Here is a 130,223-nt window from a genome sequence, read left to right as displayed (position 1 = left end):
GGTATGAAGTCTGACATTTTATTTAAAATAATAGAGAGAGGGACACGTGGATGTGAGTATAAATTAACAAGATGGTTTTAAGTAGATAACTGTTGAAGCTGGAAAATGAGTAAATGGAAATTTGTGATACTATTCTGCCTCCTTTTGTATGGATTTGAAATTCCACAATAAAAATCTTTGAAACAAATGAAATTTTCAATTTTTAAACATTTAGTAAGAAATAGGAATATAATCATTACAGACTTTCCAGATAAAAAATGTCAGTGATCCTTTTCCTCTCCAATGATTCTTTTCCTGATTTTATGTCAAAAAAATCTATTACCTATTGGAGTTCCTGTTGTGGCACAGGGGTTAACAGAATCCGACCAGCATCCATGAGGACGTGGGTTTGATCCCTGTCCTCGATGAGTGGGTTAAGGATCCAGCGTTGCCATGAGATGTGGTGTAGGTTGCAGATGTGGCTCAGATCCTGCGTTGCTGTGACTGTGACGTAGGCCGGTGGCTACAGCTCCGAATGGACCCCTAGACTGGAAACCTCCATATGCTGTGAGTACAGCTCCCCCCCCCCCCAAATTCTATTATCTGTCTACCTATCATCTGTCTGCCTGCTTGCCTATCTATCCTTAACACTGTCAATTACAGTTTGTTTCAGTATCTGACTCTAAGCTGCGGAATTTGGGTTCCTCATAAGCAGACCCTGAGATGAGGGTTCTGGTGTAAGCGGTTCATTTTGGAAGCATAAGAAACATGCAGCAACATGGATACATCTCAAAATCTTATGCTGAGCAAAAGAAGCTGGGTACAAAAAATACATGCTCTAAGACTCCATTTATAGGAAACTGGGGAACAGGCAAAACTAACATAATGCGGCTGAAAGAGATCAGTGGTTGCTGAAGACAGGAGGTTGGAACCGATTACAGAGAGACCCGAGGGAATTCCTAGCGGGGATGGAAATAGCCTTTGTCTCCACTGCAGCGCTGGTTACCCCGGTGAACGCTTTTGTCCAAAGTCATCAAACCCAGAGTCTTAAAATGGGTGCATCTTATCATGTGGAGGTTATACCTCAATGTTGACTAAAAACAAGAATTCTTTTTACTAGTTGACAGAGTGTCAGTAAAAGAGACATATAAAATGACTTAAACTTTAAAAAAGGGTTACTTTTAAATCTTCAGCTTGAAGCCAACCTCGTCCTTGGCACTTTCTCAGGGAAGTTCAGTGAAGAAAGAGCTTCCCACATTTCATCCCCCTCCCCTTTTTCTCGAGGAAGAAAGTATTTATTCTTCATCAAGGAAACGAGTTTATACACGACATTTCATATTCAGAGCTGAGTTTATGTGAATTAGCATTTTTGCAATAAGACAGTCCTAAGTCTAACACTTTTAAGTATTAAAGCCAATATGCTTCCAATGTGCATAATCCACACTCAGGAGACAGCTTCTCTTAGCTTCATTATTACTTCCTCTCACTTTTGGGATCATTGGCATCTATTTGTTGTCTTTCTTGTTTTTGGTAATCTCTTCCTCTATGAGAAGTAAGTTCAGGAAGAATTGAGGCATTTCTCAGTTTTGCTCTTCTGCTCCCAGCTATTAACATCAGAAATATCTAATTTCTTTTCTTTCTTTCTTTCTTTTTTTTTTGTCTTTTTTGCTATTTCTTGGGCTGCTCCCGCGGCATATGGAGATTCCCAGGCTAGGGGTTGAATCGGAGCCGTAGCCACCAGCCTTCACCAGAGCCACAGCAACGCGTGATCCGAGCCGCGTCTGCAACCTGCACCACCGCTCACGGCAACGCCGGATCGTTAACCCACTGAGCAAGGGCAGGGACCGAACCCGCAACCTCATGGGGTTCCTAGTCGGATTCGTTAACCACTGGAACTCCAATATCTAATTTCTGATTTGAAAAATCCATGGATTCTGGAGGGTGTTCTTATAGTCCGTGCCATCACCCAGCTGACTGCCTCAACATGAGAGATGGTTTCAGCTTCTCTTTCTTTTTTATCAGCCAGCCTTCTGACTCAGTGGTTTCCCACTCGATTGGAAGCTCTGAGGCTTCTGTCACTTTTGCTAGAAGGATAGAAGCCACCTTAGAATTGTACGTTTGGCCATTTGGATTGTAACATATAAAAATCCAGACGCCTACTTTCCCAGCATCAAGGGGAGAGGGGCCATCGTTTGTTGACTAGTTCTTCTGAAATCTGCTACAGTGCTACTAACATCCTGTAAAATATCCACCAGCCTGTGTGATAACCTGCCAAGCAGCAACCTAACATTCTAGGATTATTTGCTTTCCTTGACATCTCTCTCCTGCAATATCTACACAGTAGTTTATCCCACAGAGATGATTTCTCCTGGATAATTCAGGGAAACATGTATTTTCCCCCTTCCAAAACTTGTCATCTAATTGACAGGATTGGGGAATATTCACAGAGATTCAAGAAATGATTCCCAACCTTCCTACACTGTGGTGGGAATATAATGTGGTATGGAGAACAGTATGCAGGTTTTTTAAAAAACTAAAAGTACAGCTACCATATGATCCAGCAAGCCTACTCCTGGGAATATAGCCAGAAAAGACAAAAACTCTTATTTGAAAAGATACATGTACCTCAATGTTCATAGCAGCATTATTTACAACAGCCAAGACACGGAAACAAATGTTCATGGACAGACAGATAAAGAAAATGTGGTGTACACACACACACACACACAGGAATATCACTTAGCCATAAAAAAGAATGAAGTAATGACATTTGCAGCAACATGGATGGACCCCAAAATTATCATACTAAGCAAAATAAGTCAGACAAAGAAAGACAAATATCATATGACATAACTTGCATGTGAACTCTAAAAAATGATATAAATGAACTAATTTACAAAACAGAAATAGACTCAAAAACACAGAAAACAAACCAAAGAGGAAAGGGATGGGGGTGATGGATATATTGGGAGCTTGGGATTAACAGATACACACTACCATATGTAAAATAGGTAAACAACAAAGACTTTCTCCATAGTACAGGGAACTATACTCAATATAACAACCTGTAGTGGAAAAGAATTTGAAAAAGTATATATATATACATAACCAAATCACTTTGCTGTATACGTGAAACTAAGCCAGCATTGTAAATCAACTATGCCTTAGTAAAGATAAATTCCCAAACTCACTAGTAGCTAGAGAAATGCAGATGAAAGAAACAAGCTGTGATACTTCGTACACATAAGATAGGCAAATGTGGGAGTTCCCATCATAGCTCAGTGGGAACAACCCTGAACCCAGCTAGTATCCATGACGATGTGTGTTCAGTCCCTGGCCTTGCTCAGTGAATTAAGGATCCGGTGTTGCTGTGAGCTGTGGTGTAGGTTGCAGATGTGGCTTGGATCCTAAGTTTCTGTGGCTGTGGTGTAGGCTGGCAGCTGGAGCTGATTCAACCCCTAACCTGGGAACTTCCATAATGCCATGGGTTTGGCCCTGAAAATACCAAAAAAAAAAAAAAAAAAGATTGGCAAACATTTTAAAGTTGATATTTCTGTTATGTATGCCACATAACATCACGAACTACCCACTCTTAAGATTCTTGGAATCTCTTACATAACAAAGAAGATATAGAAGGAGGTAAACCTTTAAATCTGACACCTTGAAATCAGAAACGTCTTATAGCTGCATGCTTGACTTTGATGATTTACCTCAAAATTTATTCTAAGACCAAATTTTATTGGCAACACTCCTGATCTAACCTTTGCATTTTCTTATTTTGAGGACATTTGCTTGCTAGAAAGACCCCCCTGGGCCCTCACATTTTCTCCAAATTCAGCTACAAAACTAAATAGCTCCTTCTGTAGATTAAAAAAATTTCTCAGATGTCTTGCCTCTCCTGCTTGACAGAGAGAGTAGAATTTGGTACCTGGGTTACATGCGAAGGGAGTACATTCCAAACTAACAATTTCATAATTCGAATCTCCTGGGAAAAAAAAACACTGAAATTCTACTCCATTACTCCTCCTTTTTTGCCCCTTCTTAAGAAGTATTTTTTTTTTTTTTTTGGCTACACCCACGGCATGTGGAAGTTCCCAGGCTAGGGACTGAAACCGAGCCACAGCAGTGACAATGCAAAGTCCTCAACTGCTAGGCCACAAGGGAACTCCTCTATTCTATTACTTTTGAGTCTTGTTTGAACAACTGAAGACTGAGTTTGTGGATATATGGCTGTGGGTAGAATTATCTTGCAAAGTAGGAAGTATGGAAATCTTTGAGGAGCCAATATTTCTTAAACAAATTCAAAAGAGAGAGTCACCAAAAACATTTACATGAGGTTAGGTAAAGAGACTTTTTTTTTTCATTCAATTCACTATTATCTTTTAAATACACACTTTTTTTTTTTTTTTTAACAAAACCCTGTATGAGGAACTTGACTTGGAACCAAAGACGAGCGAGCATGATGCCTGCTTTCAAATTAGATAATATTTTATGAAATATGACCTAAAACAATATGTGGTGACATACAGTTATATTCCAAATAAGCACTCATCAAATAATGTTGTTAAAATTTTTTTGTTACCAAAGATTCACATACAAAATCTTTCTCAATATGGCATCACCAGTATTGAGAATACCTGTTTTAAGAATTAATCACATGTTGAAGACAGATTATTAACGTAAATTTAAGCCATACCATCTGGAAAAAGTACATTTAGATAAAAGGGAACGTTAAAAAAAAAATGGCAGGTAGTACAGTATGATTCTGAGGTTCTGTTTGGAAAAAATTAGAGTCTTATGGGGGCTAGGTTATTTTACGCCTGTTTCCCAATTCTACTGTTTTGCCTTTTCTTACAGTGTGACATGAGAGAAAGAGTATGGGCTTTGAGGTCAGTAGATCTGGGTTCAAATTCTGGCTCTATCACTTAAAAGCTGTGTGACACTGGGTGAGTTACTGAATGTCTCTGTACCTCAGTTTCTGCATGGATAAAATGGAGATGATGAGTTGCCTGGTGGCCCAGCGGTTAAGGATCTGGCATTGTCACTGCTGTGGCACTGGTTCTGGATCCCTGGCCCGGGAACTTCGGCATGCCACAGGCAGGGCCAACACATGGAGATAAAAAATTAGACCCCCAGCCCATAAGCCAGTCAGTACCTGGCTGAGAGTGAGAACTTACCATTTCTTAAACAAAAACAGAGGACTACTATCAGATACCTTCGTGGCACATGGCAGATACTTAATGACAAATCTCCTTTGTATGGCTATTGCAGTGGTACAAGAGCAACTGTTTCTACCTTGCTTTATTTTCCTCTGGACAATATCTGGGCCCCACCATTATCAGTCCCCTTCTTAGTTAAATACCTGCTGGGGTCTCTGATGGTCAGCGGTGGGTTTATGCTTCATACTCCTGTTGCAGCTCGGGTTTTCTGTTACCATGGACACCAGAATCTGGTCTATGGCTTGAACAGCACACTTGTCCCAATATCATTCCCCACTTTTGAGTCGCTGACATCCCAGTGAGGTTACATGAGAATCTGAGGTGGAAGCTGAGACGTGTCAGGTTCAAGGAGAGAATCCATTTGACACAGGTGTCATATACTGTAAAGTGACATCGGGGACAATGATCAGACCATGGGGATGTGTGTGAGTGAGTGGAAGAAGAGGGAGACAAGTCACTGGGAGCCACAGTCTGCCAATATTTGTCAGATTGTCATCTTCATTGCCTGAATGGGCTTGTTTGATCCAGCTACAATTTTGCAACAACGCACAGTTCCCCCTGCTACTCACAGACAGAGAGGGTTTTCTCCCAACCAGACAATGCAGATGTAAGAGAAATTAGCAAGAGATACCACCCAAATTAAATTCGCCTTTAGGAGAATAGTGTGATTTTGTACAGGCAAGTCCAGGGACTCCTTGACTATGAATGTCTGAAACCCAGTGGGTCTTTTTTCCCGGGGAAGTGAAAACATAGAGCCACATGGAAAACAAGCTAAATATGTTGGAAGGAAACTCCAGGATATAAAATTGAGCTGCTCGTTTGGGAAGTGCTAGTAGTTGCTTTGTCCAAACAGAGCTAGGCAGGGTACACATTTATGGGTTGATGCCTTTCATGATTAAAATTAAATTTAGTACTTCAAACTGTGTAGTTTGAAGCTTATAGCTCTATAAGAACCTACAGAGCCACCAAATAATTTTAATAAACTGCTTATGGAAGGATATTCCTACAGGGAGAGGAGAGGTCAGACACAGGCTTTAAGAAGCGGCCAAAACACCTTGGACTCAAATGATAAGGCACCTCTGTGTTCCCTGAGGCCAGGATTGGGAAAATGTAAAAGGGTTTCAGCAGGCAAGTGGAGAAACTTCTTCTTCATAAAAGACATATTAAACAGTGGAAGTTCTGTGAGGATTTTCTTGAAACTGCGATTACAGCTATATCTTCTCTCCCTCCTCAAAGAGCCCACTTTGATAAAGTTCGTCAACCAACTTGAACGTCACTGAATAGATGGTTGTGTATCTACAAGGGAAATAATTATCTTTTTAATTGAATTTTATATCCATTAGCCAGTGGTATTCAGTTTTCCTCCCCAAGATCTCGGATGGCAAAAGGTTTTAATTGCCTGATGTGGTGGCTTTGTCTCTGTGGCACTAACTGCTGAAGTGTCTGCCTCCAGCACAGACAGCTCCATTAATGGCTAGAGCCGCAAACATCATCTTCATGAACTGGGTGCGCGTTTCCTCAGAGACATGATGGAGGGGTTGTATTTTATAGTACGATTAGAACTAAACCTGGGCATTAGAAGAATAAATACACAAATGGACAATGGCCAGACCACATATAGAAACAGAACTTTGACTCATCGCTGGCAGCAACCTGCCCAAGAAATCAAAACTTTATCTCTAATAATCAACTCAGGAAGCCAGGCTGCTAGACAGCAGATGTGGCAGGAAGTCAGATGGTTATCTCTAGTGACAATCCAGGAAGCTAAAAAAATAACTTTGTAATCATCAGGCCCAATGGTCAGGACTTGATTAATAACTGAAAACTTCCCCAATTGTTTGTTCCCACTTCCAATCTGGGAACAACTAGAGAAAGTAAAACACATCTGTAACCAATGACATCTGCTTCTAGCTGGCTGCCTCCAACTTTTCCAGGCCAACAGCCTCTAATCTGAGTATCCCTGCCTGTCTATTTGCTACAATATAAAGCTTTCCCACTCCTCGGTCTGCCTTGTGTTTCTGCCAAACCCAAGTGATGGTGGCTGATTCCCCTGCTATAGAGCAAGTGCAGAATAAAGTCTGTTTTTTTCTCATTTGGGTGTCATTATTTCCACAGCACTGTGGCTGAAATAGGCTCTGTAGGCCAAATGGTTTCCAAATCATCCAGCTACCATTCATTCATTCATCTATTCACATAAGAAACACTTATCAAAACCTTTAATGTGAGCTGCACTCCTTGCTGAGCGTAGAGGCAAGTGGGGCGGGGCAGGGGGGCGAGGGGAAGATACAGTTTTTGACCTAGAGGACAGTCAGTAGCTTGACAACTAAGGAGATGACCATGCACGACTCAGCAACCAAATCCACGGGCATTACCGGACTGGGATTTGTGCTCCACAAAGTGGCATGCTAATTACCGGTTACATGAGATAACTTCCAGAAAGCGTAACATGTTTACTTTAATAGTTGTCAACTTCAATGCAGATTAGAAAAAGGATTGCTAGGATATTAAACTGTAAGATTTCAGGTATTACTGCTTTAGGATGAGCCTGTATCTGTCAAACCCTAGTCAGGAGATAAAATCCACCCTTATTTTAACAGGGGAAACCTAATATAAATAATTGTTAAGAGGGTATTAAAAAGCTAAAAAGGCAAAAAGAGAACACTTGAGGTTAGATGCAGGAAGCTGCCACTCTGAGACTACTCATTTTAGACCCTGGAGGACCTTGGAGAGCTAAAACGTAAGACCTCTGACAAGAAGCTGCTGCTCAGTTAAAACTGGTGTCTCTGAGCTGAGTGGGGCCCTGTGGGCCAGGGGAACAGGCAGACATCTGAGGGGTTACCAAGTGGTATGAACAACTGTGACTTGAACACCAGCCTCTGCTGGGGTGAAGAGGTATTTGGAGTGTGGGGGTGAGCGTGGAAATAGGAATAGGAAGCAAAAGGGAAGCATTCAGAAAGGACCCAGCCCCTCCTTCTACCTGCTCTAGCTTTGCCATCTCCTTTTGGGCTCCACTGGCAGATCCCACTGGAGCCAGCTGGCAGAGAAATGGGGTTTGCTGAGTGCCAGCCCAGTTGCAAAAGCTGAGTATAGGGGAGTATTCAAATCTGAGGAAAAAAAAAGTAGGTTAATATGTGTTACAGTCTGCTCCTCGGGCCATTCAGCAGGCACGCACACACAAACACACACCCCCTCACACAGACTTCTAAACAGCATTATACTTCCCAGAAGAAAAACTCTACCTGACAAATTGCAAACATCCTTTGAAGAAAAGATGTTCTCACTTTCTCCAAAATTCCAGCAGGCCATTGTATCGGTTTTTTGCCTGGGAAACAGTGACACTATTCATCTCCTGTCAATCACACCTTGAATTTAGTCTCAGACCCATCTGAATATTCTGTTACCTCAGGACTGCATAGCAAAGTCAACCCTCTTAAAAAAATTTACACAGTAATAATAGGAAGGAGGAGAGAGAAAAAATCAGTACATACACACACACACCAAGGAATAATGAAAAATACGAACCACTCAGTAAGTTGTGTCTGTCACTGGTTGCAAGGCTGTAGATAATAAATTCACTTTTTCCCTTCACACTCCATGTTTCCTCTTTCCTCAACTGCTCAGGGTTAATAAATGGTAGAGACCCAAAACTTTATGATCTCAAGGGTCAAAATCTTTCCCAGCTCTGAGGTTGTAGTTTTCCATTAGAGTTTGTCATTGGATATGGACGTGCTAAAGAAGCTGCCCTAGAGCGTGCTCTGGGTTTGATCTCCCTCTCCGTCACCCACTGTGTGGGAAAAACACAAACCATGTCCCTTTTGTTCGCAAGATCATACGCACCAGCTGGGAGAGTAGACTTCTTTGCCTGTTGGTTTAGTGGTAAAATGACCAGACTCTTTCAATTTCTACCTTAATGGGACCGGTGTGGTTTCCCCTGGTGGAACCACTCCCTCCTTGGGACCCCCCAATCTCCAAACGACAGAACCGAGGGACAGGAAACAAAATGTCTGAGTGGGATTATCAGGTGTATCAGTGAGAGGAACCGCTTCCTCTACCTCTGCCTGATTCCAGACCATACACGCCGCCGGTGCTGGGGGCAAGAGCCCCCTGCCTCCCCGAGTGCAGAGCGTAAGTTACATCTTGTCAGATGGAGTGCAGGTCCTGAGTCCTCAGCAGACCACCATACTACACTGCTCCCAGGTGACAGGGTGTGCGCTAAGACCAGGGAATTCCAGAGGTACAAGCCTAACGCTCCACTCTTTTTACCATGGAATGGGCTCATCTAGCAGAAGGAACGCTGTGCAGGTTACCAAGGGGTGAATAAGACATTCCATCCGTCTAGGGATTGCGGTGTTGGCCAAGCACCGTGAAAAACTTCGAGCTTCTGCCCCGGGATGTAGGGACCCGGGAAGTGCACTGTCCTCACTCACCTTCACACTGAACTGGAGCTGGATGAACGTCAAATTCACAACTTTTTTTCTTAGCTCACCAGAGAACTAAGGGCACACAGCAACCTAAACCTAAGGGGATTCGGAGAGAGAGGAAAAATGCACCTCATTTAATTGTTAGGAACATAGTCATATGAAATCAGCGTTTCTCACAAGTTCTAGGTACACGTCTCTAGATGGACAGAGACACACACACACCTAACTCCAGGGGCTTTTGATTTGCTGTTTAGTATAAGGTTCAGATTAGGAGATGGCCTGGTTGGTGGTAAATTCTTCCAGGTTAATTGATAACTGCTTTTAACACATAAAAGGCAATTTCCTACGGGTCAAGCTAATGTTTCACCACATTCTAAATTAATGGCTGTTTTTTAAAAGTTACTAATTGGACACAAGTTCCAATACTACAGTTATCATTTGAAAGTATACGAAAATAGAAAAGGTATATGAAACAGATATTTATTACAGAACAATATTTTTAAACAGTATTTAAAGGCTTTAAACAAAAAAGCATAATTCCACACACTGACAATGATTTAGTAGCATGGCAATACCTTAGGCTGGAGAGAGATGTTTGTTCTTGATGAATTTACATATAATAAATTCTCATGACATTTGATTCCAAAATATATGCATGAAATGGTTTGACATGATTAACAATTTAAAGGAGACTATAAACATGAGGTCAGTGACTGGGAGAGCTGTATTTAAAAAAAATCAGAGATAAATAATTCTTTAGGAAGCAACCATGTACCTATGTACGTTTGAAGATCAAGGGTTAAAAATCCATTCCTGATGAATCCCATTAAGCAAAGGATGTATAACATCCATCACACATCTGTTCCAAAAACAGCATGTTTTCACAATTATACATTTCTTTACAAATAAACAACACTAATGACTAGAGAGAAACCAACAGAATGAGTTCCAAAATGTGCTCTCGCGAGGCATCCCTGAGCCCTATCTTAAGGCATCCATTTTAATCTTGGGGCTTTAAGAACATCTTCTTTGCTTTAATTGGCTTTATGTCTCCATTTTCATCTTCTTCATAATTGGCACGGTCTCTTTTTTTGGCAAACTTTTTCCCAATTGTCCCCACCAAGGTCTCATATCTGTTAAAATGATAAACACAAGTTTAGTTTCAAATAAGGAAGACAGGAATCAAGACTTGTCAAGAATATCAAACCAAATATGCAACAAAGAGTATGAAAAATCAACACTATGACTGACAGAAACCATCTGATTTAAAATTTATGAACTTCTCTACAAATGATCAAATTCTTTACTTTTTTTTTCTGGGTTAGCGTTCTAAATAAATCGAGATGTATATTTTAAAATATGAATCAGAAGCAGCACTAGAAATGAGCCCTCAACCGCCAGCCTGTGACAGGTGTGAACACTGCCCTGCCACCCCAGGAAGCCCTACGTGCTGAGTACTCCCTTCAAAGGCTGGCAGACCAGCTGACTGAGTGCCAATGGACGCTGTGGGCTCTAGGCTCAATTCTACAGCCAATCCAAGGTAACAGTTACCTCCTGGCCATTTCTTCATCTGACACATCGAGCTCCACTGTTTCATCTTCAACTTCTTCTGCTTTGTTTTTAGCATTCATCTGAAGCATTAATTTCTAAAAAATACAGAAATGCTGACTAGCAGAGCTGGAAAAAGCTTGTTAAAGGAACTGGTGTCAAATGTACTTGAAAGCAAAGAAATAAAAGTTGCAGCATCTACAGCACTAGTCAAAATTTCTAAGGGATTCTCTATAATACTTTATTTCCCAGTATGCTAACAGAAGCTAACTCTGAATTAAAAAAAAATAATCGGCAAAGCTCCAAAAGATTAGAATTACTGTTAATGAGTTTAAATTTTATTTTATTGTATTATTTTTGTTGGGGGGGGCCACACCTGTTGCACATGGAAGTTCCCAGGCTAGGGGTCAAATTGAAGCTGCAGCTGTAAGCCTACACCATACCCACAACCGAAGCAACGCCAGGTCTGTGCAGGGCCAGGGATTGAACCCGCATCCTCGTGGATACTAGTCGCATTCTTAATCCATTGAGATACGAGGGAACTCCCTAAATTGTATTTTAGATCATAAATCTTAGTTACGTGTATCTAAAGCAGGCACACTGCTAGCTTTAGATAGGGGCACGAAAAAGTATAGTTTCAGATATCCTTTGAAGTCCCCGTCTTTGAGCCAAATAGAAGAAATGCTGCAGTCAAGTATAAGTTTAAGTGCAGTTTTTGGTGGTGGTTGGGGAACAGGGAGGGCAAACTGCTAGAAGGATTGAAGGCTGGCTCTCGTATGATGGAGAGGAGGGTGGACAATGCACTGACTTTCACATGATGTCCACGTGCCTTGGGTCTATCCTCCCTCTCTTTTTCTCATATTTACCTTTCCTTTTCCCTTTCTCCCTTCCTTCCCCCCCTCCTCTTTTTAGGGCTGCACCTAGAACATGTGGAGGCTCCCAGACTAGGGGTCAAATTGAAGCGCAACTGCCTGCCAACACCACAGCCACAGTCACACGGGATCCAAGCCACGTCTGCAAACTACACCAGAGTTCACAGCAATGTTGGATCCTTAACCCACTGAGCAAGGCCAGGGATTGAACCCACATCTTCATGGATACTAGCTGGGTTCATTACTGCTGAGCCACAGTGGGTACTCCACATTTATCTTTTCTTGATAGTTACCTTCTGACAGACTTAAAATAAAACAATTTCAAGAACACAAGCTCTGTGAGGGTCTAGGTTTTGGTTCCCTGCTGGATTTCCAGTGTCTCAAAAGGGCTGAGGCACCACAGGTACAGAGTAAATATTTACTGAGTAAATTCACTCAATGGTGGGTGTCACCAGAAACACAGTATTAACAAATGTGTTCTAAGTACATCCTACTTATAATACAGTAAGTGCTCTCAAGTTGCTATTACTCTTTTCATAACCAGGTACACCAAACTCTTCTCACAATTCATGACAGCTCAGATCTGCAAGTCAAACGGTTCAAAACCCTCTCCCAGAGAGAATATATTCAGTGTTACAGGGTGCCAGTAGTTAAAGCCATTTCCTGATAATCTCTCATATTAAATTTGGGGGGCCAGATCAACCCCTTTCCCTGATGCACCGTACATACTCTGGAGTCCTTGTCCACCCAATACCCTGGTCTCTGGGCATCACCCACTCATAATCTTTGCTATCTTTTTTCCCTTTTACTCTACTGCCCCTTTTCTCTTTCTAATCTAAAGCTTTAGCCAGGCCAAAACCAAGGAAAGTATAGATTAAAAACAAAACCAGGGAAAGTGTTGATTTTGTGTAAAATTTAATACCTTAATTATCATGCCCCTTTAAAAAAAAAAAAAAAAAGAAGAAAAGAAAACCAACCTATTATCCTTTAAATAACCTGGCATTTAGTTTGGTTAAGTGTGGCTCCTACAGGCATCCTTAGAGAAGTGGTTTTCAACCAGGGATGACTTTGCTCACCAAGGACCACTAGCATGTCTGGATGTCTGGATACACTCTTGGTTGTCACAACCAGGTTGTATACGAATATCTAGCGGGCAGAAGGCAGAAGCCAAGGACGCTGCTCAACATCGTACCGTGCACAGGACAGTACCTGCCATGAGGAACAATCTGGCCCCAAATGGTAACAGTGGCAGGGCTGAGAAACAGTGACTTCAAGTGACAGTTAGGAAACTAAAGCTTTCTACCACAGCCTTCCATTTGGTTTGTCAAGTGCCTGACAGGATGGCTTTTAAGAATGAGCCAGAGTTCTAATAATTATTTGTTAGATGAAGGCCTGTGCTTCTCTACAAACCTGAGGCAGGAAAATTAAAACGAATATATAAGGTGAATATTTACTTTTCATACCAACTTTGCAAAGATTCATTTAAAAATCTATTTACAAGCTTGGATTAGAACCAATCCATTAAAAAGCCAAATTATTCAACTTTTAAGAAACATTTTTTTTTCCATTAGAAGAGATGCCTTTATTGATGCCAGAAAATAATTTGCTGTAATAGCATCATATGAATAAAATCCTGATATTCCTGTAAAAGACCTGAGCTAAAATTCTAACACTTACAGCGGCACTGTCAGGGACTGTATGTACTGCTATATTAAATTATCTACTCAATCTGACCATAAAACTAGACTGCAACGCCTGCAATTTCTTTAAATAGCTATGGCGATATTTCAAGACTTGTTATTTTCTATATAATGAGGAGAAATGGTATCTTGTGGGGAAAAACCTAAACCCAATTATTAGCAGAAAGAATTCAATTGGAAAAATTTTAAATCTGAAGCAATTATATTTAATACCTCAACCTCGGGATTAAATCCTCTGAATGACATTCTTCCATAGAGAAGATCTTCACATAACAAGAAACTCTGCTCTTCTATTATGAAACTCCTAAATGAGAAAATAAATCTGTATTAATAGCATGTCTACTTGTAACCACACACCGCAAATAAAAGTCAAGAGTTCAAAAAGAAAGACACCTCTCATGGCTCTCAGTGGAATCAAGTAAAAATACAGCAAGATTTCCAACCTAGGATTAGAAATAAAAACTGATGAATTTGGTCAACAAAAGCCTTAGGAGGCATGGAGGCACAGCCTCTCCTAAACACTACATTTAATTTGCATGAATGCCTACACAACAGACAGACCTGAATTTTCCAAATGTGAAGCAAAGTTTCTTTGACAGTTACACCCCCTCAACCAAGTTCTTATGAAATTCCCTGAATTTAGTGTCCTACGCACCTTTCAAAGAGTATGTAAGTTGGAGCTCTTAGCTATAAATAAAAACTGACCCTGGATGACTTAAGCAGAGAAATAATTCATTGGATACTGGATATCTCACAGAAGCACCAAGGGCTGAGTGAGAACAACTGGAAAATGGACAGAAATAAGAGTGGTGAGGTAGCTGACCCCAAACCAAAATCATGCTACAAAACCACCCCAGTGGAAATGACACTGCTGCTGAGAGGACTAAACACTGGACACCACAGAGGCCACTGCTGCTGCGGACACAAGATGCAGGTATGGATGTTTCAGTCTCTGAAAGGGATTCTCCTGCGAGTCATTAGTTCATGACCCCAATTTCAGGTAAGCATATCTGACTACAACCCCCTATCAACCATAAAGCAGCCAGGGAAGCAAATACTTGCCTTTATGGCTTCTTTGGCAGGTTGCTTCCTGTCAAGCAATCTCACCCTGCTTTTCGTCAAGATTCACTCACTCATTCATTCACTCAGCAAACACTTAAACTGTGTGCCAGGCACTGTCCTATAGCTGGTGAGAGCCACCTTTGAGAAAGTCTCTGCTCTCACAGAGGTTACATTCTAGGGTGGTACCAGATAATAAATAAAAGATGCAACGATAATATATTAAAGATATATGTTACACAGTTATATAGCATTTATATGTAATAATATACAAAAACTAATTAAAAAAGATACAATGGATAAACACAGAAGGAGCTTATTCCACTCCTGGCCATACGGAGTAACTGGTACACACCAGCTCTCCCATAACCAATAAATTCAGGCACATGCTCTCTTGAACACTTCGTTCGCCCCTTCCCATATACCTGTGGTGCCCTTTCAAGTGCCCTGTTTCTTGCAGAGAGCAGGTGATAAAAATGTCACCGGTATCCCAAGGAAATCACCTCTTTCGGGAAAGCACCATACATATGCACTCAAGTATTCGCAAGAGTCAAAAGATGGGCCCAAAGGCCAGGATTCATGGCAGGACCACTGACCCCTGAGAGGCCTTTCCCATGCGTTTCTAATGACCCAATAACTGTAACATTAACATAAAAAGGAGCATAGGTTTTTTTGGTCTCTAGAAGCATAGTTTCAATGATGAGGAACACTACTGAGTTAGGAAATATGGGAAATACTCCAAAACTTAAATGTACACATTCTGTATTTTAATTTTCCTATTTTCATTAATAGGAGTCCATCATTTTAGAGCTAAAACACATGCAAGAAATTATCTCTTTGGTCTATTTTTTCAGGTAAGAAACTACTACTCAGAAAAAAAAATCACTTGCTTAAAGCCACAAATAACATGCACGGCAAAACAGGGCAAGAACTCACTGATGGGAAACAATTCTCCGTGGGTCTCTCTCACTTCTGTCCACCTAAATGGGCACCTAAATGCCCTTTTGTTCTGAACTGTCTTTTCAAGGATATCTGCACGGTGAATGGCTTTGAAAGGCAGCGCTATTATCTTCCTTCTTCCTTTCAGCAAAGCACAGACTTGCTTAACGTCCAGTAACATAAAGATAACACCTTCCTCAGGGCCAAGGGCAAGTTTGTTAGCAGTCCAGTATCAAAGACTCAGGTTCCCTAAGCTCAGGCCTTCTCCACTGTGGTGCAGATCTACTGGGGTTGCTGTATCATCTCCCCGGGGGTCAGGGGAAAGGAGGCCAGCTCGGTGCTCATGCTGCCTGCTGTGCTGTGAGTAATAAAGTCCTATCTCTGTCTCAGCACTTGGATACCTTCCAGCGGTATACATGCAACTGGCAGGCTAACCTGTGAACGTGCAAGTAGGGGCAATCTCAGACCTCACAGTTCTTGAACTTCACCAGGCCACATAAACAAGCACAGAAACACAATAGGCAACAATACTTTCTGAACATCCTATGGCAAAAGGGTAATTAGGCTGGCACAACCTCTATCCTGGGGCACATCCGTCAGAGAAAAACAATATAGCAACAACATATCAAAACCTTTGACCTGGTAAGTTCTATTCCTAGGAGTTTATATTAAAGCATTTAATATTAAGTTCCCTGGAGACAGACTCTGAGACTGAGTCATGTGTACAAGTTTTATTGGGGAGCGCTATTTGGCAGATGGCTCCGTGTGAAAATGAAGACTGCAAGACTGGGCCGGGGAGAAGCTGATTTGCAATGTGGCCACACCTCAGTGCCAACAAGGAGCTCTGGAGACAGGAAAGCCCAGCATTTGTTCCAAGCTGTGAGAAAGCAGACAGACCCTCATCTCCTTACACAGCCTGGTCATTGGCTAAGGGTGTCCCATGTGGAGAGACGTCAACGTCGAATTGCCCTAATAGTCACCTCTAAATTATAGCCCAATACAGCTAAACACTCTCCAGACTTCCGAAGCAGATACACGATGAAACCTCCATTTTCACAGATAGCAGTAACCCTCTGGAAAAATGCAGATGACACTACCAAGGAAATATTCACAATCACAAATGAGCAAAATGAGCGGGTGAATTTCCTAACACTCAAGTGTAAGGAAACACATATAGTATTAACATTTACTGTGCTTTTATGCCTGGCTCTGTGGTCACTGCTTTACATGTATTATCTTGTTTGCTTCTTGCAATGTATGTGACAAGTACTATTATCATACCTAGTATACAAATGACAAAAGACAGGTTCAGTAACTTGCCCTAGATCACACGTAAGCAAGTGGGAGAGGCGGGCTTCAAACCCAGGCCTGCCCGCCTGTCTCCAGAGCCCATGCACTCAGTTAACCAATCCATTCCACTGTCTCCTTATTTGAGGTGTTAAAACAGACACACTGGAGCAACCTATCATCCCTTCACCCCTCTGATCTACCTCCCACGCTGCCCCCCCCCCCAAATCAATACTTTGGGAGGCTGATCTAAACATAATACATGGGAGGGTTCCTTTGCCATCTGGAACAGCTCCCTTCCTATGGGATTACTTGGGCTGGCTGAGCCCTCAAATAAAGGTAGCAGCTTCTGTAAGACACTCTCCTCCACACAGCCTGTCTCCAGATTCAGTAACCACTCCCCGCCCTTGACCCTCCAGACCCGCCAGTAATTGTGTAAATCACTCCTGTTACGCGAGCCACTGAGAAGCTGCACTGTCCACACTGGCTTTCCTATATCTGCCCACACTATGGCGGTCTCTGTTACATGCTTCTCAAATTATCCAATTTGACAGTGTCGTCTCTTCCTGCCAATATCCTAAACTGATACGCACTTGTATACATAAATAGGATACTGAACGATGACAAAAGGTTATTTTCTACAACAGTCTGAAAGTTTGTATGCCTTCCCTCCCTCCAATTTATATACTGAAATCCTAACCCCCAAAGATGATGGCACTAGGACATGAGGCCTCTGAGAGGTGCTTAAGTCATGAGCATGGGGCCTTCAAGAATGGGACTGGGGTCTTATGAAAGAGACCCCAGAGAGATGCCTAGACCATTCCACCAGGTGAAGACACAGCAGGAGGGTTCTGGTGATGAAACAGGAAGGGGGCCATCTAAAACATGACCATGCTGGTATCTTGATTTTGGACTTCTGGTCTCCAGGACTGCGACAAATAAATTTCTGTGGTTTATGGGCTACCCACGTTGAGGTATTTTGCTACAGTACCTGAGGAGGCCATGAAAAGTACCTGCCTAGGAAAGGAATTTAAAGGTCATTTTTCTGGGACTAATATGCTGTGTTTTTTGGGAGGGGGGAAATAATACTGAAAACAAGATATAAATTGTCTTGCTGGAGTCCCTGTCATGGCTCAGCAGGTTACAAATCTGACTAGTATCTATGAGGATGAGGGTCTGATCTCTGGTCTCACTCAGTGGGTTAAAGGAACTGGTGTGAGCTGTAGGTTGCTCATGCAGACTGGACCCCAAGGTGCTGTGGTTGTGGTGTAGGCGGGCAGCTACAGCTCCGATTCAATGGGAATGTCCATATGCTGGGGCTGCAGCCCTAAAAAAGAGGGGAAAAAAAACAAAGCCCCAAACAACCTGTCTTGCTTTTCAGTACTAATAAGTAACAAAACATCTGGGATACTTTGAGTAAGTTTAGCCAAGGCATAAAATTAAATTACAGCTCCTTACCAGTAATGGTCCCTTCCTACAACCCCACTCCCAAATCCATACCATCTCCAGCATCATCGTTTCCTTTCCCACTAATATCTTGCTCTGAGAAGCAACAGAGTAAACAAAGTACTTTTCTTCCACGCCTTCTGGTCAGACGTCTATCTTTAGAGAAGGTCAGCCAAATAAACAATGGAAAATAATGTGCTAAAAAATTAATTATAAGGCATAGAAAGGAAAAACATAAATGTGCCTCAAGATAATAAGCAGCATCTTCTATCACTTGATGAAGTTTAAGTAAAGGTACCATACCACAGAGCTCACTAAGGTAAGAAAGCATCAAGGCGAAATGATAAATAGCTTCCAAGAGAATTTAGATAAATTAATTGATGATGCAAATCCATTAATCCTTCATTCAAAATCATTTATCATGTATCAACCAAGCTTAGCGGTGGAAGAGAAAAGATGTAGTGTGTTATCCAGATTCAGTAACAACTAGCTAGTGACCCTGGGCAAGTTACCCTCCCTTAAGCCTATTTCCCCAACTAAAAAATGGATAGAATGATAGGGGGCAGTTCTCAAGTCTGCTATGAGGAAAAAATGGAGATGTAAAGTGCTTAGCCCAGCTCCTAACACACACTATAGACCCAGTACATGTTAGCTAAGACGGCTGGTGCTACAGTACAAATTTTTATCGAAGAAAAGAAACCAAAAACTCTTGACCTGCCTTTACAAAGCTCTTACTAAAACCAAACTGGAGGCCTGAAGTGCACATCTAATTTTCAGAGCTTAATACAACAGAAAGCACATTAAGTAAGATTCTCATAAAAAGTCCCCAGTCATTACCTGAGACATAAGAGCAAGATTCCTTTATTCAGTGTTGAAAAAAAAAAAAGAACGATGTTATAAATAATGGCTGAGGACTCATAAAAAAACTGTGTATATCCAAGTAGATCTCTTATATTCCTTTTTTTTTTTGCTCTTTAGGGTAGCACTTGCAGCAATGGAAGTTCCCAGGCTAGGGTGTTGAACTGGAGCTGCAGGTGCTGGCCTACACCACAGCCACAGCAATGCAGCATCCGAGCTGTATCTGCAATCTACGCCACAGCTCACAGCAATGCTGGATGGATCCTTAACACACTGAGCAGGGCCAGGGATCGAACCTTCATCCTCATGGATACCAGTCGGGTTTGTAACATGCTGAGCCACAGTGGGAACTCCCAGAACTCTTATATTCTTAATAATTAAAAAAAAAATTTGTGGATTTCCCCTGTGGCACAGTGGATCTGGCGCTGTCATTGCAGTGGCTTGGGTCACTGCGTTGGTGTGGCTTCTACCCCTAGCCTGGGAACATCTATATGCTGCAGGTGTGGCCAGAAAAAAATTGCAAGGCTAACGCTAACTCAAGAAACTGAATAGATATACTATTTCATGAGTTTTATGCCAGTGGAGTGATGAATCATATTTATGGGGATTTCCCTTTGAATGCCAAAAGCTTCATAAAGAAACCTACTCTTTTTCTTTAAGCTCAGGCAAATCCAAGTACCAGTGCTCTTCACTAATGATTTTCTTTTCTTCCTCTTCTAGTTGTTTCTTGGTTTCCGAGTCCAGTCCCCTTTGCATGAACTGTCAAAACAAAATAAAATCAGTGTCAGCAACTAATTTTTCCAACTTTGAGTTGAGGAAAACTCAACTTGCCCTCCCTCATTTCTCTGAGAATCTCAGAAGAGGAGGGGGGATGACGACCAAGCAGCTTAGGCCTGCCCTTGATAACATCACACTAGGATACAGCCTGCTATAACACGTCAAAAAGCAACAGGTGCACTTCCTTCAGAAGACTTTAAAAGGACTTTACCATATTTTAGTTCTTCTGACTTAATAAAACAGGCAACAAAAAGCTATATCCAATAAATACTACATTAGATATTTCAGTTTTACACAGTGGACAGTGAGGACAGCCTAAGACAAAAGACTGATCCACAGAGCAGGGCAGGCAGGTGGAGATAGAAAGTGAGTGGGAGCTCCCATTGTGGCTCAGCAGTGATGAATCGGACTAGTATCCATGAGGAATTGGGTTCCATCCATGGCACCACTCGATGCATTAAGGATCTGGTGTTGCCGTGAGCTGTGGTGTAGGTCGCAGACATGGCTCAGATCTGGCATGCTGTGATATAGGCCAGCAGCTGCAATTCCAATTTTTTCCTAGCCTGAGAATTTCCATATGCCACAGATGCGGCCCTAAAAAGAAAAAAAAAAAAAAAAAGGAGAGAAGAAATCCTCAGCTGGGAGTTCCCTGGTGGTCTAGTGATTAGAATTCAGCATTTTCACTGCAGTGGCCCAGGTTCAATCCTTGGTCTGGAACCTGAGATCTGAGATTCCACCCACATCAAGCACTGCATGCCATGGCTAAATAAATAAATAATTTTAAAAAAAGAAAGAAAGGGAGGGAGGGAGGGAAAAAGAGAGGAGAGGACTCAGCACTTTCTCAGTCTCTCTCTGACCCAAGGAGCCCAACAGTCTTTGCAGCTGCTGATCTTGATCTGCAATGGTCTTCTCAAGTTCTCCCACGTGGGCAACGCCTAGCCCTTCTGACTGAGGTAAAGCTACTCCAACTCTGCAATCATCCCTGCAGGTGCAAACAGCATCTCTTTCTTAGAAACTTCTCATGGCAGCCGTAACTAGTCTCACATACTTTGAGTGTCAATCTTGGTCTCTCCTGCAGACCTTCGGGGCAGGGACTGTGTCTGGGTCATCTCCTACATCAGTACCAGGATGGCGGATGATATGCTGTAAGGGCCCTGCAAACACAGACTGAAGCCGAGCTCCATCTAGAAGCCTGCTGCTCTTCACTTACATCTATCCTCTGAAATGCATATCTGCTCTACGGCTGCTCTTGATTCTAAAGGCTGCAGAAGCTCAACTCAAAACAGACCAATGCAGAAAATAGCAGTCTTGCTTGCAAGACTCTCTCTAGCACAAATAGGGACAGGTGAAAAAACCAAGAAGGTAACTGTAGCAAATTGATAAAGTATGAGTGGGGGGGTGGGGATAAATTCAGAAAACATCCAGGAGTCTCCCAGAGGTTAGGTCTGTGGTTCCTCTGGTCTCTATTTATCCTCATTTCTTTCCCTTGCCCAGGCTCTATGCTACTTCTCCCTCTCGTCTAGCTCTTCCAAAAACACAAGCAGTTTTAGACATAAGGTCTTTACCAATGCCTACTAAATGAAATGACAACACTCGAAAAATGTTTTACAAACAAACTATAGTGATAAGATCAAATTCTGATGAGGATGCAGAGAAAATGAATCCATCCTGTACTGATGGTGGGCAAGGAAAATGGTGTAACTTCTGGGGAAACGAGCTTGATAGGTTCTTCCCCAAATAAACAAGCACTTACCATACGACCTAGCAATTGTCCTCTTGGGCATTTACTCCAGAGAAATGAACGCTTACATTCACTCAAAAAATTATACAGAAATATTCACAGCGGCTCTATTTGTAGTAGCCCTACACTGGAAACAACCAAAATACTCTTAGACAAGTGAATCGTTAAGTACTATGGTACTGGCATAGCAAAGAATTCTACTCAGCAATAAAAAGGAACTGATGATATACTCAACAACCTAGAAGGACCTCAAGTGAATTATGCTGAGTGAAAAAAGTCAATTTCAGGAGTTCCCATTGTGCGTGAACCTGACTAGTATCCATGAGGATGCGGGTTTGATCCCTGGCCCTGTTCAGTGGGTTAAGGATCTGGCATTGCTATGAGCTGTGGTGTAGGCCGCAGACATAGATCGGATCCCGTGTTGCTGTAACAGTGGTGTAGGCTGGTGGCCACAGCTCCAATTCGAACCCTAGCCTGGGAACTTCTATATGCTGTGGGTGTGGCCCTAAAAAGACAAAAAGAAAAAAAAAGTCAATTTCAAAAGGTTACATAACATCTTTGAAATAACAAAGTTATAGGAATGGAGAACAAGTCCCTTGCTGGAATTCAGGGATGGCAGAAGGGAGTGGGTGTGGCTACAAAGGGGTAGCTGGAGGGAACTTCGTGGTGACAGAACAGTTTTGTATCTTGAATGTGATGGCAGGCACATACCTCTACACACGATAAACTCTCTCTCACACACGCCCTCTGCACACATGGAGGAGTGCATCCGAAGTGGGGAAAGCTGAGTCGGCTCTGAGGGTTGTACCACTGTTCACCTCCCAGCTTGGCACTGTTCTCCAGTGATGTGGGACAGGGAGGAGAAGGCTGCAGAGCATCTCCCCGTGCACTGTCTGCAGCTGCTTGTGAATCTATCATTCTTTTAAATAATCTTAAAAGAAATGTTTGCAGTCTATCTAAAGTGTTTTGCAGTCCTCATCCTTTTACATTTTTGTCTATATCCTCACTACAGGAAAGAAACTGGCAATTTCTGGAAAGCGTACCCTGCACTTCTCAGTCCTTCTGTCTCCAGTACTCAACATCGTGTTTCAGTTTTCTGCCTGGCAAAATATTCCCCTGGAAAGGCCCAGAACATGTGTCTTTTGGCCTTCCGTGACTCTTCTGGCCAAGCTTTCCCCAGGCGTGTTCCCCAAAGAGAAAATCTTTCCCTACTTCTAGGACAGTCTTAGGAACATTGGCTTATTTTCATCATGATTCTTCTGTGCCTCCTAAAAGACTGAAACTATGAACAGCAGACCATGTCTCTCGTTCATACCATGTTACTGGTACTCAGACTGCACTTGGTACATAGGAAGAGCTCAATACAGGTTCTCTGAATATGAGTCTAGAGTTGTCTTATTTTTCCAGACTCCCTTTTTTGAATGGTTCTCTTTAAACCCAGATGCCTCATTTCATCACACATTCATGGTGAAATGCAGTTATCCTACATAACTGCCCTTTTACCTCTCATTTTTAGTTAAGTAGCTATTATTTACGGTATACAAAATACATGCACACCGTTCTGTACACATGGAAAGGATAGAATATCCCGTGAATAGGAATCAAGCAACTCCGCAATTCTCCTGACTCTACAGCATCTAAAGACATGTCCTAGAGCTACTGATTTCACTTTACTCACAACTGAGGGCCGAGAGCATGTAGCACGAACTAGTACAGTCCATAGGCTGGATGAATATTGTTGTAAATAATGAAGTTTTATTAGAACAAAGCCATGCTCATTTGATTCTGAGCTATGATGGTAGGGTTGAGTAGTTGTAACAGTGGCTGTTTGGTCCACAAAACTAAAGACTTTTCCCAGAAAAAGTTCACTAATTTTTGTCTTAAGAGTCCAAAAGAGCACAAGTCACTGACGAGTACCCTTTCTATAAACATTCCATCATACCGACAGACCTTCCACATACATCCTTTACTTTCTACTTCCTGTCAGGAGCACCCTCCAGCCTCCAATAGCTGACTGACCAGGACAGAGAACTTCAAGCACACTAGGAAACAAATGAGTCAGCATTAAATCCTCAGCCTTCTCATTCTTGCTCTGTTCTTAGCTCTGGCTGAACAGCTCTGCCGGACAAGGATAAGGCAACCTAATATAGCCGTTCCATTCCTTCTCATAGGCTTACCCCCCTCCATCTGTACTGTGTCTCCTGCAATCCTGCTATTAAATTCTTTCTTGTCAATGGTCAAAGTTGCTAATCCAACTAGAGAACCTGGGTAAGTTTTTTTCCCTCTCTCCTTTGTCTCCAGTGTCCACCCGAGTCTTCCTCAATGGTGAAATTTTTTTTTTTTCTTTTAACTTCTTCCTTCCTACCCCCCAAATCAGATTGTTGGTTTGAGCTATAATCACTCAGCACATCTCCATTTGACTTTTTTTTTTTTGTCTTTTTAGGGCAGCACCTGTGGCATATGGAGGTTCCCAGGCTAGGGGTCGAATTGGAGCTGTAGCTGCACAGCCACAGCAATGTCAGATCCAAGCCGCACTTGTGACCTACACCACAGCTCTCAGCAACACTGGATCCTTAACCCACTGAGAGAGGCCAGGGATTGAACCTGCGTCCTCACTGATGCTAGTCAGATTTGTTTCTGTTGAGCCACGACAGGAACTCCTCCATTTGACTTATTCCAAGAGCTAAAACAACTGCTGCTAAAATCATTTTAATGCCTGCACTGCCAATCCACTTCTTTGAAATCTACATGATTACAAACCATAAGCAAATGACTCTGTTCAGTAATGATTCAAATTTTGTTAAGATGCATGTAAGTAGTACTTTAGAAACTAAATTACACTATGATTTATCCTCCACCCTCATCTTATTCATCCCTAGTTACACTCTAGCTCAACACCATTCATGTCTTGCACATGCAACATTTACTCTCTAATCTTTCAAGAGATTATACATTTCTTGCTTTCTTTTACTGGAAATTCCATTATTCTCTAAACATGGTATCTAACAGTTTGCATCTATGAGGGGGTGTTTAGCAACAAGCAGTACAGAGTAGTAATTAAGGGCTAGGGCTTTGGAGCCAGACTGCTTGAGTTTAAGTTCTGTCTACACTCTTTATTAGTAGTGTAACTTTTTTTTTTTTTTGTCTTTTTAGGGCTGCACCAACGGCATATGGAAGTTCCTAGGCTAGGAATCAAATCAGATGCAGCTGCTGTCCTCCACCACAGCTACAGCAAGGTGAGATCTGAGCCATGTCTGCGACCTACACCACAGCTCATGGCAATGCCAGATCCTTAACCCACTGACTGAGGCCAGAGACTGAACCTGTATTCTCATGGATACTAGTTGGGTTCATTACCCTGAGCCACAACAAGAACTCCTGTAGTGTAACTTTGAACAAATTACTTGCTTTTTGTTTCAGGTGCCTCAGATGTAAGAGAGGGATAATAACTGTACCCATTTAAAAAGGTTGTTATGGGGATTTCATGGGTTATTAAGTGGATTTCATGCAAAGCAATTACAACAGTGTCCAGCACAAAGCAAGGACTATAGATGTTTGCTACTTCTATTATTTAAGTTTTAAGGCCTGGCTATTCCTCCTGTTTTAATTCCTATATTTATTTTATCTATTTTTGTCTCCCCTCCCCAATCTGAAATTAGTATGTTTAAATTAATCCAACTTCAAATCTGAAAATCAATTTTGTTTAAAGTTCTGGGTGACATAACTCACTTTCACCTAAAGTATTAAAATTCTCTCCATTCCCATCACCACTCAAACCTTTCACCCAGATCAGATCTAGCTGGTCGTTAAGACTGTAATTTGGACCCTTGTTGGGTCTTTCTTTCACCAATGTATTTTCTCCACAGGACAGTAAAAGTTATGGTGACAAGAAAGAAGCACAGCTAATGCTACTTTGCTCCGTGCTCAATAGCTTCGCAATGATCACAAGATTAAAAAACAAAACAAAACAAAACAAATCTTAACCTAGCCTAAAATTCCGTGCATGCTGCAACTACTGGTTCATTTTCCAGGCCCATTTCCTGCTGCTTGCCTTTCACACATACCGAATGACTTTTAGTTTCCGGAAAAAAAAAAAAAAACGGATCTGGGGGGAGTTTGCCCCTCAGACTTCTGAATTCGCTTTCCCATTCGTCTATGTCTATACAGCCCCCTTGCCCCCGAACCCCACCCTTCAATCTTACTCTACTCCACTACTTGCAGAAGCTCAAGTACTTTGCCGGAGCTTCCGGCGCTTCTAGCATCACTGCACTTAGTACGCTGTATCTTAACTGCCTGTTTACGTGTCTGTCTCTCCTGTGGGACCAAGAACTTTGTGAGAGATTCCGCTGGATTCATTATCCGGTTCCCAGTGGCTAACCTAGAGCAGGCGTTAAGGGAATGAATGAACGCGAGAGCAGGAAGTCCCCTGCGCTCGCCGTACGCCCGCTGCCTGCGCCCCAGCCAAGTCTGGAAGACCAGGTATCCCTGCCGCCAGGTCCGCTTCTCTCGCGTCCTCGTACCTTCATGCGCAGCAGGTTCTTGGACAACTTAGTCTTGCGCTCGGCCGCCATTCTGAGTCCCGTCCGGCGCCGCGCTCCGCCCCTTGGCTCGCCGCGCATGCGCCAGGCTGCGTGCGTATCGGCGTCGTATTACGTAGCCCGTGTCCTCCCGCCCCTTGGCTCCGCCCCCGTTTCTCGCGTTCCAAAGCTGCCCGCGCTTTTCGCGCTTCGCCTCAGGGAGCTCTCGCCTCGTAAAGCAGCTTAGGGTAAAGGCACAGACACCTAAGCAGGCGTGAGATCGTTGTGACGCCAGGAGGGAGACCCCAAAAGGCCGCAGTCGAAGGAAGCTCGAGTCCCGGCTGCTGTCGGCCTTCCCTGAGGGCTTTGGCTGGGCTCCTCGGGCCGCGCGCCATCTGAGCGCATCCCGCCTCACGGACCTTGTCCTGCCGCGCCGACCCGGTCACCCTGGTGAGACCTGGCTGCCGCGCCAGCCATCCGGTCCGGACCGTTTCCTTCACGTGTTTCTAACGTGGCTGGTGGGCTTTCTATGTTCTGCATCACTTTACACATAGTAGTTCGTTTTACATTCACGATAATCCTAGGGAGTGGTCATTATCCCCTTGTTGCAGTTGAGTAAACTGAGGTACAGGCAGGTTCCGGAACCAGCCCAAAGCCAGAGTAAGGGAGGTAGGATAAACCCAGGTGGTCTGGCTTCAGAATGGCCCTTACAAACGTGTTTAATTCACCTATTAACTAGTGTGTGCGTCTTTGAACCTAAATGACCTTTCTCTAAAACAGGAGGACTAAAGAGAGGTATATGAGTGTGAGAAGATGCCCTTGTTTTCATCTGAAGAAGTAAAAGAATATTGCAAAAATGATAGCTGTAATGCTCTGTGTACCACTTAAAGATAGTTTTCAGGGAGTTCCTGTTGTGACTCAGTGGTTATGAACCCCTTTAGTATCCGTGAGGATGTGGCTTGGATCCCTGGCCTTGTTCACTGGGTTTAGGATCTGACACTGCCGTGAGCTGTGCTGTAGGTTGAAGATGTGGATCGGATCTAGCGTTGCTGTGGCTGTGGTGTAGGCTGACACCTGTAGCTCTGATTCAACCCCTGGTCTGGGGACTTCCATATGCCCTCAGGTGTGGCCCTAAAAAGCAAAAACAAAAAAAAAATTTTTTTTTCATTTGTAGGTGCTACGCTTTGGAAAACACAGCCTAATAATTTTTCAGCTGATTGTGGGCACTGTGTCAAATTCTTATGCTAGGTACCACATGTGTATTATTAATCCTCATAGGAATGCTGAAGAGAGTATTGTTGTCATCATGTAGTTTGGGATCCTGAGGCCCAGAGAGGTTAAGGGACTTATCAGAGTTTACACAGCTAATTAGCGTTAGAGCCTAGATTGGTAAAAGAACTGACACTAAATAAAAGCATGGCTATGCCCTGGCAGGTTTTCTGAGAGGAGTAAGTAAAATCATTATAATGTAAGTGGTTATAGAAACTTGTTTATTCACATCTGCATGTGAGACCCTGGGCTGATCTCTTCAGCTACAATGCTGTGTAGAAACACATGGCCTCCCTTTCCTGGAGCTGACATTATGGTAAGTGACATGGCAGAAAGAAAATGATGATGTGATAGAGTGATATGGTGATCTGGAATGGCTCTTGACAGATGATAGTGCCAAAGCATGAAAGTTGAGAAAAATTTGCTGTATGAAGGGTAGAATGTGGTAAGAAGAGGGAATAGCAACTGTCAAGGTCCTGAAATGAGGAGATGAGTTGTCATAGAGTTTACAAGTGGAAACAAGAGAGGTAAACACATATTGTGGGTTGAATTGTGTTCTTCCGAAATTCCTCAGACTTTTGTCTCAGAACAAGGCTGTATTTGCAAACAGGATCTGAAAAAGGTGATTAAGTTAAAATGAGCCCCTTGGTCCTAATCCAGTTTGACTGACGTCCTTATAAGAAGAAATGTCAACACACAGGCAGACACCAGGAATGCACATGCCTGGAGGAAAGGCCATTTGAAGAAACAGTGAGAAGGCAGTCATTTTACAGCCAAGGAAAGAGGCCTCAGGAGAAACCAAACCTGCCTACACCTTCACCTTGAACTTCTAGCCTCTAGAACTGTGAGGAAATTAAGTTTTGTGGTTTAAGCCACCCAGTCATACTCTTTTGTTATGGCAGCCCTAGCAACCTAATATGACACAAAAGTAGCTATAGATTACAGCTGTAGTAAGAGCCCTTTATGAAAAGCATGGGGTCATGAGAGGGCATAGCATAGCACCTAAACCATTCTTGACGGGAATAGGGAAGGACTCTTAAAGGTGTGACAGTTAAGGAGTTCCTGCTGTGGTGTAGGGGTCAAGGAATGGGCGTTGTTTCCCAGGCAGTGTGGGTTTAATCCCCAGCCTCGTGCAGTGGGTTAAGGGTCCAGCTTTGTTCCAGCTATGGTGTAGCTTGCAGCTGTGGCTCAGATTCGGTCACTGGCCCAGAAACTTCTATATGTTGTGGGTGCAGCTGAAAAAGAGAAAAAAAAGGGGGTGACATTTAAGTAGAGATATGAAAGGGGGGAGTTAGCCTGGGGCAAAACTTTCCAGTCATTTAGTTTTGTGCTACCTTAACTCCCATTCATCCAACGAAAGTTTTCATCTTGCAAAACTGAAACTCTGCCTGTTGAACAATAACTTATCATTCCCTCCTCCCCTGGCAATCTCTGTTCTACTTTCTGCCTCTATGAATTTGATTTCTGTTCAGGATTTTGAAAGGAGTTCTGTGGGAGCAGAGGTGAAGAAGTGATCCATTCTGCCATCTGCATCCAGGAAACAGAGCTGACTCTGAACTAGATCTTCAGGGATAGCCATCCTGGGTTGTAAAACCCAAGGGGAAACAGTTCCTGACAGGAGTAAGAGCAAATGTACACCAACTAAGGATACTAGAAGTCCCACATCTTCCCTTTGGACCTCTGTTGTTACCAGTTTGCTTGTATACTGGATTCTGATTCATTTTCCTAAAACACCTGCTTCATCATGGTAACTCTCCTTCTCCACAATTTACTGTGACTATTATTGTCTGAGGGATAAAGGTCAAATTCATCAACCTTCAAAATTATACATTTTTAAATTAGAAACGATTTATGAGTAATAATGTAGGGGTTTTTGTTTGTTTGTTTCTGGCTTTTTAGGGCTGCTCCCACAGATGTGGAGGTTCCTAGGCTAGGGGTTGAACTGGAGCTACAGCTACTGGCCTATACCACAGCCACGGCAACTTGGGATCCAAGCCGCATCTGTGACGTGTACCATGGCTCATGGCAACGCCGGATCCTTAACACACTGAACGAGGCCAGAGACTGAACCTGCATCCTCATGGATACTGGTTGGATTCATTACCACTGAGCCATGATGGGAACTCCTGTAGTTTAATTTGGAGTTAAACTCCCAGACGGGGAAGATATCCCCTTGATCTCTCTATGCTATTGAATTATAGTATACAGAAGATACACAGCCAAGGAAACATCGTTTTGGGGCAAGAGATTGTTTTATAAGTCTTAACACAATTCTGAATGTTTTCTTAATGGAATTTGTTGGAAGTCTCAAAACCTCTAGTTTCTTCCAATTGCTAGATTCCTCAAGAAAAGTTCCCCTTGGTCTCTTCACTCTTATAACTAATCATGTCTGAGATTGTGCAGCCTAGTACAGTAAGCCTAATCATATGTTGCTACTGAGCATTTGAAATGTGGCTAATGTGACTAAGTAATAGAATATTTAAATTTAATTAAATTTGAAAACTAGCAGTTTCAAGTATTTTTCTGTTATACACATTTTATTGTTTTTGGAGGACTGCATTTCACTTTAACGTTTGAAAATTTAGCGTTTGCATTTAGATGGGCTGTGAATATAAAATATATACCACATTTCAAATACTTGATACGAAGAAAAGTAAAAATATTAGTTTTTCTTCTTCTTTTTTTTTTTAATTGCTTTTTAGGGCTGCAGTGGCAGCATATGGAAATTCCCAGGCTAGGTGTAGAATCAGAGCTACAACTTCTGGCCTACACCACAGCCGCAGCAAGGCAGGATTTGAGCCAAGTCTGCGACCTACCCCACAGCTCTCGGCAATGCCGGATCCCTGACCCACTGAGCATGGCCAGGAACTGAACCCACATCCTCATGGATACTAGTCGGATTCATTTCTGCTGAGCCACGATGGGAACTCTCAAAATATTAATATTTTTCGTGTTGGTTATATGTTGAAATAATAGTTTGGATGTAATGGTATAAATAAAACCTAGCATTAAGATTTCATGTTTCTCCTTTTTTTTTAAAATGAGGCTGCTAGCAAATTTAAAAATTATATATATATCTTCCATTTCTTTTTCTTCTTTTTCTTTCTCCCCCTCTTTCTCTCTCTCCTTTCTTTCTTTTCCTTTATCTGTTGGCTTTCGTTTTTTTACTTTGCAAGTACCAGAAATCGATGATGGCTTTTTTTTTTTTTAAGCTTTTTGGTGCTGCATCCATAGCATATGAAAGTTACCAGGCTAGGGTTTGAATTGGAGCTGCAGCTGCCAGCCTATGCCACAGCCACTGCAATGCCAGATCTGAGCCATGTCTGTGACCTACCCCTCAGTTCATGGCAATACCTGATCCTTAATCCACTGAGGGAGGCCAGGGATGGAACATGAATCCTCATGGGTACTAGTTGGGTTCGCAGCCCACTGAGCCACAATGGGAACGCCAAGGAGATTAATTCTTCAAAGAGAGATTTTTTTTTTTGGGGGGGTCTTTTTAGGGCTGAACCCAGAGCATATGGAGATTCCCAGGCCTGAGGGTCTAACTTGGAGCTGTAGCTGCTGGCCTAAGCCACAGCCACAGCAATGCCAGATTTGAGCCACATCTGCGACCTACACCACAGCTCACGGCAACACCAGATCCTTAACCCACTGAGTGAGGCCAGGAATCAAACCTGTATCCTCATGGATACTAGTCAGATTCATTTCCGCTGAGCCAGGACAGGAACTCTGAGAAACTGATTTTTATGACACAAAGAAGAGGATAATTATAGCTGGAAGAACAGTGCCAAGGTCAGGTATCTAAGGAAAGAATAGAGTTCTGTTGACACAGCCATGGAGGGCACATAAAGAGCAGCATTTGGGAAACCTCACATCCAGCAAGACAAAATGTGCTCCCTTTTATTGCTCCCTAATTTCGTATGGTAAACAAGTATTTATTGACTGTTATATGCAGATTGTGACTCTAGGTCAACCAGTCTAAAAATGTAAGCAGTGTAATACATCCCTTCTGACCTTATATTCAGTTACTTATCAGGTTATCTTGGTTAAATCAGAACTTAGTGCTGGAATTGTCCTTACAGACCATCCAGGTAAGTAATTCCTAAACATTAGTCAGTGGTTATGACAGAATGACCAGAGGAAATTAAACACATCAAAAGCAAGAATTGTTTCTGATTCCTGGATGATTCTGATAATCCCATCAGTATTTGGAAACTACTGAGCTATATGCATCTCCCACTTCTATAAAGCACATTGCTTTAACTCAGTCAGAATTTAGGTGTGTGAACTTTCCATTCAGCTTTCTTTTTATCATCACTCCTTTCATACTTTCTTTTTGTTGCCATGAGTCTATCTCTGGCTAAATCTTGTTACTTTATGACTAAGAGTCATAGACTCCTAGTTTTTCTGCCTTCTGCCTTTTTCATTCTTTAACACATATTTTTAAGAATCTCTTATGTTCCTAGCCCTTTGTTCAGTGTTGGGAAACTACCCTTCCCCTGATAGTATGCCACAGACAAGGAAACAGGTCTTAAATGCTGTTGTAGAGGTAAGACTTACTGGCAGGGAACCTAATCTAGATATGAAGACCTTGGAAAGACTTACTTGGGGAAGTGACACCTAAAATGAGACCTCAGGATGAGTTAAGAGTATGCCAGGGAAAAAGGGAAAGGGACAGGAGGAACGAAGGAATGTTTCAATTGGAAAGGTGTTTGAATGATATCTATTGTGTAAGTGACACGTCTGGAGAGGCAAGTTAGGGCCAGATCCTAAAGACCGTATGTTAAGTGGGTAGGATTTTTATTTTATGTATTTATTTTTTTAATGATTTTATTTTTTCCATTATAGTTAATTTACAGTGTTCTTTCAATTTCTATTGTATAGCAGTGACCCAGTCATATTATATGTATATATTCTTTTTCTTGGATTATCTTCCATCATGTTCCATCACAAGTGACTGGATATAGTTCCCTGTGCTATACAGCAGGATCTTGTTGCTTATCCACCCCTAATGCAGTGGTTTGCATCCCAGTCCATCCCACTCCCTCCCCTTTGGCAACCATAAGTCTGTTCTCCAAGTCTATGAGTTTCTTTCTGTGGAAAGGTTCATTTGTGCTGTATATTAGATTCCAGATATGTGATACCATATGATATGTCTTTCTGACTTACTTAGTATGAAAATCTGTAATTCCATCCATGTTGCTGCAAATAGCATTATTTTGTTCTTTTTTATGGCTGAGTATTATTCCATTGTGCGTATATACCACATTTTCTTAATCCATTCATCTGTCAATGGACATTTAGGTTGTTGCCATGTCTTGGCTGTTGTGAATAGTGCTGTAATGAACATACGGGTGCATGTGTCTTTTTCAAGGAAAGCTTTGTCTGGATATATGCCCAAGAGTGGGATTGCTGAGTCATATGGTAGTTCTATATTTGGTTTTCTGAGGTACCTGCATACTGTTTTCCATAGGGGTTGTGCCAATTGAAATTCAAGAGGGTAGGATTTTTAAAGTTGCTGTGAAACTATTAAACTGTTTTAAGTAGGAGAATGGCATCATTTCAAAATTGGGAGTTCCCATCATGGTGCAACAGAAACGAATCTGACTAGGAACCATGAAGTTGTGGGTTCGACCCCTGGCCTCACTCAGTGGGTTAAGGATTCAGCATTGCCGTGAGCTGTGGTATAGGTCGCAGACCTGGCTCGGATCTGATGTTGCTGTGGCTGTGGTGCAAGCCAGCAGCAGCAACTCCAGTTCGACCCCTAGCCTGGGAACTGCCATATGCCGAGGCTATGGCCCTAAAAAGCAAAAAAAAAAAAAACCCAAAAAAACAAAAAAAACACCACAGTAGGATTGTGTTAATCTTAAGATTGCTCTGACTGCTAAAAGAAGTAATAAATGAATTCAGTACAGTTGCAGGATATAAAATTAACATACAGAAATCATTTGGGTTTTTACAGGCAAATAACAAACTATGAGAAAGAGAAATGAAAAAAAAAAACCAAAACAGTCCTATTTACAATTGCATCTAAAAGAAAAAATACTTAGGAATAAATTTAACCAAAGAAGTGGACCTGTGCTCTGAAAACTGTAAGACATTGATGAAAGACTGTGAAGACAGCACAAATGAATGGAAAGATATATTGTGCTCATGGATTAGGAAAATCAATAGGTTGCTTGTACATGTTGGCTGTTGTAAATAATGCTGCAGTGAACAAAGGGGTACAAGTATCTTTTTGAATTATATTTTCCCCAGATAAATACCCAGAGGTGGAAATGCCAGATCATATAATAGTTCTATTTTTGGTTTTTTGAGAAACCTCCAAAATGTTTTCCATAGTAGCTTATCTCACAGCTTTTTAGCCTTGTCCTGGGTGCCTCATTAGAGTCTCCTCTAGCCAAAATGATCTATTCACCATGCCTCCAAACATTCCATATTTACCCTCCATTTGAATATTCATACTGCCTTCTATTTCTGGAATGATGCCTGGAATAATGTTTTCTCTTTTTTCAGCTTTTCAAATCCTGCCTATCTCTCAGAACCCAATTCAAATTTCGTTTTCCTCTTACAGCAACCAAAAATGATGATTTCCTTTTTTGCTGAATGCTGATAGAGCTGTTTTACAGTTTCAGTGTTTAATTATACACTGCTTTTTATTGTCACCTAATATGACTGCAAGTGCAGGAGGGCAGTTCTGAGTTTTATAGTTACCTGAATCTTTCACAGCTTCAAGCGGTTCTTAGTTTACTCAATAAATACTTACTGAATGAATAAGTGAAAAACTGCTCTTTAAAATGGGTGAGACAGCATCTTTTAAAATTATTCACATTCTTTAATAACTTATAAGCCCCAGAATCCATAACCAATTTTATCTAGTGGAATTGACATTTAATTTTTTTTATTTTACAAAAGAAAGAAAAATGAAAGGCCAAAGATGTGGTAATGAAACCAGCTTATTTTCCTGTACTAATTCTATTCAAAATGTTCTGTTCAGTTAAAAGATATGATATCTTTGGACTTTCTGTGGAAGTTTCTAAAGAAGCCAGTTGCTATGGGGATTGTGAAGAGAAAAAATTAAAAAATATGATCAATTTATGCAAATGAAGCTACCATGTCTAAACCTGGAAGAGGTTTGTGAGGAATGGAGGAGGTTCTCGGAAAGAAGAACAAATGAATTGTTAGGGGGAACATGTTATGGTTGTGGAAGTTAAGACACAGCTAAAATGGATGTTTATTTTCTTCAAGGAGAAACTGTGTGTTTACTAGTAATAAGGAGGAACAAAAGAAAAGTTAAAATCAGAGGGCTGGAGAGATCAAATGGCTTTCTCCTTACCTACAACAGACAAGCACTTATAAAGAAAACTTACATATGAGTCAAAGCCAGTAGTGGAAAAGGAGGCTGCTGAGACTTTGAACCAAACCAAATCAGTGGCTTTCACTGTTTTATACCCCTCTACCACTCTTAAGTATATGAATGCTGCCATTATAGAAATAAAAAGTCCATTATTTTTCTTACAGGACAGTTATGTATTTGTAGCTATCCTCGTATTTATTATTTGTAGTCAGTTTTGTAGACATTACAATACATTTTGCCTTTGGAGAATTTTTTCCTGTTACAACTTTATGATAGAAACAAACAAGCAAAACCTCTGCTCTCTTAGATTACTACCTGTTTGCTGTGAGTATGCCTGAAGAATCAATGGCAGGTGGTGTAGGTTGATGGTGAAATTTTAATTCTGTTGCTGGTTCTGAGTCCTTCTTTGGTGTTCTTGCCACAGTTGGAAATTCCTGGCCTAGAAGACATGGACAAGCCAGGGCAGGGTTTGTCCTGACAAAACTGAACAATTAAAAGAAAGAAATGAGGGTTTTCTTTTTGAAGTCCTGTAAGGTATAAAAGGAAAAGAGAACAAGCAATACAGTTTGATGATAGAAGAAAAGACTCAAGTAGATATTAGATTCCTTTGATTAAAAAATTCCATTTTTCAAATTACAGTGTATTACAAAATAATATATTTTATTGTATCCAATACAAAAATATAGAATTGTGCTAAGTAGAGAAATGAAAATCTTACCTGCTTCAGGTCCCCAACTCCCCATTCCTCAGAAGCAACTTCTTTAAAATCCTTGGCTTTAAAAGTTTGCAATAGAAAAATACTCTTTAAATAAATTTTATGTCTGTTGAGTTGTTTTAAGAAATGTATCTGTTTCTGATATTAAGAAGGTATTGCAAAAATGTCATAATCTCTTTTCTTTCTTAAATAGTTTTTGTCTGTTTCTTTGTTCTTGTTTTTCTGGTTTATGAAAAAGTTTGTCCATGACTTACTACCACCATTAGGTGGCAGCCTAAATTGCAACCCCTTAAGCCGTCAGTTCATCCATGGCGTTGAGCTATATGAAATTCATCTGACAAGTGACAACTTTGAGCAGATGTTTTTAAAGGGAGAGTTGAATAAATTTTTCCTCTTGTTCCTAATGAGAGAGAGAGAAAGAAAGAGGAGGGGGGAGAGGCTCCTGCCCATTTACTCTCAACCACTCAAGAGCCTCTGAACCCTCTTAACTCTGTGAAGATCAAATAAGATAACAACATACATGAAAACACCTTACCAAATATACAGTTATGCAGATGCGAAAGATGGTTATTATTACAGTGTGGATGCAGGTTGCTTTTGGATGCTTTTTAAATGGAGTTGTCCCTGTGAATTAAAAAAAAATGAACCTAAATCTGTAAAAACTATTGCATATATTTATTTATTTTTAAAAAATTCTCTTAAAACCAAATCTAAGTAAAATTTCATCATACTTCTGGACTGGCAGGAATTAAATTTAAATACTTATTAGTGCTCTCCTGTCCCAAACATTGTGCAAAGATTCAGGATCTTGAACAAGGCCAAACCATAGTGAAGATCATGGCTCTGGTTATTGATCATTGGATCTCCCTGGTTAATATGAAGATGGTCATTGGCCAGCTGTCTTGGTCCTGTGGGATTCTGCTGCTCCACCATTTCCGGTCCCTGCTTGGTGTTCAGGAATCACTGAAAGGACTGAGGGCCAAGCACTCAACCTCTCTGGGTGCACTACACAGATACCCACTTGTCTTGCAATGTTCTGTGTCTCCCTGGAGTTTCTGAATCTTGACCTCTTTCCAATATTGAGAAACCTTTTCTCTTCCCTTTTGCTGTTGTAGAAGGTAGTCCAGCTCTCCCATCTACCTCTAGTCCACATGGACATACCTCTTCAGTGAGTGCAGACATTTATTTACAAGAGTCAGGAAGAGCTGTAGAACCCAAGCAGCTTATGTTCTGTGCCCTTTAAGATATTAAGGCTTTTGGTGCATTCTTGGAACTATTGAGGTGTACATAGAGCAAAAGAAAAACCAAGGATTCAAAAATTTATTTTACCTGGTGGTATGCAGATGTTTTCTCCTGGCTTCAGTGGGGCAGTTTTGATGAGTGCACTCCAGGTGGTGTGTGTCCTTTTATCTGCGTGAACAGAGCACACAACATTATCTTCTTTATTTTTTTGGGGTGTACATAGACTAAAGAACTGTTTTTCTTTTTTCATCCAGCTGCTGCAATTTCAGTACAAGAGAAAAAGGAAAGCACTTCTTCATTAACTCTAAAAAGCAACAGTAGTTTATAATTTACACTTACGATAAATACTCCTTTAACATTAGTGATCATTGCTTTTCTGAGCTGGTTATTGTATTTGGATCTTTATAGCAACATTCAAACTATGAGGAAGCTAAGTTGTTTTTTATTTGTGTTGCTTAGGAGTGGGTGTTGGGAACCATTAGTTTTGTTGATTAAGTTATCTAATCAGAAATTAATTGCTGTAAGTTAAATGCATAGCTGTTTGGAATTTAGTAGCTAAAATTTTAAGGATAGAAAATGTTAAGATTTTTTTAATATGAAAATTTAAAAAATATTCAAAAGTACAAAGATAAGTCTAATTGGCACTCGTATACTTACCAACCAGTTTAAGTATGAGCCCATTGCCTGTTTTGTTTTATTTTTGTCCCCTCAGTCTCCTTCTCTCCTTTCCTCTTCCAGTTATTTTGAAGCCAATCCCAGCTGTCATATAATTTATCCGTAAATATTGCAGTGGGTATCTTGAAATGGTAAAGGGCTTAAAAAATTAGTATAATCACAATTTTTCACAGTTCTGTTGTCACTCTTAAAAGTTAATGATGAAAGAACACTTTATATTCTTATTCTCATCATTTATCTTGTCTCCTTATTTAAAATTTAATATTGAATTTATGTCAATAGGAGTTCCCGTTGTGGCTCAATGGGTTAAGAAACCAACCATTATCATGAGGATGTAGGTTTGATCCCTGGCCACAGGCTACTACAGGTTGTGGTATAGGTTGCAGATGTGGTTTGGATTCTGCATTGCTGTGACTGTGGTGTAGACTGGCAGCTGCATCTCTGATTCGATCCCTAGTCTGGGAACTTCCACATGCTGCAGGTGTGGCCCTAAAAATAAATAAATAAATAAATAACGTCAATGGCATAAATTTTCACGTACTAATGTATACTGAAGAATATTGTGGATATGTTAAGTGAAAAAAATAGAATAATTTTTATAACATTCAATTTATATTTTAAAAGATTATAAAAATGACATATATTTCTGTTTAAACATATAAAAGGATAGAAACATACCTCAAAGCAAGAATAGTTGTTACTTTTAAAGTAAGAATAATCACAGTTGTTATTGGAGATGTATATAGGACTCTCACTTTTAACTTGTTCTTTAGTATTTTTAATTTTATAAAATGTATGTGTATTACTTTTGGAATAAGGCTTTCCAAAAATAATTCATGAAAGGAAGAACTTAAATGATGTCAGAGTGAGAAACATTCTCAGATCAGGATGTCCTGTCCAAATATTGTCCCTCAGTTGGATAATCTTACTCCTGAGAGCAGCAGCTGGCATGCATACAGTGTTAGCCATGTGCCAGACACTTTGACAGATGCATTCAATCTGATTACTTGTTTCTCACCCTAACCCTTACAGGTGGGTACTCCCATTTTATAGACTAAGAAACATGGTATGGAGCAGTTAAATAGCTTGCCAGAGTTTGGTAGAGGTTGCCCAGGCTTGGAAGTGAGGTGCTGGGACTCCCCTGCTCATACACCACACTCACCATTCCACTTCACTTGGATCTGAAGGTCTCACTGTTACAGAATGAGTTTTGTTATTTCAGTTCATACTTCTTTGACTCTTTTATTGCTTAATGTCCACATTAGCTTTAACTATTTTACTGCATTTTCTTTTCTTTTACTATAGACTCTAGTAGCTCAGGCAAGACACAGGAGTAATTCTTCTCATTTTCCCTCTTATCTATAGAATCTGACTGGCCTGAAGGACTAAGGGGAGGAACAATCCCCCCAAAATTTCATGCTTTTCTGATATGAGAAAAATTTAAATAACAGGCAGGTGGTTCTTGTCATAAAGCTCTTCTTAATTTACCTATTCCATAAGCATAGGACAAAGAGATTACAAGTGTATGGGAATAGAAGTGCCTAGCATTTTTATTTGGGATACATTTCAGGTCACAGATGTAAACAAGCTATAACTATCTTTTTAAAAACGTTGTTGTGGATTGGTCCTTGTGTAATGTAGCTCATTTATGTTTCACAACTTTACCTTGACCTTCACAATGCTTTGGGTGTTTTCAGGTCATTTTGTTGCTGTTGTTCAGGAATAATATATTAACTTTATTATTTAACATAAAAAATGCAATAGGAAAACAAAATAGCCTATATAACAAAGTACCTACAAACACATACTCTGATACTTAAATTATTTTTATATTCAAAGCATTATTGTATCACTTACCTCTTGGTGATACTTGAGACATTATTGAGTACCCTAAAGAAGACTCTAACTTAAAGAAAACTGATCCTTAGAAAAATTTGCTGAAATTACTCAAGCGGTTTTTTTTAAGAAGATGAGTGTTTTGAAACTTTCTATCCTTTGTACTCCTTGGCTCTATCCATCCCATCAGGGGGCCATGGGAGCTTCATGGATTTTGAGAAAAAGCCCCTGGCAGACAGTCTTCCAGAACTTAGACCACTTGATGTCCCTCTTTACACACCGTGAAAAAGTACAGCAAGTATGAACTACTTCACACACTGCAGGAAAATACTGTCCAATCCAGCTTGTTTTGTTTACCAAAGTAAGATACAAGACTTTAATCATTTAGATTTAAAATTTCACTCTTCAGATAAGCTGAATAGTAGGTCATTCTAGTGGGCAGTTCACAGTGTTTGGTGAAATAAGTTTAACATTCATTCTTCTGCACATGTGTGGCTCTACCCTATGTCTCTGGACACTTGAAACATATTTTGAGGAATCTTACAAATACATATAATTATGTTTGGTGAGATGGTTTAAAATAATTCAATTCTCACTCCTTTAAAAAGTCCAGACAGGAGGAGGATTTTTTGTTCTGAAGGGGGAAGAGTTTTCCACTGCTTAGTGTCAAGAAATGTTGTACATGCTTTGAAAGATCTTTAGTTAATTCAGAAGCCACACTGTAGGAAACCCAGTTCTGTAACCTGCCGTCTAAGTGGATTTCACATGAGTGTCTGGGGCAATTCATAAATTTAGGTCTGGCCAACTGCAACTTTATTCCTCCAAGATGTATTTTTCTTGTGACTTAAACACCATGGTTGGCTTTTTACTATGTCTTACTCTGGATTATCTTGCAGTTGTTGCTAGAAAGTGAGTGTCCAGACATGGGTATCTGATTTTGTGATTAATGTAACTGTAATATAAAGCATTTGGCAAAGGAAGATTCTGTAAGGTCATGGCTTTCATGGTATTTTAAGTGTCAGGGCTGGAAATTCTCTTAAAGATCTCTACTCACCTCTTTAACTTATTTAGGAAACTGCAGCTCCAACAAAGTTAAGCAACTAGTGGCAATTCTAGGACTAGAGAGGTCATATTGAACCATGGTTAAGTGTTTTGGCTCTGAAGTCCTATAGTCTGCTTCTGCCACTTAGCAGCTGTGTGACCTTGGGCCAGTTCTGTCACCTCTCTGTGCCTCAGTTTCCACCTTTGAAAATGGGATAATCATAGTACATAGTTTGTAGGGCTGTGATTAAGATTGCATAAATGAGTATGAGTTAAACATTTAGCCAGTTCCTGGTACATAGTGAGTACTGAATAAATGCTGTTAGAATGCATGATTCTTACCTCTCAGTTGATTGCATTATAGTTGTGCTTCTTTGTCACTTCTGACATCCCTTAAATACATTTAGTATAGCTTTAAAATATTTTATTAGTGTTATTTCTCATTAGAATTGATTAAATCTTTTAAAAAAGAACATATATTTCACAAGTATCATAACTTTTTTTCCATGTGAGAGATGGCCATGTAATAAATGAAGAATTTGGAAATAAATGAAAAAATTAAATGATGTGTGTTTAAGTATATTCTGATAGTACTTTGTATTATAAATTACTTTTTAATGCACCCACAATTCCTAATTTATATAAACAATTGACCACTTTATTGGCTCATTAGATAAAATGAGCCCAACTAACCAACCCAAACTTATTACAAATGCACATCTGGAATGTGAAACTGTTACAGGAAGTTCTTTGGAACTGAAATTTCCAGTAAAGAGAGTCCTTGATTTTTCAATAAAAAAGGAAATATCTGTTCTAAGTCCATGTAGATAGTATGGATTTAGCAATGGTTTGTTCTTCAATTATAATCACTTACTGCCTTTTAAAGAGAGATTCATGTGTTTGCAGCTTTTTATGAAGACCTACTGCTATAGTAAAAATGGTTAATCTTCTATCTTTGATACTGTCCCCCAGTTAAACTGTTGGTGTTAGCTCTATGCTTTAGCCATGTGTAGTGAGTTAAGATCAATTTCTATTCTTATTAGCTGTTTGTGGGAGACACTTTAGGCTGCCTATCTCTGTAACCTTGTTTCTTGCTAGTAAGATCCTACTTTTCCTCAAATATTGGGTGACCATATGCATTAGGGGAAGTTGGAATTCCCCTCAGCTTTGAGTAGTCTAAACCAAATATTCTGATTCTAATTATTACATGGGATTAGACGTGGGTTTGTGATGTACTTTTGGCCAATGCATGCTGAGAGTGGAGCCTTTGGGGAGGAGGGTGCTTCTGGATAAAAGTTACGCATAGAAGGAAGCACGTATGCCTCTGATGGTTGTCATCTTTATAGGGTTCCTGGAATTGCAGAAGGTGTTTTAGGAACTTGAGAAGGACCAGCCTCAGGGGACAAGCCAACATGCTTACATTGGCAGAGTAGACAGATAGAAAGGGCCTGAGTCTTTTTTCTCTCTCTCTCTCTTTTTTTTTCTTTTTTCTTTTTTCTTTTTTTTTAGGGCCTCACCTATGGCATATGGATGTTCTCAGGTTAGGGCTTGAATCAGAGCTGCAGCTGCTGGCCTATGCTGCACGTGCAGCAGTGCTGGAGCTGAGCAAAATCTGTGACCTACACAGCAGCTTGCTACAGTGCCGGATTCCTGACCCACTCAGCAAGGCCAGGGATCAAACCTGCATTGTCATGGATACTAGATGAGTTCTTAGCTGGCTAAGCCACAGCAGGAACTCCTGGGGCCTTCTTGATGTTGGTGAATTACCCACTGAACTCACCCTGGAGCTACTCTATCTCTGGACCTCTTGTTTTGTGATATAATGAAAGTCATTGTTTGAGCCAATTTTAGTCAGTCATCTACTATTTTCAGTGTAAACATGCTAACTGATACAGTGTAAAGTCATGTAAGTATAATTCTGATATCTATGTATTCTTTGATTGTAGTTGCCAGAATGAACTCAAGTGGGAAAATGGCTCAGCAGGACCAGGCATACATAGCACAGACCACTTCTGTAGTTTCACTTGCCATTGACCTCTAGATAATTGTAAGTATTTACATTTGTATTAACCAGTGACATTTCTTTATACCTCGAGTTAGTGTTTTAGGCATAATCATGTGGATATTAAATTATAAAATTATTAACCTCATGGGGGCCCATTTTTGCTGCAATTTCCTTTCCTCTCTTACTTTCTTTGGGTACCATCATCATTCCAGGGCCAACCTGAATGTGAGATTACTTCAGTCAGTGTAAGGAATGATGTAGACCTTTTGTTACATGAACATGGCCATATCCTTTGAACTGACGTACTGTTTTCATAACAAAAATGCTTAATTTAGATATCTTAAAGTTAACTTTCCTCCTTTTTTAAAAAAGTCTTAAGCACAGAATCATGCACTAGCAACTGTAAATTGAGAAGCCTGACATACCTGAATTGGGATTAGTGTTGTGATACATGAAACAAAAAATAACTTGACATATATCTCAGATATATTTAATTTTTCTGCTAGATGACTATTAGACATAGATGTTAATTGATTGATGTAAATCACCAGCATTGCAATTTATAGGAGCCGTATAAAATAAATACAGTTGGATAATGATCACGTCTATAGGGAGTTCTTACCACCTTTGGGAAATCTTCCTCAATTAATTTCATTCCTGAATAAGACTCTTCATTTTGGCTCCTATCCCTTTACACACTCTTACTGTTGTAGTTATTGACAGAATAGCATCCTCCTGTACTATGTGAGTAACTCTTAAGGTGGTTTAATCAAGACATTTCTTACTGGACCCATTAGCCTCCAGACCACGGGTGAAGACGATGGGGGGTTTCAGTTAAGGGTGACAGTGTGTTTTCATGTATTTTATCAGTCATCTCAGCAAAGCAAACTGTGAGTGAGCTGCACAGATGGCGCATGGGACCTATTCAGAGAGACCCTTAGGAAAGTCCCCAGGTGAAACCTGGATCCTTGGCATTGCTGTGTAGTGATTTCTTATTTCTTTGTTAAATAGACTAATAGATTACGATCATCATTCTTAATCAAAGAACTAAACTCCTATTCCCTTTTCTAGTTAGGCTTCTATATGTTTTCAATGAGATAAAAAAGAAACATCTGCATAAAGCTTAAGAAATAATCTGCATCTGCTTAAAGCCTATTAATTGAGAACATTTGCTTGCCAGCACTTTTCCCTTCCATGTAAGGCCAAACAAATATGTGAAGGATGTCACTGTGTGTTTCCAATTTCTCTCCAAGTAAAACCTTTTTCAGGACTTGGTCTACTTTGTGGGAAACCTTCCTCAATTCAGTCCTTACAGAAACTCACCTGTAGGGGTGAAACATCTTTTCCTTCTCTGCTTCACTCTCTAATTGAGCATTGCCAGCTTTGGGTGATTAGATTTTTTTCACTTTTAGGCAGAATGCTGAAAGTGGTATGGATAATATTGAGATATTGTTTGGCAGGAAATCATTTGAAATCATTTGACAGGAAGTAAAAAGCATGTGAGTATCTTCTGGCATCCTGAAATACTCTCTCCATCTTGATATAAAGAATTAAAGTACAGTTAATGCTAGAGATGAGAGACATCTCTGATTTTGGAGTATATTGGAACAGGCACTAAAAAATCTGTCTTTGATGACATTCATGAGGCCCACAACCTCAGATTAGTGTTGACTCACTAGCTCTTTTGGGAAATAAGAATGTGAATATTTGTTGAGGCCCAAAGGTTTATGTAGCTGCTGTGTTAGAATCTATAAGTTTGACGGCTTTTTGTTGCATCCTACACAAAGTGAAATAATAAAGTCTTTTTGAAAATTTTCGTATGTCTGATTTGTACTAAGGAATGCCAAGAAAACTGCACAGACACAGTGGTCACTAGGTCAGCCCCTCTGTCCTTTGAGAGAAACTTCTTCAAGTGCTGAAGACTTTCAAGTTCTGTGTTTGACTTCAGTAAGGGAGGTGAAATTCCAATGTAGGGACACATAAAGCCTCCTCTATTTCTGTAATAGATAACATTCATTTGCATATTTCAGAGTATTCTTACATATTTTACAAGTGTTTTTGGTCCAGTTTCTACTCTATAACATAAGCCCCTTTTTAGAACAGATATTTGGTATCTGATTCTGTTGTATTCTTGCACATGAAAAACACTGAGAAATGCAGGGATTCAGTAAATCCTGATAACTTGCCAGTTTTAACTAGTAGGTAAGATACTTCCTTAAAGGTTACAAAAAACTTTCACAATTAGCGGGAGTGGTCTTAAACTTTTTTTCTTAAGAAATACCTTTACGGAAGGATGTCTAAACATTTTAGCTGTCTTGGTAGCATTCTTCCTATGATTTCCACTTCTTAAAAAAGTTAACACAGGAGTTTCTGTTATGGCTCAGTGGTTAACCAATCTGACTAGTATCCATGACTTGGGTTCAATCCCTGGCCTTACCCAGTGGGTTAAGGATCTGGTGTTGCCATGAGCTGTGGTGTAAGTCAAAGACGTGGCTTGGATCCCATATTGCTGTGGCTGTGGTGTAGGCCAGCAGCTGCAGGTCCAATTCAACCCCTAGCCTGGGAACCTCTATATGCCACTGGTGCAGCCCTAAAGAGACTAAGGACAAAAACAGACAAATGAAAACATATAAAAAAGAAATTTAAAAAAAGGTAACCACACATAACTTAAGTACTTTAGCTACTGTCATCATCTAGTCTATTAAGCACATAATTGTCCAATATACCTTTTCTTTTATACATCTCAGTGGACTCTATCTTACTTCCTGTTTTGTTTTTTAGGCTCTCTTTGTTGTTAGTTTAGATGCCAGTTTTCCTGCCCAGTCAAGTAAGATGTAATGTATAGCATGGAGACCAGGTCTTTGGGGCATCAGGACTTCTCTTTCTCCTGGGTTCATTTGATCCATTATTTGCCTTGATTTCTAGATTCCACACCTGACGTACAATTATCATTTAATGGCAGCAGTGAAGCCTATAGTCTCAAAGAGATTCAGGTACTCAAAACTGCAGCTGAAGGAAGAAGCAAACGTACCAAAATAGATATATCTGCCTTGGTTAATGAAGATCACAGAAGGAAATACTTTTTTCCCTGTCTGTGGAAGTGCTTGGGTTTTTAGTACTGATGCTATTAATCAGTCTGTCCTAGAACAGAAACAGTTGCAAATATGTAATATAGAGTATCCATGGGATAGAAAACAAACCTTTAAGCCAGTGTTTTGCCCCCCCCCCCCCCCCCGAAGTTGGAAAATGTTGCCAGCCTGTTTTTGATGTAATTGAAAATGTTTAGAAGCTTTCCTGGAAGCTGATTAATATATCAAAATCAAAAAAAGCAATTTTGAGTCTAATTTTGTTTGTTTACTGTGTAATACAGGATTCTTGGCTTTGAAATTTTGCCATGCAGGGTGAAAAATGACTGTCAGTGTGAAACAAAGTAGTCTATTGACAAGAACATTGTGTCTAATAGAGAACAGCTGATACTAGGCCCTCTGTATGGTATCTGGAATTGCACTGTCTTAATTAGTCTGATTGATCCTTGTGGGTGAAGGAGAGAGTTCAGATTTGGCCAAGAGTGCGGGTGAGGGTTCTTGTGCTGCACACACCTCTTGGTGCAGGAATCCCAGGGTAGGCAGTTGGTGGGGAGGCACTCTTGGTCCAAGCTGGAGGAACCAAGTTAGATTGGGACTTGATAAGCTGCACAAACTAGAGCAGGCACACAAAGGTGGAAGTGCTATCAGCAGGGAAGGATTAGGAGGGCTTGGAGTTTTACTACGCCCCAAGAAGCTTTTCCAAGGCCTTTATGATTTTCTCAACCTAAATGAATTGAAATAGTTACTTATATTTTAGTTCTCAGCTTTGGAAGAAGAGGCCATTTTTAAAGAAAACTTGCTTTGATAGAAAAAAAATTGAGTGAACTCTATCCCAAAGTTTCTGTATATTTGTTTAAAAGTTTAGTACTCAGGAGTTCCCATTATGGCTCAGAGGGTTACAAACCCAACTAGTATCCATGGAGATGCAGGTTCAATCCCTGGCTTCGCGCAATAGGTTAAGGATCTGGCATTGCTGTGAGCTGTGGTGTAGGTCTCAGATGCAGCTCGAATCTAGTGTTGCCGTGGCTGTGGTGTAGCTAGCAGCTGTAGCTCTGATTCAACCTCTAACCTGGGAAATTTCCATGTGCCACTAGTGCAGCCCAAAAAAGCAAAAAAAAAAAAAAAAAAAAGAGTGCTCAAAGAGAAAATGCCTTCCCTAGAGTGATTTTATAAATTTCCTTTTCTGGGAAAATCCCAATTTCAAATATTTTCCCTATTTCAGTCTTTGTCTCAAACTCAAAATTTTGGTTCTAATAGTATATCTGCTGGACTGTTTCAAACCCAGAAGCTACACAATAGTCTTTCAGGACCACAGGTCTTGGTTTGGAGTTCAGAAAATAATGTTACTGTAAGTAGGGAGTGATATAACAAAGAAACACAAAATCAACTAAAGTTCACACCGCTTTGGGTAGATACTAAAATATCGGGGCCAGGTTGTCATGTAGCCTCTGCTTGAATATCTCCTCTGATAGACTGGGGGTTCATAGCTCAGAAGACAGCTAATTGTTAATAAGTTTTATATCTCTTGCCAAATCTATTTCATCAGGATCAGAAGACTGTCTTCTGTTTGTTGGGATGGTCCTTCAGATGGGCAGCTGGCTACTTTATCCCCATGAGTCTCCTCTCCCAGGCCAAGCATCATGAAGCCCTTTAATCCTTTTGCTTATAATGAGATTTTCACTGTTCTAGGGGCCTTAACACTCTATTTTGGCTGTAGTTTTCCTGGTCGAGCTTCTGAAGAAAAGAACTGAATCCCTTCTCCCTGTTGAAGGTCTTTGATAATACAGTTTAATATAATTTTAGTTCATTGGACAACTGCACCTTAATTTTGATTTGTACTGAGCTTGTGGTAAATGGATACCTCTTTGTCCCTTTCAAATTAATGGGTACCTCCCCTGTTACTTTCTCCCCACACCATGTGCCTATGCATTTGATTCTTAAAATTGGTGTATGGTACTTTACCCTCTACCTAATATATATGTTATTTTAACTCCGACCTGCCATTCAAATGTGTCAAACTCTTGTAAAATCTTGATTTTTAAATCTAATGTACTGGCTTTCCTGCCAGCTGCAAATTTAAGTAGATTTCCTATGTAAGTGGTAGTATTGTGTTAATCATAGTATTGTGAAAAAGCTTGCACTTTACAGTGAGACAATCTTGGTTTTTAATCCTAGCCTTCTATATCTGCTGTCTGATGTTGGCTTAAGTTTCCCCAAACCCAGTTTTCTTATACCAAAATGAAGATGATAATAATTTCTACCTCTTAGGTTTGTTGTGTGCATTCACAATAATTTAAGTACCTAGCACTGAGTAGGTGGTAGTTTTGGTAGTAATAATAATGGCAAATGTTTTGGTGACATGGACTCAGAATCAATTCTTGTATTTTCTTTCTCCTTATCTCAAAGTTAATATTTTAGATAGGGTTAAGGACAGATCCTTAGAGCTTCTTGAGACCATTCCTTGGTTGGCATTCATTAATTAGACAAATATTATTGAGAAATAAATATTGATTGAACACAGGTCTGTTTCAGTACTATGCAGAGATTAGGGTTATAGAGGTTAAAACAACAACAACAACAACAAAAAACAGCAAAATCCCTGTCCTCATGGAGCTGACCTTTAAAAGGTCAGGGCTACTATATAATGTAGTGACATCATTCACATAGAGTTTTTGGGGTCTGCAAGAGGAGATAGATGTACATACAGACAGACATACACACATCTCATAGCATGTATAATACAATGTCAGACAGTGGTAAGAGCTAGAATACATAATGAGACATCAGCTAATTGCAAGAACTCTGTAGAACAATAAAATAAGGTACTCAGGATGTGATAGGGAGCAGATGCTATCTTAGATGATTAGAGAAGACCTCTCTAAGGTGGAGACATTGGGGAGAGTCCTGTTGGAGGAAGGCAGTGAGGTATGCAACTCTCTGGAGGGAAAAGTTCTAGTCAGAAGGCTATTGATTCATAAATTCAAGTGTTTTTGGTATGAATGATCAACTAGACATTTATTTTCTTAAAACAAGGTCTTACCCATAAGGTGCCAAGAATTTTAAGAGACTCAGTAAATATTCTTGCTCTACTTAATATAAACGACAGATTGGTCTGAGCTCGTCTGGGGGCTTTGGAGAGGCACGAGATTTGTATTCCCTTGTTCATATGAAGGCTTTTCTCTCTCTGGAGTTTCTCTCTGAGAAAATACACAGCTTCATGGAATGTAAAGCAAAGGGGACTCCAACAGACAGCCAGATCACCTGAATCAACCCTGGTCACCCATAGGGTTATAGGAGCCTTAGCTAGCTTACTCTCACATCCCTCGTGGTGTGGATGGCATTCCCACTTTGACTAAAAAGTCAAAAAAAAAAAAAAAAAAAAAGGAGCATGCAGCATGTTTATTAGTTTTCCCTAGTAAGTTTGTCCTGTTTTCTAGTGATTACTACTTCCTTTCCTAAGGGAACACAAGTTGTCCATCTAATTATTTTAGAATATTACCATGTTTCAAATTCAGTCCTGTGTATCTGTACATTATGGAATACACCTTTTTTTTCACCTTGTGTTGAAAAATTGGAATACCATTGCCCCAGTACCTTTTCTGTTCTCTGTTATCCCTTAAAGATTACTGACAATGATGCTTAGATTACATCTGCAAAGTCTCTCCATACTCTGGGATGCAGTTTGTTTAGGCCAGGGGACTTGAACTCATTTAAAACAGCAAGATGATCTCTTGCTATATCACCTTACTTATCTCATACTTCAATTCCTTCTAAACTACATTTATTCAACCCTCCTGAGTTTAAAGATTATTCTCCTTGATAAAGAAGGTGGAAATACAACAGCAGTTGAGATATATGACTTTCCCTTTGTTGTCTGTTAATGTTATATCATGTGCCCCAAGCAGTGTGTGTTTCTTAGGTTCATCCTTTTTTACCATGATTGTAGCTGATAAGGGGTGTATATGTTTCTGAGTCTGTGGATGAAAGGCTTAAGTATATTTCACATAAATGTTTTTCATTACAGTGTATTGAGGGATTAACTCCTCTTTCATGTTCTTTCTTTCTTTTTTTTAAAATCATGTTCTTTCAGTGCAGTACTCCTGTGCACAGTTTCTCTTGTTTTAGCGTGCACTTATGAGTGAAGGCTCTGGAACCACACAAATCTAAGGGCAAACCCTGACTGTTCTACTTCCTAGAGCGATGAAGCCATGGCCAGGCTATTTAACCTCTCTGAACCTGATTTGCCTCACCTGTAAAATAGAGGTAATAATGCTTACCTCCTAGGACTCAATGATTTAATACACATAACGGGCATAGGATAGTGTTTGGCACATAGTAAGTGCTTATCACCACCACCATCACCACCACCGTCATTTCCAATGTATTCCTATCATCTTTCAAATATATTTTTAAAAGTCTGGCCTCATCAGAGAGCTTCCTGGTCAGCCACAGTTTGTCTTGTGGTTAGGGCTCATTATGTTCAATTTTTATATCTTGTATTTCTGTGTATACCATCCCAGACAGTGAGAATTTATATAAATGATGATGTGGGGTTCTCTAAGACCATGAATCATCAAAGAAAATTTAAATTACATTTAGCGTACTAATGGCATTAGCAAAATAAATGGATGAATGAATGAGTGAATGAATGAATGAATTTTCTTTTTAGGACTGCACCTGTGGAACATGGAAGTTCCTAGACTAGGGGTTGAATTGGAGCTGCAGCTGCCAGCCTATGCCATAGCCACAGCAATGCCAGATTTGAGCTGTGTCTGTGACCTACACCACAGCTCACAGCAACATCGGATTCTTAACCTACTGAGTGAAGTCAGGGATCGAACCCGCATCCTCATGGATACTAGTCAGGTTTGTAACCTGCTGAGCCACAATGGGAACTCTAAATGGATGAATTTTTTATAAAGACTGTCATTTGAGTCTGGTTTGAAATTTTAAAAAAGGACTTTCTTCCTAGTCAAGGAGTCTAGGTAACCAGTACACCTATTTACAAGCCTTTTGGTTTGAAATTTAAAAGAAGAACTTTCTTCCTAATCAGGGAGTCTAGGTAACCAGTACACCTATTTCCAAGCCTTCTGGCTTAGTCTGAATACTAAAGGAAAACTTATCTTGGTCCCAGATGAGGCCAAACAAATCCATAACACCTCATGGGAATCCTAAAATATTGTTTCATAACAGCATGAAATGGTAAACTTGGAATTACCATGGGAATCCTGAGCTCTCAGACCTTTGGACCATGCTAGGGACTTGGGTGGAAGCTTTGATAGAATTTGATTAGTTGCCGTATGGAAGCACTTTGCATTCCCCTGCCTTTATGTTTTCTTGACGGATTTCCTTTGCATACCAGTCATCACGTTTCTGACATTTTCTGATAGGAGAAAGAACTAAACCTACTTAACTCAGACTTTTCTTTCTTGGAGGTCTCCATTCTATAGGATACTGACGTGTTGGAAACTTAGAGAAGCAGCCCCTGCCTGAGTGGGGAGGGTTCTGTGGTAGTGTGGTGATGCCTGTGATGGGTGGGTAAATCTGCCTAATTGGGAAGTAGTATTAGTGCGTCCTTCTGTGCCCAAACATCAAGCCAAATTCTCAAGTCAGCTTTATCAGTAAGAATGATAAAGCTCAAGCTTTGATCTCTATTTGTCTTCTTTGTCTTATTTTTCAATATATTCTTAACTTGAGAGCTTGATATCATTTATTGATCCTTTCATACCTCAAATGATGCAAACAGTAAGAGTAAAGGTAAGCAGTATTTATTACCTCCTTTCTTTACATGTAACCAAGATATGAACCAAGACTGTCTTTAAGCAGCCCATGCAAAAATGACCCAATTGACTTTTCCCTGGGAAGACCTACCCTTATTTCTACCTTTCATCAGGGTCATACAGACAAATAAATCTAGAAACTTGTGATGAAAAAGGAGCTCTTGGCAACACCTAGGCAGAGGGAAAACCTAGATTGAGCTGATTGGAAAATGACTTTCAGAGCCTGAGTGGGAGGCTCTTTTTTTTTAGAATAGGAGGTAATGGAGTGTCACTGTCCTGGGGAAAAGGGAAAGTTTGAGTACCATCAAGGTCAGAGGTCATGTAGAGGCACAAAAACTGACTTTGGAAGTTTCTTAATATTGTCTGTACAAAAATCCATGCAGTGCCTGGATACATTTTTAGTGTCCCCTTAACAAATGCATACCAAGCTTCATCCTTGCTGAGCTAGAGAGAGTTACAGAGTAGACTGGAGAGTAGAGGTAAAGCAAAAGGTGGCTTGGCTATATAGGAAATTGGATGGATGTGAAGAACCCAAGAAGTAGGGCGGGTTTAAAAACTGGTTAATGAGCATAATTCAAGCAGGTTGACTAGAAGAGCAAACTATGGAAGGGCCATGCAGGACCTTCCAGGGGTAGGAGGAAATGACCAGAGGGGAAATTAAGAGTTCTTCAAATGAAGAATCAAGCACTCTGGTGAACCGCAAAGTTAATTCTAGGAAAGCAGGAAGTTATTGAGCATTCTTGAGGATTGGAATGAGATTGTTTCTCCGAGAGGCCAGATACCAGACTTGGATCTAAATCCAAAATTCCTGAACTCTTTATTTTTTTTTAATTTTTTTTTAATTTTTAAAAGTACCCAAGGGGAAGTTTGATGTGCCTATTTTGATTTTGTTTGGTTTATTTATTTTTATTTTTTTATTTTTAAAAATTTTTTCCCACTGTACAGCATGGGGATCAAGTTATCCTTACATGTATGCATTTTTTCCTTCACCCTTTGTTCTGTTGCAATATGGTATCTAGACATAGTTCTCAATGCTACTCAGGAGGATCTCCTTGTAAATCTATTCTAAGTTGTATCTGATAATCCCAAGCTCCCGATCCCCCCCACTCCCTTCTTCTCCCGTCTGGCAGCCTCAAGTCTGTTTTCCAAGTCCATGATTTTCTTTTCTGTGGAGATGTTCATTTGTGCTGGATATTAGATTCCAGTTATAAGTGATATCATATGGCATTTGTCTTTGTCTTTCTGACTCATTTCACTCAGTATGAGAGTCTCTAGTTCCATCCATGTTGCTGCAAATGGCATTATGTCATTCTTTTTTATGGCTGAGTAGTAGTCCATTGTGTATATATACCACATCTTCTGAATCCAATCATCTGTTGATGGACATTTGGGTTGTTTCCATGTCCTGGCTGTTGTGAATAGTGCTGCAATGAACATGCGGGTGCACGTGTCTCTTTTAAGTAGAGTTTTGTCTGGATAGATGCCCAAGAGTGGGATTGCGGGGTCATATGGAAGTTCTATGTATAGATTTCTAAGGTATCTCCAAACTGTTCTCCATAGTGGCTGTACCAGTTTACATTCCCACCAACAGTGTAGGAGGGTTCCCTTTTCTCCACAACCCCTCCAGCACTTCTGAACTCTTTTTTGATCAATTGCTCTATGCCCATGACTGTGCTGTGAACTGGTTAAAAAAAAGCAGTGATCCAATATGACCTAATTCTTGTGCTTATGGGGCTTACATTCTGGTGAGAGGTAGGGCCAATTAAAAAGTTGCAAGTCCTCCATGGCACAGGGTGTCATGACATCACAGAAGCTATACCTGATCCGGTAGCTGGGAGGTAGGTTAGGAAAATTTGGAGAAAGTTTTGTCTAAGCTGAAACCTGAGAAACAGGTCAGAGATAGGTAATCAAGGAAGAGCATTTAAGGCAAAATGTGTAGGAGAGAGCAATGCCTGGGGATGAGTGAGGAGGAGCTTCAGAGTTAGGCACTCAGAAAGCTGCAAGGGGGTCCACATCATTCTCCAGGTACTTTTTATAAATGGTCACTTTGCCTGAGGTTTGAGTCTGCAGAAAAATTTAAAATGGGCCTTGGCAAGGTCACCAGATGGAGAGTGTCCTTTGGTGTCTGTTCCTTGGGATAGGGCAATAAAAAGTGGCATTGATTGGGGCTGCAGGCAAGTAGAGTGGATGTTGTCAAGATTCTCTGGATGCTGAGGCAATGGGCAGAGGGACAGCATGCCACTAAGTCCAGAATAAAGAATTGTACTGCATAGGAAATTGAACCTTGTGCATGGCCAGAAAAAAAAAGACAATTTAGTTTTATATGTTACATTTTAATAATAGTCATTTATAACTGCATAATGAAATTTGTGAACAAAAGTTCATTTCCAGAAGAATAATCTCTAACTGATATGCAATGCCTCAGTAGGATTTGTCCAGGTTTTAATTTTAGTTTGAATAAATAATGTAAGATACTAGGCTGGTGAGATAAAAGGAAATCTTTGTACTTTCATCTCTCCATGATGGAAATAATAACTACTTTATTTCAAAACAAGTTTCCAATTAGTTTCTGTGAAATATTATTATCCCCTTTTCCCAGATACTGTAGCTCATTTTGAAACTTAATTTTGATAATACATAAACATTTCTGAAACTTACTCTACAGGAATAACAGTTATATTTGGAGTTGAGCTGTAACTGTATTATTTGAATCTGCTCCAAATAATAGTAAGAATAATAAAAGAATAATAAAGTAATCTTGTTTCATGGCTATTCATGACCTGGCATGGACTTACATTTATCCTAGAGTATAGATCAAGGCCATTTCATCCAAAGTTGTTCAGTGGACTTTTTTTCTTCAAGAGTAGTTATGTTTCATTTGAGGCTATACATCATCTTCTCCCATTTAAAGAGGTGATATTTTTAAAATAATTAATGTACTCTTTTAAAAAACACAATTGAGCATTAACTGTTTACTAGACACTGGGCTGGGTACTGGGGTTTGTGTGGTGAATCAGGCAACTGTGACCTTTTTTTCTGAGGTACTTACAGGTTAGAGGTACTTGAGGAATTCTTTTTTTTTTTTTTTGTCTTTTTGCCTTTTCTAGGGCCGCTTCCACGGCATATGGAGATTCCCAGGCTAGGGGTCTAATCGGAGCTGTAGCCACCGGCCTACGCCAGAGCCACAGCAACAAGGGATCTGAGCTGCATCTGCAACCTAGACCACAGGTCAAGGCAATGCCGGATCCTTAACCCACTGAGCAAGGCCAGGGATCGAATCCGCAACCTCATGGTTCCTAGTCAGATTCGTTAACCACTGCGCCACGACGGGAACTCCAAGGTACTTGAGGAATTCTGAGGGCACTTATTGGGCAGAGATTTCCCCCTAGATCCTGCAGAAATAAAGACCACGCATTTCCTGTGTGGTTACTGGGCTAAGAACCTGAAAAGTATCCATGAGGATGCGGATTCGATCCCTGGCTTCATTCAGTGCGTTAAGGATCTGGTATAGGTCACAGATGCTGCTCAGATCCAGCCTTAATGTGCTGTGGTGTAGGCCAGCGGCCACGGCTCCTCTTTGACCCCTTGCCTGGGAACTTCCATATGCTGAGAGTGCGGCCCTAAAAAGACCAAAAAATTACATAAATAAATAAAGAGCACACATTTTAATTTATATTTTAAATCAGGACCTGACTATTATATGTGAATCATTCCAGGTGGATAAACTGAGGCACAGATTATTCAGGCTCAAATCATTTGTAATAATGTGATGATTTCAGTTAAGAGATCGGCCCCCTAATGAGTTCTTGATAGGCCCCATAAGCTCACTTTTCTACAATTGCAGTGTACTGTTCGCTCTGTATTTCTTCCCTCAATGTAGAGAGGCAGGCTGGTGATGCAATTTTTCAGATGAAGAAAGCAAGGCAGGGAAAATTTACCCAAGGCCACTTAATCACTTTTATGGAGGAGCCAGAATCACAACTCCTACCCTTTGAGTTTCCAGGCTGTTGCCTAGCTACCGAACCTCCCTGCCTCTTCTACTGCACAGTAGCTGAGCGGGCACTTAATAATCATAATTGATGGTGCTGGCTAAAAGGGAGAGCTCAGAGTGATTCTGGGAGTTTGTTTTCACATACCAATGAATTTTATTCTTCCTGTGGTCAATAACCTCTACTCATTTGTTTTAGATAGCATTTCTGTCTTAGTCCACAATGTAGCTTTCTTATCTACATTGATGATTTCTTTTTTCTCTTTCTCTATTCTTTCTGGGGGAATACAGTTGCTGTCTATAGGTATTACTATATTAAAAACAAAAACAACACAATGTCTGCCCTAGGGCTTCCCAGAGAAGAGTCTCACTATAGCAGTTTAAAGAGACAGAATGCAATTAAGTAAAAGTTAAATTCTGCCAGAAAGTAACACTTCTGCTCCTTAAAGTATTAGCTTAATTAATTAATTATTTATGTAAAGAATATTTGAGTACCTATTTGTTCCAGGTACTAGTGGGAATGAAAAGATGAATTTGTTTGTGCTTTCAGTTATGATTTGTTGAATGCTTAGCATATGCCAAATCTATTCTGATGCTGGAGATTCTGTAATTTTCCTCATATTGCTTATAGTCTAGAGGGAGTCAGACAGTCTGAAATGATCCCACAAACAGATAATTGCAACTTTCATATATGTCTCAAAGGAGGAGTTCATGGAGCTGTGAGCGCCCATTATTACCACAGTTTGGACAGTTGGGGAAGGCTTCCCAGAGAAAGTGACCCTAGAGTTGAGTTCTGATGAATCGGTAGAGGAAAGTGCACAAAGAGGGAAGGAAAGAGTGTTCCAAGTATAGGGAAAAACATATTCAAAGGCCCTGTGATGGGCAGGAACACGTGGAGTCCAGGGTCTATAAGACTAGTGTGGTTTGAATGAAGTCAGGGGTGAGAAGGAGCTGGAAGTGGTAGGTAGAAACTAGACCATGCATGGTGTCCGGTACTTGTATTGCGCCTTGTTACAGCCTCTGTCTTGTTCCAGCCAAGGCTTTGAGGACCAGTGCCATACTCCTTCCCACTGATCTTGTGCTAACCTCATTCCAAGTGTGCCTGGAGCTTCTCTGGTCCCCGGGGCCTGAGGCTCTTGCAGGATGGCACTGGCAGTCACATGCGAGCACCTCAGAAGTTTCAAGTCAGCACCCATAGGGCAACTCTGATCCATTGGTAGGATGAGATAAAAGTCTTCCAGTAAATGTTCCTCCCCTTTGTCTCTGGTAGAAATACATTCCCCACAGTCTCTCAGAAGTTCCTGACGGTATTGATCATGGTTTGCTTTCACCAGTGGTCAGATTGCTCATTCATGTTCTCCTTCTCTATTTCACTCACTTTCCTATATTCATAACTCCTGCTCCCTGGGGTCACTCTCCAGATGAAACCAGGCAGGTAAATCTTTGTGTCCTGTTGTTTGAGGGGAAGTCAGACAGTGACACCATGTTAAGGAGTTTGATGTTTTCTCTTTGTCTTAAAAGCAATTATTGAGTGTTTTAAACAGAATGGTGACATTAACACTTTAACATTTCAAAGAGATCATTTTGGGTTGCAGTGTGGAAAATAGTAGAGCAGTTAGTGGTTTGTACTAGTCCAAGTAAACATAGGATAGAATGGGAATGACAAACATTGGAAAGATATAGACAGATTTGAGAAATATTGAGGACCTCTAATTGACAGGACTTAGTGACAGATTGGATATGGCAGGTGAGGGAGAAAGAGATATTAGAAATGATTCCTGAGTATCTGACTTTTTTAGCTAGATGGATGATGATGCTGTTCACTGAGCTGATGGAGTCTGGAATATCAGATGTACAGGAGGGAGTCTCTGTGAAGGTTCTTTATAATCCAAGTTACAGAAAACCCAATACAAGCTTGCTTAAACAAAAAGACAACTAGTTGACTAATAGCAGTGGGGAAAAAAAAGGTAAACTGGCTATAAGAATAGCTTATTTAAGGGCCAAATAATATGACAAAGATCAGTCTCTCTTGGCTTTGCTTCTTTTGGTTACCTTTGGCCACTTAGGGAAGCAAGATGACTGCATGCTCATACCACCACGTACCGGAAGAAAGCTTTTCTCTCCAGGAGCCCTAGCTAAGGAAGGCATCCTGTCACTTATTTGCCCTGAATGGATTATATGCCCATGGTCCAAGAGACACCCTGCCCAGGGGCATGGGATATGTGGATTGGTTTATGTTAATTACTGTCTATCCCTGGAGCTGTGAATGAGGATGAAGTCAGCCTTGTGGAGATCAGATTGGCCAATAGTGGAAGGAGTGAAGTTCTTAAAGGAAATTAGGGCATCGTTGCTGTAAGAATATGGAAAGTAGGTGCTGAGAAGGTAACCAAAATTCTCATTACCAGGGAGAAAGTTCCTGAATTTTGTTTTGAAATATGTTTGAGGTGCTTTAAGACATTCAAGAGATGATGGATGCATGGGCTTAATCTCAGAGGGGAGTTCTGGGCTGGACACACCTTGGGAGTATTTATATAAAAGTTATCATAGAAACTAAGGAAGTAATGGATAAAATCAACTAGGGGGGAGGATTATACACTGAGAAGAGAGGAGAAGACCAAAGACCTAGTATTGAAGGATTCCAACATTGAATTGTAATTCTTCTAGGTAAGGGAGAATTGACCTAAAAATAGAAGAAGGAATAGCCAGAGACCTAAGAAGAAATCCTGGAGGACTCATTTAATAAAGAATAAAATGTGACAACAATAGCTGCCTCCTTGGAATCCATGGTCCAGAAATCAGACTTGAGTTCAAAACTGATGGTAATTTCATTCCCACAAGTTAAGTGTAATGTTGGCGGTAGGAACCCTTAGCACACCCAGTGGGAGCACAAAGGAGAGAATGGCTGATTGTTCCTGGGGGTAGGAGGGATCATGTGAGAAATCTTGAAAGATGAACGAGATTTTTCCAGTTGGAAGAGGAAAATGCTACAGGTCCACATTGAATTTACATGGGAGATTGAGGAAAGAATCAGAACTAAGAGAGGGTAACCTAAAGAATGAGCACTTTAGGAAGTAGGCAAGGACCAAATAAGGGTTTGCTGGATAAGGGAGAAAAGCTGAAGGTATCATATAGGTCATGTTTATGGATGGCTGTTTATCTTACGGCTTGAGTGTATCACTTCAGCACTTAAAAAAGTAACTTGACTGGCTTTTATCCTAGATTGACCAGTTGGTTGATATATTCTGTGTGTGTGTGTGTGTGTGTTGTGTGTGTGTGTGTGTGTATTGCATTAGAAAGACAGACTCTAAATCTAAGTTTTTTTTAATAAGGTTGATATTGACTTGTTTTCTCTTACTTCCAAAGTGAGGACAGGAAGAACTATGGTTACATTTCAATACAAGTGATTTAAGGTAGACTTTTAGGAAGTTTTCTTATCAGTGCCATTTATTTTACATGTCTGCATCAGCTTTCCACTTTATAGGCTTAGTCGATGGTAAAAGTCGAAGAAAGGAAGACTGTACAACTAACAAGAAAACAAACCAAAAACTGAAATAACTAAAATCTTTTGGGAAAGTACATCTGGAGCAGTCACCACATTTCCAAACAGCCAGGGACCTGTTCCCAGAAGACTTACGATTTAGGGAGCTGGGTCTTAGGATAGGACATACTTCCCATGCATTCCTGGTAGAGGATAGCTGTGATAGGCAGATAAAAATGGCCTCTCAGGAGTTCCCATTGTGGCTCACCGGTAACCAACCTGACTAGTATCCATGAGGACACAAGTTCCATCCCCGGCCTTACTCAGTGGGTTAAGGATCCAGCATTGTTGTGAGCTGCGGTGTAGGCAGGCAGCTACAGCTCCGATTCAAGCTCCCAGCCTGGGAACTTCCATGTTCTGCCAATGTGGCCCTAAAAAGACAAAAAAAAAAAAAAGCCCTCTCAAAAATGTCCACATCCTAATTCTTGGAACCTATAACTATATTACATTACATGGCAAGGAAGTATTTAGGTTGTAGATGAAATTGAAGTTGTTAATCAACTGACTTTAAGATAGGGAACTCATTTTGGATTATCCTAGCAGGCTTCATTTGCATGTTTTTTTTTTTTTTTGGTCTTTTTAGGGCCACACCTGCAGTGTATGGAAGTTCTCAGGTTAGGGGTTGAATTGGAGCTGTAGCCACTGGCCTACACCACAGCCACAGCAATGCAGGATTCAAGCCGCATCTGCAACCTATACCACAGCTCACAGCATCACTGGATCCTTAACCCACTGAGCAAGGCCAGGGATCAAACCCACATCCTCATGAATACTAGTTGGGTTTGTACCACTGAGCCATGACTAACTCCACGGGTTTTATTTTAAATCATAGGGCTACTTTAAAGTGGAGGAAGAAGACAGAAGAGGGAGTTAGAGAAAGATTTGAAGATGCTATGATGCTTATTTTGAAGGTGGGGGTTGGGGCCATGAACCAAGGAATGCAGGTATCCTCTGGAAGCTGGAAAAGTCAGGGAAGCAGATTCTCTCCTGGAGGCTCCAGAAAGGAAGGCTGCAGCTCTGCAGACACCTTGGTTGTAGTGCACCAACAGTCATTTTGGACTTGGGACCTGCAGAACTATAAGATCATAAATTTGTATTGTTTTAAGCCACTAAATTTGTGGTTATATGTTATAGCAGTACGGGAAATGAAATGGTGGCCGAGATGGTCTAATGAATGGTAGGCAGTCAGTTTTCTTCTGAGATAGACAAGTGAGGTAGAAGTAGGAGAGGCTTCAGACTCAAGACTGTATTATTACCTTTCTTTTATTATTTTTTTTTGTCTTTTTGCTTTTTCTTGAGCCATTCCCGCAGCATATGGAGGTTCCCAGGCTAGGGGTCTAATCAGAGCTGTAGCCACCGGCGTACACCAGAGCCACAGCAAAGTGGGATCCGAGCTGCGTCTTCCACCCACACCACAGCTCACAGCAACGCCAGATCCTTAACCCATTGAGCAAGGCCGGGGATCGAACGCGCGACCTCATGGTTCCTAGTCGGATTCGTCAACCACTGTGCCACGACGGAAGCTCCCAATTTTTAAAATTTTTAATTTTGGGTTGATTTTAGACTTTTAGAAAAGTTACAAAAATAATACAAAAATTCCTGTGTATCTTTCAACTTAAGTCTCCTAAATGTTAACATTTTAACACATTTGTTTTATCATGAATATAGTAAATATTTCCTCTATGGTTTTATTCTTTGTATGCATTTATAGTATATATGTGGGTTTATATGTAATATATTTATGTTATTTTCTTCTTGAATTGCTTGAGAGTAAATTGCAGATACGATGTCCCTGTTTCTCAAATACTTCATTGTGTGATTCCTAAAAAACATAGCCATATACAATGGACAATATCAGGAAGTTAACACTATTAGCCAATCTCAAAGCCTATTTAAGTCTTGCCAGTTACCACATTAATGTCCTTTATAACAAAGAGAATATTTTTTTTCTGAGCAAGGATCTAACTCAGGATTGCTTATTGCTTTTTTTTTTTGGGCCCCACAAAGGAGGTTCCCAGGCTGGGGGTCGAATCAGAGCTGTAGCTGCCATACCACACCACAGCCACAGCAAGGCCAGATCCAAGCTGTGTCTGCGATCTACACCACAGCTCATGGCAACGCTGGATCCTTAACCCACTAAGTGAGGCCAGGGATTGAACTTGCGTCCTCGTGGATACTAGTCAGATGTGTTTTCTGCTGCACCACCACGGGAACTCCTCATATTGCATTTGAATCTCACGTATCACTTGTCTCCTTTAATCTGGAACAGTAATTCAACCTGTGTCTTTTTTTTTTTTTTTTTTTTTTAGGCAAGAAATAGATTTATCAAGATAGGATGCTTGTGAGAGATGCAGGCAGGCAAGGAGGCTCTCCTGCCTTTGTCTTTCATAATCTCTGCATTTTTGTAGAGTACAGGCCAGTCATTTTGTAGATTGTCCCTCAGTTTGGTTTAATGTAATGCTTCTCTTTGTTCAGGATGCAGATTGTTAATTTTTTGGCAAGAATACAAGAAATGGTACTGTTTTTCTCTTTTGTGCATTGTATCAGGAGGTACTTGGTTAAGATAATGTTTGCCAGGTTACTTCACTGGAAAGTTAATATCATTCTCTTTATATTTAATAGTGTCTTGTGGGAAGATATTTTGAGACAATATAAGAATCTTATTTCTCATAACAATTACAGTTACTAATTTTAGCATCCATGATTCTTGCATGGAACAAATAATTCTACAGTGTTTGCCATTTAATGATTTTATAATTGTTTAAAATTTAAATTTATGTTTCTAAGAGGTAAGAATTTAAAAAATATAACCCCATTATCTTTATCTTGCCTAAAAACAAATTAACAATAATTCCTTAATTGTACCAATTATCTTATAATTTTAAAAAGATTTTATTTTGAGATAATTTTAGATTTATAGAAGAATTTCAAAAGCAGTGTAGAGGGTTACTGTATACTAGTGATTGTGTGTTAAGTATATACATCATATTGGGAAAAACTGACATCTTAATAACACTGCCTTACAATCCACGAATATAATTATTTGGTTCTTTTTTGGTTGCTTTCTTCACTGTTTTATAGATTTTACTATAGATCTTACACATGTAAGAAACTAATTTCGTTTTTGGAGTACTGTTGCAAATAATATTTTAAAAAAATTGAATTCTGTTTTGTTATGGCCAGTATGTAGAAAAACTGACTCTATTATCCTGTAAACTTTGCCAAACTCACATACTAGTTCTAAGAGTTATTTTTTGGTGTATATTTTGGATTTTTTTATGTAGACAGTCATGTCATCTGTGAATGAAGACCACTTTCTTTTTTCCTCTCCAATCTGTAAGCCTTTTATTTCCTTTTTTAAACTTTTAAAAACCGAGATACAGTTGTTATATAATATTGTAACAGTTACAGGTGTACAATAATTTTTGAAGGTTATATTCCATTTATAGTTATAAAATAATATGGTTATATTCCCTGTGTTGTATAGCATACACTTATAGCTTCTTTATTTTGTGCAAAGTAGTTTGTACCTCTTAGTCCCCTCCCCCAATCTTGTCCCTCTTCCCTTCGGTCTCCTCAATGGTAACCACAGTTTGTTCTTTTTTTTTTTTTTTTTTGTCTTTTTGCTATTTCTTAGGCCGCTCCCGCGGCATATGGAGATTCCCAGGCTGGGGGTCTGATCGGAGCTGTAGCCACCCACCTACGCCAGAGCCACAGCAACGCAGGATCCGAGCCACGTCTGCAACCTACACCACAGCTCACGGCAATGCCGGATTGTTAACCCACTGAGCAAGGGCAGGGACTGAACCTGCAACCTCATGGTTCCTAGTCGGATTCGTTAACCACTGCGCCACGACGGGAACTCCCACAGTTTGTTCTTTATATCTATGAGTCTGTTTCTTTTTTGCTATATTCACTAGTTTGTTTTATTCTTTAGATTCCACATATAACTGATATCACATGGTATTTTATATTTCTCTATCTGACTTACATCACTTAACATAACACCCTCCAACCTCATACACATTGTGACATGTGCATTATTTCCTTTTTGATGGCTGAGTAGTATTCCATTGTGTGTGTGCGTGTGTGTGTGTGTACATCTTAACTGTTCTTCTGTTGATAGACACTTAGGCTGCTTCCGCATCTTGGCAACTGTACATAAGGCTGCTCTGAACATTGGGGTGCATATATCTTTTAGAATTAGTGTTTTTATTTTATTTTTTTAATATATACTGAAGAGTAGAATTTCTGGGTTATATAGTAGTTCTAGTTTTAATTTTTTGAGAAACTTTTATACTGTTTTCCAGAGTGATATGACCAATTTACATTTCTACCATCGGTGTGTGAGGGTTTCCTTTTCTCCACATCCTCACCAACATTTGTTATTTGTGGTCTTTTTAATGATAGCCATTTTGGCAGGTGTGAGGTGATTGGCATTTCCCTGATGATTAGTCCTTGTGAGCATCTTTTCCTGTGCCTGTTGGCTGTATGCTTGTCTTTTTAGGTAAAATGCCTATTCAGATCTTTTGCCTATTTTTTGAGTAGCGTTTTTTTGATGTTGACTGTTTATATATTTTGGATATTAGCCCTGTATCTGTCATATCATTAGAGAGTATCTTCTCTCATTTAGTAGGTTGTCTTTTCATTTTGTTGATGGTTTTCTTTGCTGTGCAAAAGCTTTTAAGTCTAATTAGGTCCCATTTGTTTATTTTTTCTTTTATTTCCTTGTTGTAGGAGACAGGTCCAAAAAAACATATTGCTATGATTTATGTCAAATAGTGTTCTGCTATGTTTTCTTCTAGGACTTTTATGGTTTCTGGTCTTACATTTAGGTCTTTAATCCATCTTTTGAGTTTATTTATGTGTATGATATTAGAGAATGTTTCTTTTACATAGAGCTTACCAGTTTGCCCAGTACTACTTATTGAAGAGCCTGTCTTTTCTCCATTGTATATTCTTGCCTCCTTTGTAATAGATTAATTGACCATAAGTATGTGAGTTTATTTCTGGGCTCTCTTCTGTTTCATTGGTTTATGTGCCTGATTTTGTTCCAGTACCATTCTGTTTTGATTACTGTAGCTTTGTAGTATAGTCTGGAGAGCATGTCTGCAGCTCTGTTCTTTCTCAAGATTGTTTTGGCTATTCAGAGTCTTCTCTGTTTTCATATCAATTTTAAAATTATTTGTTTTAGTTCTGTGTAAAATGACCTTGGAATTTTTATGTAGCTAATTATGTCATCTGTGAATGGAGAACATTTTCTTTCTTCCTCTCCAGTCTGTAAACCTTTGATTGCCTTTTATCGTTTTATTGTATTTGGTAGAATGTATGCAATATGATGCATTCAGTATGATGTTGAATAGAAGTGGTGACAGAGGACATCCCTGGCTTGTTCCTAATGGTAGAGCATTCAGCCTTTTACCATTAGTTATGATGTTATTTTTTTCTCTTAGCATTGTGCATTACAATATTGATTTTCTATTTATTTTGTCCAATATTTAAAAACTTTGTTATTATACTTGATTGATTGACTTTCAAATCAGCATTCCCAGAATAAATTTGATTTGGTTGTGAGATATGGTTTTTATATAAAGTGTGATTCAAATTGTTAATGTTATGTGAACCATTTTAGCTGAGCTCTTCTCACCGGTTTCCATCCAATGGCATCTGCCCCAGGTAAATGTGTGGTCACATCTCTTCTCTCCCTGTAGGTGTCTACCTCTTCTTGAATTTTGGACCAGTTTGTTGCCTTGAGACTTCATTTCTCTAATGGGTTTGAAGAGAGTCATGAATTTGCATTTTCTGACTTTTTGTTGTTTTTGCTGTTGTAAGGGTGAGAGCAATGTTTTGTCCAGCTCTCTATATCCTTGAGTGGAAACTAGAACCTTCACAACTTTTTTCTCCACAATTATTTGTTTGAGTCAGAATCCAAATCAGATTCATACAACCTAATGTTGATATGTCCCTTAAGTGTCTTTTGATCTGTGTTTTCTTTTTTTCCCTCTTTTTGTTTTCCCTTGCTATTTTTTTCTCTTATGTTGTCAAAGACACTGGGGCTGTCTATTGTATAGAGTTTCCTGCAGTCTGAATTTTGCTAATTTCATCTCTTTAGTGTGGTTTAATGTGGTGCTCTGTCCCCTCTTTCCTGCAAACTGGTGGTTAGATCTTGAGACTTTATCAGAATCAGATTTACTTTTCCTCGATAATTCCTAGATATTAGATATTTCTTTTTTGTGTGATGTTATTAGCTATTGCTGTTCAGTGCCCAGCTCTATTACTTCATTAGGACCTTTTAAAAACCTTTCTTTTACTGTAATTAACATTACAATAAAAATCGGCAATGAAAATTCTGTAATGAAGATGGAGAAAATGAGGCTCAGAGAGGTTAAGTGACTTTCCTAAGGCAGTACAGCCAGTTAGTAAAAGTTGTAGCCAGGCCTGGGGGCAGTGTCTAATAAATGCAAGTCATATTCTATAGCCTATTGCCTCTCTAGACTTTGCGTTATTAAGCAATAGTAAGATCAGTGTTCCATCCCTAGGCACACGAGACATTTTCATCTCTTTTTAGGAAGACCGAATTCTTCCTAAAGGATCAGATCATAGAGGCATTGGACCATACCAAATGATTATTCAGAAAAATTTCCCCCTCAAGTTCTGAGTTACAGTCATTTTCATGGATACAATTAAAACATTTTATGCTAATTATAGTGACCGGAATGATAACTAAACTCAACGCAGAATCCTGAGCACATTTGGGTTTCTGCTTGCTTCTCCAGTGCTACAGAAGAGAAGACAACAACACAAAAAGATGTAGATTAAGTACTGTAAAGCAGTTTTTTTTTTTAATATACTGTAGTCAAGACTAACTGCTAAAATTTTTCTTTAGCTTGGAGACAGAAAGAAAGAGAGAGGGAGAGGGAGGGAAGAACCGGGGGCAGAGAGGAAAGAGAGAGAATGTTTCAGTTGGTTTTAATTTACCACCTAAATTTTTCATGAGTTTGTATCTAAGGTGATATAGTATCTCTCTTAGGGGGCAAGAAATTCCATGAATTATTGGTTAGAGTTTTGCCGAGACAACTGAAGGAAAAGACATTTTTAACTCTATAAAAATAAATTTATCATGTTTAGATCAGCCAAGGACAGACATCTATCTTGACCTGAGCATTCACTTTTCACCCAAAAGGATGTACTCAGATACTCATTCTGTATCATCCAATGCTTGACTAATGGTCCTAAGCTTGATTTACAAAAGAGGGCTTGGGTGTCCCACCCTGCAAGTGTTTTCTGAAATCTCAACAACGTATTAAACCTGTAATAATGAAGATTGTTATTGAAACAAGTTTCAATCTATTTCATATTCAATTTATGAAATAATGAAGGATGAACTTGGCCTTACCTTTTTACCAGCAGAATCAGGGTTCTGGGAATTTGCAAACAGAGGAAGGTCTCTACCCCATTGCTGCCTTACATGTGTACTTAGAAACTCTTAGCTGTGAATGAACCTTTTGGCCTGGATAGAATTTTTCATTCTGTGTTGGGTCAAATGGAGGAACTGGAATCCTCTTGGACACAGGAGAAAAAGGACAGAAATCTAAACAACTTATCCAACTTTGGAAACTCTGTTAAGGATTTAGAACAAGGACCAAGGTGAATAGATGTAAATCAGGAATTACATTTAGATCCCTAGAACCCTTAGAATATTAAGGTGTTGTGGAGTTGTATTAACTCATTGTGGTGAGGTGACTTACCTAAATCCCCAAATTTCCCCTGGCTAAGCAGATTTTGGAACTTTATTCTCTTGAGCTATTCTGTAAACTTCGTTTCCCCTGGCATCTGAGTTCAGAAGAGCTGGGCAAGGGTCTGGCTCTACTCTTACCTGCATCTATGATTTTGGGTAAATCACGGATTGTCACTGAAACTCATTTTCCTCATCTGAAAAATGTGAACAATAATGCCTTTTCAGGAAGTAGTGGATTAAATGGGATAATGTATTTTCAATCCCTTTATAAACTGTAAAGCACACAGAGAAGTATTAGAGCTGAAGAATCAAACTGAATTTGATTAGACCACTGACATTCCCTAGGAAATTTCACAATAGACTTAGAGTTGCCTTCTTCCTAAAAACCTTGGGTGTGAATTGAAGTCCATTAATACCTTATGCAATGAGCCATGGTGAGATGGCCAGTCACAACTTTAGTAAGATCATCTAGAAGGGCCCGTTTATGCTCTGGAAGGAACCTGACTCTTGAGACGTGTTGAAGGACTTTGTGGGCATCCTTAACATCTTTCTGGTGTGAAAAAAAAATACATGTAATAGATTTCCCTAACGCCTGTTAACCACGGATCTTTGGAAAGAGTTATCTTCACATTTAGAAATACTTTCTCATTGTGGAGAATGGGATGATGTGGTGAAAAAGGGTTCTTGGCTACTGATGATTCTGAAAAGCCTTCAGACTGAATAATGTATGGTGAATTAGATATAATGGTAGCAAAGAAATAACTCATTCACTACGAGGTCCACTTAGTTATTTAATCACTTTTACTGTCATACAGATACATACTACTATGCAAAGTGGTGAAAAGTTAGTAATGGCATAAGATGCAGTTGTATAATGACAGCCTAGGAAGAGCTGTAAAGGGAGAGCTTAATTCTGGACAGTTCCACGATTGAGTCAAGACTCATCTTGGAATGTACGTGAGGAGCAAAGATTGGAATCCTCACTTTGTCCCTGCATTATTGCACATTGTGGAACAGGGAAGCATAAAAACCGGCCAGTTAGATCTCATCTTGCTTGGGCTTAAATGAGATCATTAGAGTGAAAATACTTTGGGAGAATACTGGTGGACTATAAAGTTATTATTACTTTAATTTAAAATTTTAGATAATTTAGGCTAAAGAATGCAATGGTCACTATTAGCCACATATACTTGGTTATAACCAGAAAAAAACCTGTCCTGGAATTATGACAGGCATAAAAATGCCCCATTTGGATTCTGGTGTCACCTGAAATAATTAGCAAAAGCACAGTTGCCAAATTGCGTTGCAAATACCAAGTGTACAGGAACTTAGTGATGTGGGGCAATCCATGAGAAGTGGAGTAATCCTAGAGAGCTACAGGAAGACTGTGAGAAGGGAAGGAATTTAGGTGGTTGGAACATAAGGTGGACCCAGGCCTGTTTGTGTTTCAAGAAACTATCTAGGATAGTGGCTGGAAATGGATCATTCTAAAAGTTTGGCTGATCATAGTGTTGTAGCCTTGCCCTTCTTGTGGCCTCCAAGGAGTTTTCCACAGTGAATCAATTTTGGAGCCTTGCTTAAAGATGAGAGCACAAGAGTAGTCTTGTCACAGAAGACACCAACAATGGTTATTGCAACTTTTCTCCCCTCTCAGACTCATTAAATTGTAAAGCAAGTGTTCTCTCCTTTAAGAGAGCTGTAATTGGGAGTTCCCGTCGTGGCTCAGTGGTTAACGAATCCGACTAGGAACCATGAGGTTGCAGGTTCGATCCCTGCCCTTGTTCAGTGGGTTAACGATCCGGTGTTGCCATGAGCTGTGGTGTAGGTTGCAGATGCGGCTTGGATCTGGCGTTGCTGTGGCTCTGGCGTAGGCTGGCGGCTACAGCTCCGATTGGACCCCTAGCCTGGGAACCTCCATATGCCTCGGGAGTGGCCCAAGAAATGGCAAAAAGACAAAATAAATAACAATAGCAAAAAAAAGGAGAGCCGTAATTGCCGTCATCCTCCAGGCTCAGCTCTGCTTCTTATCAAGAGCTATGACAGAAAATACATTTGTTAGAGTAGTGCTGTCCAATGGAAATGTAATATAAGCCATGCATATAAGCAACATATGCAACTTAAAATTTTCTAGTAGCCACATTAAAATAAATTTGATTTTATATATATAATATATTTTAATATATATTTTGTTTAATCTGTGTAATCAATACCAAATTATTAATGAACTATTTTACATTCTTCTTTTCATACCTGGTCTTTAAAATCTGATGCGTATTTTATTTTATTTTATTATTATTATTTTTTTGTCTTTCTGCCATTTCTTGGGCTGCTCCCACAGCATATGGAGATTCCCAGGCTAGGGGTCGAATCGGAGAATAGCCACTGGCCTACTCCAGAACCACAGCAACACGGAATCCAAGCTGCATCTGCAACCTACAAACACAGTTCACAGCAACGCTGGATCCTTAACCCACTGAGCAAGGCCAGGGATTGAACCCGCAACCTCATGGTTCCTAGTCGGATTTGTTAACCACTGAGCCATGACTAGAACTCCTGATGTGTATTTTAAAAGCACATCTCAATTTGGACTAGCCACAGTTTAAGTGCATCCATATGCCTGCATGGATACTGTATTGTACACCCTGAAATTTTCTTCCTCCTTTGAGGAGTGGCACTGCCTGAGTTGATTTCTGTATTTGAGGATATATTTCCAGAGTGTCTGGAGTAGGTGGAGGCATCTGTCCATACCTAATGACCCATTCAAAACCAACTCTATATGATATAAAAAATTAAAATATTTACCAGAAGAATGTGTATAAATGATGGTTTACTTAATTTTGAAGAGAAAAAAAATCACAAAGGAAAAGGTTGATAGATTTGCCATTATAAAACAGAAAATTTTTATTTTTATTTGTTTATTTATTTATTTTTTTGGTCTTTTGTCCTTTTAGGGCCGTACCCACGGCAGGTGGAGGTTCCCAGGCTAGGGGTCTAATCAGAGCTGTAGTCACCGGCCTTCGCCAGAGCCACAGCAATGCCAGATCCGAGGTGCATCTGCGACCCACACCACAGCTCACGGCAATGCTGGATCCTTAACACACTGAGCTGGGCCAGGGATCGAACCCGCAACCTAATGGTTCCTAGTTGGATTCGTTACCACTGTGCCACGATGGGAACTCCCAGAAAATTTTTAGATAATGAAAAAGTAAAAATTAATTTTGAAAAAGAACACCCGATAGATTGGTGGAGATGTTTGCATTTATTATGAGATGGATTTTAATGAATACCTATACTATATTAAAAACTCATGCAATATAATAAATAAATTAATACCTCATTTGATTAATGAGATATTTAACAATTTATAGAAGAAGGCCAATAACTATTTAAGAAAATGTTTAATCTGTCTATTCCCTAAAAAAGAAAACTGAATCATTAGAACAAAGTAATATTTTATATTTATTAATAGAAGCAAAAATGATAGTGCTCAGAGCTCTTAAAATTATACTAAAAAGAATATATTGGTAATCATTTTGAGGTACAATATTATACAATAGCACTAGAATCTTAAAACTATTTCTGTCTTCTTATCTGTAATTCCATTCCTGGGTATATATTCTAAGGAAGTAAAACATCAGAAGAAAAGGAAGTTTTCATTTGAAAATGTTCATTTTTACTTGTTTATAATAGTGAAAAATTGGGGGTGGTTAAGCAAATGATACTAGATCACCTACATGTATAATTATATAGCCATTAAAGTTGTAATTATGAAGATTGCATAGAAAAATAAGGCAGATTTAGTGGAAAAAAAAATGCAAAATTTTGGGTATATTTTGATTATAACAGTATGAAACTATATGTGTGAACAAAGACCGGAGGTAAGTATACAAAAATAAAAATATCTGTATTTGTTGTCTTTGTTTTACAAATTCTTGGAGGTTGAATCAAGATAGTAGAGGGAGCATGTGCACCTATGCTCCTCCTATCTAAAACCTCATTAAATGTAATAAATAGTATGAGAAAAGAAGGTAAACATACAGTCATCCTAGAAAGCATGAATGAGTACAGTCAAGGATGCCTAAAAAAATACAGATGCGCTTATACTGATAGAAGAAAATAAAGCCAAAATGCACACAGTTGAGGACTGCTGCACAGGAGGGTTAGCCCTGGAGATCATACACCCAGAGTAAGAGCTGAAGCTAAGCTTTTCCTCTATTCACACAAACACCTCTGACAGCAAATGTGTCAGTTTTTCACATTAAGCAATTCTTGAATTCTTTGTGGACATCAACTAGGTGTCCTGTAATTTAATGCAGTTCTGATACTAACTACAGAGGGTTAGCATAGACCCCACAGGTTATGGCCTCAGACCCACAAAACCAACCGCCTATTTCAGACATCAATTGCAAATCTGAGTTTCTTGTACTTTTGACCAACTGACTGTAAGGGGGTCCCCATGCCCCTTTCTTTGGGCTTAGTAATTTGTTAGAATAGCTAGCAAAACCCAGGCACACACTTATTTACATTTACTAGTTTATTGTAAAGGCTGTTACAGAGTAATACAGATTATGAATCAGATGAGGAAGTGCATAGGGCAAGGAATAGGGAAGGGGAGTTGGGGCTTCCTTAATGTCTCCAGGCACACCACCATCCTAGCACCTGTGTTCATCAACTGAAAGCTCTCTGAAGGAGGTTTTCATAGAGGTTCATTATGTCACATGGCAGGATAACAGTTTGTAAAGGTATTTATTTTTCTCTTAAAAAATAAATTTTGGGAGTTCCTGTCGTGGCACAGTGGAAATGAATCTGACTAGGAACCATGAGGTTGCAGGTTCAATCCCTGGCCTCGTTCAGTGGGTTAAGGATCTGGTGTTGCCTTGAGCTGTGGTGTAGGTTGCAGTAATGGGTCAGATCTGGTGTTGGTGTGGCTGTGGTGTAGGCTGGCAGCTATAGCTCTGATTAGACCCCTACCCTGGGAACCTCCATATGCCACGGGAGGGCCCTAAAAAGACAAAAAATAATAAATAAATAAATAAATAAATAAATTTCGGACAAGACCCATTTACTTGAATGGGACAAAGGAACACCATGAACATAGCCACAAAATGAGAGTAAGACATACTGTGAAGCTATAATAGTTTTAAGTGTGTGGGTATTAATTTACAAATAGATAAATTGGAAAATAAAATGAGACAGAATTCAGAAACAGGCTTAGGCAAATGTGAGAATTTAGTTTATGATGAAGAATTCAATAAATAGAAAAATAACATAATTTAATAAATAATGTTGCGATTATAGGCTTTTCATTCAGAAAAAAAAATCTAGACAGTCTTCTGGATTATATTGTATTTCGTGTGTTACACACAAAAATAAATCCCATGTGTATTAATGAACTAAATATAAAAAACAACTGCAACAAACCATACAATCAAACAAAGTTGTAAAAGCTACCATACTGGGAAGTAAAAAAAGAATTATCTGAAAATAATTTTATATTTACATCAAAGCGCAAGGATCGTACAGAGAGTTTTTGTGTACTCTTCTCCCAGATTCCCCTGATGTAAACATCTTACATAACAAACACAAAATTGATAACCTCATGTAAAAATCAAAGACAAATTAACAAAGGTTATGCGGAAATTCAGAGTTTGTTCTGAGTGGACAAATTAGCATAAAATATTTTTAACATACACAACAGGAATTTTATTAATATCCAACAATGAGCTCATACAAATCAGTACTATAAATGCCAAACACTTCAATAAAAATGTGCAGAAAAGAATTAGTTCACAAAAGAAAAAAGTAATATCCTAAACATTTATGAAAATAAACTCATCCAAATTGTAGTTAGGAAAATAAAAATAAGATAAAAATTTCCATCCATTAGAATATAAAAACTCAAAGAGCCTGGTAATGCTGGATTTCTCCACCAATGCAGTGAAATACATTTTCTCATATACTGTGAGGCATTTGGTTTATATTAATCAGACTTTAAAATTCACATGCTTTTTGACTCAGTATTCCATTTCTAGAAGTTTTTGCACCCCTAACACTAAAGTACATGTTAAATATCTATGTACAAGAAAGCTCATTTCAGCATTGCTTGTAAGAGCAAAAATTGGGGATAGCATAAGTGTTAGTAATGAATAAATTATCATACACCTTTTCTGTGTAATAATATGCAGCCATTAAAAAGAATGAGGTATTTCTGCCTTAGGAAACTAGTAAAAGAAGAGCAAATTAAATCCAAAGTAAGAAGAAGAAAAGAAATAAGAATTAGAGCAATGAAATTGAAAACAGTGAATCAGTAGAGAAAATGAAACCAAAAGCTCTTTCTTTGAAAAGATCAATAAAATCAATATGCATGTAGCCATGCTAAGAAAAAAAGGGAACACAAATTTCTAGTGTCAGAAGTGAAAGAGAGGACATCATTACCCACCCTATGGAAAATAAAATGATAAAAAATAATATTGTGGACAGCTCCCCACAGATTTGATTACCTACATGAAATGGACCAATTCCTTGAAAGACACAGTCTGTCAAAACTTACACAAGAAGAAATAGATGATCTGAATAGGCCTGTATATGTTAAATAAATTGAAACAATAATTAGTATCCTTCCAAAATGGAAAGCACCAGGCCCACATTGCTTCATTCGTGAATTCTCCCAAACATTTAAGGAAGAAATTATACTAATTCTTTACAATCTCTTTTAGAGGATAGTAGCAGAGGAAATACTTCCTATCTTAATGCTGGCATTACCCTAACACTAAAACCATACAAAGACGTTATAAGAAAAGAAAAGTGAAGACCAATATTTTTCATGGTATAGATGTAAAACTCCTAAACAAATTATTACCAAATTGAGTAAAAAATATAAAAAATTACATCCATGACCAAGTGGGAATTATCCTAGGTGGTTCAACATTTGAAAATCAATATAATCCAGTTACATTGGTAGACTAAAAAAAAATGACAATCCTGTCAGATGCAGAAAAAGCATATGACAAATCCCACACCCATTCACAATAAAAATTCTCAGTGAACTATAGCTAGAGAGGAACTTTCTCAACTTGATAAGGCATATCTGCAAAAAACCTATAGATAACATCATACTAAATGATGAGAAACTTGAAGGTTTCTCATTAAGATCGGGTACAAGGCAAGGATGTCCTCTCAATTCTTTTCAACAGTCCTTGCTAATGTAATGATGCAAGAAAATGAAATGAAATAAAATGTATATAGATTGGTAAGGAAGATGTAAAAACTATTTTTGTTTGAAGATGACATGATCATTTATGTAGAAGATCTAAAGAACTGAAATAATCAAAAACAATCCTGGAACTGATACATGATTATAACAAGGTTACAGAATACAGGGTTGATATGCAGAAGTCAATTGTTGTCCTATACACCAACAATGAACGAGTGAAGTTTGAGATTAAAACAATACCATATTTTTTTAGCACTACCTAAAAGTGAAATACGTAGGTATAAATCTAACAAAAATAGGTAGAAGAGCTATATGAGGGAAACTACAAAACTCTGATGAACAAAATCTAAGAACTAAATAAATGGAGAGATAGCCCATGTTTATGGATAGGAAGACTCACTGTTGTCAAGATGTCAGTTCTTCACAACTTGATTGATAGATTCAGTGCGTTCCCAATGAAAATCTCAGCAAGTTATTTTATGGATATTGACTAACTGAGTCCAGAGTTTATATGGACAGGCACAAGACCCAAAATAGCTAACAGTATTAAAAGAGAAGAACAAATTGGAAGGACTGACAACAAGCTGACCTCAAAACTTACTGTAAAGCTATAGTGATCAAGACAGTGTGGTGAGGTGAAATAATAGCCAATGCAACCTATAGAGAGACTCCCATAAATATAGTCAATTAATCTTTGATGAAGGAGCAAAGGCAATTCAATGGAGTAAAAACAGTCTCTCCAACAAATAGTGTTGGAACAAGTGGATGTTCATATGCCAAAATTAAAAAAAATCTAGATACAGACCTTACATCCTCACAAAAATGAACTCAAAGTGGAACATGGAACTAAAAGTGAAAAGCAAACCTATAAAATTCCTAGAATATGACAGGCCAAAATTCAGGAGACCTTGGGTATGGTCATGCCTTTTTAGAAACAACACTCAAAACATGATCTGTGAAAGAAATAGAAACTTCTGCTCTATGAAAGACAATAAATATCAAGAGAACTAGAAGATAAGCTACAGACTAGGAGAAGATATTGGCAAAAGACACATTTGATAATGGACAGTTATCTACAATATGCACAGAACTCTTAAAATTCAATGATATAAAATAACCCAATTAAAAAATGGGCCAAAGACTTTAACAGACACCTCACCAAAGAAAATATGCAGATAGCAAATAAGCATATGAAAAGATGCTCCGTATCATATACCATCAGGGAAATGCAAATTAAAACAATAGTGCTGTACCATTTAGAATGGCCACAGCCCAGAGTGCTGACACCAAATGCTGGTGAGGATGTGGAGCAGTAAGAACTCTCATACACGGCTAGTGGGAATGCAAAATGGTAGTTTGGAAGACAGTATGGTGATTTCTTACAAAACTAAACATGCTCTTACCATATGATCTAGCAGTTGAGTTTCTTGGTATTTACCCAAAGGAGTTAAAAACCTGTGTCTACGCAGAAACTTGCACAGCCTTGTTTATATCCACTTTATTTGTAATTGCCAAAACTTGGAAGCAACCAAGATGCCCTTTCGTAGGTGGATGGACAAATAAACTGTGGTACAAATGGAGAATGGAAAAGTATGCAACAATGAAAAGAAATGAGTTGTCAAGCTGTGGAGAGACATGGAGGAAACTTCAGTTTTTACTAAGTGAAAGAAGGCAATCTGAAAAGGCCACTTACTGTATCATTCCATCTATATGAAATTCTTGAGACGGCAAAGCTTTGTGGACAGTGAAAAGATCAGTGGTTGTGGAGTAGAGGATGGGAAGGAGAGATGAGTAGGCAGAACCCAGGGAATTTAAGGGCAGTGAAGATACTCTGTATGATACTATAGTGAAGGATACATTTGTCCAAAACCAGAGAGTGTACCATACCAAGAGCGAATCCTAAGGTAAACATGGATTTGGGGTTGGTGCTTGGTGAAAAATGTACCGTTCTAGTGAGGAATATTGATAATGGCCAGCTCCGTGTGGGGAAGAGGGAGTATATGGGAAATCTGTATATCCTTTTCAAAATTTTGTTCTAAATCTAAAACTGCTCTAAAAGAAGTAAAGTGTTTTTAAAAAAAGGAGATAGAGCTGTGTGTTCAGATATGGGATGGTATGCTCTCTAGGATATGTTGCTTAAGTGAAGAAAGCAAGTCACAGGAGGACTAGTAGGCTAATGCCCTCTGTGTTAAATAGGTATTCATATATGTAAGTAAATCCATGCAAACATGATATGACAGGCACCGTCAAGGAATAGGGGAAGGAATCATTCATGCTTTAAATTATATGATTTTGGATGTTTGAATCTTCACAATATGAATATGTTTCCATTCTCTTTGTGTAATGCAAATTGAAATAAGAAAAGAAATGATAGATTTTACTTCCTTGTTATTGTTTTATTTTAAGAATATAAAATAATATTTTTTTATTTACACTGTGAAGTGGGGATTTATTTTATTTTATTTTTTTAATTTATTTTTATTTTTTTATTTTATTTTCTCACTGTACAGCAAGGGGATCAAGTTATCCTTACATGTGTACATTATATTTACATTTTTTCCCCCACCCTTTGTTCTGTTGCAACATGAGTATCTAGACATAGTTCTCAATGCTACTCAATGCTACTCAGCAGGATCTCCTTGTAAATCTATTCTAAGTTGTATCTGATAATCCCAAGTTCCCGATCCCCCCCATTCCCTCCCTCTCCCATCAGGCAGCCATAAGTCTGTTTTCCAAGTCCACGATTTTCTTTTCTGTGGAGATGTTCATTTGTGCTGGATATTAGATTCCAGTTATAAGTGATATCATATGGTATTTGTCTTTGTCTTTCTGGCTCATTTCATTCAGTATGAGATACTCTAGCTCCATCCATGTTGCTGCAAATGGCATTATGTCATTCTTTTTTATGGCTGAGTAGTATTCCATTGTGTATATATACCACATCTTCCGAATCCAATCCTCTGTCCATGGACATTTGTGTTGTTTCCATGTCCTGGCTATTGTAAATAGTGTTGCAAAAAGACCTAAAGTCAGCAGAAGGAAGGAAATTATAAAGATAAAAGAAGAAATCAGTAAAATAGAGATTCAAAAAACAATAGAGAAAATTAATAAAACCAAGAGCTGGTTCTTTGAAAAGGTAAACAAAATTGACAAACCCTTGGCCAGACTCACTAAAAAGAGGAGAGAAAGAACCCAAAAAACCAAAATTATAAATGAAAAAGGAGAAATCACAACGGATACTGCAGAAATACAAAAAACCATAAGAGAATACTGTGAACAACTATATGGCAACAAGTTTGACAAACTGGAAAAAATGGACAATTTTCTAGAATCTTACAGCCTGCCAAAACTGAATCAAGAAGAAACAGACCAACTGAACAGACCCATCACTAGAAAGGAAATTGAAGAGGTCATAAAAACACTCCCTACAAATAAAAGTCCAGGACCAGATGGCTTCACAGGTGAATTCTATCAAACATATAAAGAGGAACTGGTGCCCATCCTCCTTAAACTCTTTCAAAAGGTTGAAGAAGAATGAATACTCCCAAAGACATTCTAGGATGCCACCATCACCCTCATTCCAAAACCAGACAGAGATACCACCAAAAAAGAAAACTATCGGCCAATATCATTGATGAATATAGATGCAAAAATTCTCAACAAAATCTTAGCCAACCGAATCCAACAACATATCAAAAAAATTATATGCCATGACCAGGTTGGGTTCATCCCAGGTTCACAAGGATGGTTCAACATACGCAAATCAATCAACATCATACACCACATTAACAAAAAAAAGTCAAAAATCATATGATCATCTCGATAGACGCAGAAAAAGCATTTGACAAAGTCCAACATCCATTCATGATCAAGACCCTCGCCAAAATGGGTATAGAGGGAACATTCCTGAATATAATCAAAGCCATTTATGAGGAACCCACAGCAAATATAATCCTCAATGGGGAAAAACTGAAAGCCTTCCCACTCAAATCTGGAACAAGACAGGGATGCCCACTCTCACCACTGCTCTTCAACATAGTTTTGGAAGTCCTAGCCACAGCAATTAGACAAACAAAAGAAATAAAAGGCATCCATATAGGAAGAGAAGAGATCAAACTGTCACTGTTTGCAGATGACATGATACTATACATAGAAAACCCTAAGGACTCAACCCCAAAACTCCTTGAACTGATTAATAAATTCAGCAAAGTAGCAGGATATAAGATTAACATTCAGAAGTCAGTTGCATTTCTGTATACCAGCAAATGAAATATTAGAAAAGGAATACAAAAATACGATACCTTTTAAAATTGAAGTGGGGATTTAGAAAGAATGAGAGTACTTGAATATGTCCCTTCACAAAAGGCATCTCTCAATACTGGTTCACATTTCCAAATAGGTCAGGCTACCTTTTGAGAGCAGGGCTCTCCGCAGCAGTTTCTTATATCTGTCAGGGGCCTCCTTACTCCCTCTCCAACCCTGGCCTAGAGCTAAGGGGCCTTTAGTTTTCAGGCAGAGGCTGGTAGTTGGCAGTGTTTGCTCAGAGACAAGCTGACATCCTAATCAGAGTGCTTTGCCTGAAGCGTTGGCATTTCAGAAACACTGACAACCCAGGAGTAGCAGCAGATAAGCAGCATATCACTAGCTAGAATGGGCCTTCCTATTCTCAGACTAAATTGAAACATATGCCCAATTGTGAATTTTAAGCAGTGTTATCAGAATGTTTGACAGCTCATCTAGGTATGTAGTATAGGTCTATCTAGGAAGCAAAAGCTACAAAAAAGAAATCTCAGAATTTCTCCTTATACATCAGTGAATGAGAAGGTTATATGTATAGCTTTCATATACCTGGGATTGGTGTGTGTGTGTGTGTGTGTGTGTGTGTGTGTGTGTGTGTGTGTGTAGACGCATGTGTAGCTGCGTGTGTCAATGTGTATGTAACAGCCCCAAACTAAAATATTTTATGTTATTTTCCTTGGCAACCATGAAGATAGTCCCCAAAGATAAAATTTCTGTGTCCAAGCCACATTCCTAAGGGGGTGGGTAGGTGTGCATGAGATAACATGGAAAGCAAATTCTGATTGTGGCTATGCTGTTTAATGATTTAGGATTTCTCTTCTGTGTATTATTCATCCATCTACTCAACAAGTATGTTTCATTTGTTTAAAAAAAAAGCCAGAAGGAAGTACTTTATATTACTGCATGTAGAAAGCAGCTTAATTATTAATCTTTCATAGAACTGTTTTTGAAAATGGTTCCATTCGGAGAATCGTTTACATTTTAAATTAAAATAATTTAAAAATAATTAATGTATTTATGGCCATAAGTTTGTGTTCTTGAAAGGAACACTTGGATGATCAAGACATTGCCAATTTCTACTTCCTGGACAAGATGTGTGGGGCTGAGGGAGCTGTTGAAGAAGTGTGTATGTGTGCAGTTGTGTGTGAGTGGTGGGTGTGTGGAGTGAGGATGGCAAAGTCCAGGATTAGACCAAGAGCCAAAGTAGAGCCTTCTTTTTTTCCTTCTTTCCTTCCCTTCCTTTCTTTCCTCCTTTTTCTCTTCCTTCCTTTTCTTTCTTCGCACTACTCCTCTCTTCTCCCCACCCTCCCCTTTTATTCTGTCTCCCTTTCTCACATCCACTGTTCTCCCCGCCCCTTTGTATACACAGTTAGGGATTTTTTTTAGTGTTTTATTGTGATTTTAGAAAGCATCTTTAGCAGAAAACAAACTCCTATGAATTACTACAGTGTTTCAAATCACAGTTCCAGGAATATATCCCGGGTAGCTTTGATAGGGAACATTCTTAAATAATTAATAAGTTATGTTAATAGTAATCATTATAGGAGTTCCCTGCCATGGCTTATTGGTTAACGAATCTGACTAGGAACCACAAGGTTGCGGGTTTGATCCCTGGCCTCAATCAGTGGGTTAAGGATCTGGCATTGACATGAGCTGTGGTGAAGGTCGCAGAGGCGGCTCGGATCCCTTGTTGCTATGGCTCTGGCGTTCGCCAGCAGCTGTAGCTCCGATTAGAACCCTAGCCTGGGAACCTCCATATGCCATGGGTGCAGCTCTAGAAAAAAGGCAAAAAGACAAAAAAAAATCATTATGAAGAGTAAAAGTAGTTTTTTAAAACAAAAAATACTTCTAATTCCAAAAATTATGTTTTTGTTGGAATTATCTTCATTTACTGGAATACAAAGAAAAAAACCTAAGAAAATGTTGATTCGGTAAAGCCTCATACCTTCTGTTTACAGTTTATCTTTTCCTCAAGAAATACTTAAATTCAGCCGTGATGTTAAATTCTCAAAGTTTACTTGTATACGACTAGGGTCTTTTTGTGATTTTATTATTGGTTTAAAATAATAAAATACTCACTGTGCACAGATTTGAATTGACAGGTAGAATGGCCTGTCGCCTATGATTCAATAGCCAGGTGCCAAACAGAACATTGTAAGAATATCCAGGAGTTCCTGCTGTGGTGCAACAGAATGAGTGGCGTCTTGGGAGTGCTGGGAGTCAGGTTCGATCTCCGAATAAGCACAGTGGGTTAAGGATCTGGTGTTGCTGCAGCTATGTAGTAGTAATATTACTTAACAGATGTTATGAAGTAGACAGAGATGTAGATGATGAGTGTAAGTATTCATGAATTCACTTAATTCGTAGATATTCTGAATATCTCTTTTTAAAAATTATTCTATAATGATTTTTATTTTTTCTATTGTAGCTGGTTTATAGTGTTCTGTCAGTTTTCTACTGTACAGCAAGGTGACCCAGTTACACATACACGTATACATTCTTTTTTCTCACATTATCATGCTCTATCATAAGTGACTAGATATAGTTCCCAGTGCTAAACAGCAGGATTTCATTACTTATCCATCCCAGAGGCAATAGTTTATATCTATTAAACCCAAATTCCCAATCCATCCCACTCCCTCCCTCTCCCCCTTGGCAACCACAAGTCTATTCTCCAAGTCCATGATTTTCTTTTCCTTGGAAAGGTTCATTTGTGCTGTATATTAGATTCCAGATATAAGTGATATCAGGTATTCATATTATTATAAAGATAAAATAAGAAATGAGGTATGTAAAAATGCTATCTAAATATTACTTATTATTCAGTGCTCAGAAGGAACAGAGGGCAAGGTTTTCAGTATGTTTCTAATTTATGTTTTGATTGCAGAAGCCATGGATATTTATTGAAATGATGAAAACGTGGTATGTTTGTTGAAAATTTTCTGAAAGAATAATAACGTATTCTTTTAAAAAAAAGTTAAATGGCCATGGTCATTATCCTCAAAGAGTCCCTGGGACTGTGTTTCTTGAGGAAAGGCCATATGTTAGTATTCATCTTCATATTCCTGTCACAGTGCCTGGTTCCTGGTGATGCTTAGTACATATGTGTATCACGAATGCATCTGTAGCCCCACTTGTGGAAGGCAATGGTGGGCCTTCCATTACCAGTTACAGTTAATACTTGGGAATCAAGCACAAAGAGTCCAAAAGAATACTTAAAGTTGTCCTTTACTTTACCTTCAAGTTGAGCTGAGACCATAGGTAGAAGCAGGTTTCACAGCAGCTCTCCTTTTGTCATTGGCTTCTATAAAGTCCCAGACTCTCAAGGCTTTTAGCCTCTTCAAACCTGGCTTTTGGGGTGCTCCACATATCTAGACCACAACCATTCTCTTTGTACCTTCTCTCTCTTCGTCTCATCCCTAAGCTCTCCACTGCCATTTTTTCCTCTTCGCAGGGACCTGTTTCTTCTCCCTGGCCTCTGCAACAGCAAGTCAACCATCCAGTTCCATTTGGTTCTACTCTAGGGTGGTGGTGATGGCAGCTTTCAGTCCCCCCAAACCAGACCTTTTATGTTACTAACGCTGATCTCTTTATGGCATAGCCACCATTTATTAAGATGCTGATAGACTGTCTCTCTCTTCTTTCACCTTGAGTCATATTACCAAATTCCTCTTCTTGTATCAGAGTTTAATATGTACCATGTCCTTCCTAGAAGGAGGATGAGGCTGGAATTGGACTGGGGAGAAGAAAAAAGAAAGACCATCTCATCATAAATTAATGCACATACTAACATTTCAGCACAGAAAATATTCAATTAAGTCCTAAAATTTTGTTGCCTCTAGACAAACCACCAGAGCTTTGGTTATTTTCAGTGAAAGCTAAAGTTATAAGCACCATTGAAGTTGCAGGAAGTATCTTTTCTGGCAGCAGAAAGTAAAGCGAATGAGTCGTGGCAACTGAGAGTGAGTTGTGTGTGAAAGCAGGCAGAGTCCCAGGCCTGTTGGACAGTAATTAAAGGGTCAGAGAGCACTTCTCAAAAGAAGAAATGAAGGAGAGAGGCCAGTTTAAGGTGGTGCTAATGGCTAGGAGTTGAACTCCCTGATAAAATTTTTCTTCCTGAAGAGCCTCGCCAGGAGCAGCACAGATGGGGTCCTAGCTCCACCACTTCATGGCTGTGGAATTTTGGCCAAGTCTTTTGAGTTCTTAGAATATGAATTTCTTAATTAAAAAAATGAGATATCAATACTTGAGAAGATCTGCTCTATTTCATAGGATTGTTCCAAGTATAAAAAAGGGCAAAAATAAATGATCCAAAGAATTAATCAAATACTTGTTCGCCTCTTGTTAGATCCCACTTAGAAAAGGAATTATGGGCTAAAAGCCAGAATTAACTCTAGTATTTAGATTCCCGAGCCAAAATATATAATTTTCCTATGAATTCAAAATCAGTTTATTTTAAAATAATAGTTCAGTTGTGGCATAGTGGGTTAAAGATCCAGTGTTGTCATTGCAGTGGCTTAGGTTGCTGCTGTGGTGTGTGTTTAATCCCTGGCCTGGGAACTTCCACATGCCATGAGTGTGACCAAAAAATTAAAGTTATAAAGTAAAATAAAATTCAAGCCAATTTCTTTTGTAGTTAATATAGATACAAAGCATGGCTCTTCAGAATCTTCAGAATGACTTTGTCAAATTGATATTGTATTTGTTTCAAGTCTCAAATACTGACTTGTGATGAAGTATACTTTTCAGACTTATTGTCGTCTGTGTTAGTGCTTTTAATAATCTCTTATAAGTGCAGCCAGAGGAAGCCTTTCTCTCAGATGCCTGCCCTTTTCAATGTGGGCCCTGGTCACTTTGCTCAGGAGCACAGCTGTGACATATTCAGTCTCCTTAGCCACTGCTGTCCTTGCCTGTCAGCTTTCTGACAGGGTGGGCTTGTCATTGTAGGAGCTGGCTCCTCAACTTTGATATTTAGCCAATGTGGCTTACACTAAGCTCCAGACACCTAAAATCTGGCCACTGTATACCCCTGCCCACTCTTCCCCAGACGCTTCCTCCAGAGGCTAGCTTTGGAGTGAGATTAGTGTTGGATTCATAGGTTTCAAATCTGTCTTTTGATTTCAGCCCCTCATTATGTAGAGGGGCCTCAGCATTAAAAAGAAAATAAATCTGGCTCTCAGGGAGGATGAGATCCAGAGTCTGGTGGGCCCAGAGACAGAGTAAGGTATGGGCATGGGGCCTGTCAGGGAGAACTGATCAGGAAAGGGAGGAGGTGGAGGTGGCAGGAGAAGCAGATGCAATTTCCTGTAGAGTCATAGATTCCTTGCTGCAGGATTCGGAATCTGCAAATGGAGCGGGTAACCAAAGGACTGGACAGTATGCTGATTTCATCAGTAATTTCAGGGGTAGATGACTTGGTAACAGTTCCTTGGAGGCAAGTTCAAATGGACTGATAGTACAATATAATCTTAGTAGTAAGAGGATCCTGGCTACCAGTAGGCACATGAAGGGTGCTTGGCATCACTAATCATCAGAGAAATGCGAATCAAAACCACAGTGAGATATCACCTCATGCCTGTCAGAATGGGTATCAAAAGTCAACAAATAATAAGTGTTGATGAGGATATGGAGGAAAGGGAACCCTCATGCACTGTTGGGGGGTGTAAGTTGGTGCAGACACTATGGAAAACAGTATGGATAGTCTTCAAAAAATTAAAAATGGACCAACTATAGAATCCAGTAATTCTACTCCTGGGTATTTATTAAAAATAAATGAAAACAGTAGTTAGAAGAGATATATACACGCCTGTGTTCATTGCAGCATTATTTACAATAGGCAAGATAGGGAAGCAACCTAAATGCCCCCCCAACAGACGAATGAATAAAGAACATACAGTGTGTGTGTGTGTGTGTGTGTGTGTATAAAATGTGCGTATATATAATATATGTATATGTATACAATGGAATATTACTCAGCCATAAAAAGAATGAAATCTTGGTATTTGCAACAGCATGAATGGACCAAAAGGTTATTATGCTCAGTGAAATAAGACAGAGAAAGGCTAATACTGTATGATTTCATTTAAAGTGGAATATAAAAAAAGCAACAGAACAAACGAACAAACATAACTAAACAGAAACAGAGTCATAGATACAAACATGTGTTTGCCAGAATTAAGGGGAATGGGGGGCAGAAAGGAATAAGCATGGGAGATTAATGAGAGGTACCAGCTTCTAGTTGCATAATTAATGTGCTACGGGTATGACATGTACAGTGTGGAGAATATAGTCAGTAATTATATAATATCTTTGATGATGGATAACTAGCATCCATGGTGATCATTTAAAAATGTCCAGGAGCTCTTGTTGTGGCTCAGCAGTTAACAAACATGACTAGCATCCCTGAGGACACAGGTTTGATCCCTGGCTTCACTCAGCGGGTTAAGGATCTGGCATTGCTGTGAGCTGTGGTGTAGGTCGCAGACACTGCTCAGATCCCGCATAGCTGTGGCCCTGGCATAGGCCAATTTGACTCCTGGCCTTGGAACCTCCATATGCCATGGGTGCTGCCCTAAAAAGCACCCCCCCAAAAAAGTCCAGAAATAGCGAATCCTTGTTAAGAGGAATAAACGTAATGTTGTAGATTAGTTCTAATTAAAAAATAAACTCATAGAAAAAGAGGCCAGATTTGTGTTTACCAGAGGTGGGGGGTGGAGGGTAGGGGGAACTGAAGAAGGAAGTCAAAAGTTACAAGTTTTCAGTTACAGCTAAATAAGTATTAGGGATGTAATGTACAACATGATAAATGTAATTAACACTGCTATATGTTGTATGCAAAAGCTGCTAAGAGAGTATATCCTAAGAGTTCTTATCACAAGAAAAAGATTTTTTTGCTATTTCTTTAATTTTGTATTTTTATGAGATGATGGATATTCACCAATTGTGGTAATCAGTTCATGATATGTGTAAGTCAAGCCATTATGCTGTACAGCTTACACTTATACAGTGCTGTATGTCAATTATATCTCAATAAAACTGGAAGGGGGAGTTCCCCTCATGGCTAAGTGATAACCAAACTAATACCTAGGAGTTTGCGGCTTCGATCCCTGGCCTCACTCAGGGGGTTAAGGATCCAGTGTTGTGAACTGTGGTGTAGGTCGCACACATGGCTCGGATCTGGCATTGCTGTGGCCGTGGCGTAGGCCGGCAACTGCAGCTCTGATTTGACCCCTAGCTTGAGAACTTCCACATGCCTTGGGTGCAGCCCTAAAAAGATTTAAAAAGTAAAACTGGACGGAACCTCCCACCAAAAAAGGGACCTGGCTGTTACTGAGATGTATTCATAATGATCAGCTAAACCTTTATGATGATGTACTCAGTTCTGATGTTTGAAAGAAGTTTCTTTGCCAGGGCATATGTAAGTATGAATGTATCAAATTGCTTATTTTCTGTCTTTCAGTTTCGTGTGTAAGAGGATATTGCATTCAAGTTAAGGAATTCAGCTGAGCTCACGTTGTTGAAAAGAAGGGGCTACTTACTGGTGGCTCAGTGGGTTAAGGATCTGGCGTTGTCACTGTTGAGGCTCAGGTCAGTGTCACTGGTCCTATCCCTGGCCTGTGAACTTCTGCATGCCATAGGCACAGCAAAAAAAAAAAAAAAAAAAAGAGAGAGAGAAAAGAAGGGGTTATTTCCTTGGTATGGGATTGGATGGAGTTTCTGTCTTCCAGTAGAAGACAAACTAATTTAGTCAGCAACACAAAAATATGCTGTCAATAACAGATAAGTATAGATAAAACAGTCAGGGGAATTCCCATAGTGGCTTAGTGGAAACAAATCTGACTAGTATCCATGAGGAAGCAGGTTTGATCTCTGGCCTTGCTCAGTGAGTTAAGGATCTGGTATTGTCATGAGCTGTGGTGTAGGTTGCAGAGATAGATGTGGCTTGAATCCTTGTTGCTCTGGCTGTGGTGTAGGCCAGCAGCTGTAGCTCCAATGGGACCCCTAGCCTGGGACCCTCTGTATGCCACAAGTGCGGCCCTAAAGAAAAAAAAAAGGCAAACAAACAAAACCCCCAAAACCACGTATCTCCCAATTGTCTCTGTGTGATTTACATTTTTGCAAGTTAAGCAATGGCTAATGAATACAAATTTCTTATGGCTGATCACACATATGCACTGGATGGAATGCAGGGTTGTTGCTAAATTAGATTAAGCCAAATACAAAAGATGTAAAATCCATAATGAAAAAACAATTGACTACTAATGAATCCATTCTTTATTCAATAAATACTAAAGAGTGCCTACTATGTACCATGCACTGGAAACACAGGGTGAACAAAACATACAGACGGCTTACTCTAATGGAGTGGATGCTCCGGTGCAGTGGAGATGACCTTATAGGAGGGTCAAGAAAATACCATCAGATGGTGAATGCCAGCGATTCTCAAAGGGTGGCCCCAGATTAACAGTATTGGTGTCACCTAGGAGCTTGTTAGAGATGCACATTCTCAGATCTGCCCCAGACCTACTAAACTCTGGGGGACTGGGCACAGGAATGTGTGTTTTAACAGGTTCTCCATGTGAGTCATATGTTTGCTCAAGATTGAGAACACTTCCATTTGCACAGAAATAACACTGCAAAATGTAGTTACATTGGGTGCTGGGGGAGGGGGAGGCCTCTGAAGAGTTCATTTAAGTAAAAATTTGAATGTCAAGAAGACACATCCTTGGTTCTAGATGGAGAGAACTGTATGTTGGGAATGAGCATGGCTCATTGGAGAAGCTGAGAGGTTGATAGGGCTGGAATGTATACTGACCGTATAGGGTCAAGGGTAGAGTAGTTCAAATTAGGGTCAGAGGTGTATGTAGTCAGGGCTCAGGTGGTGGTGAACAGGGTCTCTCAAATTTAAGGGACATATGAATCACTGGGAATCCTTTTACAATGCAGATGATTCTGTTTTCTCTAGATCCGGGGGTTGGGATTGAGATTCTGCATTTTAGGGACCTCCTTGGTAATGATGCTGGTCCTATTCCACTGGCCACACTTGTACTGGCAAGAGTTTAAAACTGTAATTATGATATACAGTCCAGTATCTAAGCTCCAGTATCATGTGAGGTTTGGGTTTGTTTGTAATTTTCTGCTTCTGGATTTTGAGCTTTGACTTACACTGAGCTGTTGTTCAGTGAGGGAACAGTTAATTGGATCAGGTGTTATTTGGGACAATTGGGAGATCTTTGCAGTTAATTTAAAAAGGGAGGATGTAGTTTCATGCCGAGGAGCAGAATCTTACCAGGTGTGGCTTGTCTGGGTCTCAGGAGGGACAAGGGAATGGATTAGTTCCTTCAAAGCTCCAACTGTGTCATCCTCTCCCACTCAGGTCCTGTGCTTTTGGAGTTCCTGAGCTGACCAGAGCAACCTTTTATTGGGATTTCTCTCCTTGCTCAACTCCTGTTTCAGTGTTCTAGCTTTCCATGACTGATCCAGTTGTAAGATGTTTAGGTTTCTTCTCCATCTGTTATCTTCTTTTGGAGTCCTGAGACCTTGAGATCAGCTAAGAGGCATTCCCTGTTTGGGCCAGGGCTGTAGACCTTCAGATAGAGCCCCTGCCCGCACCCTAGTACAATCCCTCCAAATTATTTTGGACCCACTGTAATAGTCTTTTATGTGTCCTGTCTCCCTCCTAAACTCCTGCCAGGTTTAATGACCTGCCTGTGCACCCCATGACATCTGACAGTGATGTGTCCCTCATTTTTGGTGTCGCAGGACTTGTCCTCCCTCCCTGCTATGTGGCCTTTCCCCTTGGCGATCTTAGGAGAACCTTATTCCAAGGAGTTAGCTTTTGCTCCTTAGTTCTCTGCTGCCCTCTGCTGGGTCCTGGGGAGCCAGAGCCATTCACTTGGTTCTACTGTGGAGCTCTTGATCTCTGAGTGCTAAGCCCTCACCAAGATGTTCCACTCTCCCTACATTCCTTCCTTCTTTTCCCCATTCCCCAAGAACTTTACTGAGGATATTCCATGTGCTAGAAACTGTACAGGGCTCTGCAGCACAAAGGTGAACCAATTTAGTCCTCATCTAGAGGGAAGACAGAGGTAAAGAGCAGTTAGGAGACAGTTTGGGAAGGGCCAGGTGAGAGAGGGATGGACCTGGAGGAAAGAAACAGTGTTACTGGGGACGGTAGGGAAGCCTCTATTGGAGTTGGATTTTAAAGGATGGTCAGGAGTGGGCAGGTTGCTGAGGTCTTAAGTTTATACACTAGAAGGGGTAGAAAAGTTACATGTTGGTTCACTGAATAATGAGTCACCCAGAGTGTTAGAGGACAATGTCATGGATCATTTAGATTCATATCATCTTCGCCTTGAGGCTTAAACACAGGGGTCTTTTTATAGTCCTGATGCCTTGTATTTAAGCATACAAATACCCAACCAAAAAATAAGCATCAGGGATTTTCTGTTTAAAATCAGCACCCCCCTCCAAAAAAAAAAGCTCATAAAGAAAGAAATGGGGTTCCAGGAATCTCTCTCTCTCTCTTTTTTAAAACCTGATAGATTGTATGTTGTGCTGCTTCTAAAAGCTGAGGAATTTGTTATTTTTGGTCTTTGTATTATTTTGGATTTCTGTGCTACATACCAAATGATAACAATAAATACATTATCCCCAGAAAGATGTTTTATTCTTGTTGCTGGTGAAAAAAATTAGCTCACTAACACTTCACCCCCCAATTATCCTGTTCTTTCACTGGAGCGCTGCTCATCAAGATAACTGACAGTTTCAATTGTTGTTTGTAAAAAGTTGACATCCAGGCTGGGCATCCTGCCTACAGAATGGCATAGGCTGAGGATGAATGGTAAGTTAACAAGCCTACTTACCTTTCTCCCTCTCCCAGCACCCTCAGCATGAGGTACAGTAAACAGCATCTGGCTTAGTAATACAAACGGAAAGACATTGGAACCCCAAGGATGATGGAGTTATTACATCCTTACCTGGATAAAGAATGAAGATGGAGAATTCCTATTAGGTAAAGGAGCACAGGTCTTATACTAGAGCATGATCCTGGCATCACCTCTCTCTCTCTCTTTTTTCTGGCCACACCCTCAGCATGTGGAATTTCCCAGGCCAGGGATTGAATCTGAGCTGCAGCTATGACCTATGCCACAACTGTGGCAACCTGTGGCAACGCCAGATCTTCTAACCCACTGTGCTGAGCTGGAGATTGAGCCGCTGTAGTCAAATTCTTAACCCACTGTGCCACAGCAGGAATTCCATCGTTTTATGTCCCTGGTTCCTCTCACAGGATCTGACCTGTAGTAGGTGCTTTCAAAAATGTTAGTATAATTGAGTTAAATTCTACTACCCTATAGGTTGAAGAACCATCTTTATGTCTTCCTAGTTGGTGGAGCTCCTAGAAAAGCATTTACTTAGCTTAGTATTCAATAGCACATCCATAGCCTCATCATAGGAACTATGGAGGGGCCCTGCTTTTTTACACTTATTTTTTTACACTCATTGTGTTCCCTTTTCTGAAGCTTTAGGCTGCCCTGGATTCACATATGATTCAGAAAACAACTAGCAGCTTTTGCCCGTCCTTCCTGAGGATTCATCTGCTTCCTGAAATAATTCATTGGTAATGAATATGTGACATCGAAATGAGACAGATAGGAGATGTGACATATCGTAGATAAAAAGTCTTTCTCTTGGAGTATGAGCACTCAGTAAAAGAATTGTGGCAAAAATTGAAGGGAAGAATCATTTCGAAGCTCTATGTCCCAGTTAGAAGAGTAAAGTGAGGGAATCTGAATAGACCTTACCACTCAAAGAATCTCAAATTTTTATGGTTATGGAATTTGGGACTTGAGAGCCTGTAGGAATCATGTATTCAAAGTTTATGTTTTTTTATAAATGGTGTATTTGTATTTGTTCAGCCTATAGAAAAAGATTTGCTGATTTACACTGGTTTAGAGAATTTTATTTTTCTTACACAAAGAGGTCTGATAGTGTTGGTTCAGTGGCTCAAAAATGTCAAGACCCATCATCACTGCAGTTTTCCTGGCTTTTCTCTGTTGCTTGTTGCCTCATGGTTGCAAGAAGGCTGCCACATCTCTAGACATCATGTCCATATTCAAGGCAGGAAGAAGGGGTGAAAATTGTTTTGGCCATATCTCTTCCTTTTGTAGGAAAGCAAAAACTTTCTGGAAGTTCTCTAGATGGCTTCCTCTTATATCTCTTTACCCAGAATTGGATTCGTAGTGCACCCCTAGACAAAAGGGAAGTGGATAAAATGGGGACTGGATTTAATGCTGCCACGGACAACATTAAGGGGGTGTTATCAAGAAAGAGGTGGAGGATGGACAGTGCAGGCAATAACAGTGTCTACCATAGATGGAGAAGCATACCAGTATTCAGTACAGGTAATAAAAATATTTTTAACTGTCAATGTTCATATGATGCAAACAACTTAATGCTAGATTTTTATGCCAATTATTATGCCCAGTGCCCTGGCAGGATGTAAAATAGAGATGGGTTGCCTGGTTTTGACCATTCTGGGCACCTGCAAGTGGTCCTCATATTCAGGTATAGTTGTCCTAATGAGATTTATCTGTTGTATGGGAGACAGTTTGCATTTTTGCACGTAATGATTCTAAAATCTAGTAGTATTAAGCTATACAGTAGACTCTTGGTATTTGTCCTTAAACTTCCAAGATTTATGAAAAGTACCCTTGAGAAACAAACTAATATCCAGTGCAGGTACTGGCTCACTCACCACCTAAATGAGTAATTCTCCACATACCTGCTCACAGTGGGGATGATTCAAATTAGTGCCTTTGCAAAATTACAAATTGCTACATATCATAGTCCTCCAGAATCTCTCTAAAATTGTCAAAACCATGGATGTTAAATTTGCGAATGGAAAAACGCGTACTGTACATTCTTTAAATGCTTTCATTTCAGTGAAATATCAGAGCACAATGACAGTAAGGCTTTTTCAGTATTTACTTAAGAGAAAATATATTTATATTTTAAAAATTTTTATTAAGTAAAATATATATGTATACACACACACACAGAGTCTTTTTAGCGCTGCATGTGCAGCACATGAAAATTCCCTGGTTAGAGGTTGAATCGGAGCTATAGCTGCCAGCCAAAGCCACAGTCACAGCAACGCCAGATCCAAGCCATGTTTGCAACCTACCCTGCAGCTCATGGCAACGCTAGATCCTTAACCCACTGAGCAAGGCCAGGGATTGAACTTGTGTCCTCATGGATACTAGTTGGCTTTGTTACTGCTGAGCCATAAAGGGAATTCCACTTAAGAATATTGAAGTGGCTACATTTTTACTATTTTATTTTATTAAGAAGTGTTAAGAGTCTACTGTCCTCATCTACGGATCATCCTAAAATACTCTTCCACCTGATAGATGACCAGGCTGAAAGCTGAGCTTCCTTTACTTTCTGGACTTGTATCTCTCCAGGTAGGATAATTGGGGGCCAAAGTCCTGATTAAAATGCATGACCCTAGGGTAGCTGGGTTCAGGCCTTAATAGAAGGGATGGTGGCCTGGAGGTTAAGGCGAAGCAGAGTAAGTAGGATGATCTAGCTCTGAAGGAAGATAGAGGAGGGTCTGGGAATTAGGCCGAGGAATCTCTCTTCCTCCTTTCTGTCTTCCATATCCTGTTGTCCCTCTCAGACTCCCCCAACCCCCACTTAAAAAACTACAAAAACACCCCTTTCTCTTGAACCACATTCTGGAAAAAGGGTATGCTAAGGTGCCCATACCTGTACCCATACCCACACCCACATTTATACTTACACCTGTACCTGTCTATCTGTATCTATTGGTATTAGGCCAACAAAATTACAGTATATTTGTACTTATACAAATGGCAAGATAAATCTAAATATTATGGACTGGTTTTGCAGTCACAGATTTCCTTGTCTAATGTAAGATATACAACAACTCCATAAAAGTCCATACGTTAATTTAGGCATTCCCCTGATTTTGCACATAGTGGTCTCCTGAAAACTTGTGGCAAGTTATATGTATAAAACTTAAACAAGATTTCATGTGGGTTCTGTTACCAGAGAGCTGAAAAAAACACAAATAGCTCTCATAACACTTTGCCTTTTAGGCATCATCCTTGATGATTCATATATTTCATGCATATTCTTTCATTTTATTCATTCCTTTTAGAAGGTTGACCAGCTTGAAGTCAATGAGCATCTGATTGAGGCTAATGACTTATCACTTTCCACAGGCCTAATGATTTCTGTCTTTGTCTCAATTGCATTGAGTTAATGAGACCTCTGCTTTTTATCACGGGTATCAGCACTTTCATTTTTCCTTTCTCCACTCATTTTTGTAACCTAATAAGGGAAAAATGCAATAAATATTCATGTGATTGCACAAACATTGCTTTACCTTAAAAATGGGGATGCATCTGGCCAGCGGCACTACTATGAAATGGCTAACCATGTACAGGATTTAGAAAGCTCTTATTTATGGCATTAAATCAATGAAGTATCAACATGCGCATTGTTTGGAAGTTGAATATATGGAAATGAAACATAGCCTTATTATAGTTTTAGCATTGGCTCTTAATAATGTACTGTGTGTCCAAAGCTGGGACCAGGAGCCAGTACTCCTAATTCCAAATTGGTATTCATTAATTCATTCATCAGATATTTATTGAGCATATACTCTTACATGCAAGGTGCTGTTCCAAGTGGTAGCATTCTGTTTGATGTGATCCTGAACTAGAGTCATTCGTGACAACTCTCTGATTCCAACTTGAACTTTGTCTTTGGAACCCCTTTGATGAACTCTTTGGCTTTGGGTCTGGTGTTTTCTTCAGTGGAAGAGACTTTCTGCTTGTAACTTCTGTCCACTTGGATTTTTCCTTTGTCTTGGAGTAGAAGCCAGGTCATTTCAGAGTCTAAGAATGTCTGTCGTGGCTGCATTATATTGTGATATGGACAAGGAGCCCTGGGAGAGTCTGTTGACTTATAATGATAAATGTCTACAGACCCTGCAGCCAAGCATTACAATTTAGCACTTGGAGTTCCTGTTGAGGCTCAGCGGAAACAAATCTGACTAGCATCCATGAGGACGCAGGTTCAATCCCTGGCCTCGCTCAGTGAATAAGGTGCCAGCTTTGCCGTGAGCTGTGGTGTAGGTCAAAGATGTGGCTTGGATCTGGTGTCGCTGTGGCTGTGGTGTAGGCCAGCAGCTATAGCTCCGATTCAACCCCTAGCCTGGGAATCTCCATGTACTGCAGGTGTGGTCCTGAAAACACCAAAAAAATTAGTACTCTCAAGTAATAACCGAATGGGGAGAGAAATTCTTTCCTATCATTCTGCCTCTACTTCTGAATTTCTTTTTGTGAAGTTGATGGTCTGGTAAGGAAAAAAATTCACTTTTTTTTTTTTTAAGGGCCACACCTGTGGCAAATGGAAGGTCCCAGGCTAGGGATCAAATCAGAGCTGCAGGACTACACCACAGCAATGCCAGATCCAAGCCACATCAGTGACCTACACTGCAGCTCATGGCAACACTGGATCCTTTTTTTTTTTTTTTGGTCTTTTTCCATTTTCCAGGGTCATTCTCGTGACATATGAAGGTTGCTAGGCTAGGGGTCTAATCGGAGCTGCAGCTGCTGGCCTACACCACAGCCACAGCAACGCGGAATCCTAGCTTCGTCTGTGACCTACATCACAGCTCATGGCAACGCCAGATCCTTAACCCACTGAGCAAGGCCAGGGATCGAACCTGAAACCTCATGGTTTCTAGTTGAATTCGTTAACTGCTGTGCCACAACGGGAACTCCAACACTGGATCCTTAACCCACTGAGCGAGGCCAGGGATTGAACCCATATCCTCATGGATACTAGTCAGGTTCATTACCACTGAGCCATGAAGGGAACTCCCCCTTCCAGTTTTATTGAGATGTAATTGACATACAGCACTGTATAAATTTAAGCCATACGTCATGAACTGATTACCACAGTAAGTTTAGTGAATCTCCATCATCTCTTAAAAATGCAGAATTAAAGAAATAGAAAAAAAATGTTTTCCTGTGTGACAACAACTCTTAGGATTTACTCTCATAACAACTTTTATGTACAACATACAGCAGTGTTAATTATGTCTTTTATGAAGTAGTATGGACAGTGATTTTGCTCTGAGAGTCACAAGTTGAGTTATTGGAAATAGGCATCAAGGTAGAATTTAGTGTGCAGGAAGGGAGAGGGAAGAAGCAGTGTTGGGCAAAAGGAAAAGTTCAATTGTGATACAAGCCTGGTGCAGCTTTCCCAGACTCCATGTGGGGTTCTGAACATATATCATCCATCAGAGTTGACCCTAATTGGGCTGAAATGGCTGCGTCTTTACATCATGCTTCTGTTAGTCACTGAATGTAGGCTACCCCAGGAAGAATGTTCCTTTGGGCACTGTGGCTGTCTGCAGCTGGGGCATCCCTTGATGGATAACGGGCTACAAGTCATCCCTCGGAAGAACCTAGTGATGCATCTGTTTAGGATAAAAATCTCAGCAAACTAGGAATAGGGGAGAAATTCCTCAACTTGATAAAGAATATTCATGAAAACCTACATCATACTTAATATTAAGAAACTGAATGCTTTCCCCTTAAGTTTGAGAACAAGGCAAAGGGGTCTTTTCTCACCATTTTTAATCAAGATTTCCCAGAGAAATAGGACCAGTAGGATATGCGTTGTCTCTAAAAGGAGATTTACTGTCAGGACTTGGTACATATGATTATGGAGGCTGAGAAGTCCCACAGTCTGCTGCTGTAGCTGGAGACCCAGAAAAGCTGTAATTTAGCATGAGTCCAAATGCCTGAGAACTAGGGGAACTCATGGTGTAAATCCCAGTGTGAGGGCCAGAGGAGGTGAGATGAGATGTTCCAGCTCTACCAGTAAGGCAGGAAAAAAGGTGAAATCTTCCTTCCTTTGCCTTTTGTTCTCTTCAGTCCTGGAAAGTTTAGATGATGCCTACCCACACTGGAGAGGGCAGTTTACTGAGTCCACTGATTCAGATACTAATCTCATCTGGAAACACCCTTTACAAACATAACCAGAAATAATGTTTAATCTGGGGACCCCATGGGCAAGCAAGTTAGCACAAAAAATTAACAGTCACATTCACCACCCCAGTGAACATTTTACCAGAAGTCCTTGGTAGTGCAATAAGACAAGAAAAGGAAACAAAATATATGCAAATTGGGAAGGAAAAAATAAAACTGTCTCTGTTTTCAGATAACATGATTGTCTATCTAGTAAAATCACAAAAAATATATAAAAACTCTTTAATAAGTGATCTAGCAAGGTCATAGAGTACAAGGCAATAATCAGAAGTCCATATTTTCCTATATACTGAAATGAATAATTGGAACTTACAGTGAATAAAGTAACATTTACAATAGGACCCACCCCCTCAAATGAAATACTTAAGTGGAAATCTAGCAGGTATAAATAGAACTATACATAGAAACTATGTGTGGGAAACTAAAAAACTCTGATGTAAGAAATCGTAGATCTAAATGAATGGATAGATATTCCTTGTTCATGCACTGAAGACTCAATATTGTCGTCAGTTCTTTCCTAGTTAATCTATAGATTAAATGAAATTGCTATTAAAATTTTAGCAAGTTATTTTATGGATATTGACTGATGCTGAAGTTCATACAAAGAGGCACAAGACCTAGGATAGCTAACACAATATTAGAAGAACAAAGATCGAGAACTGACACAACACAACTTTAAGACAATATAAAGCTATAGCAATCAAGATAGCATGGTTTGGCAAAAGAATAGACAAATAGATCATTGAGACAGAATAGAGAGCCCAGAAATAGATAGGTATAAATATAGTAAACTAATCTTTGACAGGAGGAAAGGCAATTTAAGGAAAAGAATCTTTTCAACAAATGGTGCTGGATCTCTTAGATGTCCACATGCAAAGCAAAACAAAAACCAAAAGACAAATACAAAGCCAATTGGACACAGCCCTTGTACCATTCACAAAATTAACTAAAAAATGGATTATAGACTTAAATGTAAACCTCAAACTGGAAAGCTTCTAGAAGATAGGTGACCTTTGATTTGGCAATGAGTTTTTGGATACAACACTAAAAGCATGATTCATGAAAAAAAATCGACAAATTGGACATGATAAGTTTGTTTAAAATGATAAAGTTATGGGAGTATGGGTTAATAATCCCAATAATGCTATACATTGATACTGGAAGTGAACAATTAAATAAGTGGATGGTGGGTAAGGGGACCAGGTTTCTTGATATTAGAGTAGAAGTTTATAGTTAAGCAAGAGAGGAAGCTAGAATGAGTCATGTGGTGGTGGATTAGAAGTGGAGATATCAGTATGAACTCATTTAGCTTAATGTAGGTAGGAATGGTCACAGATCGATATGTTTATAGAGATCTGTCTATATCTGAGTTTATGTATACATTTGTTTCCTTGCTTGGTCAGTGGGGAGGGCCAGCAACAGTACCCAGGAATAATGAATACTTGGTACCTATATCATGGTTTCTAATACCATTCCCCAATATGATAAACCAGTTCCTCTTGGGTTCTAAAACTGGGGCAGGAAAAAAAAAGTCTGGGACAGGGACTACTAGATGCACCTAAAGCATCTTGTAGTGCCAGAAAGTAAGAAAGTGCTAAACAAACAAACAAAACTTCCACAGTAGGAGTTCTTGTCATGGCTCAGTGGTTCACAAACCCAACTAGTATCCATGATGACTTGGGTTTGATCCCTGGCCTCCCTCAGTGGTTCAGTGGGTTAAGGATCCAGTGTTGCCATGAGTTGTGGTGTAGGTCAGAGATGTTGGTCGGATCTGGTGTTGCTGTGGCTGGGGCTGGGGCTGGGGCTGTGGCTGGCAGCTGTAGCTCCAGTTTGACCCCTAGCCTGGGAACTTCCATATGCTGCAAGTACGGCCCTAAAAAAAAAACCCCAAAACCTCCACAGTGATGGGGATATTTCAGAGGGACATAGAAGCCAGCTGAATGAACTTCCAATGGCCAAATCTGGGACAATTTGATCAAAAAAATTAAATCGCATTGGATTACAAATCAATATCCATTTATTCATACTGATGGAAAAAATGATTGAATAAATAAATAAATAAAATAAATGGAGGTTGTGGTAAGAATATACAAATATCCTCTGCCAAAAAAATCAAAATATCTTATGGAGATAATGTACTTTCAAGGAGGTGGAGTATAACTATTTATTCTCATAGTGTGGGCCTTTGCATCGTGACTTCTTTTCAAGAGTAAAGTATGGAAAAGATGGAGTGAGTTGGGGGAGAGTAACTTTACAGTGAGAAAGCTGACGAACACAACCTCAGTCAGATGATTAAAGTCAAAATCAACAGTGATGACTCCTGCTCTGTGTACTCCTGATAGACATGATGACAATGGCATTTTACCTCCGGGGTCTTCCTTCCCCAAACCTGTAACGCTGGTCTACTCATGAGAAAATCATTAGACAAATTGCAATTGTGAGACATTCTACAGAACACCTTAGCAGCACTCCTCCAAACTGTCAAAGTCATCAAAAACAAGGAAATTCTGAGAAACTGTCACAGCCAAGAGAAGCCTGAAGAGGCATGATGACTAAATGTAATGTGGTATCTTGGATGGGGTCCTGGAAAATATAAGGATGTTAGGTAAAAACGAAGGTAATCTGAATAAAGTATGGGATTTAGATAATAATACTGTCGGAATATTGGTTCATAAATTGTGATAAATGTATCATACTAATGGGAGATGTTCATAATAGGGAAACTGTGAGGTTTATGGCGACTCTGTACTATCTTTGCAACTTTTCTATAAATCTAAAAATGTTCCAAAAATAGAGTTTATTATCAATTTTAAAAAATGCCTTGTAGGCATTGTGCCAGGTACTGGGATGAGTAAAACATGACCCTGCTCTCATAGAGCTGAAGTTCATGAGTCTGCAGGCCTGTGAGTGTACAGTCTAGTGTTCACTTCAGGAATAGAGGCATAGGCACAGGGCTTTGGAAACCTGGGGTTTTAGGTTAATTGTCTGAAGACATCTGTTCCACATCCTATGAAGAAGCCGTTGTTCTCCCTAAGATTTCTGTAAATACCTGGTTGGGGGTGGTGGTTGTTGTCTTGTTTCCTGGTCTGGGTTTCTCTTGCTGATGAGCTCACGACCTTTCATCTCTGGCCACCATCTTCTTTGCTCATAACCATGCTATGGTACTCAGCCTGTTTCCTTCTTTTTGCCTACCCATGTGTATTGTCAGACTTTATTAAAGATTGAAGATACAGAAGATGTTAACATGTCTTAAATGCAAAAAATTTAAAAATATAGATTTGATATCCTGTCCTTAAAACTTCCCTGGCCATTATGCCAAGAGAAATTTTCACTGGCACCCTTACTCTACAGGTTCCAGCTTCCTGCCGTGTTTGGTCCTGTCTCTCTTATCTCTCGGCTTACCTCCCGTATTTTGAATTTTTTTTTTCTGCGGCAAAGTTTACCTCTTTATTTCTAATTTTCCTTATATGCCAGGTTTGGGATCTCACTTTCTTCACTCCAAAGGAAACTACCAAAGTATGATTTTTAATAAAGATGGGTTCTTCTAAAAAGCAAACAAATGCAACAGAATAGAATAGAATATAATCTCAGGTGCCAACTGTTGAAGTAATAAAGTTTTTGTACTGCTGTACCAGGTCAGAAAAAAAATAAAGCATTTTAAATAAGAAAGGAAGGTTGTTAAGCAGGCGTAGGACAATACTACCTACCTCAATTGCAGAACATAAATTGGGGCATTTTGGTAGCTGACATTGGGGACCTACTTTCCTGTCTTTGTTCCAACTCTCTGTAGAAGTAACTGCTTCATTCTTCTTTCCTACAGCTCCTCTTCTTTCATTTGGTCCGTTTTGCAACACCCTAAAATGACAGCCTAGTACCCCGATGCTGGCTGATGTTTCAGCTTAGTTCTTTGATACTTAGTTTAGTCAAGGTTTTGCCCATGTTTCATCTATTGGCTTTTACCTGGGGGATAGGGTCACTTCAGCATGGCCGGGGCCATGGCCAGAGGTGCCTAAAAACGTTAGTTGTTATCATTGTTGTTGGGGTTATTATTTATTTTATCATTCAGGAGGGCTTTCCTCAGCCATCCACAGCCATCCTCTGCAGCCATTAGTCTGCAGTTTCATATATTCTTCTTCCTTTTATTCTGACCCCCGTCATCCTGAAATGATTAAGAGGGGACCGTATGTCTTCAAGTCTCTACCTAGGTTGGAGGGAAAGTCAGAGAGTCTGCTAATCATGATGCTTCTTGTTGTTAAGCTATAAAAACTTAAATTCAACTATCTTAAGCAAAAGAAGGAAACGGAGAATGGAATAGTTCTGAGGATCAAAGGAAGATCTAAAGAATTACGCCTTGGCAATAAGATTTATGTATGTCTCCTCATTTCTTACCTTTTTTCCTTTCTTTGGCTTTTCTCTGTGGCAGATCTTGGCTTATAGCCACAAATCCCCATCCTCCGTGTTCAGCTACCCACCAGTGGGAGAGAGAGCCTGTTTTTGGGTAAACGTCTGTGAATCAGTGCCAGGGAAGAGCTCTGGGTAGCCCACCTGGGGTCACACCCTCTCTTCTTGAATCGACCACTGTGACAGGAGAATGACTGGCCTGGTTGAGGACCGTCATCTCTCTTAGAGAAGTGGTTTAGGGGGCTGTGGTTGACGCATCTGAATGACGGGGTGGGGGGTGGTATGGATATAGGGCAGACAGATTGGCCTGTGTCCACTGCCAAAAGGAGTCTGCTTTCTCATGCTTGAATAATGAGTATATTTCTGGAAAGACACTGGGAATAGAGAGTTAGGTTGGTGGATCTTATAGATAGAAACCCTCTCTTCTCAGGACCACTTAGCCTGTGCCCTGTTCTTGGAAGGAGGAGAATGCAGCCCACCTAGGCATGATGGATTGTGTGATTTGGAGAGCATGAGGTCTGGATAAACTGGTTTGGGAACACCTTCAGATATCATTGGAGACTCTCACTGGCTTCCGGGGCCTCAGCGGGACCTGGAACCTCAGCAGGGATGAGCGTGGAATCTTCTGTGTGATTCTACTTAAGGCTCCGTGTAATTGGCTTCTTATTCTGAACTGGTCTGCAGTCACGTAGCTGGCTGTGATTGGTAGTACTCTTGACCTGGGCTTCCATAAGTCTGATAAAAGAGTTTGAAAAGGTCTTTATTTCTCTCTTGCCTGAGAAGTTGGAGGCCCTACTTCCTGGGCTATTTCTAGTTCCTAGTTCCAAATAAGAAAATGGCTAAAATCATAGCAGATGAGAGTCTATTTTTTTTTTTGAAGTTAATAGTTGCAGTGGGTTATAAAAAGGCATGGGGAATTCCTGTCGGAGCTCAGCAGAAATGAATCTGACCAACATCCATGAGGATGCAGGTTCCATCCCTGGCCTTGCTCAGTGGGTTAAGGATCCGGCATTTCCGTGAACTGTGGTGTAGGTTGCAGACGCGGCTCGGATCCTGCGTTGCTGTGGCTGTGGTGTAGGCTGGCAGCTACAGCTCCTATTCAGCCCCTAACCCTGGGAATCTCTGTATGCCATTGGTGCGGCCCTAAAAAGAAAAAAAAAAAGGCATGGGAGGACTTGCATACATCCATTTAAAAAGCACTGGTACTGTAAGAGGCCAAAGAACATCTTTTCAGAGTGCATTCAAAAGTAAAAAGAAACATAAAGAGTGTTAGTAGTTTCTGTAACTGCAAGTCCTGGCAGGGATTTTCAGGCAATCCAGTGTCATTTCATTTTCATTTCCAATCACAGTCTAGTGTATTCAAGTCAAATATCAGCTATGGTCTCTTATAGACTCAGGAGAAAATTACACAGAACTCATTCAGTCAGCATTTGTAGAGGGCTCTCTATGAGCAGGACAGGGGTCAGGGCAGTCTAGGCTGCATGTTCCTGCCCTCAGGGAGCTCACAGAAATTCATCCATCACATCTATTGTATTAGACTGAATAGGAGTAGAACCCGAGGAAGGGAAGAGCCAATGACTTGGCTTGGAGGAGTCATCCATTTCTCTGACCAGGTAAGGTGAGGGCTGAATGGTGGAGTGGGGAGTAGACAGGAGAAAAGATCATAATTTTGTCATTGGTGTATATCTACAATCTCCTTGGCATCCAAAAAGAAACATAAGAAAGAAATATGGGGAATCTTGTTTGCCAAATCTTAGAATACTTTAGTGATTTCATGATATCTCCTGAGCAGACAATGAAACATCTCAAGACTGGATTAAAGGAGGCTGCTTTGAAAGAGGTGTATACAAATTAAAATATCTTTTTTTTTGTCTTTTTTGCTATTGCTTGGGCCGCTGCCGCGGCATATGGAGGTTCCCAGGCTAGGGGTCTAATCGGAGCTGTAGCTGCCAGCCTATGCCAGAGCCGCAGTAACGCGGGATCCGAGCCGCGTCTGCAACCTACACCACAGCTCACGGCAACGCCGGATTGTTAACCCACTGAGCAAGGGCAGGGACCGAACCCGCAACCTCATGGTTCCTAGTTGGATTCATTAACCACTGCGCCACGACGGGAACTCCTAAAATATCCTTTTCATTATGATATTTCAATTTTCTCCAAATCCAGACTTTGGTCTCCTGTCTCCATAGGTCCCATTGACTTAAGAAGTGGGAAGTGTGGTAAAAGGGGTGAACCTGCCGATAAAATTTCTGTCCCCAATTAGAAGAGAGTAATCAGAGGTCTCCTCCAGTAATCTTACCTTCTTGTGATACATAGATCCCAAACTCATGAGCACTGACAAGTTTCCAGAGAGAGCCAAGCTAGAGTTGCCAGATAAAGTATAGGACACCCAGCTGAATTTGAATTTCAGATAAACAGGTAAACAATGGGTAATTCTCTTGTTTAAGTCTGTCCTGGCAGCCTCTCAGGCTCACTTGGCATCTTGGCCCTAAATAGATAGTCAGCTTTTTTCCCAGTATCTAGATTTATCAGATCAAATTATGATCAATACTATGTGCCTGGCAAACCAGTTCCATTACCCTGCTCCCTATATTAGTTCCACACAGTATAAGAGAATGGGGCCTCAAGGCAGAGCAGGGGGAACACACTGGCTGAGGATATATACTAACAAGAAGTTAACTTTGGAAATATTACAAGTCTGATGGCCATTTTATATTCCATCCCAGGTCAGAGCCTTTTACTCTGGCAGAACTATCCTCAGGATTCAACAAATCACCCCTTCCCAGACCTGTGCAACCAGAGAGAATGGAATGATAGAGTACCTCGTGCTTGAGGCATGGCTCGTGGGGAATGAAATCCAAGGGAGAGTGAGTGAAGAGTTTGGAAGTATGAGTTAAAATGAGGCAAGGCACAAGACAGTGAGTCTCCTCAGCTGGTTGTGGGTGCGTGGCCCTAAGGGGAGTATCCTAAAAGTATAGAATTAAGGGCTCACAGGTATTGAAGGGATTGGGGCTGTGTTCACAAAAACAGTACTTTTTGAATTTTAATGTCCGTACGGACTACCTAGGGATCTTGTGAAAGTGGAGATTCTGATTCAGCAAATCTGGGGTGTACCCTGAGAGCCTGCATTTTTGATGAGCTTCCAAGTGATGCTGATGCTGCTGGTACTCCACATTTTGAGTAATGCTGAAGAGAAGTTACACGAGGCACTTGTTAAAAATGGCAAGGAAGACTTTATTCAAGACTAGTGCAATAGGGGAGAGAGATTGACGTCAACTTTGAATCCAACAGGGACAGCCAGGGATTTACAGCCTACAGGTAGGGTGAGGGGAGATTGAAAAGTTACTAAGAGGAATTTGGTTAGGAGTCAAGGGTGGGAGGATGAGGAATGTGATTGGGTATCAGTGGGGATTCTTGCTAAAATCACTGGGCTTTCTGCTTAATAATAGATTTGTCAAATTGTGAACATTCTCCTCTCTCCACCAGGGTCAGGCATTGCCGATGTGTTATGAACACTGAGACAGAATTCAGTATTTCAGTATCATTGCAAAGAAAAGAGCCTGTGCATGCAATGATCTGCCCATTCAGCAACAGGGAGGTCAGTCCAAGATCATCTCATCTCATGGGTATAGCATTGTTGTTGTTCTTGAGGCAACAAAGGACAGAAATTCTTCTTTTTTAACCCTGTTAATAACTCACCCCATTATCTTTCTCTTCATCCTGTTCCAGTGGACAAATAGCACCTGGAAACTCTCTTCTGATTCCTCAGGGAATCCCTGCAAGCTTTCTTGGGAGGAGAGGTATCTAACTATAGGGAAAATATGGGCACAGGATCAGATATGGGGTTCTTTTTCTCCTTGGATCAGGGGATGAGAAGGCTTCAACAGAGAATCAAGAGTTAATGAGAGTCAGCTCCTCAGGATCTGGGGTCATCTTTCTTCACTGCTGTCTCACCCTTTTCCATCCCAGGCTACCTGCAGTAGCTCCAAAGGCCTTTTTGACTCTTTCCTTTCCTGTATTGCCCAACATTTGTTTCTTTCCCTTATTTAAAACTTCATTGTTGCTTCATTGCTTTTAAAAATGGAAACCAATGATTTTCTTCCTTGGGAGGCAGAGGGAGATGTAGAAAAAGACCATAGGATTTAAGCCTGGAAACCAGGATCCTTCTTCCACCAATTCTTTCCTTGAAGATATGGATATGAGCAATGATAAAAGTAAGAGCAGTCTCTTCAAAGATCTTGGGTAACTCACCCATTACGTTTGGCTCTAGCTTCCTTATTTAAAAAACAAGGGTAGAAATCATTCTTTTCTGCTCACATTAAAGAAGTGGATGGGAAAGTGTCATGTGGACTATAAATTGCAAATCTCACATTGGTTGTTATTATTATTAATGTTGTTTTTTTACTTTTGCTGCCATGAGCAGTGTTATGAGGAGAAAACACATTTTAACAGGTTTTTTCCTTCAAATTACTAAGACAAAGACATGGTAAATATACAGAGTATAAAAGTTATACAGTGAAAACGACATCTCTTTCCTACCATCAGTCCCTTCTCAGAATAGTTGCAACTTTTAAGCAGTCTCTTATGTTTTCTTCCAAAAATATCCTTGGCACATATAAGCATATGCATATATGTATATATTTATATATATAAATTTGTGTGCAGATATTTATTTTTAAACACATGGAAACCCACTTCTCCATCTTTCTTTCTGTTAACTGTATAGTTTAGTGACTATTGCATATCATGCTATTAGATCCTTGTCATTGTGTGTCACAGCTACATAGTTCTCTAGTACCCATCATCACATTAGATACTAATTGTTTGTTTTCCCTTCCTTCTAATTATTGACATTTAGTTTATTTCCAGTGACTGACTATTTCAAGTTATGCTATAATGACCAACCTGTGTTTTTGTGCAAGTAAATTTATATTATGAAATCTTAGAAGCACAGTGTCTGGGTCCAAGTATACAGACACTTTACATTTTAGTAGAGATTGCTAAATTGCCCTCTGGAGAAATGTCCACAGTTTATATTTATATTAATAGAGTTTTTTCACACACCTCCATAAGTACTGCAAATCAGTCTTTACTGATTTGAATTTATGATGCTATCTCATTGTTAGTTTAGGTTTGTGTTGCTGTAATTTTGAGTGAACTTGAACATCTATCTCTTGAGATGCTTAAAAGCCATTTACCTGTGGACATCTTGCATATGCTCTTTTTCCGTTTGAAAAAGCACATATTAAGAGGGCTGGCCCAGATTGGCCCAGCTCAGCAGGGTTACTCTCCCCAAGGCTTATCTGGGGCTCCCTTTCAGCTCCCACAGCCTCATCTTTCTGTTTTGATGTCTCGATGCAACTCTGGCAGTCAAGGAAGCCCCAGGCTATGTATCTGCACCAGCGCACCCATCCGTTTTCCCTGATAAGTGAAAGCTGACTGCACAGTTCTGTGTTTATTTATGGCTTTTCGTCCAGCTACAAGAAGTATTTTATTCCTCTTCACCCAATTCCTGGTGGGGGCTGGTGTGAAGCAAATGTCTTCTCAATTTTATAATACAGCAGATGGAGATGCGAAGATGTGTAATTGGCTATCTGAGCACCTAGTGAGACAGCTGCCATGTCTATGAGTAGAAGATATTGTCTGTGTGATTGGATGGAGCATTGTGCTAGGAGCTTGGAGATCTGTGCATTTTACTTCCAGCTCTAGCATGGATTTGCTGGGAGAGACTAGACAGGGTGCACTGCATCTCTCAGGGTCAGTTTTGTCTTCTGAAGGCTTCAGGCCACAGTGAAGTTCTGAACGTGCAGAAAGAGGGGGGGAAGGAAAGAAGGTTGGTAGGAGGAACCTCAGCTAGTAAAGACTCAGCTGTGCAGATGGGGAGCTCCACAGTAGAGATTATCCATTAGAGGAGCATCTTGGACAGAAACTGTTGGACTCCGTTACCCCTGTTGTGTGTGCTAATTGTCCGGGACCCGACCTGGCAGACTCTGGCCTTGGTGTGAACACTGGGGTGCATCCTAAACCTATGCAGCTGGAGGCTTCCAGCTGCCTGGACTCCTTGTGGCTCATTCTCCCTTGAAAGGAGCTCTGGGCAGTGCACCTCCATAGCTACCACAGCTGGTTTGTTTGGGTAGTTTTAGTCAGAATTCAGGGGTTATTCTGGACTCTTTCAAAAGCACTGCAGATCCAAAGACATAATTACTTCAGGATAAAGCAATATAATACTCCTCTGTTTCCAATATATCTTCATTTATAAAATTATTAAAATGATTTGCTGGAGTAATATGCTATTCCTTATTTTGGAATATTTAAAAGTATGTTTCTCCTATTGTATACATAATCTGTATGATTTGGTACTCATCTGTATACAAGAGAGGGGTCAAGTACCAAAACAGTGAGAAAAGCTGATGTTCCCAGGTGTTTATGGCAGTAGGGACACAGTAAGTCTAGATATCACAAGAGGAAATAGGCACATGGAATTTTCAGTGGCAACCCTTCTTTGAGTTCTCCTAAGACCCCAGAGCTCCATGTAGCAGACACTTCTGGTGCCCTATATGTTGTGTCCACTTCTGATTTCAGCCACAGCTGTGGAGGACAGTTCTATGGAAGCTCAGATCACCTGGCAGCATCTGACCTGAAGAGCAGCAGTACAGAGTTCCTTTCTGTGTTCTTCTCTCAGGACCTTTATGAGCTTCCAGAGTCTGCTTGGCTCCTGCAGAACCGTCTTGGAAATGTCGAGGAGTTGATGTGCCTGAGGTCAGTCTCAACCAACAGAGGATTGAAGCCTGTGGATGAATGCCCCAGCCCCTTGTCCTTCAGGTAGGCAGTTCTGGGAGGCGTCTGTACTCATCTCTGTCTAATCCTAAGCTCCATGGGTTGGGAGATGTTTGGTAAATGTTTGCAGAGTAAATGGATGTTTGTCCCCATATGTGTTCCCTGGCCACATGGTGTCTCCAGCTTGCTCTCAGACTCTCACCTTGCTCCAGTACCACTATCTGTCCTGAGCATCTTGTGAATGAACCAGTACTTCTGGACTCTCTCTCTCACTGCCCTCTGCAACCAATTTCTACCTAAAGTCCTGACTCTGACCTGGAAATTCTGACCTAGTCTCGTGATTAGGATCTATTAGTGAATCATCTTCATCTATCAACATTAAGGAATAGGATTATGGGGGGATTAAATGAAATGATGTATGTAAGAGGGTTTGGCTCGTGCAAGTACACAGTAACTAGTAATCATTGTTATTAAGCACAGTATTCTTTATTATGGGAAATTGTATAAAAATTACATAAAATTAAGATTTTTACTCCTTATACTATTCTTTTACGTCAAAAAAATCATTTAAGGTGTATGACATTGAAAGTCATATATATGAAAGAATTATTGAAATAAAAATTATCAAGAGTAACATTTTGGAGACTAGGAGATTGTAATATCATAATTCTAGGATAAGGATAGTTGAGGTACTTAAGCATCAAATTTAGCTCTGAGCCAACAAAAGGGGGGAAAATAAGAAGCAAGAAACACCTCTTTTATCTCTTGCTCTCTTATTTAAGGGAAGAAAAGGAAAAAGAAAGTCCCCTTGGTGCCTGAGTAATGAGTCATCATGGGGGACCCGATCGCTTTTCTCAATGTTTGCTGAAGAGAGTGGAGTGAGAGCAGGGAGAAAGGGATTGCAGAGGGAATATTTGCGTATCTGTTTTATACTTTCTGGATAGGAGAAGTTTTTGGACGTGGAATAAGAGAAATAACCCCTTTTTTGGGTCAGAGTGGAAATCATTCCCTTCGCAGTGGTGGAAATACTTAGAAGAACCAAGATACTTCGAGACTGATCAAATGATGTGTGCACGAGCAGATAATGCCGTGTTGGGGAAGGCCTCAGAGCTAAGGCACGCTTCTCTGTCTGATTGTCTGATTTACTGTCCTTGGTCACCAGTATCAGTACTTACTTCAGGCATCCATCTTCCCCGTGTATTTTCCAATGAATTATTGCTTAGGTTTGAAGTTGTGTCTGGATGATCAAATTGAGCAGTTTGTATCACTGAGGATTTCAGAATACTTCTCTTCTTCCCACCCAATAAATTTCACCTGAAGCACTCCTTGGGGCCCTTCCTCACTGCTGTGGATTTAGTTGTGCCCCCCAACTTCAGATATGGAAGCCCTAACACCCCCCAGCCCCGCAGTGTGACTCTATTAGGAGACAGGGTCAAAAGCAGGTAATTTAGGTTAAATGCGGTCATAAGGGTGAGCCCCTAATCTGATAGGATTCATGTCACTACAGAAACAGACACCAGAGTGTGGCCTCTCTCTCTCTCGCACATGCTCTCCCTGTCTCTGTCTCTCTGCCATGTGAGAACACAGTCAAATGACAGCTGTCTGCAAGGCAGGAAGAGAGCTCTCAACAAATCAGCTGGCACCTTGATCTTGAACTTCCCAGCTTCTAGAACTGTGAGAAATAAATTACTGTTGTTCAAGACATCCATTTTATGGTATTTTGTTAGGGTAGCCTGAGCAGGAGAATTTATTCACCCAACCCAGGGACTGGGAAAATTGCACCATCACGGCTCCCAACTCTAGGGTCACCTGTATGATCTCAGGCTTATGTGTTCTGTTCTTGTGGTGATCATCTTTGCACCATTTCCCTAGATGGAGCTATAGCTCCCATGATCTGAAAGCCTCAATTAGAAAAGGATCAGCCCACTGCCAGCACAAGGGAGTGAGTGGCTGAAATGAGGACTGTGGAGGCAAACCCCTCTCCTGCCTGGGCATTCCTAGGTCTGTTCAGCAGGGAGAAGGCTGGGTCCTTGATGCCATTCACACAGTCTTCTCCATGTGTTACGGCTTCTGGAATGTTCAAGTCTGTTATTAGTTTCTCGTGCTTTTATATAGGAGTTCCTATGAACAGAGAGAAGGAAAATTGTCATATACCATGTTCCTGCTACAAAGTGTGTGTGTGTGTGTGTGTGTGTGTGTGTGTGTGTGTGTGTGTGTGGTATGGGGTTTATATTCATTGGATATCTTGGAAAATCTCAAGGCCCCTTTGGGGATGTGCGTGTCTTGGTTTGAGAAACATGGTTTTATATAATTGTCAAAAAAGAGATTGCTGTCTTGTTGCCTTGGCAGAATAAGGTGACATCAACCTTACATGTGTCACAGTTGCCATAAATGCCTACAGTGTGCCAGGTATTATGCTATTTGATTAATATTGTGGCCACCTGTAGAGGCAGAATAAACTCCCATCCCAAATTTAGTTCAGATGTCAAGACTCCTGACACTAGACACACCAAGAAGAATGAAAATATTTATTTATGTAGTAAAAAATTCTAGGGTGAGCAGGGCAGGCATCCCAAGCTGGTCTGAAAATGGCTTGGTAAAGCAAGGAAAGGAAGGGGTTTTTATTGTGGTTGGGGGGAGTGGGGCCATGTGAGAGGTGACAAGGGAGGGAACAGTGGGCTTTTTATCCGTGTGCCCAGATGTGAGGCAGAAGCTGAAGAGGGAGCTGTCAGCATTGAACCTCAAAAAAACAAAACAAAACAAAAAATAACCCAAAACCTGACTATTAGAGTTTGACTTCTGTTATCTTTGTGAATTTTATTGCAGCACTATGAAGAGGGTTCCAACGTGAGCTCCATTTTACAGATGAGTAATTGAGGGTCAGAAGTGTTTATGTGACTTGCCTAAGGTCACAACTTTGGAGACAGTGCCTGAATTCAAACCCCAGCCACTCAGATCTGGATCTGTACTCTTGGCTGCGACATACCCATTTACCAAAGCACCCACATTAACTTGCTTCTCATTTTGGGCTTCCTTTTGTGTATGTATGTGTTTTTGTGTGTTCTTCTTCTATCCACCGGTGAGCCCTGAGAGGGCAAAGGCCAAGTCTGTTCCATCTTTGTGACTCCCAGCCCCAACTGGGACCACTGTGCTCTGTAGCAGTAGTTCATTGGAATGTGTTAATTGAATTGAGTTCAGATTATGACTTCAATCCTGAAGAAAAAGAGAAACATCCAACTAAAAGGAATCATCACAGTATCAGTACCCATCTTTTGAGCAATAACCATGTGCCAGGCATGTACCAGGGGCTTCAGAGAGTACCTCCAGAAAGCATGCAAAAGTAGTGGATTACTGCTGCCTTAGAGGGAGAATAAAGTATAACAGGGATGAATGTGACAGTTTGCATTTTGGTTTATATACCAGTTGTGTAAGTAAAACTTGGGATTGACAAGCTGAAGGGCAGTTTCTGTTAAAAAGAACTTTAAAACATTGTGGACTTAACTGTTCACTAAGACAAACCAGTCATGCAGTATGGCTGGCTCCTTAGAAATAAATGTATTCTCAAGCTAAATTAATGGCAGTTCAGTGTTTGGAGCAAGTGGGGTAATAGTCCACTGAATTCTATACTGGCTCTTGGGTATATTATATGCAGACAGGAGCTCTAAGTTTTAAGAGGGATGCTGATAACCTGAACTCCTTGCGTAGAGGAACACAGAGAGTGGAGGCCCTGGGATCCCTGACACCTGAGGTCTGGCTAAAGACTGGGACTGCATTTGGCCCAAGCAGAGTAGATTCAGTGGGTTAGGGGCATGATCTGCTAACCCTTAGAAAGTTATAACTGAAGCTCCACCAGGGCTCGGCTCTATCCAGTTCACTAATGCTGGAACCCTAGCACTCAAAAGATAGCTTGTACATCAATATGAGTTTGATGTTAAATGAGTGAAGGGCTGAATCACCTAATGGGTATTCTGGTTGATTCCTTTGGTTACAAGAAACAGAGGCTCTTACATTGCATTTACATTGTTCAAGGTCAGGGGCTTTACTGTAAAGATCCGGGTCAGCACTGTCCAGTAGGACTTTCAGCGATGGAATGTTCTTCATCTGCACTTGCAGTATGGGAGCCATTGAGCTATTAAGTGCTCATTACTGTTGAGCCCTTGGAATGTGGCTAGGGCAACTCTAAATCTTTCATTTTAATTAATTTGAGTTTATATCTAAATAGCTAATGGCTACTGTATGGAGAGAGCAGATATAGATTTCAACGACAGCATCTGAAAGATGGCTCTGAATTTGGAGTGTCCCTGAGGTCCCTCACCACTTGGCAACTGCCCTCTGTGTGTCTTGTTTCCAATTCCTGAAACAGAGGGAAAGAATCTGAAGGGTCAGGCTCATATATATAGGGCCTGGATTGGCCACCTCTGGGTCATGTGCTCCAGCCTTGCTGAGTCAGTTTTGTCTAGGGATAGGAGCATGGCCCTGCAATATGAACTCAGCCTCATAGGCAGTAGGACTGTGGTGAGCAGATCCCCTTACAAAGGGCGTGAGGGAGTCTGTGGGCAAAACAAGCGGTTATTGGTATCATTAGTAGCGGATAGAGCTTTTATGGGTTTCTAGAGGACAGTGGAGTCCTATAAGGAGGTAGATTATAACTCATTCATTCACTAATTGAGACACTATTTTATTGAGCATCCACTATGGGCTAGGCCGAGTGTTAGACCCTGGAGATACCATGGTAGTTGGGACATATGTGATCCCTTTACTATAATATTAGTGTGTTCCAGGGAAAGGGAACAATAGGATGGATAGAGAGATGAATAGGTAGAAGAAGAGACCTATAGAAATTAACTCACATGGTTATGAAGGCTGATAAGACCCATGCTTTTCTGTCTATAAATTGAAGAAACAGGAAAGCTGGTGGTGTAATTCAGTCCGAATCTGAAGGCCTGAGAATCAGAAGGCTGATGGTATGATTCATGACGTTGGAGGGCAGAATATGCATGTCCTAGCTCAAGCAGAGACAGTGAATTCACCCTTCCTTTTCCTTTTTGATCTGCTCGGGCCCTGGTAGACTAGATTATGTCCACCTAAACTGGGCAGAGCCATTTGCTTTACTCAGTTCTTTGATTCAGATGCTAATCTCAGAGTTCCCATCATGGCACAGCAGAAATGAATCCGACTAGGAACCATGAAGTTGTGGGTTCAATCCCTGGCCTTGCTCAGTGGGTTAAGGATCCAGCGTTACTGTGAGCTGTGGTGTAGGTTGCAGGCATGGCTTGGATCTGGCGTGGCTGTGGCTGTGGCTATGGCTGGCAGCTGTAGCTTTGATTAGACCCCTAACCTGGGAACCGCCATATGCTGTGGGTGCAGCCCTAAAAAGCAAACAAACAAACAAACAAAGCTAATCTCTTCCCAAAAGACCCTCAGAGGGACACCCAGAAATAATGTTTTACCAATTATGTAGACATCTCTTAGTCCAGTCAAGCTGACGTGTACAATTATTGCAATTACCTAGCTCATGGATTAACAAGAAAAGCAGAAGATGAAGTAGGCGATAACAATGAAGATGCCATGTCAGTGGAGCAGAGGTACCTAGAGAACATAAAGCCAGAGATCCTACATTAGTCTGGAGAGTCCAGGGAAAACTGCTAGAAGGAAGGACACAGGAATTTGGCAGGTAATAAGGAATGAGGGGAAGAGTAGGCGAAGGCCTAGAAGTGAGAGATTACACATATGTAAAAACCGAAAGGAGTTCTCTGAGGCCACATTTTGTGTTATGAGAGGGTGGTTTCTTATCCTGTAATTTAGTGAACATTGCAATCCATTGCACCTTCCCGAAGATGCAGGGCACATGATTGAGGCTTGGAGAAGCCTTCAGTCAAAACAAAACAAAACAGAAACAACAAAACAAAACAAAACACAAAAAATCCACCCCCTTAATCCTATTATATTAAGCATTTGTAAAACTTATTAACCATGAAACTTCTCTCCGCCCAAACTGTTCTTAGCATCAGGCAAAACCTGTGGTCCATGGCACACATGCTGAGAATCCATGGACATTTCACTTGTGCCCAGTGGAAGGAGAATATGTTCAAGATAGATCTTGCAGCCCAATCAAATGTGTTTTAGAACTGAAAATAAATGTGAGTCTTTCTGCCTGAGTGCTTCTTGGCACAGCCAGAGTCAGATTCATTAGCCCATGCAGTTGGCAAAGCCCTTGATTTCCACTTGGAAATTCTCCCCTGAGGGTTCACACACATCCCACATGGACTTCACTTTTTCTGCTGCTCCGTGTCCAGTGCCCAGAAATACAGGAACTCAGTTTCCCTTTCCAAGTGTCCAGGTGTCTGGAAATTCTCTTCCCCACTGAGTCTTTCAAGGCCTTGTCTGCAGAAGTACCTTCTGCAAGGATATCAACTGTCCTGGCCATTTTCTTGGTCCTCAGATTAGGCTCCTTTTCTTTCCATATGGATGTATCTTATCTACCAAACTGAGCATTGGGCTTCAGAGTTAAGTTTGGCTTCTACCATTGGAATCAAACTTAACTCCTTCCTTCCTTTGTAACAGTTTTGTTGACGTCACAGAATTAGGCATCCATCACCACAATCAATTTTAAAACATTTATGTTACTTCAAAAAGAATCCCTGTACGCATTAGCTGTCATTCCCCATGTTATGAACTGAATGGTCACCTCCCCTCACCACAATTTATATATTGAAGTCCTATCCCTGGATATCATGGTATCTGGAGGTGGAGCCTTTGGGAGGTTATTAGGATCAGATGAGATCATGAGGGTAGAACCCCGTGGTGGGATTAGTGTTGTTATAAGGAGAGAAAGAGACTAGAACTCACAGGCGCTCTCTTTCTGCTTGCGGGCATTCAGCAAAGACAGAGGACATGTGAGGACATAACTCAGAAGATGATTCTTGCTGAGAACCAGATCATGCTAGCGTCCTGATTTTGAACTTCAGCCTCTAGAACTGAAAAATAAGTATCTGCCTTTTTTTAAAGCCACTTGATCTGTTCTATTTTTATTGTTGCAAACCAAACTGACTGACATCCCATTCCCCCCCACCCCACACCCCCAGGACCTGACATCCATTCATCTGCTTTCTGACTCTATGAATTTGCCTGTTTTGGACATTTCATATCAGTGGAAACAAACATAAAATATGTGAACTTTATGACTGGCGTCATTCACTTAGCATGCTATTTTTCAAGTGCCATCTGTGTTGTACCCTGTACCAATACTTCATTCTTCTTTATTGATGAATAATATTCCATTTATGGTTACATCATGTTGTATATCCATTTATCAGTTGATAGACACTTGGATTATTTCCACCTTTTGGCTGTTGTGAATAATGCAGCTATGAATAGTTCTGTGCAAGTATCTGTTTGAACATCTTTTTCCAATTCCATTGGGTATATACCTAGGAGTGGAAATGCTGGGTCATAGGGTAATTCTGTTTTTAATATTTTGAGGAACTGTCAGACTCTTTTCCACAGTGACTACGCATTTTATATTTCCACCTTCAGTGCCCCTCTTGTTTCTTTGATTTATCGTCACCTCTACCAGCCAGCTCACTTGTAAACAGGGGCCTCATGGTCTATTTTTGATATATGTTTATTTTTAAAAAAGTAAAGTGAAATCTAGTTTTCTTTGAAAAAATTCAAGACACATGTTGAACTAATTGTGCTTTATCAAAAACAAAAAAGATTTGGTGGGGAGTTCTCTTGAGGCGCATCGGGTTAAGGATCTGGTGTTGTCACTGCAGTGACTTTGGTCGCTCCTGTGGTGTGGGTTCTATCCCTGACCCAGGAACTTCCATATGCTGTGGGCATAGCGGGGAAAAAAAAAAAAAAAAAGGGAAGAAATATTTGCTTGGAAGTTAACAGATGTTTGCAGTTATTGCTAGGTTCACACAGACTATAAACTTATTGTGGTCAAGGACTAAACCTTACTGATCCATGTTTCTTTCATGGGGTTTAACAAGAGGTTGGGATAAATATCCATTTATTATTCTCCCATTTGTTCATTTAATAATTCATCTAGGCTTATGGCATATGCCTCTATAATGAGGCAAAAAAGAAAGAGAGAACAATCATTTAAATGCCATCATTGTACCCAATGAAGGTGGGCCGGCAGGCAGTAGAGGCACTCAAGCCTGTAATAGTGAATATGGGCTTGAAACTCCTGGAAATTATTTATGAATAATTTTCAAGGTTTGTTACCCTTTGACAAAGAAAAGAGATGCATGATTGAGGTGGCCAGCTAAGTAGATGGTGATGGCTTTGTGGATAAAGAAATGGAGGTCCAAGAGAAGCTTTGAGCAAGGGGGCATGAGAGAGTTTGATAAACTTGTCCTCAGAAGACGTTTGTGGGAGGTTTAAAGGTTTTTAAAGAGCAAGTTTGACTCTTTGTCATTTTGCTTTTACACTGCTGACAGCTCTGTGGCCCCTTCGAGGAGATGCTAAAATTTGAAGGTGATGGATAAAGGGGTTTTAGGGTCTAGTGTGGAAGCAACAAAGTCACATATCAGTTGCAAAGCCATGCGAAAAAGGCCAAGATAGGAGGGTGACAGGGTTGGGGACAGTGCAGACAGGGCGCACATGAGGGGAGGTCAGGTGTGTTCGTTTCGTTAGGGCTGCCAAACCATTTACCAAAACAACTAAATTTACTGTCTCTCAATTTCGAAGCCCAGGTATCTGAAATCAAAGTGTCAGCAGGATCATGCTCCCTTTGAAAGCTCTAGAGGAGGATCCTTCATCACCTCTTGCAGCTTCTAGTGGCTCCAAGTACTTCTTGGCTGTGGCAATATCACTCCCATCTCTGCCTCTGTCTTCACATGAACTCATTTTTTTTTTTTTCAGGGTCACACCCATGGCAAATGGAAGTTCCCAGGTTAGAGATCGATTCGGAGCTATAGCCGGCCTACACCACAGCAACACTAGGTCTGAGCCATATCTGTTAGCTACACTGTAGCTCACAGCAACGTCAAATCATTAGTCCACTGAGAGAGGCCAGGGATTGAACCCACATCCTCGTGGATACTAGTTGGGTTCATTATCGCTGAGCCATAGCAAGAACTCCCACATGGACTCTTGCCTCCTACTTCCCATGTCTCTCCTCTGTGTTTCTCTTGTGAGGGAACTTGTCATTGGATCTAGTACCCACCCAGATAATCCAGGATGATGTCATCCCTTTTTTGAAATAAAGTCACATACACAGGTTCTGGGGGTGTGTATGGTTTCTACGGATGTGAATATTTCTTTTGAGGGACTGCCATTCAACCTACTACATCAGGGAAGACTGTTGATGCAGTAAAAGAGCTGAGCTAAATTTCGAAGTAGTTGTGTAGATGTAAGGGCAGCAGAAGTGTCCCAGAAAAATGGGAGGAGGTCCTGTGGGAAGAGACTTTCCAGTCATTCATGATACCATGATACTCTTGAAGTGTAGTGTGTGTGTGTGTGTGTGTGTGTGTGTGTGTTTGTGTGTTTGTGTAGTGCAGTGTAGAGTGAAGAGAAGGGAGCAGTTTGGGGCTAGAGAAGCAGGCAAGGCTAAGATCCCAGAACATCTTGGATGACATGATTAGGTCAGAATGGAGCAACTTCTAAAATATTTTAAGCAGGGAGATGGTGAAGCTGATTGACCTTTTATGAAGACCACTCTGGGGACTCTACGGAGGGTGGGATACAGTAAGGCTGGTGGTAGAGAAAGTAATTAGGGAAACTTCTGCTCAGTAAATGTACATTGACCTGAGTCCATCCTCTCCTTACTTTTATTTTTCTACTTTAGCTTGTGATTTTTGCACACTAAGCCAATCTATTTACTTGTAGCGCTCGTCACTAATAAGGAACAAGATGCTGGCCCCACAAGGGGAGCTGGCCCTGCTTGGTTGACCAAGTCCCCTGCATTGATGATGAAAGATTATAAATGGATCGAGCAGGTTGATGGTGTCAGTTCCCATTTGTTGAGCCACCGAATCATGTTGTCAGCAATTAGCATCTAAAAAAATATGAACTGGAGTTCCCATTGTGGCTCAGCAGAAACGAATCTGACTAGCATCCGTGAGGATGCAGGTTTGATCCCTGGCCTTGCTCAGTGGGTTAAGGATCCAGTGTTGCCATGAGCTGTGGCATAGGTTACAGACTTGGCTCAGATCCTGTATTGATGTGGCTGTGGTATAGACCAGCAGCTACAGCTCCGATTCAACCCCTAGCCTGCAAAGCTCCATATGCTGCTGGTGAGGCCCTAAAAAGACCAAACAAATAAATAAATAAATAAAAATAAAAAATAAGAACACACATGCATCACTTTCAGTGAAAGACTGAGAAGCTCTGGCAGCTGCTCTGGATTTGACACAAACTTTTCTCTTACCACTCCTTTGTAGTCATTGCTGAAATTAATGTTTGAACGATTTGAAATATTTATGAGCCCCTTCTAGGTGTTAAGTACTATGTAAGATGCCAGGGATTTAGCAGGGAGCCAAATAAACAGCCCTTGTCTTCAGAGAGTTCACAGTTTAGAGGGGAACAGACAGACAATGATAATGCATCGAGGAGTGGTAAATTCCGTGCTGGAGAAAGTAGGGGCTCTCTGTATTACCCAGACAACCCACAACAGGAAGGGGCAGAACAAGGGGAGGGTTGCAGAGGCCCTTTCTGGGTCAGCTCCAGGCCATACTGACTCTTACATCAAGCTGTCTTGTTCAGTGATGGGAATGCACTAGTTTTTAGTGACGTCCCTGGGAACAGAGTTCCCTTCTGAGCTATTCTGTAGGTGTCCTGGCTTTGCTCCACCTCCTTATCCTCTCCTCACTCTCTATTGCCTCCAAGGGGAATAGTCCCCTCCCCAACCTAAGGGATCTCTTACAGAGTAGAAGTGCATTTCTCCAGGTCTGTTTATTTATTTGTTCATTCAGCAAAAACATGCTGGCTGCTGACTGCTTGCAACATTCTGTGCCAGCTACAGAGGTTACTACTGATATAAATTAGATAGGAATTCTGCCTTTAAGATGCTTACATTCATGTCCCAGCAAGGGTAGCCCATGGAGGGGTGGTGATTGACATTGCATTGGCAAGAGGCATTGCTGGAATCACCTGGAAAGTGCTGAGGTTGGGTGTAGCCATGTTAGGAAGAGCAGGGCTGGAGGAGAAAATGTTGAAGCTTAGCTTTGGAGGGGCTGGCTAGGTGGGAATGGGTGGTGGTGTCTCTTATGTGATTCCTTGTCTGGAGGCAGATTGTCTTGTTTCAGACCACAGCTCCAACCCTGCTTAGCATGTGGTTCTCCCTTGCCTGGCTTAGCCTCACTTTTCTCATCTGTGAGGTGGGATATGAATAGGTCTGCCTGCCTGGTGATGCTGTGAAGATGCGGCCATCTGCGTGTAATGCTCCAGACATAGTGCCCAACACAGAGTAAGCACTCAGTCAATACCTGTTGCCATTAGCCACTCCTAGCAGGAGAAGGGCCTTTCCTGACATTGTTTGCTTTGAAAAGGCACCTATGATTATAAACTAAAGACACTGGAATGGAGGGCTCGGTTTACTATTTCTCTTAGTTGTAAACTTGCCTTGTAGCAAGAAGGGGGAAAAGGTCAGCCAGTTCCATGTCCAAAGCCCTGTTAAAGTTTCTTTATTCTTTTCTGGCTTTGGAACTGGGTTTTCTACCTGTTATTATGAGAATATGGCCTAGAATATATCTAGCCGAGTGGTCCAAAACCCATGGGAACTGTCAAAACTGGGGTTGGAACATAAATATGAAATGACAGGCAGCTTCATGGTGCTGTTATTAAACTTCACAGCTAGAATATTTAAAAGCAAATTATCATGTAAAAATATTCTTATGTTAAACTGGAAATGAAAATGACTTATTTATTTGCTTAGAACAAAATCGTTGGAAGCAAAGTTAGGCTGTTATTTTTTTTCCCTGCCAAATGCTTTGATGTGTTCCTTTAACCAAACAGTTTAGATATGAGTGTTAGTTAAGATGCATCAACCACAGAGGGGTTGTCAACCTCCTAAGGATTGTATTCTTTCAAATGGGTCAGTGAATAGAGAAATAAAATAGGAGTCAGAAGCTTTAATGTTTTAGCATTCAACTAAGAGAATAATTTACTCCCAAGAAGTACAGGTAAGCTAGAGGTAATTGAAACTATTTATAGCAACTGAGGACCACCCCCCCCTCCCATGTGCCCCAGTCTTTAGGAGCCTCTGTGGGTGTTACCAGTGCCTGGGACTCACCCTGATGGCCACCAGATGTCACTATTGAGTCACCAACACACAGCCCAGGGGGCTGAGAATCCTTCCAGAAAAAGACTTTTAGGAAAACTTTACCTGGCCAAACGGATCATTCTTTACTTTAAATACCTGCTGAACTCAGGATCCCAGGGCAAGCTTAATTGAAGTTAGGAGAGTACTTAAGAGTATGAAAGAAAAGTAGAGCAGTGGGAAAAAAAATGCAGTATTTACTCTTTTGTATTCTTGGAGATTCTCCTTGTCATTCAGTTACTTCTGCATGCCTGATCTTCCCCCAATTCCCAGCTCAGAGCCAGTCAATAAAGGTGCCGAACTGGTTAGACTGGCAAAGTTGTAGCATGTCAGAGCAGCAAGGGGCCCTAGGGGTCATCTAGCACCTTGACTCTACTTGGTGTAGGGCACCAAGAGGGGAATGAATTGCCCAAGGTTACAGTTAACTCCTCCAAAAGGTTCTCATTTGACTAAAGTATAAGATATGCCATTGGTAGGAGTAGTTGAGCACAGTTCCTACTTCCTTGTGCTCTAAGCATCTCTCCAGGCTCTGGGCTCTAAAGAATGAAGCCAGTTCTCAGCTCACTGGAGCTTGACCTCATCTGCACGTTTCCTTGGAAGAGCATCTACCAAGTAGACATGTCTGTGCTGGGTAGAAAGACACTTGTCCTCTACACTCCCCACTTTCTGAGCTCCACCTTTCATCCATTGGGTGCAGCTCATTTAGCATGCTTCTTTTTTTAAAAAAATTCTTTTTTTTTTTTTTTTTTTTTTTTTTTAGGGCAGCAGGTACGTGTGGCATATGGAAGTTCCCAGGCTAGGGGTCAAATCGGACCTACAGCTGTTGGCCACAGCCACTGAGAATGCCAGATCCTTAACCCACTGAGCGAGGCAAGGGATCAAACTCAGGTCCTCGTGGATACTAGTCAGGTTACTGCTGAGCCACAGTGGGAACTCCTAGCCTGCCTCTTAATGGCTCCATTTCAGCCAAGGACAGCTTGAGTCTCATTCTCCCCTTTCCCCTCCTCTAGTCCCATGTCCTCATTAGATTTATCTCCTTTGCCTCTTACTTGTCTTTTCCCACTGCAGGAGAGAGAACTTAGCATCACTGGACTTGTCCGATGCACTGGGCACGTCCACATATTCTTGGAGTTCTGGTGACAAACCCTGGAGAAGAGAGTCTGACCATTACCACATTTTTCACAGGTGAGAAACGCCCAAGGTCATGCTAGTGAGGAAGTGTGTAGTGTACCCAGGGAGGATTTCCATGGCCCTGCTTCAAGTTAATGAAGCTTTCTTTTCCTCCCAGGCTCTCTTTGCATTTTAAATGGGCTTACAAACCCCAAGAGGGAGTCAGGTAAGAATTCAGGATTCCCTTGTCTGGACCTGACTGAGGACAGAGGTTTCTAGGGGTAGGAGACATCAAAGAAGGGAGCACCCGTGATTCCCCCCAAGGGGTCCTCCCACAAGACGGGCTCTTTTCTGTGCTTGGAAAGTGGTTAGATCCTGGTTGGGTCATGTATGGAGAGAAATATTCTTCAGCTTCAGCCATCACTTCATGGTGCCTTTTCCCAGACATGTTCAGAACCGCTTGCTCTTATTTACCATGTGTTCTTTCAGGGCTTAACCTCAAGTTAATCAGAGGCTTCCTCTGCCAGATGAGGTTAGACGAGCTTCTTTGTCATTTCTGCCATCGTCCTCTCTTCGCTTGTCTCTATACAGGAAAAGATAACCTATTTGTCTCATTTTGCTACTGTAGTTCTTAGGAAATCTGATGCAAACAATGATTTGGTGTGCATTAGGAAAACACTTCTTCATCTGTTTTTGCATTTTCAAGGTCTACTTTTTATTTTCTCACAGCCAGTGATACAGAAGGGTTATGACATCATGAAGATAAAGGAAAACACACACCGATGACTTCTAGCATCTTTTATCATTAACTTTTCCTCCCTAGCAGACATGTCTTTAGAGTTTCAGAACATTTATGTTGTTTTACGCTTCATCTCATTTTAAGGCTTTCCTTCTTATTTCTGGGCTATTTCTTCATGATATAAGATTTAATTCTGCTTTTTCATTTTTGAGTATTTCATTTCCCTTTCAATTTAATCATCCACTCAGCCTAACTTATCAGGGTGGTTTATTCTGCTAGGGGGATTGAGTGTTCATGAGAACACTGTTCTCCTTGCCTTTTTTCTCATTAGTTTTTCTTCCGGTGTGGGCTTTGGAGTCAGCCATGCCTGGGTTCAGATCTTTGCTTTGCCTCTTACTGGGTTGTTTGAACTTGGAGTGCAACTTCTCCTCTCTGCATCTCACTGGAATAGAGCCAGGTTCAGGAACACACAGATTCAGACTGCTGGGCTGCCAGGTCCTGGTGATGCCTCAGAGTCGCCACTGGGCATTGTTGTGGGGGACATAGGGGGGTGGGCTCAGATCCTCCCCCGGAACCTAGCATGTGAGGGGCTGGGGAGTGTCGGAAGTGGTGGTAACTGAGTGCAGGAACGCTGTCTCCTCCAGGGTGAGACTCTTCCTGAGTCCAGCTGTTTCCGTGCTCTCTGCTTTTCCAGCATGGGTCCCATTAAGTCCTCATCCCCATTCCCCCACCCCTGTCCATCCACAGTCTCCACAGCAGCTGCTTGGACTTGGGGCCCCAGTGGGCAGGAAAGTCAGTTGGATGGACCTGAGACACCTCATGTGTTGTGTGGTACTCCGTAAAGTACTTGTTCTTTTTGATGACCAAATCAGCCTAACAATATGTAAAGAATACTTATGTATACCTAAGATCCTTGTAATTGAAAAGTGTTACCCACTGAAAACACCATGGTGGATCTTGCTGTTTTTCTCACCAACCTATGCCTTTGAATGGAGGTAGGCACCTTAGTGTATTTGTCTCACTATTCCCCATTCTGAGCATAGTGGTACGGGCTTAATAAGTATTGATTGAATGACTAATTATAAGGCTTAGATTCTCAGCTCAGCCTACTTGATCTTGGGCAAGTTGCTCAATTCTCTGAGTCCATTTCGTAGATGATTGATGATTATCCCTGAGTTTTAGGTCAGACTCTCTAGGAGTAAGTAGCCCCCACATTGTGGGTTTGGGTTCCAGTGACTTATTAAGGATGTGCTTCCACCTTGGGAGGGAAGCAGAGCAAGGATGTGATCACAGGCTAAGTCCTTCAGGGGAATTCTGGGGTATGGACTAAGCCTCCTTAGTGGTCCCCATCTGTGGCAAGAGGGCTGGGCTTTTCATATTCCTGCACCTCAGTTACTGGCTAAGGACTGACTGGGTTGAAAGCAGGGAATATAAATTCCTAGACACTTCTAGCTCTCCACCCAGTTGGGCAAAGTGGTCTCCAGTGGCCTGAGGGAAGTCCTCCAAAAAGAGATGCAAAGTGTGTATGAGAGTAGAAAGGTGGGGTGCTGACATGGCTACATCTTATCTACGTTTCTGATACATTGGTATCAATGAGAAAATATGTGGAAATGCTTGAAAACTGTAATGTTCGATTCCAAAGTAAATGCTGGCTTTTATATTAAATGAATTGTTTATTAAAAAAAAGGCTTGTGCATCTAGAAAGACCTAGAAAAATAATGTTTGCATTAATTGCACATTCTGGCTCATAAAGTGTCCCCTTTAGATAAGATTTCATGTCTTTTGAGAACTGGTAATCCAATACCTGATTTCAAAAAATTGTAATTTAAATTAATGCTACAACTACAGGCAAGACAATTTAATCTCTGTTTGATGCTTCAGAAGGCATTTCCCAATCTTGTAAGGCCTCAGGGTCGTGATTATCGTTGTATGGTAGACACGCAGAGCTGCAGTTAACAGTCTGGGTTAGGGGGATGGGGAAGTGGCTTCTCCTTTCTCTTTTGTTATGGAAGAGGTGCTGGCTGTTGCTGTATTTACAATTGGCTAAATATTGGAGCGCTGACAATTTTGGGGGCCCAGAGCTTTGATTTTCTTTTAATTATTTGGCTGCAACAGGCTGAGACAGGGACTTTTACCTGACTTAATTAGACGGATCTCAACGCTAAGGAAACAGACTCTGTGACATGGGTAAAGAGGATTTTGCTTAGCAGTTTCTCACTATATCAGAAACAAAAGCCTCAGTGCAGCTATGCCCTAATATACACATGGCGTCTTATATCACACATAGGTTATATTTTAATTGTTATTTTAGTTGTTATCATGTAGGGAGCAATACATTTCTCCCCTGGGCCACGGTGGCCAAGGTGGGGTGTTCCTTGATGGAGTCTTCTGTGACCTTATCTATTGCCACCTTTTGCTGTAGATGTTCAAAACATCCTTCCTCTCCCACTACCACCTGTTTTGAAATCCCACTATTGATGCATTTTTGAGCTTCTGCCACATCTCCTGTATTGCAATAGGCATATTTGGGCATGCAAAAAAACAAAAACCAAAAGTAAGACTCTCGAAGGAAATTGTGAAGAGGAAAAGAATTCTTATCCAGAGCCATTTAGGAATGGGAAGCAGAGACGGGAAAAGAAGAGGGAAGACCCCCCCTTGGGCCCATTTATGTTTCATGAAGACCAGGAGCACTCTTGCACAATATTCTAAGATATCTTGAGCTTTTGAAATTGCCCCATATTTGTTGTTTCCATTATTTTCTTTCTGTATCCTTTACTTGTCATCAATGGCTGGCAGTAAAACCAATTCACTCGTTGGATTATTCCAGAGACATTTGTCATATACTTTCTGGGCCAGGTACTGTGCTGGGCTTTGAGACTGTGATAGTATTCTCATACCTGGCCCTGTCTTCAAGCCTCTAAAGAGTGAGACTTGAGACGGATACTCAACATCCAAAGACGAAAAACCTCACTTATCGGGGGAAAAGACAGTGGCCATGAAGGCAAAGAGAAGGGGAGCAAAATGGAGGAGGTTAAGAGATGACTGTCTTAGACAGTTTCCCTGGTGAGTGCAGACCCCGGCCTGGTGAAGCAGGCGATAGGAGCAGAGGAAGGAAGAGCAGAGCCAGCTGACTCCTAAAGGCACCAGGAAATATCCATAGACAGAAACACAGGTCTGGCTGTTATCTGGGAGACAACCAAAGCATTTCCTTGTAGAAAGTCCTTGTGGGATCATGTGCTGTTTTGGTGAAAGACTGAATATACAAATATACAATAATAATGATCAGATCATATATAAAAACAGAGCCCTTCCTACAACTTCTACAGCAACTGGCCTCAAACAGCCAGGACTTGTTCAGTGACTGCCAGCTTCCCTAATTCCCGTTTCCAACTTGGGACCAAACAGAGGAAGTCAAATCTGCTCTCCTAAGCAATTGCATAGGATGCCCTGTCTACCCATAGCTTCCCCAGGCCCAGAACCTACAATCAGAGCAAGCAGTGGTGGCTGACCCCCACTATAGCAAGCCCTGCTTGGTTTTTACCTGAATGGTTTTCCTTTATTTCCACAGTGTTTGATATAGGGTGTATCGAAGCATGGGCACAAGTGCTGATATCCTCTAACCACTCAGTTAAGTGTTCTTTCCTGATGGAGCACCCCCAAACATTGCCAGCAACATGCCTGGAGAACACCCTCTTCTCTTTCAAGGTGCCCACCAACCTGGCTGCAGGTGGAATGGACCTTTATAAAATCCATTACACTCAGGCTAGGGAAGAACATCTGCAATCTTAAGGGACCTGGAGAGTTTGATTTCGTAGCAGGTGAGCTCCTGTGGCAGGGGCATGACTGTCCTCCAGTCTCAAGCACAGTGACTCAAAGACATTTTTGAAAGCTGTGCAGAGAAGACCAAGGAGGGAAAAGGATGCCTTTCAAGTGTGGAAGTCTATTATTTTTTTTTTGTCTTTTTAGGGCCGTACCTGAGGCATATGGAGGTTCCCAGGCTAGGGGCTGAATTGGAGCTGTAGACGCTGGCCTACATCACAGCCGTAGCAATGCCAGATCCAAGCTGCATCTGCAACCTAAACCACAGCTCATGGCAACGCCAGATCCTTAACTCTCTGAGCGAGGCCAGGGATTGAACCTGTGTCCTCATGGATACTAGTCAGATTTGTTTCTGCTGAGCCACAACAGGAACTCCCAAGTATGGAAATCTAGTTCCAACAGTGTTCTCCTCCAAGAACGCTTTGTGATAACAAAGTTCTTGATAAGCTATGTGCAAATCACACTCCTGTAAATCGGGTCCTACTTCCCCTATGATCTACACTTTCATTTAAGTGCTGATTTATCATCATTTCTTCCCCTGGCAACCATTCTTACGACTTGCCTCTTAGTTCTAGCCTCTCTGGCAGATAATTAATGAGCTCTTAATACGGCTTATGAGCACCAGAGAGAACACACTATTTAAAGCCTTTCAGAGGAATTTTTTTTTATTTATTTATTTTTTGGTAAAGTTAAGAATCTGTTTGTCAAGAAAAAAAAAAATCACATGCATTTGCCAAATGTTTCCTTTTTGAACTTGTGGACTGTTGAAAGGTAGATCAAGATGTTTGCTTGAATTAGGACACCTCAGTCTAAAGGTTCAGCTACCCAGCAGCCCCTGAAAATATTTGGGGTGGGAAAGAGGGTCTCATTGAAAATTTTTTATCAATTGATGTTCTTTCTTTTACTCGTTCAACAAATACTTACTGAACACTTATTATGTGTTAGGCCCCTCTCGGCTCTGGGGATATCATGGGGAGCAAGATACACATGACCGTTGTGTTTGGGGTGCTGCTCGTAGCCTGTTGGGGTAGACGGATATGAGCACATAATTATGCAGATGATTAGTTCATGACACTTTTGATAAATGCTACCAAGGGATCAAGGAGTGTGGCTAATGAAGCCTGAGCTGCTTTGGGGGAGGGAACGTGGCCAGGGACTTGATAGTTAAGCTGAGCTCCAAGGATGAGTTAGATTTTTTTTTATGATTTTTATTTTTTCCACTATAGTTGATTTACAGTGTTCTGTCAATTTCTATTGTACAGCAAAGTGACCCAGCCATACGATGAGTTAGACTTAACCAGCAGAAAGCACTCCAGGCCAGAATAGAATGTGCAAAGGCCCTGAGGCGATAAAGAGCCCAGCCATTTCAAGGGACTAGGAGAAGGACTCTGGGAAGTGCACTCTGAGTAATGCAGGCAGAGTGGGAGAAGACTCCGTGTTGCTAGTTCTTGTGGACCAAGTGTTTTGAGTTGTATCCTTAGAACAATGAAGTTCTAAAGCAAGGAAGTGTCATGTACCTTTTAGAGAGAGGAGTTTGTCTGTACTTTGGGGAATGGATGGAGGAGGTAAGGAAGGGACCTGGAGGACCTCTTAGGAGCCCATAGCCTTTGTCTAGGACGAAAGAGGCGATGTTCTGTGGTGGTTTTATCAAGCACAGCCTGCAGGAGAACTGGGTAGTGAGTGTGAGGACTCGACTCAGTCCATTTCACCGAAGAGAAGAGAGAGGTCCAGTGGTCCAAGAATGGTTAGAGGACAGGCTCCTCCTGGAAATAGAGGCCCACTCCTAAGTGCAGCACCTTCATTCTAGCTGGGCTCCACCCCAGGGCAGGCACAGTTGTGACACCCCGACAGCCTGTTCTCAAGTTCCCCCAGCAGGCTTTGGAGAGAAGGCTTTCTGTAAATTCTATGACTTGGAATTGGGATCAGGAATGTTGGTCTCTGTAAGTAGGCTTGATGACGAGAATCTTCCAGATGCAGGCTCCAGTGCTCAGGGGAGTATCTAGGTGTCTAGGGTCTCCAAAGCTTGTCTTCATGGGCCCTCCATCAGACACCAGCCAAGAGTTCTCTAGTGTCAGCAGGCAGAGGAGTCCTTGGGGGAGAAACTTCCTCAAATGGCAGGCTCTTGGGCCCTCTTTTCAGTGATTTTGTTTAAGTCTGTCTGGTGTATAGGCTATCTGTGACCCCTTTTCCTTGTTTCTAATGCTGATGGTCATTATATTACTTTAAAACTCTGGAAACTATTGTCCTAGAAATTTAGGCCTCTAGGATGCTGGCTTACCTGAGCTCAGCAAAGAATGATCTCTCCTTTCAGCCACTTACCAATGCTAGGGAAGTTCAACAGACCTGGTGAGACTCCTGATTTGGGGGGTGGCTTAAGAGCCAAGACTAAATTTTCTTGCTCCCCCAAATTGCCTACTTCTGAGAATCATCCAGTGATTCTGACTCGGCATGGCCAAAGCATCAGTGAGCTTGTGCCTCAGGTGATCGTTATGATTGGGTAGGTCGGGAACCTTGGTCCTGGAGGCTTCGTGGCAGCTCTGGCTCTCAGAGAGCCCTGAGTGTTTTCAAGGGGCCTCAGATAGCCCCAAGTGTCTTCATGCTCTTTGGTTCTGAGAATTCTGCTGGACCCTGGGTGGGGTCTGATGTGTCTGCCTGGCTTTGCAGCCAAGCCAAGGCAAAAACCTGTAAAGGAAGCCATCTCAGGCTCAGGGTAACCAGCTGAAATGTGTCACCCATTGCTGAGTGTCATCCTCAGACTAGCTTCAGCAAATCTGGGAAGTGAACAATTTCAAAGTGTCATTTAGTCCAGAAGAGCCATGTCCACTCGTTCTCTGGTGGAACTAGTGAAACGGGGGGCAGATGCTTTAATGGGCTTAGAAAAAAGGGAGAAAACTCCTTCTTATGCTTGAGTGTCTAGGAAGCAAGGATAGGGATGCTTCGAGTCACATCTGCCCGAGAGGTGTACCTGAATTTGCTTTCTATTTTTACCTTCCATGGTCAAAGAAGGCCTCAAGAGTTCTGTGGGTAAGACTTGGAACTAGGGATCTAGGAAGTTCAGGCGAATTGGAGTTTGTCCATGAAGCTTGAATTAAGCTCTAAGGCAATGGCTGCATGTGCAAAAAGAAAGTTTTAAAAGTGCCTCCTGGCCACACCCTAGGCTAATCAAGCCATGGTCTTTATGGGAGTGGGAGTGGGGAGCTGCTATATTTTTACAAGCTCCCCTGGTGACAGTAATGTGCAGGTTCTTGGGGTCTGTGAGCCTCGGGGGATGGAGGCCATCTTGATGCCTGGGTGTTAGGGGATTCAAAGGAGGCAGGTGCAGTGTTTGGGGACTCCAGAATGAGGAGGGAAGCGTAAGTAGGGCCAGGCTGGGGTGTGAGGGTTCTGCCAAAGGCCAGAACTGATGCTTATCTCTGCCAGACATACAGCTGCAGGGCCATCCCCAGACCTGGTCCTTGGAGAAGAAGACTGTGGTCATGCCTTGGCAGGGATGCCTGGTAGGCTTCCTGTGTGCGAGGGACTTTGTTTTAGGGAAGTCCTCTGCCTTCAGCTCCTTTCCTCGGTTTCCTCAAGCCTGTTACTCATCTGCCTAATGGGATCTGTTAAGCACTTCGGGTGGTCAGGCAGTTGGTGGGGAGTCTGGAGTCTGCAGGATTCCTGGTGCTAAAGGTTTATAGCTCCCAGTGTGGCTGGATTTCTTGGCAGCCCCACACTGGGGAGGGCATCATTAGAAGCCACAGTCGAGTGGAGAGCTACTGAGTAGCTCTAGGAGGAAGTGATGTGAGAATTGCCTACTGGTCCAAGAAATGTTCTCTGAGCTCCATTGTGGGCCTGGGTCTGGGGATAATATGTGGGCTGGGAGAGGCAGGGCATGGCTGGGGGTATGGAGAGCACCAGAGGGGAGGAGGGCAGATATGGACAGCGTTTGTTATGGGAGGTGAGCTCCTCTTTGCTTTTGTGATGAACTGACTGATCTTTGTAATTGCTTTAACAGTGGGAAGGGGAATTGACAGGTGGTTTGGGACTCTGCATTGCTACAGAGACTGATTGAGCTTTGGGCTCGGAACCAAGCATCACCTGAACAGAGGTTTACAACTAGGTTGGAGACTGAAGAATCTTAGATTCTTCCTCCTTCTACATCTGGTGGCTTTTTTGAATTCTAGAATTAGATTAGTTCAAAGGAATATCCTTATTCATTATCAAATACTTATTGAACACCTGTTTTGTACCTAGCACTATGCTTGGTTTTAGAGATTCATCAGTGAGCAAGTAGACAAGAATCTGCTCTTACAGAAAACAGACACTGGTCATAAACCACTCAAATAAACAGGTGTACATGCTGTGACAGATGTAACAGGGCACGGGGAGGCAGGGGCAGTGATGTCCTGAAGATAGGAAGGAGCTAGCCCTGGGAAGGGCTGAGGGAAACATATTCTTCCAGGTGGAGGGAGCAGTTGGTCTGAAAGTGCTAAGGCAGGCATGGGCTTGGAGCATTTGGAAAATAAAAGGAGGAGTGCAGGTGTGGCTGGGGTGAACTGAGCTGAGAAAGTGAGAAGGAAATGACTGTGGTGGAACAGCAAGACCAGATTATAGAGGGCATGGTGGGCCCAAGTAAAGGGTTCAAATTTTACTTGAGTGTAATATGGTGACACTGGGAGATTTTACATGGGAAAATGACATGATCTGATTTGTGTTTTTAAAGCATCACTTTGACAACTGTATTAGTTTCCTAAGGTTGGCATAACAGGAAGAATTTAAGCCACACACTGATTGGGTGACTTAAAACCCAAGTAATTTATTCTCCTACACTTACTTCTGCAGGTCAGAAGTCTAAAATCAAAGTGTCAGCAAGATTGCTTCCTTCCAGAGGCTCTGAGGGAGAAATGATTCCAGTCTGTCCAGTTTCCAGTTGTTGCCAAAATCCTTGGCATTCCTTGGCTTGTAGCTGCATTACTGACACCTCTGCCCCCATCTTAATATGGCCTTTGTATGTGTACCTTCTCCCATTCTCTTCTAAGCATGCTCGTCATTGGACTTAGGGCTCAGTCTAATCAAGGACGATTTTATCTTGAGGTCCTTGATTATATCTGCAAAACATTTTTTCCAAATAAGTCCCATTTCCCCCCAAATAACATTCACAGGTTCTGGGTGTACATGCCTCCCAAAGGGAGGCTACCATTTAGCCCACTACAAGTACTATGTTAAAAATGGATCTAGGCTTAGATTGGGGAGCAGGATGCTGATATTGTAGCCTAAGCAAGTAATCACAAAAGCTGGGACTAGGATATTACTGGAGCAGGTGTGAATTTTGGCTTTACCCTCTTAGTAGCTGGGTGATCCTAGGCTCTGTAAAGGTTCTGAGTCTTAATCATTTCCTTGGAGAAATAGGAATAATAATACTTCCTGTAATGTAGGCTGCTATGAGGATTAAATGAGATAATGCCTAAAGAGGGCTTAGCATAATCCCTGGCCCATAGTAATAGCTCAGTAAAATGTTACTGGCTTTTGGTATTGATAATATTAGTAGGACAGTCAGCCTGATCAGTTTATCTTGTGGCTAGGGACTATTTGGTCTCACCATGAATTGGAGGACCAGTCAGTTTCGATGTGGGTCACTTTGGATCTCGTGGCATGGTCAGTGGTGGTGGCAGGCGTGCCGGGGGTTAGAAGGAATGGATCGGCCAGGACTCTACTAGAGAAGAGAACCAATGTACCTATGTATATTTCAGGCTGACAAGTCTGGAATCTATAACAAGGCTGTCAGACTGCATACCCTTGGGTAGGAATTGATGCTGTGTCTACATGTGGGAGTTATCCTTCCTCTGGGAAACTTCAGTTCTGTTCTTAAGGACTTTCACCTTATTGAAT

The 130,223-nt window shown here is 40.7% G+C and overlaps 1 protein-coding gene and 1 long non-coding RNA gene across 2 annotated transcripts; one reads left to right on the top strand and one right to left on the bottom strand.

Moving 5' to 3' along the window:
* Positions 1-10,083: 10,083 nt before the first annotated feature.
* Positions 10,084-26,459, bottom strand: MPHOSPH6 (M-phase phosphoprotein 6). Its single transcript, XM_047792171.1, has 5 exons — positions 26,367-26,459; positions 19,975-20,087; positions 13,953-14,043; positions 11,171-11,265; positions 10,084-10,752 (listed from the first exon to the last, which is right to left on the bottom strand). Exons 1-5 carry the CDS (start codon positions 26,415-26,417, stop codon positions 10,620-10,622), a joined length of 483 nt encoding a protein of 160 aa, XP_047648127.1. The 5' UTR covers positions 26,418-26,459; the 3' UTR covers positions 10,084-10,619.
* Positions 26,460-26,538: 79 nt separating this feature from the next.
* On the top strand, positions 26,539-106,466 carry LOC125134063 (uncharacterized). Its single transcript, XR_007136552.1, has 3 exons — positions 26,539-26,813; positions 42,448-42,548; positions 106,325-106,466. It is a non-coding gene; the product is annotated as an uncharacterized LOC125134063 (long non-coding RNA).
* Positions 106,467-130,223: the final 23,757 nt, after the last annotated feature.

Source organism: Phacochoerus africanus, chromosome 8 (genome assembly GCF_016906955.1).
Source record: "Phacochoerus africanus isolate WHEZ1 chromosome 8, ROS_Pafr_v1, whole genome shotgun sequence".
In the NCBI taxonomy this organism is placed as follows: Eukaryota; Metazoa; Chordata; class Mammalia; order Artiodactyla; family Suidae; genus Phacochoerus; species Phacochoerus africanus.
This window is presented reverse-complemented; position numbering and strand designations above follow the sequence as displayed.

Excerpts from the sequence above, each read along its gene's own strand:
- MPHOSPH6 (XM_047792171.1), bottom strand. The coding sequence starts at position 26,417 with ATGGCGGCCGAGCGCAAGACTAAGTTGTCCAAGAACCTGCTGCGCATG. Across the intron at positions 20,088-26,366 it reads AGAACCTGCTGCGCATGAAG|TTCATGCAAAGGGGACTGGA; the intron begins GTACGAGGACGC and ends TTGTTTTGACAG. Across the intron at positions 14,044-19,974 it reads CCTGAGCTTAAAGAAAAAGA|GAGTTTCATAATAGAAGAGC; the intron begins GTAGGTTTCTTT and ends TTTCTCATTTAG.